This window comes from Pygocentrus nattereri, chromosome 11, assembly GCF_015220715.1.
Source record: "Pygocentrus nattereri isolate fPygNat1 chromosome 11, fPygNat1.pri, whole genome shotgun sequence".
In the NCBI taxonomy this organism is placed as follows: domain Eukaryota; kingdom Metazoa; phylum Chordata; class Actinopteri; order Characiformes; family Serrasalmidae; genus Pygocentrus; species Pygocentrus nattereri.
Window position 1 is genome coordinate 38,916,983 of NC_051221.1, and position 144,179 is coordinate 39,061,161.

The window sequence follows — 144,179 nt, forward strand, 5'->3', positions numbered from 1 at the left end:
CCAGCTCAGCACATGATGGATATTGAGACAGGCGTGGTGTTATCACATTGAAATTTTCCTGTTGTAAGTGTTTACAGTAAGCAGCCAGATTCCACGCCACTATTCCCAGAAATGAAAGCGCATTCCAGCCATTAGTCCAGAGCTTGTGATGTTTGGAAATTAGACAACAGTGCATTGCCCTGGTTTTCTACGCTCAGCGAACCTTGTGAGTCTCCTTGCAGATGCCCTGACCATGGCAACTAAGGACGTCTGGGATGTTGATTAAGCTGTGATGATTTTAATATTTTCGGTGTTTAAACTTGTCGAGGGTCATTTCATCACCACTGCATTGTGACACTACAATTAGTATTAGGGGTGTAATTATTTCAACACGTATCAAAGCGTCAGATATGAAACAGTACACAGGTCACTGCTGAAGCTCTCTTATGCATCACCTTTTGTGGAAATAAATGCACGCACCCATGGCTAAAAAAACTGAGCTTTTTAGAAATCATCAATTCAAAGTGTCGTGATTTTTGGGGTTTACATTGTTAATGTGTAATACAGTGGTTTTATTGGAAGAACCTGAATTATTATATATCTGAACCAAACGTGTGGTACATTTTTAGAGCAAAGGAACTGAATTTGGGCCTCAGAAATAAAATAAATAATAAAATAAAATAAAATAACAACTGAAAATGTGTACAAGAGCTAACATACATAGCACAGATTCAGGCTTGGGATGCTAATGATTGTGCGAATAACTTAACAGACAGAAGAAAACGTCTGACCAATGCTTTTGGTTAAAAAGTTTATTTAATTTCTGATAAAATAACTCCTGTTTGAATTGGTGGTATAGCCTTAAGGTAAGTGATACTTTTTTAATCCCACAAATGGGGAAATTCCACCTCTGCATTTAACCCATCCATGAAGTGAAACACCACACACACACACTAGGGGGCAGTGAGCACACTTGCCCGGAGCGGTGGGCAGCCCTATCCACGGTGCCCGGGGAGCAGTTGGGGGTTAGGTGTCTTGCTCAAGGACACCTCAGTCATGGACTGTCGGCACTGGGGATCGAACCGGCGACCTTCCGGTCACAGGGCCGGCTCCCTAACCTCCAGCCCACGACTGCCCCAAGCTATAAGCTATCAACTTTATGTTGACTTTTGTTTAAACTATGCATATGGACCAAGTCAGCGAATATATCGCTGCTGTAGGAAACATCATATCTCTATTTTTGTAAGTTTTCAGTACAGTGATCCCTCGTTTTCCGCGGGGGATGCGTTCCAAGACCACCCGCGAAAAACGAATTTCCGCAAAGTAGAGGAAAGATATTTTTTAATGTATTTAACAAGTATTTGGACTTTTAAAACCCTCCCTGTACTGTTAACAACCCACCCTTTGCATTAAACAGTCATTCTATAATGTTTTTCAGCTGGAACTTCATGTGATATCCTACCAGTTTCTTTAATAGAGTAATTCCTAATCTTCTCAGCAATCGTCATCATTTTTCGTTTGTGTTTAGCTTCAGTACCAGCGTTGGATGAAGAAGCACGCTTGGAAGCCATTGCAGAGGGTCAAAATCGCAAAGAAACGCAAAAAACACTCAAAAAAGTAAAGATCAACTGAATACGACCGCGCTGTAAGCAATCTCCTGATGAAGTGGTCGCGAGAGACTCGGAGAGAGAGACGACAAGGAGTCACTGGGTATGTGAGCATCTTTCAAAATACCAATCACAGTCAGTGGTTCCACTGACTTACATTAAAAGTAGTTTTTTCCTTCTCCTCTAAACTTTTCATTTTGGAGATAGAAGGTTTTCTTCCGACAGCAGGGACACGTTCATTAACTTGGGCTAATAATATGTGGTGAACGTTAGTAAGTAGGATAAACCGCGTTACTGTTATAGCTGCTACACTAGGCTGCAGTTTTTTTTCGATCAATGAAGCCTAAAGCCTCGTTTACACAAAACGCAGCGTGACGTTTTAACAGGCCACGTCCTTAATTTTAGGTGTTGTTGTTAAACGACTCATCACTGACTAACAGTCTGGTACATTTACGGCATTTGGCTGACGCTCTTATCCAGAGCGACTTACAATTTGATCATTGTTACACAGGCAGGCCAAGGTGGTGTTAGGAGTCTTGCCCAAGGACTCTTATTGGTATAGTGTAGGGTGTTTACCCAGGTGGGGGATTGAACCCCAGTCTACAGTGTAGAAGGCAGAGGTGTTACCCACTACACTATCCCAACAGTCAAAATAACTTTTTCAAAAATGTGCATCTCTAAATCAGCTTCTTAATGTGCTGTACTGAAAAAGGCGTGGCACCGAGACGCCGCCGTATCATTTAAAATCTAATTTTTTAATTCGGTGTCGCTACAGCCCTGCTTAGACACTAGTGTTGAATTCCACCGTCGTGACTCCTGACAGTCCTACATGTGTTACAGCCACAAAAAAAGCAGAAATACAGAGTTTCTCTAACAAACCACCAGGCTTCAGCCTCCATCAGAGCCATTTAAAGGCTTGGTCACTGTGAAAGCAAGTATGGTAGCGGGGGAAATCTAATTTCTTGCACTGAACACACCAGATGCAGGCACGACTCCACTCCACCCCTCCCCCATCACATCTCCCTCAGCAGGCGCAAGTGTGTGTGTGTGTGTGTGTGTGTGTGTGTGTGTGAACTCTGGCCTCTGGCTCTGTGTCTTACACACAATGCCCGCACAAAACCAACATCCACACATTGGAAGGGAAAAAAAAACAAGAAGAAATACGTATGAATCTCTAAAACATTACATACAATGCAATATTGCAGTTCCAGGAGGAGGGTTTTACTCTGACCTCTGCTCTCAAGATCTAATGTCACCACTTCAAAGCCAAGGGCCATTCACACCCTGCGGCTGAATCAATGTTCTAACAAACCGGAGATGACAACATGACAAAGCCAGGCGGTTGTCACACCCCAGCACTGCCATTGTCCAACTGCCTGTTCATCAAAGCTGTCTCACCCCTGAAGTATTCAGGAGAACTGGGAAAAGTGCTAAACGCATAAAGAGGGTGACACTACTCTGTAAGCCAGAGGCAGTCTATAAGATCACTCCGTACAGAGACGGACACCTTTTACACTCACGTAGTGCAACACCAGCACTGTAGGGCTCTCACCATCACAGCCATCGTGAGCATGGCTGGAGGACCCGGGGAGGAACTGCTGCAGAAGGAGCGAGAATGCTCAGACACAATCGACCGAGTAAGCTGAATCAGTTCCTTCCTGCAGACCAACAGCGTGTCCTCCTAGGAGCAGCGGCGGACGATGTGACGATACTTATCGCTATGGTGATCAGGTATGCTTTGCTGGGTTTATCACAGATGCCGTCAGTTCACAAAGAACACATTCTGCATTAAACAGGGAACATAAACCCGCTCAATCGGATTTAGTGAAACGATAAATAAAAAAAACGAATGTGTTTTTTTTCTACATGTGCCACTACTTTGGCCATATCGTCCATCTCCCGCTTAACAGTACATGCCATTCAAACTACCGTAAGCAAGCACCACCGCGATCAAATGATGCTCCCGTCACGCAACGTTGCCATGACCACCCGCACTCCAAAGCACTGCAGAGCGCTGTCCAATTCCAAAGCAGCTGTATTGTCTATTTCTGGAAAACTGTGGAAATTAACTTATTTGGGGAAGTCTTATAGAGACAGGAAGGCAACAAACCATATTTACATTTAAGAGCGACTTACGGTTTGGTCATTTTACACAGGTAGGCGAAGGTGGTGTTGGGAGTCTTGCCCAAGGACTCTTATTGGTGTAGTGTAGGGTGTTTGCCCAGGTGGGGATTGAACCCCATTCTACAGCACAGAAGGCAGAGGTGTTACCCACTACACTAACCAACCACTATGTGCAACAGCAGCCTACAGGAAGTCACAGCAAATCCAGGTTTCGCCCACAGCGCAGCTGGGGTCAGGTTCATCATTGGCCTTCTTTCCCCTCACGCCGACTTCTCACTGAGGAAAAAGCAGGCCTAACATACCACCATTAACATCCAGACGCAGCAACACAAGCATCCTTATCACATCAGACCACACAGCGAGTAAATACACGCATGCAAAACTCAAACGATGTCAGTGCTGGATCCCTGACCCTGCTTGCTCCATCAGGAGGTCTCTAGGTCTTGGGGCAGCCTCAATGTGTCTTCACATAAATATGCATTGCTAAAGGGCGTGTTATAGTTCATGTTTTACCAAAACAGTGGTATATCACAAGTACATTCAGGTACGCCTTTGTTGTGAGCCTCTCATTTATTTGCTCCTAATCTTTTGACCAAACTCGAGAGGGTCGTGGACCACAGTCTGCTGTGGTCACACTGCGGATCCCAGGAGGCGTTTAAGAAATCAACACCACTGCTTCTCTAGCTCCGACTTGCCCAGGCGTCAAACCATGGCTTTCTGGTTTAGGTTAACCCCGTTTTTGACACCGTTTTCGTGCCCGAGAGCCCAGAAGAGCTGCACTTCGGTTTATTCGAGCTTTTCTGAGTGCTCTCGGTGGGCTGAGGGTGAAGCCCTCCTCTTCCCCGCTCTCTCTGTGCTGAAAGGGCCCTGCTCCTTGCGCAATATCCGCGGAGCTCCCTCCCACCACCACCACCACGCCGGACTCACAGAAAGCACCCCTTTAACCCGTTAACGTGGACCCGAGCTCGAAAGTCCAACAGCCGGTTTCTTTTTCCGAGCTTTAAAGCTGGAGGCGAAACCAAAACAAACCGCACGCCGCCGCTTTAACGTCGCTGGGTGGACAAAAGACGTTAGTTAGCTGCAGCGGGCTAACGCTCACCTAGCTCTGTCCAAACGTTACTCCGACACGGAGACGTTCTTATTTTTTGGCGTGGTTAAACTCGACAGCGCGTCTCATACGAAAGGAAATCTAACAGTTCAGACCTGTGTAACTTCACGTAGGAACAATGTTGACAATATTTGCCCAGCTGACCCGCCCTGAACGCCCAGAAAGTGGCAGAACGCATCGCTTAGCGTCAGCTAACCGAACCCAGCTCGGTTCTGTCTGGCTACACTTCTCATAAACATGCCGGGGGGTGGTCGTGGGCTCGTTTAAACATCGTCGTTGGTGTCTTCGCGATACTAAGAAGGGGGGGATGTGACCCAACGGCACACTCATGTAGCAACCGGGCTCTCGGACCACATTGAGTTGCGGCGGCTAACCGTGGGGACAGGAAAGAAAAGACAACGTCGAGGTTTCCACACCTCCCAGCCCGTAAACCGCCAAGAGCGGTACCGTTACAGAGGAGTAAAAACGCGAGACTGAAGCCGCCGTCTGATTCGAATTTCCCCGTTCCACCTTAAATGGTGCGGCTGTGACATTGTGACGCCTGAGGCGTTCCAACAGTAACCGCGGCGCCATTTAAGGTGGAACGGGGAAATGCGAACAAGAAGCTGGTTTGAGCTTCGTCATAAAAATGAGCTTCAGCTTTTGTGGAAGCGGGATTAGGCCGCGGCCACGGCCGAAGCCCAAGCCCAAGCCCGCCGGAGTCCAGTCGGCACAGGGAGCTGCGGGACTGCGCTTTATCTATATCGCTAGGGAGTAGAGGGGGGGTCTGAAAGAAAACGGGGAGCACCACCGCAAGCAGACTCAACCCGGAGGAATGTTACTGGACAGGGAGAGCAGGAGGTATGTGTGTGCGGGTGCATGTGTTTGTCTCTGCTCCTCTCCTGCTGCTCCTCCTCACCATGAAGTCGCTGCCGAAGTTGTCCTCTCCTCTCTGGTCCCCTGCTCGCATGGCGTGAACCCCCTGAATGAACTTCCTCAGGATACTCGCCTGGTCCATCCTCACAGCCAGTCCCTGAATAACGCTGCTCCCCACGGCTAGTTAATTAATCCGAATACAAAAGGATATACAAAAATAAATTAAATAAATATCTTTTAAAGAAAGAAATCCCCTCTGTCAATTATTCCAACATCTTTTATCGCTCCATGCTCCTCTTTGCTCTCCGATGAAGGAAGAAAAAAAAAAAACAGGTAATCCAGTCTAGAGATATAAAATTATCTCCTCTTTTAACGCACAGGCAGTTAATATTATTACTTGTTTTTATTCTTCTTTTATTAATAATAATGGTAATAAAAACAAACACCGGTTCGCCCCTCCCTGTCTCCACACTGCCACATTAACAACTAAACTCTGAAACAAAACTGGCTGGACCGCCCCAAAGCCGCTAGGACACGTTACCACCCCCAGTGGGATCGGCGCGCTCTGATTGGACACTGGCAGACGGTAGCGCACGTCGGATTGGACAGACTGAGTGTCAATCAAATACACGCTAACGCTTCTAGTCACTAGCGTAAAAGAGCAGGCTGCCAATCACGTGGTCAGCTCGGTAAGTTTCTCATTGGTTGAAGCCCGTAAGCCCCTCCCATGTAGAGTCCACCCTTGTTTAGCTCGGGTCTGCCTGCCGTTAGGGTGACGTGTGGATGATCGAGAAACAGAAATGTATGTCTATTTAACGTCTCCCGGCTCCCAAACATGTATGTTGCACAGAAATGGGTCACGTTTGCAGTAATTACACGACATTTCTGTCATATATCGGGCTTATATCTCGTCATTGTAAAAGAAGAGTACAAAGGGCAGTTCAGATTACAGAATGGCGCTGTCCTCAGGCTAATTCTGACAGAGATGTGTTTGTAAGTAAATACACCAGAGCTGGGTAGGAACGCGCTAAATTTGCCAGGTTACACATTCACACAAATTTGATAAATGTTTCCCACTTAGCCTAAGTTCTATGGCCCACATCCTTGGCTTGGTTCTGGCCCAGTAAATGGCTGGGTCCTCAGCCCAGGTCTGACCCGCACAATGTTAAGGGAGCAGAACTAATGGAAGTGGCCCAACTTTGGCCCAACTACATTGATGGGACACAACATTCAGCCCAAAAATCTTCCCACAAATATCGACACGAGGCGAAACCCTATTGAGCTGTCCAGCATCTGGCCCGCATCACCAACATCTGCCTGGTAGTCAGCCATCACTCACACTGCAAAAAATCAGCCCAGAACTGTCAGAGAACATTCTCGACGCTTGCCTTCAACGCGCCTTGAAGGATGGCGGGTCAAGCCGAGCTGTGCTCGAAGCTCGAAGGGCTCGTACAGTTCAAGATTTCACCATTGCCATCAAGTACTTCATACAGTAGGTACATCTACCTTGCAGCTACGCTGTCCAATTTACATTTTATCTGCTTCGCTTACCAGTTCTGCAATTACAGATTGTAGTCAATCTGTTTCTCTACATAATTTATCTTTCTTTCTCATTCATCAATGGCCAGGACCCCCACTGAGCAGGTCTTGGGTGATGGACCATGCAGTGAGTCTGGCATGGTAGTAACATCCACAGTTTGGATCAGACACAGCAGTGTTACTGGAGTTTCTGCGCGACTCAGTGCCACTGCTGGCCTGAGAATAGACCACCAATAAAAAATATCCAGCCGACAGTGTCCTGTGGTCAGAAACTGACCACTGATAAAGAACTGGTAAAAGGACTAAAACAAACTGTGCAGCAACAGATGAGCTATCATCTCTGACTGTACTTCTGTACATGGTAAACCAACAAGGTAGTAGTGTTTAAAAAAGTGAACATTAAACGAACACAGTGTTTAAAAATGGAACTGCAGCCCAAAAATCCCTCGTCAGTGGTAGAAAGGGGGATAACGAATTATGCTGAGTATAAATGGACTATAGTTTGTAATCATAGAACAACAAAGTGAACCTGTAAGGTAAGGCTGACGAGATGGACAATGAGTGTAGATGAAACCTATTAGTGTCCAGTAAGAAAATGTGTCAGCTGCTTTCTACTTAGTTGATTTACTTCTGTTCTGTCGTATCACTTTCAAGATTTATCATCTTATGTTAAACTGAAAGGATCCCAAACAGAGGAGAATATCACCTAATTAACTTCAGTTCCAGTGCTGATAGAAGCTGGATGTACTGATTTCCAATGCAGTTGTAGAAACTCAGTAATGAAAGTGTGTATATATATATATATATATATATATATATATATATATATATATATATATATATGTGTGTGTGTGTGTGTGTCTGAATTTCTAAATGGTCACTAAACTGCTCCTCAAAGAGATGGACTACTTTCAGCTCTATAGGCTCACTCAAACTGCTCCAACCCTGAGGGTAAACTAAATAAATGATGACATATATAAAGGTAGAACACAAACTACTGCTGCCAGGACTGCATTATAGTGACCCGTTTCATGTCCCATATTTTAAATCAAATTAATTTCAGGGATTAAATCTATAATATGTGCCTATATGATGTTTGATGCACTAGGATAACCTGTCTGTGTATAATCTCATCCAGAGGCAGGATCAGATCTCATCATGATCCTGTTCTTAATATCGAGTATTTTTTGCTTGTGTGTAGGTGGTGTTTTTATTTTTCCTATAAAACTTTATTTTAGTAAATTTATTGCTTGATTAAGTATTGAGTTTTTAACCATATATGTTTAGAAGTCTATTGTCTGTAAGCGTTGCTTAATCCTCTCAGTTTGTTTTTTAATATTCTTATAATGATAACATCACCTTTGCTTTTCATCCTTGCTAATCATTTGGGGCCTAATGACACCAACTGACATGGTTTTGAAAGTGGAATATTTTTGCCATTCTTCTTCTACCCAGGTCCTCACCATACGGGTTCTTCAGTGTTTATTATTTTACACGCGTTTTCAGTGGGAGTGCACTCTCTGATTTACACAGTCATGCTGTTTTAACATGAGCAGAATGTGGCGTGGTGTTGTCATGTTGGAATAAGCATGGGCGTCCCTGAAAAAGACGGCGTCTAAAAGGCAGCATATGCTGCTCCAAAATGTGTTCAGTGTGAATAGTGCTTTCCCAGATGAGCAGATTACCCACTAATACCCGTCTACCATTTGCAGACCTTGGCTTTGAACAATCTGGATGGCTTTGGTCTGGAGAACTCAAGGTCCATTATTGCATTAACAATCTGACTGACACGTCAGACCACAAAGCAAGTCTCCTCCGTGCATCTGCCTTTTCAGATGGACTCCAGTCCAGAGAAGTCGGCATCATTTCTGGACATATAGTACAGTCATAACTTGTGTTTGTGGTTGCAGTGATGGATGCTGTTTATTGTCAGGGCTCATGTTTCCCGGAGCTCATGTGATGATATCCATCACACAATCACAGCAGTTTTTAACGGCCTTTACACACAGATATTACTCTAGTGAATCCTTTTATGTTATTATGCATTGTAGAGGGTGAAATACCAAAACTCCTTGCAATAACTGGCTGAGGAATGAGGATATTTCACTGATACATTCTTGGCAAAATGGTGAGCCTCAAACCATCCTTGCTTCTAAAGAACTAGGCATTTCCTGAGCGCTCCTTTTACATCCAAGTGTGATTACATCACCTGTTTCAGATGTTTTTTGAACATTTCACAGTCTATTTACTTTTAAACTGCCACTGCTGCAAATATCAATTTCAGAATGAGCATTTACTTAAAAAAATACGTTGATGAGGTGAAACATTACATTTCTTTTCTTTTACTGTTTTTGCTCAAGTAAATTTATAAATCACTGCTTTCTGTTTTACCTACTGTCCCAACATTTTTAATTTGGGTTTGTATATCAATTTATACAGTGCTATTATTTTACACTCTAGCTCATCTTTTATGTTCATTTGAAGTAAAACTAAGTATGATCAGGCCTACAAAGAAAGCTCTTCTAACCCCTGTTGCCATATGTAGCTATATATACCGGCCTATCTAGTGACCATACATAGAACCATCCTTTGTTTTTCTCTCATTCTATTGAAAGAATTGCACAGAAAGCTTTCCAAAGAAAATATTAACTCAAAAAGAGTCTCTGGCTTGGTTTTACAAGACACGCAGTGGATTCAAACCTCTGAACTGAATCATCACCACACAAAAGCTAAATGGAACCTTATTCATCAGTAATTCCCCTCGGCCGCCTCCGATGGCCAAGATCCCCTTAAACAGATCTGTGCCTAAAACAGACTCAATAAGGAACCAGTAACAGGGCTCCTGGTTCCCCAGGCTCTGTCAATGACAACAAAACGCCCCATTCAGGCTGGTTTGTGAGGGCCATGCTGGACCCAAGCTGTCAGAGAGCCAGCTACCCCTCCACAGTGTCAGGCAAAAGGGCTAGGCCCTCACAGTACCAAAAGAGTGGAGATTAGAATTCAGGCAGTGGGCGAGGATCACCTCAAACCCAAGACTGCACTTCTCCTTCACGCCTGTCTTTCCTTTTCTGCTCCAACTAATCTGTCTACACCACGTCTAGATCAACAGCAGTGGGAAGGTATACAGTTGTATCCAAAAGTGTGGTCAGTTTTCATATTTTGCTCATTTTCTATGTGAAAATAGGTTTGCTAAAGAGAACATAGCTCAAACTGAATTGAACATATCAGGGAAGAAATACAACAAAGTGTGGCGTGTGCAAAAGTTATAGCACATTTTATATTTTATGTTTAATTTTCCACTCAATAGAAATAAATAGAAATCATGCGCTGCAATTTTCACAAACATTTCATATGTAATTGCTCTCTGTACAGGATGTATATTATTATAACTTATTTTCACTTAGAAAATCAACAAAACATGTAATTTAACCAGGGGTGTTCAAACTTTTGCATATGATGTTAATACCACACTATTGCAGTTCACTGAGACTGAGGGTTGTAGAAACAAGCAGATATTTAATTGTTTTAACACTGAGATCATAAAGCCTGACCCACTGTCCAGCTAGTCAACAGTGGATTTACGTTTAGATAAGTTTTCATATTAAATTTACTTGTAAAATATTAAACGTATACAAAAAATGACAGGCAAAGTTATTCTAATAAAAGTAAAAGTGTCAGAAATCAGTTAGATATGAAATATAAAACCTTGCTCACAGGGCTCAAGTGCCGTAACAGGATGACTGATAGAGGGAGAAATCTGCTCATTGACTAAATAAGCACTTCTAACAGCTTTCACTTCACTTATTTGGCACAAAGTGCCATCGGACGTCATCGCGCTGGCCTGCAGAAACTTCACTGGGCTTTCAGATCTACTGTACAGGCTACTAACCTGCAGGCTGCGAACAGCACTGAGATGTAGCTGACACAATATGCTTGAACCTTATGAAGCGAGGGTGCATATTCTCTCTCTCTCTCTCTCTCTCTCTCTCTCTTTCTCTCTCCCCCTCTCTCTCTCTCACTCTCTCTCTCTCTTACTTTCTCTCTCTCTCTCTCTCTCTCTCTCTATCTCTCTCTCTCTCTCTCTCCGTCTCTATCTCTCTCTCTCACTCCCCCCCTCTCTCTCTCTCTCTCTCTCTATCTCTCTCTCTCTCTCTCTCCGTCTCTCTCTCTCTCTCTCTCTCTCCCCCTCTCTCTCTCTCTCTCTCTCTCTCTCTCACTCCCCCTCTCTCTCTCTCTCTCTCTTTCTCTCTTACTTTCTCTTTCTCTCTCTCACTCTCTCTCTCTTTCTCTCTCTCACTCTCTCTCTCTCTTACTTTCTCTTTCTCTCTCTTTCTCTCTATCTCTTTCTCTCTCTCTCTCTCTCTCTCTCTCACTCTCTCTCTCTCTTACTTTCTCTTTCTCTCTCTCTTTCTCTCTCTCTCTTCCTCTCTCCCTCTCTCTCTCTCTCTCTCTCTCTCTCTCTCTTTCTGTGTGTGTGTGTGTGTGTTTTTGCTCCTGCTGCTTTCACAGTTCAACAGAAACAGGTCAAGCAGTAAGAGCTACAGTCTAAAACACACAAGTCTCAATCCCCCCTCACACACACATCACACACACATCACACAAACAGCCAGCGCAGGGCCGAGTCAACCTCCTTCTGATTTACGCTTGCGTTTGGAAGGCTTTGAGATAATGGAAGGAGGCTGACGTGTTTGGACACTTCTGAAATGCCTGGATTTCACCAACTTACGAATTCTGCTCTGCTCACAAACACTCGCTTACAGACAGGTGCCAGAAGGCATCCAGCATGTTCTACTGTTCTTAACAGTGCTCAGAAAAGGATTAATCTGCTTGTGCAGTGTAGCTCAGTCTTTCTTCAAATATGGTCTTCATCTCTAACTGCACTAAAGCCGGACCTGAATGAGACTGTAAGATTAGTCTGCTTTGTTTCTTTGGCACCATTGAGTTCTCACACTCTGACCAAGGAAAAGCACAGAGAACACTGACTCTTTGGAGCGATACCACTTTTGGTTTCCTGAAGAACTTTTCATGAATGGTTCTTTAAAGACCCACGTCACATAAATACTGAAATTGAAGAGTTTGATAAAGTATGTTAACATTTACGGTGGCGCGGTGGCGTGGTGGGGTTCGATTCCCCAGCCGGGTGACCGGGGTCCTCTCTGTGTGGAGTTTGCATGTTCTCCCCGTGTCTGCGTGGGCTTCCTCCGGGTGCTCCGGTTTCCTCCCACAGTCCAAAGACATGCAGTCAGGCTGATTGGACATGCTAAATTGCCCCTGGGTGTGAGTGTGTGAGTGACTGTCTGTGTCTGTCTGTCTGCCCTGCGATGGACTGGCGACCTGTCCAGGGTGTATCCTGCCTTCTGCCCGATGACCGCTGGGATAGGCTCCAGCAACCACCTGGACTGTTTTGAATAAGGCACAGTGCAGGAATCCAATCAGCACAGAGCTCATTTACATATCTCAGTCTTAAAGGCACAGTAACAAAAACAGCCTATTTAATTATAAGGGACGGAAAATGCTCATGTAAAAAAAAAAAAAGGTATGCCAATTTTTCCTATAGAAACCCAAACAAACATTACAAGCAGAACAAAGAAAAGGAAAATGTAGAATATGGGCCACTTCTGTAAAATGAGATGTGCTGTGACAGTGGGGAGTGATAAGGTGGATGCATGTGCTGAGAAAAGCCAGATTTATTCAGGGCAAATCCAGGGTCAGGGTCAAAACAGTCCAAGTTCAGGGAGCCAACACGGATATAAGGAGGGACAGACATAATGAGAAAAAGAAACACAGGATAAACAAACTACAGATGCCAGTAGAGAAACCAAACAAAACAATACAAACAAAAAACCAAACATTCAACACCTACGACCAATAACCAACGGCAAACAAGAACAGCAACAACAACAAAGACCAGCCAAAACAAGGGGCAAACACAGGGCTTAAGTAGCTCAAGGGATACAAGGGATCACAAAACACAGGTGGATAACAGGTGAAACAAATCAGGGGTGGAGTCAGAAAACAAGGGGGTCGGGCAGGGAAGAACTCAAAACAAAGAAAACACACTGGCTAGACCAACACAGAAAGCACACGGAAGAGTGGGAGGAGCCCATCGTGACACGTGCGAGTTTGAAGAACCTTTTTAAAGTTTAAAGAAGTGAATAAAGATCTCAGAGTTTTCATAACACTGAAGCAACACACAGTGAAATGATTCATAGTTAACCACAACTCTGAAAAAAGAGGAATAATGTTCAATTACGGTTTCTATAGCAGTTCTCTTCTAATCTGGCCTAACTTGTCATCCAGAGGAGATGGCACAAAGTAACACAGGGTAAAATGTAACGTGTATGAGTGACACTTTTTAATCCCACAAACGGGGAAATTTCACCTCCACAATTAACCCATAGACCACGCACACACACTAGGGGGCAGTGAGCACACTTGCCCAGAGCGGTGGGCAGCACTATCCACAGCACCCGGGGAGCAATTGGGGGTTAGGTGCCTTGCTCAAGGACACCTCACTTATGGACCGTCAGCCAAAGGGATCGACCTTCTGGTCACAGGGCCAGTTCCCTAACCTCCAGCCCACATTAGTTAAACAGGAGACCTTCAGTCATAGCAGTGGTGAATTTTGACAGCGATCAGTCTGATATTTCATGAGATTCACTGGATTGTTTGGACTTTGTAGCATAATAGTAAATGTTTTCATCTTACGTGTTTTTGAGTCACGGAATCCACACCTGTATTATTTTAATCATCAATGGGTGACTGTAACAGTATCGTTTAGAAGAATATGAACAACTCACAGTGGGAGATCACCAGGATAAAGATCACCAGGATAAAGTGCAGCCTCCACATAGCAGGGTTAGTAGGAGAGAGGTCCATATTCAAATATATCACTTCAAAACTGGCCTTTATTATATATACAGAAACTGTGTAAACAAAAAAGATTTCAATTTCATCAGGTTAATATTTGCTGTTCTCCTTTGTAGTCAGAAATACATGTATCACATTCATCACAGCCTCTTTTCATATTTATTTTAATCACATTTTTTATGTATTTAGGTTGGGAAGCTTGTCTGGTTCAAGCAACATAAAATTGTATTAAATTACTAATGCAAAAAAGAATCTAGCATCAACTGATCAGACTTTCATAGACGGTTACTATCCAACCCCTATGGAGCTGGTACCACTTCACAATAAGAGTGCCCTCATAAAATGTTTATGAATGGTCTAAAATTGGTTTATAAATGGTTATTCATTAGATTGCCATCTTAAAAATCACAAATAAGCAGTTGCACCACATAAATAAAAAGTGCAACAGCGACCTGTTGCCATAGTGAGCCCACATTCGTCTATACTCTAAAAGCTGAGGCCTAGCTGAGGTTCATCTTCTCCTTCTGTCAGCATTAAACGTGTCAGCTTCATCACATATTCGTATTTCTCAGATAGCAACACCTCACTGGTGCCCTTTTTATTCATGTGCTATAACTGCTTAAAAATAACTTATATAACCACTTATGAACTGATTTTAAACCATGCATACCCTTTGTAAAGGCGGTTTTATGGTAAAGTGGTATCAGAAATTTTGCTCAAACACTTTTAAAGTTCTTAAAGGGAAATTCAGCTTATATTTAAACATTTCTGTACAATCAAATTTACATTGAGATGTACACAAAGCCATTCAGAGTGCTTTGACATGAAATGTTCTGTACTAAATAAACTTATTCAGGCAGTGGTGGTGATAGGAACCAGATGTCAATATGCTGCCCATATATCTGAGACATTGTTTTACTGTAGCTTAGAGAGGGTTTCGGCCTAAAATGTGTTTCTAAAAAAAAGAACCTTTTTTTCAATTTCCTACTAATTTACCATCATTAACATCACTTATAAAAACTCAGAAGACATGTGTAGGTTCACTGGTGGTTTTGGATAGCAAATGAAAATGATGTATTTGTGTTGTTGACATTGCGGCCCCATTAAAGTCCGTAAGTTTCTTTAAAATGAAGCATTTCACACCAAACCCCTCTGAATGGCTTTGAAATTTGATGACTTTTCAAATGTGAGGTGAACGAGGCTTATAGTAATGTTATCTGTGCACTGTGTGTGCTGTCAACAGATCGCTGCACCGCAGTGATGTGGGGTAGGCCAGCCTGTGGCCCATTTAGCTGGGTGAGTAACAGTGCTCCACCCATCATCTTACCCAAGCAAACACACACAGGCCCAACCCTGAGAGAGAGAGAGAGAGAGAGAGAGAGAGAGACTTAGTACTGTGTAAAGCTTCTTACTCATTGTGGTGGTTATAAGGAAGAGTATGTCAAATACTTCACATTTTAATCATAATGCAATAATACATACAAACAATAATCCTCTTGTCTGGGAAGCAAATCACCCCCGTTTTCGACCACTGTGCTGCTTTCTGGTGCGTATGAGTTAATTGTACAAAAAAATCTAATTATTTTAATCAAATACAATCTTTGATCATTAAGATACAGCACTAATACAGGGGGCTCAACTCTTGAGTAACATCCCTGCCCATCAGGGGTACCTAAAACCTTTCAAATGGGGTGCCTACATAATAAATCATTTTCCTTATTTAAAGTGATATATAAAGTGATACATATCTTTTCTTTGTGGATAACAAAATCTGTCCATTATTTCTGCATTAATAACATTTTATATCAATACAACATAGAAGCTATTCATTTAGGCTGCCCTTGCCAGTTATACATAGTCTAATAATTAGAAATCTAGGCAGGGGCTCCCGGTTGGCACAACCGTCTAAGCGTTGGTCATCAGGAGATCGTGAGTTTGATCTCTGGTGATGCTATAGCCGTCCGTAGCCGGGAGTCCAAGAGAGCACAACTGGCCTCGCTCTTTCTGGGTGGGTAGGATGGCCCCCTTCTCCCCCCATCAGGAGGGGGAGGCCTAAGTAGCGGGTGGAGTTGGAAACGACTAAATTGGGGAGAAAATTGTGTAAAAAAAAAAAAAAAAAAAGGCAATCTAGCCAGATAGCACTGTACAAGATAACCAACATGACATGCATGTATTCAACTGCAAGAAGAAATTAGTCAGCGTGATAAATGATTACAGCTGACTAAATATTGATAGCGGATGCATTTTACTATTTCATAACCTACTTCATAACGTGGGGGACCCAGTGCACATTAACTCATCTGTTTACTTAGCCCATAACAGCAAGATACACTAATTATGACATGCCACATTTAATGGTGGCAGCATCATAAAGCATAACTGATGCTTTATTAATGACGGCTGATTGATGATGGTTGACAGTCCCACTTTCCATGCTTCATTCCAGGATGGCATTGACCGCCCCGACCACCCCTCAGCTGCATGTCTGCTGCCCATTGAAACTACACTACACAGGTTCTTGAGATTCTTAAATATATGAACCACACATGATCAACATTGCCTACTTTTCTTCCGTGCTGTGACATATTTTTGAGAGGTGTGTGTTTTTGAGTGGTGGATATCAGGGAGCCTCGTAAAACAGTCAAACGTTAAGAGACATTTTACAAGAAACGGCTCTACTTCTGAGGAAAGGTTTTCTGGTGGAGACGGGAGGAAAGCAGCTATAGCTAAAGCTTAGAGCAGAGCAAAGTCGGCGTTTTCGTTTATATTTTTAACCTAACTTTATCACACACTGAGTCATACTGGACATAAATGCTGTGGCTGCCAAGGTGGTCTGATTTTTGTTGAAAGGACAAAAAGGCTCTTCTTAACATTTGGGTTGTGATTCCTGATCTAACCTGGCTTTAATGCACAGCGTGCTGGTCGGATTTCTTGCTCATCCAGGAGTGTTTTTATTACGTGCACCTCACACAGTGTCCGGGCGCTGCACTTCCACACTTCCAGGTTTCCCCTTTTGTGTTCCCTCAACATTACAGTATAAATTAAATATTTAGAAAATCGATTTTTCTGATTTCTCTGAATCGTTCACGTCCGCATCTAAGAACGGAATTTTTCCCGCACCCCTATTGGCTTAATATGTTTTTCCCTGCTTGCTGGTGCATGGTGATGTAATCAAAGCTCACAAGACATTTTAGAGGCCAGCAAAAGCCACTAAAAGACAATTCAATCAAAGCTTATGAGAAAACCAGAATTTTGGATTTTAAATGATATTTGCAGAATCATGCTTGACCCCTTAAAATCTCAGGCTTATTATTCAGTAACTACAGGGGCTACAGGGACAATGCAAAATGGTCTATTCTTAGGCTACAGAAGCGTGTTAAAAAACTTTGGGCCTGATGGCGGGTCCACGGCTTTTAAGCGGTTAATAAAAAACAGAAACATGAACCAAAAACGCTAAAACAGTCCATTTTGATTTCTGATTGACTTTAACATCACACGTGTTTATGTAACCTAAAATCAGCATCAGCCGGAAATCATAGCACACTTTCCTTGTATCATTTTCACTCGATGGTAGGTTGGGGTGGCAGGTGGAGGTGAAACATGATATTATTGATTGATATTATTTTTCCTTGCCTGCTGCTGTAAGTTGAAATTTCAGAGACCTACAAATGTGATTACATATTTTTTTAATGATGTGATGTGATGAATAGTGCTTAATGTCACCAGAGACATGAAATAACAAAACTGATTTCAGGTTGACTTTATAAAAACAAACAGTTCTTTTTTTCCTTTCTTATATGAAGAGATAACGTTGCTTTCCTCTCTGTTCTTCAGAAATGATCACTGGCGAATGGTGTAAAAGAAGGTAAATGTTTCTTATGGCAGCAGCGATAGGCTTTTGTACCTGTGCATTTGTGTGTTGCTGTTAAGGGGAATTCCGTACATTTTTCAACATTTTTCAAGATGTGAACAAAGTGATTGAGAGTCAGAGTCAGATTCAGAGTGGTTTTGTCTGAAATGCTTCTTTCTAGAGAAACTTACAGAGTCAGAATCGAGAGGAACCAAAAGGCTGAAGAGTTTAACACCTCTAGAAGCTCCCAAACAGAAAGATATTGATCTAAATGGTTATGATCTTCCCTCCTCATGCCAGAGACATCATTTTATGATGGACTTGAGATGAAATTGTGGCCGAAAATGTCATTTTAAAATACTTTCAGTGGTGAAGGGGTACATGCAGGGCGTTCTAAGAAACTGATAGACTACTATCTGACCTACTATCTGACCTACTATCTGACCTACTATCTCATCAACATTACACATAAAACACATGTAGGTTCACTGCTGGTTTGAGACACTAAACAAAGTGTTTATTTGTGTATTGTGGACATCACGACCCCTGGCTCCCATCACCACCATTGTATATAAGAAAAGTAAGTTTCTCTACAATTAACTATTTCATATCAAACCACTCCGAATGGCCCTGTTTACATCTCGATCGATTTTTTATAAAAATCACTGGAGTCCTCTTTAGCCTTCATCTGGCTGTGATTTGGAGTGTGCAGTGTGGCATGGTGTGTGTAACCATGTAGAGCAGTGTGTGGTGTATGGGTGGGTCCTCACTGACTGAAGGAATGCTCTGTAAGAGGAACACAGGAGCAAGCAGCTGAGCGAAGGAATGCACTGCAACAAGCCCCGACAAAGCCTGCACACACATGCGCACACACACACACACACACACACACACACGCACACACAGACACACACACACACACACCAAGGTTACGCAACTTAATGGACTAGATCCACATGCATACACACATTCTCTCTCTGTCCACCTCAAGCTCAAGAGTTTGCTTAAGCAGAGCAGGTACAAACCTGCAGTCTGAATTCATCTCCCTCTCTCGCTCTCTCTCTCTCTCTCTCTCTCTCTCTCTCTCTCTCTCGTTAAACACATGCAGTCATCGCTGCAGTGAAATGCTAAGCGTGGGACGGCCTATGTTAAAATAACTGCCCTCCAGCTACACAATGCGATACACAGGAATGTCTCGACATGTGGCAGCTGAAAGAGCAAACTGATCTCAGGGCATTTCAAGGCTTCAGATGTGCTTTTCTTTTTCTCACATAAACCGACCTCGACATAAGCCTCATATCGTTTTTCACCGTTCTTACGCATAATGATTTACCGTGCCCACAGTGGCACAATGGAAGTTGTAGAGGAAAGTTCATTTTTCTATCAGGGTGCAGTTCTTTATCAAATTACACTCTGCTGAGCTCTACACACAGGCTAGTGTTGGGGGACATAGCCACTGTACTAATGCCATACTACTACTAGTGTCAGGCTACAAGTGGGATTTTTCATCAGTTTTGATATATAACAAAACGCTGTGAGACCATATGAGATGTCCAGCAACTGCCTGAAGAGCCGAAGAACTGCAAGAATGTCTGCTGTTTCTGTTCTAGCAAGACGTGTAGGAAAGGGCTCATATCCTGGAAAATGTTTTGTCTCACTTTATTCATATAAGAGAGCTTGGGGTAGAATGTGAAAAGGTACCTTTAGTTCCCAAGTCCATACAGTTAGCACATGGAAACTAGTCACCAGTAATGGCCTGGTGATGTTGGTGATGGTGATGTCACTAAAACCAGTGTATTTAAACAGCAGTTTAGCCCCGCCACCTCACACTGGCATTCTGAGAAATGTTTCAGCCTGGACTGAGTTTAGAAAGAACCACAGTACAGGACAGCCAATCACAACAGAGCAGAGTGCATTTGCATATGACTGTTTAGGCCCTCCTGGTCAAATGACATTTTGACATTTTGTTGATTGACACATCATGTACAGGGAACATTTGATTAGTTTAATACATTAAACATAATATAGTTATGTCACATGTTATATTTATGTCTTTTGTTATATCGTTAATAATATTTTATTTTAAGAAAATACTAAACAAACAGAAAGTGTGCATTACAGTGTGTAGAAATGCCATATTAAAGTTCTCTGTGGAGGATGTGTTCACTTATTCTAAAATCAGCAAAACATGTCATTTGACTTGGGGTTCTCAAACTTTTACATAAACTATTAAAGGCGCACTTAAAGGCACAGTAACAAAAACCAACTGTGTAATTTTAGGGATAAAGAGAGGTTAGAAAATAGCCACCTAAACATTATTTTCATTGTTTTTTGATACATAAAACTACACAGAAATAAAAAAGTGGACCTCCCAAAGGAGAAACATAAAATCCAAGAAGAGTGAAGGATATGGGCCCTATTTACCTCAATGTGGTATTTTGCTGGGTGCTTCCAATTGGCTTAAAAGCGCACAAAATACACGAATACTAAATGAATAATATGTTTCCTTTCTGGAAACCTGTTTTAATCTTTGGTTTACTTTGGAGCAACTTTAAGAGAAGCAGAAAAGTACCAGTCCAGTCAAAACAAACTATGTCAGGTTAACAAGACTCCAATAAGTCAGGATCATTAACTTTATTAAGGCAAACTTCATCTGATGCTGTGATATTTTGGAAAATGTGATTACCAATACCGCTCAGCAGTAGGAAGTCATGTCATTGTTTGTAATCACAGGAGGCCTTAGTGTTTCCATGTGGTGTCGTAGTATGCGCTACAGGCTGTAAATCAGGCCTTGGGCTATAATGAGGTGGGCAGTGCGGCAGCATGCTGTGCGTAACCCGCTCCTCAGCCGACTCCAAGCTGCCTGGCTCCAGCCAGCCACTGTCCCCTACATACCAAATGATATGTCTCTCTCTCTCTCTCTCTCTCTCTCTCTCTCTCGCCTTCCAGAATTACCACATGCACCCAAGTTGAGCTTCCCAACCCGTTCCCCTCTGAGCCACACCAGAGTGGCCTGTCAGATTTAGCCGTCACAGTAATTACATCCCAGTAAGCGAGTGAGTGAGTGTATCTGAGTGTGTGTTTTGTTCCATGTCACGCGTTCCTCCAAGGCCACAAGGATGTGTCCCACACCAAGCCGAACCACGTAGGTAATTACGAACAGTACGAAGAAAAAAACACAGGCGGACTCTGAGGAAAACTGGCTAAAACAGGACAGGCCAGTCATCAGACAGGATGAGAGAGAGAGAGAGTGAGCGGAAGCAGAAACAAAAGGCAATTGTTAGTAGTAGTGTCATTTTGTCCTTTTGCATGAAGCATCTATTATCAGTCCAACATGACTGAGGCAAACAAGCTCAGTAGCTTCATTATTACTTCTCTGTGAGTGTAATAATGGACTTGTTAACATGGTGTAATGACCTTATAAACTATGGCCTGACCAATTCCTACCCATCAGTGCCTGTGGGTGTGCTCCATCTGGCCAGATGCTGTTTACCTGTCCGTCTGCTCTAATTGTTCTCATTATCTAAAGTTGAGGACAAAGGAACAGCTTTCTATTTTATGGGTCAGCTGGCAGGCTGTGAGCCATGATAATAAACCCAGGTGTCATTGAGACAGCAGCCTGCTGACAGACCGGCCACAGGAGGTGGGGTTTTATTAGAGGATGCATGAAGCTGATGGACACTCGAGAGCAGCAAGCCCACCGTCACGTGCTTTTGGTGGATAAGACGGCACTGAGATGGCTTAATACAACTAATTTACACATGCAGCACAATAAAGTTCTCGTTTACACAGCCTTAGAGCACAACCACTCCTGCTCTGTTGTGGTCAGAGCAGGGAAAGGTTGCAGTGTTGTATAATGGCGCCATCTTGTGTATACAGATGGACACCGCTCCACACCCAAACTGAGAAAAGAGATTTATGCCTAAAACCCTGGATCCTGAACCCAACTGATGAAGTTAAAGGGGCATTCATGCCAAGAGTTAGTATTAAGTGTTATGTGCAAGGTCATGTAGTCTTCTGTAGCACTGCATTGTATCCCTCAGCCTCAACAGTTTGACAGAATTCATGATTGTGTATCAACTCAGTGAATTCATATAGCTGCGCTCTCTCACTGCAATACCCAGCATGCATTATGTGAACACATCATACGGCAATGCCTGCAGCACTCAATAAACCTAGACTGCCTAGTCACTGATCTAGAGGCTAATAAATACATCCGCAATGCTGCCTAGAACCAGTGATATGGCAGTAAATAATAGTAAAAAAAAACATTTTCCTTTCTTTCAAATGAATAATTCGGTTTGAAAACTAGAAAAAATCTAATATATACATAAAATACTGTGGCGTTGGCACAGAAGAGGACATTGCGTAAACAGTAAAATGCTGTTCAGTAAACAGGTACTTCAACAGCAAATCTTTACAAACACTATTTATGTCTCCAAACACAGGGAAGGGGTAAGGCAGCAGGAGACAGCATAGAAAGAGTGTAGATACTTCTAACCACTGGCTACCCTACAAAGCCCACCCCCCACAGACACAATTACTCTAATAAGGGCACCTACTCACTACAAACAACAGATGAACAACAACGCTGCATCACCTCCCGAGAGCCGCTTTGCATGGCCACACTCCCTAAGCTCCTCACCGCAGCCTGTGGTGGGCGACACAAAAGATCTTCAAGATACGTAATCGGAAGGGAATTTTTCTAATTTTATACCTTGGAGCTCTGGCTTTAGAGATAACTGTGACGTGGTTGTAAAAGGCTGAATGTTATTACCACAGATGTAGCGATGGTTAACTTTTTCATTTTGTGCGGAGTGTCTCTTTAACTTGCATGAGGTTTGAGGATCTTTAGTCTGCAGCAGTGGTGGACAGTAACTAAGTAAATGTAATTCATTGCTGTTCTTAAGTCGTTTTTTTCGTGTATCTGTACTTAAGTATTTACATTTTGGGTGACTTTCACTCCACTACATTTCAGAGTCTAATATCCGACTATTTCCTCCACTACATTATTAAAATCTGTCGTTCCTTTTGGTTTCTGTGTGTATAAAAACGTAACATGTCAAAACAAAAGAAGCGCAAAGCCAGAGCACCAATCAGGGCCCAGCGGTCACTTTGTTCTGAGCTGGTTTTGACCTGTTGGTCATACCGACCCAGTGCAGCACGCGGTTCAACGTCAGCGCAGCAGCGTAAAACTTTGGGAGCACATCCGTCACCTAAATGATGAACTAACCTAACTTTGTGTAAATAGACCACAATATAGAAATATGTCCACATATGCAGTCGAGACTGACGCGTTTCTTTTTTTCTGAATTCAACACTTTCATTTTATAGTAAATTAGTTTGGGCTGGGGGGCGGCACAGTGGTGTGGTGGGTAGCGCTGTGGCCTCACAGCAAGGAGGGCCTGGGTTCGATTCCCCGGCCGGGTGACCTGGGTCCTCCCTGTGCCTGCGTGGGTTTCCTCCAGGTTCTCCGGTTTCCTCCCACAGTCCAAAGACACACAGTCAGGCCAATTGGACATGCTAAATTACCCCTGGGTGTGAGTGTGTGAGTGACTGTCTGTGTCTGTCTGTCTGCCCTGCGATGGACTGGCGACCTGTCCAGGGTGTATCCTGCCTTCCGCCCAAAGACTGCTGGGATAGGCTCCAGCATCCCCCCGCGACCCTGACGGAGAAGCGGCTTAGAAAATGGATGGATGAATGGATAGTTTGGGCTGGTTTATGTTTATGAACAGAGGCCTACAGATCAACACAGTAAAGGGGCTCATCTGTGATCCTGAGTTTAAAGCCAGTTTTTATTCAACTTGTAACTAATTTACAAAGTAATCTTAAACTGAAACTTTGCTTGTGTGTAAAAAGTGATTTCAGAGCCACTCGGTTCTCCCTGATGGAAACTGTTTACCTTCAGTGTTTTGTGCTTCTGATCATTTTAATAGACGTCAGCGTCACTAATTAATGACGTTCTATTAAAAGACTGGTTTACCAAGAGAGATGCTGGAGGACTTTCACCTGAAATGAGTTCATGAAGCCAGTCTGGTTATAAAAATGATAACAGGACATCAGAGCCAGAATTACTCTTTTAGTACTTTTACTTTATACTTAAGTACATTTGAAGGGAAATACTTTAGTACTTTTACTCAAGTAAGGTCTAGAGTAAGGACTTCTACTTTTACTGGAGTGATATTTTACCTTGGGTGTCTCTACTTTAACTCAAGGACATGATTTGTGTACTTCGTCCACCTCTGGTCTGCAGAGCAAAACTCCTAAAGGTCTTAACGGTTCGCAGTGGTGAGAAGAGAGCCCTGAAATGTGGAAAATCTGAGCAGTGCTGAACGCTTCGTGTATCCGAGTTTCACTTCCACAGCCTGCCGCCCTGATTTGTCTGAATCAGGTGACACAGGCGGCGAAGGCGGTGAGAATTCCAAGACGGTAAACTGACAGCACACTCAGCCAATCAGCGCCGGCGCTGGTCCAGCGGGGCTGGGCTTGGGGCGGGGCCTGGTCGCGCTCGGTTCCGTGATGCTGTTGTTTTGTAGGACTTCTCAGTTTTCCGTACAAGTGACTGAGGCAAGTTGGCACATGTGCGCCAGCCGGACGGCTCTAAAGGTGAGAGCGTGAATAATGAGCGCAGCGGACGGTTCGGGGGGCGTCTGAAACAAGCACGTTAACGCTGTTTCCCATGTGGTGGAGCTGAGCGCTGACGCACCTTGTGCCCGCTGAGGTGTGAAGGTGAGGTGGTTTCCTCAGTCCAGCCGAGGCTGCGTCACTCCGCCCTGTCCGTGAGGAGAGCAGAGCCGCACTCATGCTCAAACTAACCCAGACCTTCGACGTTCAGACAGACATTATTTCGAGCATTATAGCTAAAGAAGAGACTGTTAGAAGAAGTAAAGGTAAGTACATTTTACCACTAGTTTCTAACGACACCCCAGACCCCTGACCGAAGAGCGCTGAGGTGGGCTTTCACCTTCTGGCATTGTGCTCACAGATGTTCAGGCAGACTAAAGAAAAGTGCTGTTAATTCACTTTGACTCAAGTAGAAGTAAAAGTAGCTAATAAAATGCAGTTTTAGTAGCAGTAAAATAGGAAAACTGGCCTATTAGATTACAGAGTTTCTACACTCTTAAAAAGATGGTCCTTCAAGGGTTCTTTAGTAAAAGAAATGTATAGTATTAAGATTAAATGACCCTTATTAGCCCCACAACGGGCAAATTTCACCTCCGCATTCAACCCGTCCGTGAAGTGAAACACCACATACACACTAGTGAATACACACACACTAGGGGGCAGTGAGCACACTTGCCCGGAGCGGTGGGCAGCCCTATCCACAGCGCCCGGGGAGCAGTTTGGGGTTAGGTGTCTTGCTCAAGTTATGTGCTGTCGGCTCTGGGGATCGAACCGGCGACCTTCCGGTCACGAGGCTGGATCCCTAACCTCCAGCCCACGACTGCCCAGTAAATAGTAAAGCTGGAAATGGTTCCATATAGCACCAAAAAGGGTTCTTCTATTATTGCAAGCTTGATATTACAACAACAGCAGAACCCTTTTTGCTGGTACATCGAACCATTTTAAAAAAGGTTCTGTACAGAGCCATATTCAGCATATCTTCCATCTTTCCGAAGAACCACAAAACTCTTTAAGCATGCAAATGATTCTTTGAGTGTTCACGGTTCTGTATAGAACCACCGTCTTTACAACGAACCACTGAAGAAGCATCTTTTTAAGAGTGTAGACCTGCAATATGAGAACTTCTCAGTACATCCAGCAGTCAGTATAGGAAATGAATTTTGTCGGGTGCTTTTTTCCTCTTTTTGGATCATTTAGTGAAATAAAGTGCTAAAGTCAAAAGGTGAAAGGTTTCAGCAACAGCGAAACACTCCAGGTGTTCATCCAACGGAAGTGAACGAGATCAAACAGGAAAAAAAGGAATTCAATCTGAAGTGCTGAAACAGAATCGAGTAAAAAGGAGGTTCCTGTCCTCACAAATAAGCTTGAGCGTGTCGTCCTGTATTAAAAATTGTTTTATTTTTCTGCATTTTTGGAGTATTCTAGCCGTCCTTTACATGGCGTGAAAATTGCGTGATGAATGGACCAATAGAAGTGCTCCAAAATCTCTTTATTTAACTTACTTTAATTGCTAAAATACATTTGGCCTTTTCTTGTAAAGTTACTATTTTAGAGGTGCTTGTATTTGTGGACAGGAATGATGTGTAATATATTATTAAAAAGACTAATAAATGCAATTACCTGTCAGTTCCTATTCAGCTCCAGTAACAGCCCACAAAGTGTGGGGTCATATGAAGGTTTGTCTGCACTCATATAGTCTGTTCTCTCCTATGAAGACTGTGCAGGTGTTGCTGACACTCGCATCCTCAACGTTGAGAAGGATGGAGGCATCGTGTATTCTTGGAGAGTAAGTTATTGCAAGGAATTGCTTTATTTTGACAGGTCAAGCATGAAGTTCCATACATACCAGTGCAGTGAGCTTAGGCAGACATAAAAGGCTAAACCTGTGTCTTATTCCAGCTTGTCACACCAGTTTCCACATTTCAAACCCTAATCTTGAACTAAAGCATAACAGGTAGATTTAGGCTTAATTTGGTCTGGGAAACAGGCATAAATGTACCAAGTATTAAAGCATTGTGTCTATTAAAGCATTTCTGTTAACGGCTCTAAAGATTTTCTAATATCTTCGGACAGGGTGCCTCAGGGACCACCAGGGTGGGGAAATATGACCCTCATACGAAACAGAATAAGGTACGTTTGACTGTGGCATTATTTCAGTGGGCACACACAGAGACTCTGAACACAGGTCTGCCACACTTTCTCAAACTAGACTGTGCGTATTGCATTTTTAATCATAGTTAATGACAGTGACTAAATCAAGGTAATGATAATAAACTGCACAATGAAAATGTTTCTTAAAAATAGCTGGAATATAAAGGATGCCCATACAGTGTTTCTTAGTGTTATTTTGCAAACCACTCACCCCTCTTAACATCTCTCCTCGCAGCTACTTTACACTTTTGACAAGCAGGTGTCTATCAGCAGCTGCTCCCTGAACAAAGAAGAAACTCTGCTGGGTAAGATCTCCCTTTCAGACATGTAAATGGTCTGTTTATGCTAAGAAACGTAGTGTCTAATTGCCTGCTGTGTTGAAATGCATTATAAATTATTGTGCCAAATTCAAAGACTGCCCTTAATTTATTTAATTTCCAACTAAGATCGCTGTTAAGAATAAGTTTACTTTCAGGAGGTATTACTGAAGAGATTAGATGTAACATAATTGAGCAGGAGTTTCCACTGAAGTTTAAAAAGTGATTAAAACATATAGAGGATAGGGGACTCCTAACAACTGTGCATGACCTGGTAGACCACCAAAACCTTTACTATCAGATAAATAAAATTTAAAGCTTTTATCTGTGAGGGAGAGGAGAAACTCACACTCTTTCTTCAGATCTGAATGTCACGATTGGCCCCTCCCAGTCTCCTCATGTGCTTTCAGTCCTGCCCATGTGCTTCTTTGTTTTGGTTTTCAGTCCTGCCCCCTTGTTTCGTGACACCACCCCTGATTGTCTCCACCTGTTTTCCGCCTGTCCCTCGTTATCCTTGTTTTGTGTTTAAGCCCTGTGTTTGCCCCTTGTGTTTGGTCGGTCGTTGTTTGCTGGATCTTTTGTTTGTTTGATGTTCGACTTTCTAGTCTTTGATTGTATCCTGTGTTCTGTTCGTCATGTCTGTCCCGCGATCTTTCCGTGTTGGCTGTATGAACGTGGACTGTTACAACTACGACCCTGGATTTGCCCGAAATAAAACTCGCTTATGCATATGCGTCCAACTCATCGCTCCACGTTACACTCAAAAAAATCACAAGTGTTTATATCCATTCTATCCATTCTGCTCCTGTGAGAAGAACAACCCAACACTATGAGTCTGAAAGGATGTGTGGCTGTCAAGAAGCCCTTACTGAGAAAAGGAAATAGACAAAAAAAGAAGGAAATTTGTTAGTCTCCCAAAAACAATAGAACCTGTAATAAAGGCAAAGAGGTGGACCCAATAAGTACAGAGTTAACTGATATTATATTTAGTCATTGAGGCTTCTGTGTAGTTTTCTGTGGAATATATGATCTACATTTGTCCTGGCATTGAAAAATGGATAACTCGAATCCAGTCTTGACTGGACACTGAGTAAATGAATGGCTGTCTCTGACTTTACCACAGTATTATATGTGTGCTACAGTGTTGGTTTCACAGTGTAATCTATAGAAGTTTGATCTATACAAAAGCTCTGAACCAGACACTTTCATGAGCTTGTGAAAGTTAGCTATTTGGCTTGCATGCAAGTTATGTAACTGTATAACTGTATGTAACTCCTATATTGAAGTGCTGTAATTAGGTGTATTACAGGCTATCTGTATCTATTTCAGCGGTCAGTCTGACTCAGTCCACGCAGGGAAGAGAAGAATCCTATAAACCAGGTACTTTAACCCCAACCACCTTGCACGATGGCAACAATCCACACATGAGCAGACACACTCAGACTCTAGCTTTTCCTCCACAAACCTCTCACATGTTACAGCTAATGATTAAGCCTGTCATGTACTTATTGTTACGTACGCTTGAGTGTTTAACAGTTAAACTACATTTAGGAGGTGAAAATGTAAGGAATTGACATTTCAGCCAGCGCTGCATTACTAATTTGCTGTATGCTATAGCACGATGCATTGTTGTTTTTAAAAAGTTTTCCAATTTTTACCTGAAACATTAAATAACATTGAGATGTTGGTTTGAAAACCTGTATCTGATTTGCAAATATACTACATCATGTTAAGCATCAGTTTTGTTTGTTATTACAGCTAACAGGTTATGATAAGAAATGTATGTGAATGAGCAGATTATAGACTTTTAAACCTATGGTTTATGTTTAGTACATTTAACTTTTAAACACTGATAACTCTCTTTTTCACTCTCTTTCTCTTAGCTTCAAAATGCCTGACTCTCCTCATAGAAATACACCCAATTAACAACACTAAAGTCCTAAAAGCTGTGGACTGCAGGGTCAAAGTTCAGGTAGTCAGCAAAGATTTTAATGACAAACATCGTAATGAACGTTCAATAATACATTTGATCAAATCGAATCGTACCTGATGGTTTTATAATGCAGTTTTATAACACAGAGAGAAAGACTCCACATGTGGCTGTTAGTGTTTACTGTTTATATAAAGATTTCAAATACTAATGAAATTGTATGTATTACAATGTTACTCCAGTTTAATAAGGAGATAATGTTAGAGATGTTCACGTATCTTTCTCTATAGTTTCTCTATCCTGACTTTTTACGGAACACTGCTCTCGAGAGCCATTTGTTGCTGGCGGCAGAGGACGGCTGTGAGTGTTAAAGTGGCTTCATAATACATCCCTATGTGCTTCAGCTTGTCCCCAGTAGGGGTGTATTTGGCAAGCAGTGATTGTGGTTTCTTACCCTGGACTGTAATATATTATGCCCAGTATAGCTGCAGGATTTAAACCATTGTTCCTCAACATGTAGTGATTCTCATTCTTTATTTGTCCAGATGTGGATCAGTACCACATACCACTGGTGAAGCAAGAAGGCTACAGAGTTGTGAGTCTTTACAATGCATGCAGATTGCTGTTCATGTGTGCTTCAATGTAAACATCAAATAATGTACTAAAGCATTTCAGTAGGCACCTTAATTAACACGAATGTGGCACTTGACAAAAATATATGAAAATATTTAAAGCCACAAAATCTCAAGATCTGTGTATTAATGCGTCTGTACTGGCTTCTGTTTCTCACAGTGCCTTAGTTTGATGGTTTCTTTAGATGTAAGCCTATCTGCACGAGCACAGGGGTGTCAAAGTGGGTTCCTTCCAGGCCACAGGTCTGCAGAATTTAGCGTACTGCCTTATTAAGCACTTCTTATTCAACAAGGTAGTTAGTAACAGCTTTGTTCAATTCAGTTAGAAGGAAGAAAACGGTAACCTCTACAGAGCTGTAGCCCGGAGGGAACCCAGTTTAACACAGCTACACCAGCATAAGGATACATTTTCCAGCCAAGCACTTTGTGTAAGTCTCGTATAAGAGTGTCTGCCACATGTTGAAATATAAATGTACTAAAAGTATGATATCTGTATTATATATATGAACAAATGTACTACCTACTGATCTGCTTAGAAGTTTTCAAAAGCTGACAAAAGCTTGTTGAGAGAGGTATTGTTTTTCACAGTGTAATGAGTATGGGGCAGCTGACAGTGTTTCTCATTGCTGGTGTGTCAGGTCATGCAGAATTCAGAGCGTCTGGTGAGAGACAGGGTCGCAGAGGAGTTCTGCTGGGCTCAGTGGGATTCAGGACCCCAAAGACTGTTCTACCTCACCTGTCGGGTTAGGACCACCCTTCTCTTCTTTCAGCCATAGTTTCAGTTGCTTTTAGGGAATTCAATAGCTCTTCATTTTGAAACACGTTATTTTGGCCATTGTAGAACCTTTTTCTAAAATGTTATTTATGTGATGTACTTTATTGATCCTACAAGAAAAATCTTGTCATTTTGCTGCCTAACTGTACCCAGCTTGGGAGCAGCAAAGCATCAGCAGTAAAAAAGTGCCATTTGGGGCAGTGGCTGGGTATAGTCAAGTATATCCAATCAGTGGCAACCAGCCACCCCATATGGTTAAAGAACCTTATACAACAGTTTCTCCAGCACATAGAATGCCAGCTGCAAATGTAACTGTGGTTATGTGAGTAAAGAATGACCACCAGGGGCAGTACTTGCTGAGTGGACATTTCCCTGCGTTTGCAACTTCATACGCAGCCCGTGGCAGGGGACAGGATAGCCGAAGTTAGGTAACGCTGCAACGCTGATGTTATAGAATTGAGAAAAAGTGCAGGCCATAGACCTTGTGGCTGCTGTACACATGTCAATGATAGAAACCCCTTTCAGGGCAGCCCAGGACAGGCAAACTCCACAGATGGAGTGGCCAGTAGCAGGTGCAGGCAATGGCTATTTGGCAGTTGCGTAAGCCAGCTCACTGCTAGTTTAGCTTCCGAAAAGTATAAAACAACCAGTCTGTAGCAGAGACCTAGCACTTCAGCTTTCTGACAGGAAATAAGAGCTGTCTTCTGAGGTCTCACTAGTCAATGTATGGCACCAGGCTGATGGGCTGGTTAATGAAACTCAGGACTGTAAAATTTCAGCAGCTTGGAAAGAAGGACCTTCCATACAGGGATATTCCACGGAAAGTCCCGATATAAGAGCAGAAGCTCAGGAAACCACAGGTTTCTTGGCCACAAGAATTCAATATTGTTTTCTCTGCTCTCTTTCTTAGAGAACTAGAACGAAAGACTGGGAAAATTCATAAAGCGGTTCCTTTGGCCAGTTGTAGGTCAGGGCTTCCTGTTCTAATAGACTGTCTTGACCCACAGCTGATTGTGCTTGTCTTAATTTGAGCAATATCATACTTATCAGGAACTCAGGGTGTGCCCATGACCATAGATCCTGTGCCAGGCTCAACAGTGGCTAAGATCTGGTGCCACCATTATGTTTCACACAGTGGATAAAAGCTTGATTGTCTGAATGAACAAGTGTATATCTGCCCTGGAGGTTTGATAGAAAACAGGTGAGTTTTACTACTTGCAGCTTGAGGACGTTGACGTTTTCCCAGCTAGTGTTCACTGATGACCCTGAGTCCACCTCTGCTGCCATATTGGACCGCAGTGGATCCTTTGGTAGATCTATTGACACTACCTCTTTGTGTAAGCTACTGAACCATTGTTGTCCCAGACATAAGGAACCATAGGAAATGCCATAACCTGAGAGCTGTCAGACAGAGTGTCCAACTGGATAGGTATCAGCCACATCTGGAATTGTCTCATATAGAGCTATCTCATAGAGCTGCCTCATATATGCTCAGTGCGACGACCTGTGCTGCAGCTGTGAAGAATCCATGAAGCTGCAGCAGTGTTAACTACTGCTCTCTTCTTCTTAGCCTCAGGTGTTTAATGAGTAGCAGAATCGAGGTCAGTCCATGGGCAGTGAGGCCACCATTGTTTGGGAGTTCAGCACTATAAACCGTGTTGCCAGTGAAGGAGGCAATTTGCATTTTTCCAAATTCACAGGCAGGCCCAGTGCTTGGTTCAGCAGCCTCTTAGTATCTGAGCACTTTTTCTTTGAAGAGGGCACACACCAGCCAGTCATCAAAGTGTGGAAGGATTTTTAGCCCTAGCTCTATGAGGGGTGTCTGTTTTCACTTTGAAAATGTTCTTGGAGTTAACAACAGTCTAAAAGGCAGACATTTAAACTAGATCTTAAACAAGGAAAATGCGTGTTTCTCCATTCTGCTTTGTGAACAGTGTGAAAGGGTAAAACCTTTAGAAACATATTCAACCACCAGAGGTCCAGAGTTGGCTGAAAGCCTCCTTCTTTCTTTGAAACAATGAATTAAATCAAGTAAAAGCTCTCTGGCCAGTAGGGAACTGACTTCCTGGTAGAACATCAGATCAATGAGTACTTTCGCGGAGCTAGTTCAATTCTGCTGTGAGTTTGCGTCCTCAGTGGAACAAGAGAAGCTGAGGAGGGTCAGAGAAGCTGGGTTAGTGCAGCTGTGGGGGTCAATCACATGAAGACCTTCCTGATTTTTGGGGCCCATGGTGATCTTCAGTGCATTTTGAATCAGGGCTGCAGTTACTGTTGACATGGCAAGCACAAAATATGTCTCAGAACAGCAAAAAAGCCTGGGCCACCATCCACAAACTAAGTGGAGATAAGATCACACCACCAACCATACAGCACATCACACCGAACCAGGTAGGGAGCCAACTGGTAGCCAAGGGGAAATGAATAAGCAGGCGCAGGACACCATCGCTTTACAATCATCCCAGGAAACCAACAGAACATGTCTATACTAGCCAAGCCTTTCACTATGGAAGTTTGAAGCAGGACTTGGCACCATAAAGCTGGACAAAGCAGCGGGTCCTTCCGACATAATGACTGAGATGATAAGTCACCTAGGCCCAATCGCCAAACTATGGCTTTTGAATACGTTTAACTTGTGCCGTCAGACTCAGTATATTCCAGCTCACTGGAGGAAAGCTATCACCATCGCCCTGCTAAAACCAGAGAAAGACCCCAACCTCCCACAAAGCTACTGGCCCATCTCCTTACCATGCATCACCTACAAGCTGTTCGAGAGACGTCTATCTTCACAGATAGATGCCCAGCTAATCGATGGCCAGGCTGGCTTTAGACCTGGAAAGTCATGCACAGGACAATTGCTGAACTTAACCCAGTACATTGAAGACGAATATCAAAAGAAGATGATAACCGCCTTCGCTTTTGTCGCCTTGACAGCAGCCTGAAGGATGCAGCAGGTTCATCCATGTGGCTGACCTAGCCCTGGCAACACAGCAGCATGGCTTCCCAGAAACTCAGTCTACCCTGGAAAAAGGCCTCTCAGATATGTCAACATGCTATCTACAAAACTCAAATCTTGGGAAGACCCAAATCAGCAGCTTCCACCTCAAAAACAGGGAAGCAAAGCAGGAGCTTAACATAACCTGGGACGGCACGAGGTTAGAAAATAACCAGTATCCAGTATACCTGGGAGTAACCTTAGACTGTACCCTGAGCTATAGAGGACACATTAGAAAGACAGGAACCTAGGTCTCCACCAGAAACAACCTGCTACGGCAATTAACAAGCTCTAAGTGGGGGATCCGCCCAAGGCACACGGCAAACAACAGCATTAGCCCTGTGTTTCTTTGCCGCTGAGTACGTCTGTCCAGTATGGAGCAGATCCTGCCACGCATACAGAATCGACCCTATCTTCAGTGAGACCTGCAAGTTACTGGCTGGGTGCCTTAAAACAAGTCCAATACCCTGTCTCTATGCTCTCTCAGGCATCACTCCCCTTTACATCTAGAGAGCAGTTACCACCCAAGCTGAGCGGACAAAGCAATGCACACTGTGTTGCCCATAAACGACATAGATCAGGATCAGTTTTTTGGACACCACAGACAGACTGGAGTCCAGCCCAGCCAACGCCAGGGCCAGTGAATGGCTCAAACATTGGAACGGCCTAGGCAGTCGGACAGCCCAATGGATGGACAGAGGGATCACCCCAAATGAACGCCTCGCCTCCGGCCGTGACCAACCCTGGACTGTCTGGAAAGCTCTGAACTGCCTGCGAGTCAGTGAGGGACGCTGCATGGCATCCCCTGAAGAAATGGAACATAATAACATCTGACTCATGTGGTGAACTCCAAACCATGGAACACCTCATGAGATGCCATTTTGCACCACAATGCACCGCAGAAGACCTGGCCAGACCAAATGCAGCCGCGCTTGCTTGTTAATTACTAGAAGGACAAGATATAGATGATGGCTGGACACGGGAAAGCAACAACCTATAGAGGACAAAAGATTGTCAAAGTTATGACACTATGAGTAGGTGTCGCCCAGCTGCACGGGTGGCGAGACGAGAGACGGGGAAGCTTGCAGTGAGTCATGGAATGATATAGCCTCAGTGACATCACGTGTAGGGGTCACATGGTGACTCATCTGGTGTACATCCCCATGCTGGTGTACACAGTCTGAAGGGAAAAATCCACTTAGTACGCACCACCCATGGCGATCAGGAAATACGAAACATAACCGTGTAACCATGTAAACGTTCAAATGGTTCACTGAATTGTCATGGTTCTATATATGTAAACGTTTCCATTACTAAATAAGCAGGGAAGAGCCCCTTTTCTTATGAATGTATGCCGTTTTGCTATAAAGGGATAGTTAATGGAGGCGGAGGTCAAAAACTTTCTTTCTCGTATGAAGGTTCTGCCCTAGACTGCATGGTTTAACATCTATGTTGACCCCACTTCAATTCATCTCTTTACAGTTACAGTTACTACATAACTTGCATATTCGATTCACAGTAGCTGGGGAATAATAGTAGTCGTTATTTCTCGATAACATTTCTAAATGTCTGCTTTTATGACATGTCATGACTGTCCACTCTTCTTTCTTCTTTTAGAAGAAACATACACTGAAGTGTGTGCAGTTTTTCCCTGATCGCAACTTTGAGACCTTGGTAAACATTTTTGCCGTCAACTAATCTCTAATGTTTCGTTATGTTTAATGACATTTAAAAATGCAGTCTGTTGCCTTTATGTCTGACAGTTTGAGCTGCCTCTGGAGCTGCCCAGTAATCCTTTCACCTCTGTGAGGTAACAGATTATTCAGTTTTATTCTTGGGGTTAAATATGTACACATATTTTCACACAAAAAAAAAAAAACGTGAAAAGAGGGATCTTACTGTGTATCTTTAATGTTGGTTTGGACAGGTTTGTTAACTTTGGACATGATCACTACCAAGAGCAGCCAAATGAGGAACTGAAGCTAGTGGTGTTTACAGACAGAACAGGTGAGCAATGTGATGAAATGCTGTTCATTTTGAGGCATTTGGTTTCTGGAAGGTTATGTAATGCTTTACTAAGTCAGTGTTTATTGCTGTTTTATGTTCTTTGCTCACTTGACTCGGGACAGAGAGTAAGTCGTCAACACTCATCTTGTCGATTAAAGTCCACATAGTGCATGTGAATGAACACTTCATTGGATATTTGAAATCTGATAAGAGTTTGGGGAAACTAGCTTAATGAATCAGGGAATATTATAAATCATGCATGGCAGTTCCTCCAAATTGATGAAAATTGATTTTCTTTTTTGCTTGGAAATAGAAGTTATTTTTTCTTGATTGTCTTTTTACTCAAGGAAGCTAAATAAAGTCCGGTAAGCCTTTAAAAAATATTCCATCAATGAAATCATGCAAAACAACAATGTTGTATATCATGCAGGCTTAATTGCTGTTAAGCCATAGCTGTGGAATACAACTACAATGATTGTCTGACTCTTTTATAAATGTTTGTGCATTTGTTTCTGAATTATAAGTATACTCTGTAATGCCCTTCTGAAATTATTAAGACAACATTGTCACCTTTGCTGTATACTTGAACTGGATTGGCCTTCTCCAAAAAGGTTTTTTACAAAGTGATGAAGGACATACTCCTACACTCTCATAAAAAAGTGCTAAACTGTAACTGTGACCCTCAAGGTCTACGTCGTTGGTACCTTTAGTTATAGAACATAATTGTGCCATACGTCATTACAGTTATGTATTCGTAGTTGCATTGGCTTCATAGACCCTGTCTAAAATAAAGAGCTTGTCTTTTATTTTTTATGTTAAAAAAGTAAAGATAAGAAAGCATAAAGATTCCCCTGAGAAAGTGAATATAGTGGACCTCTAAAATTCATTCAAGGTACATAGCTGGACTTTAAGGACCATGTTATACCTTTGAGTGTGTATATATATATATATATATATATATATATATTATTTGTAACTTGAGGGTCAAAAACGTATCTGTTCAGTACTCTTTTTTTTGACCGTGTGAGAATATCCAGAAATCATTCAATATTCTGTACTTGTTCATCTTTACTTTATCTTTAATCCTGCCTTGATTACAAAGCAAAAATATCCAGTTTAATTTGACGTTCAAGCCTTATTAAAAAAAAAAAAACATTCTTGATATAACGCTTTATTTGTCTTCACAGGGACCATGTGTGTATGCTACAGTCATCCTCTGTATAGACATAAAGATAGCACATACACCATTGCATTTGTGCACAAAGGTACAGTAAAATGCTACACTGTCTTTAAATCAACTCAGTTGCGGAGATTTATTAATACGTCTTTTTACTCTGCTGTTTAGGCTTTAGTAAGACGTACACTGTGGCTCTCGAGCAAACTGCCATATCAGCCAGCACAGCAAACCTCCGGCCACTCTTCATCCACTTGGGTAAGTGCAGCATCAGCACTGGATGCTTATTATGATGTACTGTTACACTGCTTGAGCTTCCCTGAACTTTGTAGTCACATCTGATTTAGTAGTGCATATTATATTTAAACCTTTAAGTGTGGGCCCGCACTTCAGCTCCGTGCCGTCTTAACTGGCTTATACAATTGTAGTTACTCAGTAGTAGATCTTAACAGTAACTGAATTATAAGCAGAGTTCAGGTGGCTGAAATATTCCTACATTTTTATATACTGATAAACATTGCTGGAATAAGCTCCTTTGAATGAACTCCTTTGAATTAACATATCATCTCTGACAGGTTATTACATAGTGGTGTATCTTGCTGGCCACTTCCTCCATCTGATCAACTGCAGGCAGCAGGACCTGCTCTGCCACAGTCTGTTTCTGTCAGGTGAGAAAAAAAATAAGCTTCTCAGATTACTGCTGATTTACAGGTTATACTGTGGGAAATGGGAAAATGATTGGCTAACCATGACTGCAGTGTATCTACATTCGATTTCCATTCTGTGTGGCCAGTCAAAATAGTCACGAAAGTGTAAAAAATGGAATAGTAAATCAAGATTTTCATAAGCATATCGGCTTCTCTCGTATGTTATATACCATACATTCTCATATCGTGGGCTGGAGGTTAGGGCACTGGTCCTGTAACCAGAAGGTCGCCGGTTCAATCCCCAGTGCCGACAGTCCGTGACTGAGGTGTCCTTGAGCAAGACACCTAACCCCCAACTGCTCCCCGGGCCGTGAATAGGGATGCCTACCGCTCTGGGCAAGTGTGCTCACTGCCCCCTAGTGTGTGTGTATGCACTAGTGTGTATGTGGTGTTTCCCTTCACGGATGGGTTAAATGCGGAGGTGGAATTTCCCCGTTTGTGCGATTAAAAAAGTTAAGCAGACTCTTAACTTAAGAACCATGAGATGCTTGAACTCCATGAGAGGGCACTGTAGCATGTTAAGTTTTGGCACACTTGAAAGGACTACTGCAGACCTCTAATAGAGAAAGGTGATATCACATTTTCCATCTTTTCGATCAGATGGCAAGCAATTCCAAGGCTGCTATCATGATAAAAAGTGTCCATGTGCATGCTTAAAGGGTAATTCCTTTAGATTTCTGCAGTGAAAGCTAGTAAAATGTGGACATTTCAAATTACATTTGAAAGCCTTTGGAATAGTATTAAATAAATTGCCACATGAACTGTTTATATCTGTTTAGGGAAATGATTTCACATCATAAAGCACTCACTTTATCTCCTGAGGCTGTCTGTGCCTGTATGTTTGAGAACGAAAGTGAGAATGCAAAAGAAAACATACTTCCTATCCAACATGCTTATTTGCTACTATAATTTTCTATAAAATTCACCATCAGTTTAAAGGACAATTCCACAAATTTCTGATGCTCAAAAAGAAACGTCAGGATCTGAAGTATTATTTCGGTATCTACTCACCTCTACCATCTAAAGGCTACAGCATACTGGATGGAAAACATCATGCACAGCTGTAGCACATCGGAAGCACTGCAGAAAACCAGTGATAATCGTCAAGCTCGTTTAACTTCTGCTTATATAGATTTAATGGAATCCAACTTTTCAACACCGTTTACATGTTTGGCAGCAGTTAACCTGCACTTCAGATACTCTTGAGTCAACTGTATTTTAATAATGCCTTAAAATGTTGAATATCAGATCTGACTGAAATGTCCATCCATATTTGACCAGTCTGCGCTTTTTTCTCACATTTTTTTCTATTTGTTAATGTTTGACAAAGGGTGTTTTTTTTTCTTCCTGCAAAACACAATTGAACCCTTGAACCCTTACCAATAAGTTTTCAAGTTTATGTCACGATTGGCCCCTCCCTGTCCTGTCCATGTGCGTTTGTTTTGGTATCACTAGTCCTGCCCCTTGTTTCGTGACTCCGCCCCTGATTGTTTTCACCTGTCCCTCGTTTTCCCTTTGTTACTTAAGCCCTGTGTTTGCACTTTGTCTTTGCTGGTCTTTGTCCTTGCCCTGTTTGAGTGTATCGGTCTTTGTTTGATGTGTTGGTCTTTGTTAGAACTCTTTGGTTGTTTGTGTTGCTCGTCATGTCTGTACCCCGTTCTGTACGTATTGGCTCTTTGACCCTGGACCGTTATGACCCTGATTCTGGATTTGCCCTCAATAAAAGTCGCTTACCTCTGCACATGCGTCCGCTACCTCGCTCCATGTTACAGATTAAATCACAATAAAGTATGTCCTTTTCTACTTCTACAAACAAAAATATGCACCTTCCACTGAATTCTTGGTTCAGTGCGGTGTGAGCGAGAGTACATGCTGTGAGGTTGAGTATTTGTTTTTGAGTGTGTGCACATGTTATAACATCCCCAGCACGGTGCCTTTTGTCTTGCAGGCACTGATGCCTGTGTGGATGCTTTGGGGGCCGACAGCGTCGTAGTGAACGTGCCCAGCCGCAGGCTGCTGGACATACAGAACGGCAGAATATACACCACTGACCTCAGCCACGACTTTCTGCTGCAGCTCCTAAGTTCCAGCAGGCCTGAAGCGCAGCGTCTGGCCGCGCTGCACTGCATGCTGGTCCACCTGGGACCCGACCAGGACCTAGAACAGAAGGTACGGTGCGGCTGTTTGGGGAGAGATGGAGTTCGAGAGAGAAGTAAAAGCTTAAGGGAATAAAAGCTGCTGTTTGTGAATTCTGTATGAAGGGTTGGAGTGAGCCACTGTGTTTTCTTGTGTGGAATGCACAGCTCCACAAGTGGGAGCTTTGTTTAAGACAAACTTAATTCCAGGTATTAAGGAATGGCTGGCAGATGTGCTTATGCGTGATGGGAAAGTGAGGGAAAGAGAATGTGATGAGCTTTCTGACTCGCACTGTGCTCTCTGTGCAGATCATCAACTGGATCAGCGAGAATGTGATGAGCTTCAATGCTTTTGATCAAATTCAGGAATTTATTCTGGGTGAGTAAGAGCTGGGGCAGTGAGGGAGCATGTGTGGGGTTTATGTGGTTCTATGCAAAGGCTTGGCCATCCCTGGTAAATGACATGCTTTTTTAATTTTCTAAGTGATATTATAAACATGTAAAACATAAAATGAGGCCTATGTAAAGGTTATGGCTCGTTTAAAAAAAACATTTTTTAATGAATATTGTTAAACAAAAATGTGAGGAAAAATGCCATATGTAGGTTTATTATCTGTACAGAACGTGTTAACTTACTTTCCTTGAGAAAATCAACAAAGCATGGAATTTGTCAAGGGGGCTTTAAACTTTATCACTGTGTGTACTAAAGCAGTGTATGAATACGAGGGCTGTCATGGTTACTTAATAAATCTCAAATACGCTGTTGAAAAAAAAACAGAACAAAATTTATTTTGTCAATTATTTGACAAGTTGGGAATCTGTGTGATGGCTAATGTTCACTAGTTCATCTTTTTGGTTTTTTAAGCCTTGTTAACCTTTTCCAATAAAGTATTTTTGAATACTAATGCATTGTTTGCTGTTGTTCAGTCCAGTCACTTTTTATAGTTTCGTCTAATGTGAAAACTGACAAAATAATCCATTCATTCCTCTGTTACTAATGTAATCTATAGACATAGCAGTAAATGATATACACTAAACAGCTGTCTTTCATTTCAGCTTCTCTGTACAGAATCTGCTATCAGCAGTCTCTCAGTCTGGATAAAGTAATGCCGTACTCCTCTGTGTTTGAGAAGAAGGTAATTAACTTAGGATTTTCAGAGGAGAATGTTAATGTATTATGCCACCTGTATATACACTGCAGAGAAAATAAATACCATTGGCCATCAGACAGTTTACACTGCAGTGGGATGTTTGGTCTGATCAGGAGTGATGCGCTTGTATACAGCTTTTTGATCAGATGTACAGTTTTTTTGTACAATCATCGTTAAATGACAATGGCAATGGTTTTCCCCATAGGAATAATTAGGGGCAACGGTTAGGGCATCCAATTTATATCACAATGGTACGAGTTCAGTAGCAACACCCTATTAACCATATGTGATTCCACCTGGCAACAACCTAGCAACCACTTGGAGTATCATAGCAACAACCTAGAAACCCCAAAGCAACCGATTAGAACACTATAGCAACCACTTAGCAACTGCCCAGCAACACCCTAGCAACCACTAGAAATGTAGTTCTCTAGTTTATTGGTACTGTCCAGTTTTTGGTCATCATTGTAGAAATTATGAGCAAACTTAAAATTGCATTTTAAAACATATCACTGTGCATAATCAGCAGAAACCACAGTGAATAACACTCATTGATGGTGTGTTTTTAACATAAAATTAAAAGTACTTTTTTAAATATTTGTTTAATATTCGTGAGAAAAGCAGCTTCAATAGTAATGTGTAACTGATGATTGATTCTTGATCTTTTAAACGAACAATACTGCGCTCACTATAAAAAGCAGAACAGAGCAGGAGATGATCTCAGTTGGTTTTGAGGTTTGAACCAGTGGGAAATGTTGCTTTTGTTTAACTAAACTAAAGTTTTGCTTTGCATCACTTCATTTATAGTGTTTATTGAGTTGAACTGCTATTTAACACGTGAATTCGCACAACTAATTATTCACAATGTAAAGAAATTGGCGTAAAAATACAGTAAATTCCCAACTAGTGAGTTTCATTACTTTACAGTTATGTAAATTACAAGAGACATTACAGCTTATTTACATGTGAATGGCAGGATACAACCACATCGCAGCAATCTTTTGGTCTAGATGACTGTGAAGTAATGAAACTCTGTAGTTGTTTTTTTTACATTGGGAATAATCAGTTCAACTGGTTTTATTTAACCTCAATAAACACTATAAATGAAGTGGTGCAAAGCAAAACTTTAGTTTAGATAAACAAAAGAAACCTTTCCCACTGGTTCAAACCTCAAAAACAACTGAGATCATCTCCTGCTCTGTTCTGCTTTTTATAGTGAGTGCAGTATACATCGCTATCGTTAGTGTAAAAGATCAAGAATCAATCTTCATCAGCTGCACATTACTGTTGAGGCTGCATTTCTCATGAATATGTTCTTATCAGAACAACAGCAACAACTGTCAAAATTACTTTTCTGATACAAAAATCAAAAAGGTGTTTTGGAAGTAGAAGAGATTTTTTAGAGCTTGAAAAGAGAGGAGAACTGAAAGTAGGTTGCCTGAATGACTTCTAAATAACAATCAGCAATTCAGCATTCTGTGGTGTTAAATCAGTCCTTAGCTGGGATAGTGAGCACATGTTGAGTAGAGGTTTAGATCAGAATATGTGTGGATCTCTTTAATTGTATAGCTGACACAAAAACTGACCACTACACTTTCTAAAATGACCTATTTTGGTGTTCCAGGAGCTTCCAGTCGCCCTCACTGCTATCCCAGGTGTAAAGTGCACCCCTGAGCTGCTGGCACAGCCAGTAATCAAAGGAAAGGTAGTTCGCTTTACTGTGTTTCAAAAGGCTGGTGGATGTGTAGGGGACAGAGGGCTTAAGAGGTCTAATAAGAAGCACATAGACATTAAATATTCTTGCAGCACAAATCAGTGAGAGATTTCACATTAATACTTCACTTACATCTGATCAGAGCATGTTAAACAGTATTATGTTGTGTTGAAATATTAAAGTGCAGTACCCAGAGAGAATACTAGATGGCAGTAGAGAGCCAAAACAATGATGCTATAGGGGAATTCATGACTAATGAACTAAAGGTGCTACAAAAGGAAGAAAATATAACACAAAGGGTAAGAAAACCTAAGAATTAGAGACTTTTCAAGGCTGTCATTTGCAAATAGTCACCCCATTGTCAGTGTCATTGATTGGCTCAGTTGAAATCAGCAGCAAATAGACTGCCAACACCCATGTCTAGCACTTTCACACTGTTGTTTTCGTATTGTGTGTAAAAGGGCAGGAGTCTGCAGGGCTACTGGGAGGAGTTGCAGTGGATTATAGAGAGGATGAAGTATTTTGAGGCTGTTCCCAACCCTCGATACCGAACCACCCAGATCAAGAGTGACTGGACCAAGCTGCAGGCTGCCCTGGTGAGGGGAAAACACACAAAGCATGTGACTATGATCTGATTCAGTCTATTATGTCACTTTAATTTTATCCACTGCACAAACAATTGACCGTCAACTTATCGGCAGAGCTGATTTGGCCAAGGCTAAGGTTGTATTCTCAGTGGGTTTTTTATTGTTATTGTTATTTATATGTTTGATTATTTTTCACAAAGCTGTAGATGTTTTTGTGAACCGATGTAGCCGATGGGTCTGGATGCTAAAGGGCAAAGTGGAAAGAACATGAGAAAAACTGTTGTGCATCAAAATTTTAGAGGGTGGAATGCAAACTATACACTATGTAGTGTTTGGCTTACAGTACAGCATATGGCACAGGCCTGACTGAAAAAGAACGCATGTGAGGTGTTTTTATGGCAGTCACTTCTGCCTAAAAAGCAGAATAAAATTGCTTTTCATTCCACCCGTGCTGTGACTGTCACAATTGGCCCCTGCCAGTCCTGTCCATGTGTTCCTTGTTTTGGTTTTGTAGTCCAGCCCCCTTGTTTTGTGACTCCACCCCTGATTGTTTCCACTTGTGTCTTGTGTTCTCTTGTGTCTTGTGTTCTCTTGTTGGCTCTTGTGTTGTATTTAAGCCCTGTGTTTGCCCTTTGTCTTGGCTGATCTTTTTTTTTTGGTCTGAACTGTATGAATTGTTGAATGTTTGACCCTGAACCGTTGCGACTATGACCCTGGATGCGTCTGCTTCCTTGCTCCCCACCGTTACAGAGACTCTGTTTGTCATAGGGCCTGCAGTGTTCAATTCACAAAAATTAATACATTGTGAAAAAATATTGCACATATTAGAAGGAAAACAACACATTTGTGTTGATAATTTCCATAATTAACCTTTTCTCTAGTAGAATTATCATGTCTGTTCATCATACCTTTTAAATCTACGTTAAATGGTTCACTGCTAATTAATTGCAAATATTTAAGAAGAAATAGAGAAATAATGCTTTGTGTGTGATGGTTCAGGTATGTCATGTTCTAAAACCCTATGTTGAGTTTAAGTATTTATTTAAAAACTAAGACTGTCCAGACTCCTACTGGTCATGTCACCTCTGACTTGAGCCCCTAGTTAGAGGGGTTAGATTTTAAAATGAGTAGTAAGAGCAACATTGTCATGTAGATGATTCATTAATCACTGTGTTTTGTGGATATTATTATAATATTATTGTTAACAATTCTTTGTTTGTCTCACAAAATGCTAAAAAATACTTCTTAACAAGATCCCCTTTTTAAATTTTTCACTGGGGCCAGAAATATCATAAAGGAGGAGGAGACAGGTCACTTGTTGGAAAATGAATGGTAAAACTAAAGCATAATGCTTGGTGTCTGCTTCATGTGGAAGGTCCTGCCCTTTAATAAAGTGAGCCAATCAGCTTGCTTGTAGAGCTGCTCCTTGTTGTAGAGATGCACTGTGCATGCACAGTAGCAAGAATCAGCTGAAAAACAGTTTTTGTGCATTTTTTCCCAAACAGTACAAAGTATTTATGCTGATTTTACCTTTGACTTGAAATCTGTTTTGTTTATGAGATGTTAATGTGAATTTTAGTTTGGGGTTTATTGGTCTCTCCCATTCAAAGAGAAGAGATGGTCTTGCATGACTGGGAATAACTGTGCACTGCCAAGCCTTGAATGGACAGACCTTATATATACTGTAAGGACTTTGTTGTGGATTTGCCAGATTTTAAGGACAGTCCTTCTACATGGAAACGCGTATCTTAGACTAAAGTAATTATTTTGGTTGAAACTCACAGTAACAAACTAATAAGTCGTGTCTTTACTGCATGTGATTTCCAGATTTTAAAAAACATTTCACATTAAATTTGAAATGAGGTGAATAGGTAACTAAAGACTTTCCCCTAAATTCATTTGTTTAATGAAACATCGTTGTGTCGTTGCAGAACTCGGAGAAAAAGAAATCCTTTAACCACCTTCGATACCTTGAGGAGAACACCAAAAAGTAGGTGGAGAGCAGCATGTGGAGAATGCAGTGTGTGTGTGTGTGTGTGTGTGTGTGTGTGTGTGTGTGTGTGTGTGTGTGTGTGTGTGTGTGTGTGAAAGGGAAACCATGCCTCACGAAAGTGAATGTTCACAACAGAGATTATCATGTTGCCACGCAACTGACTTCCAGAACCCTAAACTAAGAGGAAACATTTCACTTTGTAAATGCGCAACAAGTCGTTAATATTCATTATAATGACATTCATCCTCTCCTCATCTACAAAGGAGTAACAGCAGCATTCCTTCTCTGTTCTGTAATCTCTCATTTTCTCCAGGTGGATTTAGATTTTAAAACACATAGTATGTTTTGAAATAGATGTTTGAAATAGAAAGCTAGAGCTCGGGTTCCTAAAAGTGCTCTTGTTTGCTTGTTTTGTGTTTCACAGAGTTTTGTCGATGGTAGACACATGGCGTTTGGGTAAGTAAAACATTTCCTGTAACATTTGTAGTAGCAATGGCATTTTCCCCCCCCCCTTAATTACAGCAAATGTTCTTTGTTTTGCCTTGACTAGAGTTTCAGGGTCACATATTCTGTTTCCCAGGATAGTGCTTTTCATGTTCCCTGAGTAATTAATCAAGGAAGCAATGAAGAGGGTAAAAAAGCGGAAAAAGGCACTCAGAGAGTGCAGCAGGGTTACATAACAGCAAGAACTTTCCCAATAACCTCTCCTCATTCTTTCCATGTAATCACTGCCTTTTACCTCATGATCTCCTCCATGGCACATAGCTGAGCATTCCTAGATATTCTAGAAATAAACACATACCTAAATGTATACGCATAACAAAAAAAAACAGCTGTGTAGGGAGACTGCCATTGACGTCTGGCTCTTTGTGTTTCTGCAGATAAGAGAGTGGTGCCTCTGTTCCAGGAGGAAGACCAACAACAGAGGTTGCTGGTGGGCCTGGTGAGTCACAGCTTATTCTGCTACATCTGCCACAAAACCTTCCACTACTGACCTTCAGTTCCCACTCTTATCTACACCTGATCCAGCTAATCAGTGTCAAAACTGTGATATGATGGTTGTTAGTTCAGGATCAGTATCACTTTTTTGGCCAAGTACAAATGCATGAAGATACATGAAGAATTTGTCTTGCTGGAATCGGTGCATGTATAGACAATATAAACATGTAAACACTAAACAGTAAACATATAATATAAAGAAGTAAAAAGACACTTACGGGTGGTGTCACAACTATTATGTACAGAATGTAAACTAAATATGTGGGATATACAAAATATAGATGCAAATGAATATGACAGTAAACAGGTGCGAGTGTGCAAAATATATATGGTATTGTGCAATAGTTTTAGACGCCGGAGAAAGTTAGATTTAAAAAATCAGTTTTAATAAAATAAGTATTGATTTTGTGTATGTCAAGGTATTTGATTAACCCTTTCCAAACATCTCCACATACTAGCCCATACTATTAACCCCTTAAAATCTCAGGCTTACTGAATACTAAGGTTTACTAAATTATTCAGTAACTACAGGGACTTCAGTACAAACTTAGGTTATAGAAGTGTGTAATGAAACTTTATAAGGGAGTTTATTAAGGGGTTTATTGCAGTTATCATCCAGTACTGGACTATTAAGTTAAATCAGGAGTGCTGCTGATGGAATTCAACAAATTCAGTATCAAGAAGAAATTTAGTTAGACACTCCTGCATCCATCTAGTGGGTAACACGTTCACTGGTCTTCACACTGGGGTTCAATCCCTGGTCTGGGCAAACACCCTACACCAGGGTTTCTCAGCCTGTGGGCCACAGACCACCAGTGGGCTGTGAAGCACCCTCTAATGGTCTGTGGGCCTGTGCTCTGTTGGCAGCAGTAGTCTGTAGTGGGCTGGTAACGTAACTGTAAGTCATAAAAACAAAAATGGAAAAAAGATTAATGTAACAATTAAAAATGGATAAAAAATTTAAAATGTAATTATAACCAACAAAATTATTAATGAGGAGGTACAAATGAAAACATTGCAGTTTTTGTTTGTGGGCTAATTAAATGTTATCAGTTTAAGACAACGCAGCTGTAGGTGCGCAATGCAGAGAGCTAGCCAGGAATGGAGAGGTGTTTCAGGGTACTTTGACACCTGAACCAAAGACTTTTTTCTTTAGTTCACTCCGTTTTGACGTGTGAACACTGCACTCTTATTCAAGTCTACAGTAAACAGCTGAACCAGTCCAGCTAAAACCGCATGTCTCAGTCTACTTCCATGCAAACCCTGCTTAGGTTCACAGCTGCTGGAAACACATTTTAGGATGAAATTCATCAATAGAGCTGGCGTTCCTCCTCTTCTAGCAGCATGTCGGTGCTGTACTGTAGCATAATCTCTCATTTGCTCACATCTTTCTGACGAGCCATGAAGTAATAGATTCATGTCTGATTTTGGGTTATGGATAGTGGAGCATATTTTTGGCCCATTATCAGTGACCTGGGTGGATAAACTCATACTGATAAACCAAAGACAAAGAAACATATATATATATATATATATATATATATATATATATATATACGTCAGATTCATGAAATGCGTACGTCAGATTCATGAAATGTTCTGGCCTGAGCAGATGCAGCACCAGCCTAGACAGTTATCAAAGAGGTCAGGATGGACTTACTGATGGTGGATGATATTGCCTGTGGGATCTTGAATATCCCCAGCTTTCAAAGGAAGAACTTTGTTGATTTCTTCCCCCAGCAGGACAGTGCCAACAATCTCAGTCTCGACTGTTTCAACAAGTGAGCCTTTTAGAACAACATTTTGGGTGTTCAGATCCAGGTTATTGTGACTGCAGGAGGAGTGCAAGTGGTGTAGTCCCAATCGAGTAGCTTGACAGATGGATTTTCTGATGTTTGTTGGTGTACACGGAGAAGAGCACACATCCCTGACATGCACTAGAGCTGCAGGTGGGGGTATTCAGTGGCAGACACACTTTTGAGCTCGAGCTGAATGAGTTTCTTGTCTAGCAGTTCTGGAATGATAATTCTAAAGATCTAAAGTTTGTAGACAAGATCATAAGTTGTTCCCAAGGTGTCAAGATGCTCATCATTTTCAGACCCATTTTTGCTTTGTTGTTTACTGACCAGTTGGCTCTGTAGGCAAATTGCAAGGAGTGATGTTAGTTGTGGCTTGGAGCTTGGCAGGAAGGTGGATCTACAAGAAGTTAATAGTCAGTTCTGTTATCAGGATTCAGGATTTCAATGCTAGTGCCCTTGCAGTGAAAAACATTTTTTGTAAAAATCATTTAAGCATGGTATAGCATTGTTTGATGCCCTGTACTTACAACGAAGGGGTCACTAAAACGTAAGTAAAGCACAGTCTGATTTTTAATGAAAAAGGTTGTACAGAAAAATAGAAAACAGAATAACTGATGATCCAAAAAAAGGGTGGAATGGTTATGGTTATATGGTTTTTCATTGGAGGGGCTCATTTATTGCAATACCAACTCAGTGGTGTGTAATTTATCTCAGTGTGCTCATGACAATAAAATGACAACAATAGCAATAAAGGACAACTTCATAGTTATGCAGTTACTGACTATAGCCCAATTTTGCTAAGGGCAATTTTTCAGGCATTGTCACATGCTGAGAAGCAGTCCTACCAATATAAACACTTAGCTGGCTTAAAAAAAGCACCTAGTTCACTAAAAGTGAGAAGTGGACAATCAACACTGGGGATTTCAAGATGGTTGGGAGCTCAGATACTTTGGCGCATTATGAAGTGCAAAATACAACAACGGAGACCCCGGACTGCTGAGCAACTGTTGTACATCAAGCAAGAATGGGAAAGAATTCCACCTACAAAGCTTCAACAATCAGTGTCCTCAGTTCCCAAACGCTTATTGAGTGTTGTTAAAAGGAAAGGTGATGTAACACAGTGGTAAACACGCCCCTGTCCCAACTTCTTTGGAACATGTTGCAGGCATCAAATTCAAAATGAGTGAATATTTGCAAAAAACAATAAAGTTTATCCATTTGAACATTAAATATCTCGTTTTACGCAACGTCCCAACTTCATTGGAATTGGGGTTGTACTTCCAATATCTGCATTTGCAGAGATAGTGTGACCACAATGAAAGAATACTTCATTAATTACTGCTATGAAACAAAACACCGGAGAGTTGGATAGACAGGAAAAGTGGAAACAGGAAAGTGGTGGAGATTGAGATTTTTTAATTTGACGCCCCTGGTGTAGTGGGTGGCTGATAAAGTGCAATTCTTTCACTTGTCATGAACAATACTTTGCGAGTTGTATATCTTTTATCTCCATGTTGCAGCTATGAATATACAGACATTTGGAAGTCCGGTTATACCATTAGTCATTTGACCGTTTATTAACAAGGTAGTGATTGTCCTTTCTTTGGGTCAGATGGTGGACAAGCTCCGGGAGCATTTGAACAGACACCTGCCACGGCTGGGGAAGAAGAAGATTGACATGCTGGTGCTGAATTATGTCGCCAAGCTGGTGAGTGTTTTCCTTCCTCTGTTGCCCCTGTTTTCCCTTACAGTCCTGTTAAAACTTTGTCTTTTCCGAAATTCTGTAAAGCTGCTTTGTGACAACATCCATTGTAAAATGCGCTATACAAATAAATTTGATTTGATTTGATTTATCATTCAACCAATGGCCTCTTCTAGTTTTATGTCATCAGTTCACAGCTACCTTACGAAACACTGAAAACCGTAACTGACAGTGGCTGAATATGCTGAAATGCCAGCTTCCTGCTCCTCCCTGTTTGAGTTCATAGATAGCGTACATCAGGGAAGCATATTAATAGACATCCATCATTTCCTGCTTCATATGCGACAGTCACTGACACTTTTCCGGCTAACACCCGAGAGGTCCGCACTGCAGCGTGAAGAGTGAAGAGGATGTACGTTTGCTGGGGACAATTCCTGTTTTTGCGGAGCAGACAGAACATGCGGATATGAGTTCTTCGTGGTCCATGCGTACGTGGCTGCATGCGTATTTTATTGGGACACACCAAAACTGAATTTGCTGAATTTGTGTAAGGTTTATGGACCTCAGTGAAAACAGGAAATGAATGTGAATCATTTTATCCCTCTTAGGTGTTCACCATGTGAGATGTTCAATAACGTCCTTTGAAGGACAGAACAGCCAGGATTTCTGCTCTGTTTGTTCTCTAGTATAATGTGTAAGATAATGTAAAATTAGGAATGTATATGCACTAGGAGGAAGATGTTTTAATGTCTCATACTAAAACATCTCACATGTGTAACCCTGTAGAAATGAAAAGTATCACAATAATAACAGTTTACTTCTCTTATGTAGGAAAAAAGCAGAAAACATATTTTATTATTTAATATTTAAGAGTGTACCTTTTATTTATTTTTTTTTTTTTTAGATTTTTTAACGCCAGCTGCAGTGATATTTTTTCACACCTCCAAAGTTCAGTCTTAAAAGTTGGTTGCATTTTCTGTTTCTCACAATCCAAGTAATCCAAACATATTCAGTGATGTTGAGGACTCTGGGGTGGACAGTCCATTGTTCAGCAGCTTTATTGTTTGATTTGCAGATTTTCTTCACTTTTGTCTGTTTTCTTTTTGTCAGTAAGAGCTTCTTGACAACTACACATCCTTTCAGACTTATGGTATTGGGTTGTCTTTCTCACAGTGGGAGGATGGACAGAAACTCCTGTGGATTTTTTTCAGATCTGAAGCAGCAGTGGAGCTTGATTTTCTCAGTACAGTGTAAAAGTTGCTTAGTTCCGTTTGCACCACTCGCAAGCACCTGAACTTACTCTTCCCTTGATGTTTAACTGTAAAAATCACCTGGTGGCACTGTGATGGAAAGAGTTGTAGCTACCACGGGACCTGAGTAGAAAACAAATTCTACATTGTTAACTGAGAAACTATAAATGAGAGGTCGGATAACTTTTGTCTAAACTAGAAGTTTGTGTTGGGTGAACTGTAATGTCTTTTCTCAAGTTGAGGTAACTCCTCTAAATGGTCAGGACACACCACCAGGCACAAAGTGCAGCACTCCTGATTTAACTTAATAAAGTCCAGTACTGGATGATAACTACAATAGACCCCTTGAATGGCCAGGGTCCGCCAGCAGGCCCAAAGTTTTATCACACACTTCTATAACCTAAGAATAGATCAGCCAGTTTGCACTGAAGTCCCTGTAGTTACTGAATAATTTAGTAAGCCTTAGTATTCAATAAGCCTGAGATTTTAAGAGATTAACTTAGGAAGAGCAGTGTAAACAGTTACCTTATAATTTTAAGTTGAGATGACTCTTTTTTACACTATACTGTTCATCTGATGGTGACAGTTTTCAGACAGTGGTCTACCATGTCCTGCTAGGGGTCCCATTTTCTCCAGTTTTTTTCACGTATTTCTGTTTCTTATGTTCCCCTTCCTTATGCAAGTGGATTATCTATTTCTATGACCAATGCACAACACTGTAATGTGAGTCAAGATTCACTGGACGTTTCCCTGATGGTATCTGTGCTTTGTGTACAGCTGGAGCTGGTCAGACACATGCTGGAGTCTGTGTGGTTGAAGCTGAAGTTGGGCCCCACTGTGCTCTGCCTGTGAGTGTTGTCCTCGTGTGAAAGTGCTAATGCACGAATGCTTAAATTGATTCCAGTTGTGGTGCATGAACTGTCACCTTTGTGTTGCATGTGCTCTAGTAAACAGCAGGGCAGCTCGGAGGACTGGGCGATGTTTCATGTGATGTGTCGGATTCTGGAAGCCACTGAAGGACTCTGTCTGCCGCTCCCTCCAGGTGAGAGGAGGTCCAGCCTAATCCCCTCTAGATCTTTCTCTGTTTACTTATCAACAGCTCTACAATCTCTGCTGTTTGTAGGAATTGTAGGAAATGTTTTAAATGACTGCAAATTGTTTAAGATTTTTTTGTGAATTTCTCATGTGAATCCTGTGTGTTATCTGTCTGTCTGTCTGTCTGAAGGAAGATTATTTTATCTACTTTGGTTTTACTGAATGACTTCTTATCATTTGGACGCTTGCAGGTTATTCTACACTTCTGACTGTGCTGGGTGTGCGCTGTCTACCTCGCCACACATTCCTGCAGTATGTGGATCATGGCTTTCTAAAACTCACTGAGCCCTTCGTCTCACGCCTTATGACAGGTATTCCCATACTACTCTATAAAAAACAAAACAAAAAGGTGTTTAAATTTAAAATAGTAAGTAACTGGGCTGCCATACAATGTTGAGCTCATACAGCTTCGGATACTAAGTCAGGGGTATTTAATTAAAATTCAGTAAAGTCCAGTTAAAGAAAATTTCCTCAAGGTCAAAAGTCGAGAATATCATAATGTCTAACTTGCATTATGATTTAGTGCCATATACTGTTTACTGAAGTAGCTTAGTAGTTATATCAACATCTTACACAGTCAGCAACAGAATGTCAAATCAAATAAAGTACAATTCAGTGATATTTCAACTATATTTATTGTCAGTCTTCTCTTTTTAGAGCACACTGTGTGAAATAACTTCCCTCTGACTCACTTTCTTCTCCGACTGCTTGGCTCTCGCCTCGTCCCTCCCCTGTGTGTGTGTGTCACTCATTCAACTCACAGTGCTTATAGGAATGCACAGATCTAATTGGCTGAGTAGTGTCACGTGTGATATTTACAACACATGCGATTGGTCTGAGTTTCCTGGGCCTCTAAAGCAAAGCTATTGCCAATTGAAATAATAAAACCCTGTCTAAATTCTTTAATTCTCCATAATTTATAGGTTATAGGTCCAGGTCAGTCTGGACTTGGACCGCCTATAAGTGACCTCTGTACTAAGTGAACAGAGTGCAACACTTATTGTTAGAGATTCAGTGAACTAATACTGTGGTTGGTTAGTGTAGTGGTTAATACCTCTGCCTTCTACACTGTAGACTGGGGTTCAATCCCCAACTGGGCAAACACCCGACACTACACCAATAAGAGTCCTTGGGCAAGACTCCTAACACCACCTTGGCCTGCCTATGTAAAATGATCCAATTGTAAGTCCCTCTGGATAAGAGCGCCAGCCAAATGCCATAAATGTAAATGCAGTCAAGCCCAGTTTCAGTTTCGAGAACGTAAATGAACTTTCTTGTGCCTTGTCCTGGTCTCAACATCATTTGTCTTGGGGTAAACTGGACATATTGAGTGCAGTGCTTCCAATTGAGTCAATTAACCTTTAAATACAGCAAAAATAGAGTCCTGTCTCTACAGGTTTAAATACAATCTGTTTGCTGCCAGTCGAGGATCTCATTCTTTTCCATGATGGCTTAACTGGGTATTGTTTGTTAGTTAATGTTCATTGGTTCCAAAAGTCATCTGTCAAAAAATGAATATGTTTTAGAGAAAAGAGACTGAAAATAACTTTAATCACCATTTGCCTCCAAAGGTTAAGTTGGAATAAAGCCCTATTTGAGCTGGATTCGTTTTATCAGAGGAAGTAATTTGTGTGAGACTTGTACAGAATAAAGTGTCTGGGTAATTTAGGAAAATTACCCAGACACTTTATTCTGTACAAGTCAGATCTCACACAAATTACTTCCTCTGATAAAACGAATCCAGCTCAAATAGGGCTTTAAAATTAAACGTTTAACATCAGCATCGTGCAAGAGGTTATGTACTTCAAGTTAAAGCAACAAATCTCTTTTACAGTGTACATATGCAAAGAGAGATGTGTCAAATAAAACAATGTATAAAAATATAGAAAAATCTTTCTTAGATCCCTTGAACATCTTTATTAATCAAAACACTCCGCTGCACGGTGCAGTTTGCAATATCAGTGTCACAGTGTGGCAGTAATATTGTGAGGTAATAATTTAATGTGCAGCTCTCGTCTGAAGAGTAGCTTATTTGCTTTTCCAGTGAAGGCAATGACTCAGTGGAGCTCAAAAGCTTTTATGTCACATACAATAGCTGATACTCATGACTAAACCCACCTCATTTAAGGAGTTAAAAATATTCTCTCACTCTGACACTTTAAAGCTTTCTGAACTGTCAGTGTAACTTTAATGGAATACTCAAACACCGAGTCACAGGCAGAGGTGAATAATCGGTTGTAAACAGTAAGAGCTATGGCTCTTAAAAAATGAACTCTCACTTTTCAGCAGGGTTTATTTTAGTGCCAAGGCACATATTTCATCCTCCTCTGTACAATTTCTGGCACAGAGACAAAACCAGCAGCCTATGAAGAAAAACGCTGTAGAATTAGGTGTTGGATTCTAATTAATTCTGACAGAAGATTGTTAAACTAAGAACGAGGTTCTATTAGAACGTACATGCGAAACCACAGTTGGCGGGGTGGTTATTACTACCTCGGTGTGGTGCAGTGGCGGAGGAGCAAGTTCTGTAAGGTGTCTGAATATTATTACTGATGTCAAACAGAAATGTCTGTGCTTTGTATGCGTTTTGTTCTCACTCATTCTCCCTTAACTCTTGTTAACAGATCTAGATAACAGTGATGGCAATGAAGAACTGAAGTTCAGTGTCCTGAAGAGACTTCCTGAGGTAACGTCTGTGCTCGTATCTGACAGCTCCGCTCAAATCAGCGTCTTAATGAATACAGGCCGATTAGAGGAACTCTCATAGCTGTCTTCACTGTTTTTGCAGATGTCAGTTATTTTCATTATGAGTGGGAAATGGGATGTGAGTGTGTGCTAGTGAGCTAAGGCCTTTTTTTCCTGTTTCTAATGCAGCCAAAGGACATACAACAGAGAAATCGCAATTCCCCCACACAGATCAGCCCTGCTGCTTTGTCTGAATACTCTGGAAAGCCGTTCTATTTTAAGTTTGCTTTAGAAATGAGAAATGCCGTCAACGTGCCAGATTTAATAACCACAGTTGTGTAAGTTGTTAGTTTTAGCCAAAGAACAATTCTGAAACAGATCACTTAGTTTGGCCAGCGTCTTAATGTTTGTTTATAACAAAGTGAATTAGCCTGTTTCCATGAGGTCATTTGAACTAACTCAATTTTAAATTTGGTGACTAAAGGTCTGATGGACTGATCACATATGTATGATTTCGGTTTTAGTGTATGGAACAGAGGGTGTGTCAGCTATGGGATCATCCTATCAGCTCAGCCTGCATCTCCAGAGAGTATGTGAGAACTCGGCTAGAGAAATACACCAAGACCAGGGTGAGTCTAGAGGTTCCATCACTAAGAAAACCCGCTTAGTCCCAAACCGATTGCAGCCAACTAAACAGTCTACATAGGGATGATTACAGTATCATATTGAAACTAAAAAAAGGTCCAAAAGAAAGTGACAGTCAGTAAATCTGGAAAACAATCAGATTGCTAGATGGGTGAATGGGAACATATTAGTGTTGTGCACTATGCTGTGACAACCTGGACAGAGTATCTTAAACTAATGACATTATTCCACTGCATATTAAAGCAGCACACTTACACCAGAAAGTGAATGAAATGAAGTGAAATAGGCTTTGTTATTGTTATTGCCACTCAAACCTTGATTATTACACTCTGATTATATACAAACAAAGCAAGGGAATGCAGATGCTTCCAGACAGGTGTACTGCATGATAAAATTAACTGCATAACATGCTCCCATGTTCTGGGGCATGTATACAAATGCTGACCATCACAGTCATACTCATCAAACCATTCAGGGACCCCCTCATGCCCTGTAGGTGGGAGCATTGTCATCCTGGCAGAAAGCATCCCCATCAAGATAGAAATGGATCAACATAAAAAAAGGTGAACAGTCTGAATGACCACTGATTTGCAGTGACTCCACCTTCTAAGAGGACAATTGGACCCAATCCATGCCAGTAAAGTGAGAGTTCCTTGATCATTTAAAAGACAAATGCACATGTGGGAGTTCAGTGGTGTGAAAACTGCCTACAGAGATGTGAAAGAACATGATATGGTCAGATGAATCATCCTTCCCTATATTCTTCACGAGTGGGTGAGAACATGGGCGATATACAAGAGAACAGTCAAGGCCTGAATGCTTGACCCCTACAGTGAGGGGGGGCAGTTCTCTAGTAAAGTTCCAGAAACAGTAAAATCTACACCAAGGCACATTCTGGTGGCTTGTGTTGGCCCAACCTTCACGTTGGTTTTTCCTTTGTCATCTTGTCATTTTATGTAGTACTATATCATTTTCATCTCTAGCAGTGTTACTAGTTCCCTGCAATATTTGTGTCCTCCACAAATTCAAATTTCAAAATCTGATGTGCTTTGCAGGGCTCAGTGCAGTTGGACAGGGATAAGACATGCTTCCGGCCTGAGTTCCTGCCATTAACCTACCTCGCCAGCATGCTCTCCGACATGGAAATGCAAGGTATTTACTGTAAGAGATGCATCTGTGATGAAGAGCAGACTCACCAGCTTGGATATACTGACTTTCTGTATGCGTGTTTTCATTGTATTGCAGCTGCAAACCCCTTTGAAGAACAGGAGAATGTGGATGCCAGGTTTGTGGAAGAAACTGCACTGAAGCAGACTATGATCAAGCTGGGTTTGGAGCACAAGTAACAACAATGCAAACAGGAGGGAAAAGAATGTATGAGGTGGCTACACAAAAATCCCAAAACGTATCTGAAACGGAGACTCGGCGGATATATGACAGGCCGATAATAAATCCCATGTTGAGCAACAGAGACTCAGAGACTGTGTCACATTAAAAACAATGACTAATATCCTGCTGTGTCAATCACAGATGCTCCAGCAGGCTGCCAGTCTCTTCTGTAATGTCCAACTCATTTTACTGGAAGCGCCAGATGCTTCACCTGGCACCCAAATGTAAACACACACAAACGCCTGCTAGTTTTGATTGGGAAATGCGGGGAAAAATCTACATTACAGCTTCTCCACCATCTTTAACACAGTTAACTTTTACATAACTGATTTTCAAAAGGGATTTTCTATACGATGTCAGTGTTTACATAACTGTTAATGACAAAAACTAAAAATATGTGAGCTTGGTTTCTGTCTGTTGTCAATGAGTCCTCTCTCTTTATTGCCCATTTCCTGTAATAGAAGAGGATTACTATACAATGCCATGCCACTGTTTACACTGCTACTTAATTATTGACTAAGCTGAATGAGGGATTGTTGTAACCCATGACTGTGCCCTGTGCTCTGTGCTCAGTGCCCAGTCCCCCACCCAGCTCTTCTCCCAGTCTTTCATTCAATAGGATTTCCTGTATTCCACCCACTGTCCATCTACTGCTAGAGGCATAATGAAGGGTTTGGTTACTAAACCAGCAAGTGGAAACAGGTGGGCTGTCTGAAGCTTCTGCTGTGTCTGAGTCACTATAAGAGTGTTTGATGGTATATATGTAAACCAGAACAGAAGAAAAGTATTTTTCTATAGTAGCTGTCACATCTGTTGCAGTAATAAGGCAAATCCTAACCAATTCAGACACAGATCAGAACGTTCAGTAAGCTTTTGATTAATTACTCTGTAGTGACTGTAAGCTTGGCTCTGGAGAACACGCAGTATGACTCGAACCCTTCCAGGCCTCCAGCCCTGGCAGGTTTGCAGCATATCTCTGAATTCCCCGCACAAACACTCAAGTTACAGTTAAGGCACAACCAAAACCAGCCTCAGCCAGAAAGCATGAGCTCTCAAATGAAAAACATATGAAATAGTTGTTTATTCCTCTCAGCCAATAAAAACCGTTCTGAGGAAAAATGACAGTTCACTAATGAAAGGGGAAGACATCTTTACTTTTTTCTTTTTTTTACTGTTTCATGTTACGAGGATGTGCTGTGGATATTAGTCCTCTAGATCTCTATAGGTTTGGGCTGAGGCTTGCGGATGTGGCGCATGTTGGTCCCGGGCTCGCTGGGTTTGAAGGGAGCCAGCGCGCCGTATGGCTTGGGTAAAGGTAGGGGGTCTTCACCTGGGATATAAGCATTGGGGCGGGTCTCTGCTGTGGTGTACACTCCATTTGGAAGCAGATTTCTTTCTTCCTCCTCAGCAATCTAAAATGAAATGGGAAACGTACTAGACGTCATCAGCACTCTCAACTCTCACTCTTTGTAAATTATACAATTTTTGAGATCCTTGAGATCCTACGGTCCTTGCTTATCCTGCCAAAATGTCTTAGCACTGTAAAGTAATGGCAAGTGGGCACTAAGGTCTGCTCAGAGAACCAACAGGCATGCATGATAGCAGAGACCAGTGGTTCCCAAACTAGTCCTCAGGGGCCCCCAGACAATCCATGCTCTTGCTCAATCCCTGTGTTGGAAGTTGGGTTTAAGATAACGTGGACCATCTGGGGGTCCTTGTGGACTGATTTGAGAACCACTGTTACAGACAAAGGGTGTTTACATACATTGCACCTTGACTTCTTTTGAAATTTGAGTTTTTATGCTATTTATGAATATTTGAGTATATTTTACAACATTCAGCTTCATGTTCACCAATGTGTCTTACTTTTCATGAAGAGCCGATTATCTCAACAATATGTTTTCTTTTGCAAACTATTGTTAAAAGTACATATTTAAAATCTGTTTGCCAAAATGTGGGTTAAATGAAAAGTTTGAGAACTGACATTACAACAAAAAAGTAAAATGTGGCCTACAGCATTATTTGCAAGATTGCAAATATTATGTGATACTGTTCAAATCTTGTTAGTGTTTAATTTGTAGATTAGTAAAAACTGACATAGAAAACGGCTATTAGAACGAACGTTTTAAAAAGCTAGATGTCCTGTGTATTCAGAATGTGTACTAGATATAGTGTCTGTGTATGTATGAGGATGGTGAGGCTGACCCGGGCTTTCTCCTCTGCATCTGCTTGGTGGCGGTGCTGTTCTCTGAGGCAGCGCTGCCACTCCTGCTCTATGCTGTCTGACGGTGGCAGACCCTGCTCCAACCTCCTCTGGCACGAGTCCAGCTGCAGCTCCCTCTCACGAAGCTCCTGCTGGAGGCACAGCGCCTGAGCCTGCCGCATGGCTAACTCTGACACCACAGCCATCAGCTTCTTAGTGTAGTCCTTAATGCGGCTCTGAAATTCATTCACCTGAGGAGACACGTGCAGCACAGCTCACTGCAGAAAAGACAATACAGACACTACAGTAGCTAGGTAATTAATTTACTCTGTAGTGGCATCTCTCTCTTTCTCTCCCTCAACTCCACATGGGGTGAGATGTGTGATGATTATGACATGCCATTTACACAATGCTAATTGGTGGGGTACCTGTTAGCTATATTAGCCCTGTAGCTCCAGTGCAGTGGAGGAGTTTCTGTGTTCTACACTATTTTCTTAAGCATATTATCAGTACATAAAGGAAACTTGAGGCTGCATTAGGCTTTAAATGCACGGTTTTATTTATATATATATATATATATATATATATATATATATATATATATATATATATATATATATATATATATATATATACACACACATACATACACACACACACTCTAAGTCAACTTGGCTCAACACATCCTTTCAATCATACACTATACAGTACAGACCAAAAGTTTGGACACACCTTCTCATTCAAAGAGTTTTCTTTATTTTCATGACTATGAATATTGTAGATTCACACTGAAGGCATCAAAACTATGAATTAACACATGTGGAATTATATACTTGACAAAAAAGTGTGAAACAACTGAAAGTATGTCTTATCTTCTAGGTTCTTCAAAGTAGCCACCTTTTGCTTTGATTACTGCTTCGCACACTCTTGGCATTCTCTTGATGAGCTTCAAGAGGTAGTCACCTGAAATGGTTTTCACTTCACAGGTGTGCCCTGTCAGGTTTAATAAGTGGGATTTCTTGCCTTATAAATGAGGTTGGGACCATCAGTTGTGTTGTGCAGAAGTCAGGTGGATACACAGCTGATAGTCCTACTGAATAGACTGTTAGAATTTGTATTATGGCAAGAAAAAAGCAGCTAAGTAAAGAAAAACGAGTGGCCATCATTACTTTAAGAAATGAAGGTCAGTCAGTCCGAAAAATTGAGAAAACTTTGAAAGTATCCCCAAGTGCAGTCGCAAAAACCATCAAGCGCTACAAAGAAACTGGCTCACATGAGGACCGCCCCAGGAAAGGAAGACCAAGAGTCACCTCTGCTGCGGAGGATAAGTTCATCCGAGTCACCAGCCTCAGAAATCGCAGGTTAACAGCAGCTCAGATTAGAGACCAGGTCAAAGCCACACAGAGTTCTAGCAGCAGACACATCTCTAGAACAACTGTTAAGAGGAGACTGCATGCATCAGGCCTTCATGGTTAAATAGCAGCTAGGAAACCACTGCTAAGGACAGGCAACAAGCAGAAGAGACTTGTTTGGGCTAAAGAACACATGGAATGGACATTAGACCAGTGGAAATCTGTGCTTTGGTCTGATGAGTCCAAATTTGAGATCTTTGGTTCAAACCACCGTGTCTTTGTGCGACGCAGAAAAGGTGAACAGATGGACTCTACATGCCTGGTTCCCACTGTGAAGCATGGAGGAGGAGGTGTGATGGTGTGGGGGTGCTTTGCTGGTGACACTGTTGTGGATTTATTTAAAATTGAAGGCATACTGAACCAGCATGGCTACCACAGCATCTTGCAGCGGAATGCTATTCCATCCGGTTGGCGTTTAGTTGGACCATCATTTATTTTTCAACAGGACAATGACCCCAAACACACCTCCTGGCTGTGTAAGGGCTATTTGACCAAGAAGGAGAGTGATGGGGTGCTGCGCCAGATGACCTGGCCTCCACAGTCACCGGACCTGAACCCAATCGAGATGGTTTGGGGTGAGCTGGACCGCAGAGTGAAGGCAAAAGAGCCAACAAGTGCTAAGCATCTCTGGGAACTCCTTCAAGACTGTTGGAACACCATTTCAGGTGAGTACCGCTTGAAGCTCATCAAAAGAATGCCAAGAGTGTGCGAAGCAGTAATCAAAGCAAAAGGTGGCTACTTTGAAGAACCTAGAAGATAAGACATACTTTCAGTTGTTTCACACTTTTTTGTTAAGTATATAATTCCACGTGTTAATTCATAGTTTTGATGCCTTCAGTGTGAATCTACAATATTCATAGTCATGAAAATAAAGAAAACTCTTTGAATGAGAAGGTGTGTCCAAACTTTTGGTCTGTACTGCATGTCCAAAAGTTTGCAGACACCTGCTCATTTAATAGTAGGGGTGTGACGAGATCTCGTGAGATGTATCTCAGTGATATTTCTCGTCGCGTTAAAAATCTGTCTCACGGGATTTGTGATCCAGCAAGCAGCCAGAATGACGTCGGAAAATACAGGTATTACTATTGAAGATGCCCCCGCCACTTTCAAATCGTTTGTTTGGCAGCATTTTGGGTACCCGGCGGAAATGATAAATGGCAAGAGAGTGACTGATAAGACACGGACCGTATGTATGAAAACAATTGTATTGACATTGTATGAAAACAATGCCATACACGTCATTTTACTTTTCTTAAAATCTCGTCTCGTTCTCGTGAACCCAATATCGTCTCGTCTCGTGAGCTGAGTGTATCGTCACATGCCTATTTAATAGTATTTTATAGTATTTTCCCCCTTTCCTGCAGTAACATCCTCTTCTGAGAAGAGATGCTGAAACATTGCTGTGAGGATTTTAGCATTCAGCCACAAGGGCATTAGACAGGTCAGGTACTGATGTTAGATGGTTAGTTCTGGATTTCAATTGCTGCTCCGACTCTTCCCAGAGGTACTAGACGGAGCTCCACCTCTCCAAAGAACACAGTTACAGTGCTTGACGTTGTCAGTGGGCATAGTGATCTTAAGTTCATGTGCAGGTGCTCCACAGCGCATCGTTCTATTGCCATTGCTGTTCTGTGGGGATCGTGATTAAACAATTCTATCATAAAAAGCTTAAAGTACATAAATTCATTGACTAAAATGGTACTTTTGGATATTTAGTGTACTTTTAATACAACACTCAGTGCTTAGAGATAATGTGACATTCTGCTGAAGGGATAGTGAGGGAATGAGAGCAGCATGTGTGTCTGTGATATGCTTTGTTAATGTTAGGTTCAGTGGGAGATCAGTCTACAAACATCTAGCACAGATAGTAGGGTTGCCGACATCCTTTCCCAAAAGATAGATTGCTGTGAAGATTCTGAGTGTCAGTGTGAGCCTTTGTGTGTCTCTGCTTACCCTCTTGGCCAGTTTTAGTGTGTCCTCTTTACCATTCTCTGCCTTGGCACGGATGTTTTGGGACAATCGTGTCACCTGTTCATAAACTAGCTCTTTTTCCAACAGCTGAGCCTCTCTCTCTGCTAGACGCTCTTCCAGCTACACACAATGAAAAGCACAATGAAATGGCTATGCAAATTCCATCGTAGTACAACAGTGAAGTTTAACTGCATCCTACCTGTTCTATCTTCTTGATGAGTTCTACAGGAGACGGGTCTTCACCACTCAGCTTACGTGATCGCTTCTCTGTAGCTTGGTCCTCGAGACTCTTCTCCAGAAACAACAGGCGGTCCTTACACTCGGACAGCTGTCACAAACACACACCATGAACTCTAATCAGACATGAAAACTCATGAGCAGTGAAAAAAGTGGCAAGTTTAGAAACTAATCCACGGTGAAACTCATCCTAGGAGGACATTTCTGAGACAAAAATACAGAAGAAAATGCTGAGGAATTTTTAAGTTCACTGAGTTCAACAATTATGCAAAAAAAAAAAAAAAGTTGGGATGCTGTGCAAAATGTAAATAAAAACAAAATGCAACAATGTGCAAATCATTTAAACCCTATATTTCATTGAAAATTGTACAAAGACATCATATCAAATGTTGAAACTGAAAAATTTGATTGTTTTGTGAAAAATATTTACCCATTTTGAATCTGATGCCAACAGCATTCCAAAATTTGGGACAGGGGCGACAATAGGCTGCCAAAATTGTGTAATGCTTTAAAAAAAAAGGAAAAAAAAAAAGAAATACTTGGTGGTTTATTGGCAACAGGTCAGTAACATCACTGGGTATAAAAAAAAACACCAGAGAGAGGTACATCATATCATTAAAAGATTCAGAGAATCTGGAGAAATCTCTGTATGCAAGGGACAAGGCCAAAAAACAGTATTTGCTGGCCGTGATCTTTTGGCCCTCAGATGGCACTGCATTATAAACAGACATGATTCTGTAGTGGAAGTAACTGTATGGATCCGCATTTTAATTTCTTTTTGGAAATCATGGACACTGTGTCCTCTAGGCCATCAGTGCACACTTCAAAAGCCAGTATTCATGATGGTTTAGGGGGGCATTAGTGACATGCACATCTGTGAAGGCTCCATTAATGCTGAATGATATACATGTTTTGGCCACATATGCTGCCATCCAGACTTCTTTTTCAGGGAAGGCCTTGGTTATTTCAGCAAGACGATGTTAAACCACATTCTGCATGCATCACAACAGCATGGCTCCATGGTAAAAAACCTTTGTGCTAAACTGGCCTTCTTGCAGTCCAGACCTGTCACCACTGATAACATTTGGTGCATTATGAAATGAAAAATACAACAAAGGAGACCCCAAACTGTTGAGCAGCTGAAATCCTACATCAAACAAGAATGGGAAACATTTCACTTTCAGAAGAGCAGCTGGTCAGTTCCCAAACACAGAGTGTTGTTAAAAGAAGAGGTGATGAAGCACAATAGTAAACAGGCCCCCGTCCCAACTTTTTGTAATGTGTTGCTGGCATCAAATTCAAAATGGGTGTATAATTTTCAAAATAACAATACAATTTCAGTTTCAATATATGTGGTATTTGTACTATTTTCAATAACATATAGGGTTTAAATGAATTGCATATCATTGCGTTTTGTTTTTATCTACATTTCGCACAATGTCCCAACTTTTTAGGAAATGGAGCTGTTTACTGTTTGAGGTGTTTTGACTTGTTGAAAATCTGTTGTGCACCAGACCAAAAGGTCAATATATGTATGAAATTTCAAATATGCATAAATATTTTTCCACACCTCCAAAGTTCAGTCTTCGAAGTTGGTTGCATTTTTTTGCTTCTCACCATCCAACTAATTCAAACACAGCAAGCAAGAGCGGAGTTTGACTGATGAAAGCGTCGAGCCCTGTTTGTCTGACGGGGACAGTTTTAGTGACCTACCAAATCTTGAACACATTTGCAGCGAAGATTTTTAATTAAAGTCTGACTCTAGGAATCCTGCTGTAGAAGAAGACACCCTTGAGATAGTTGGCTCCTCTCTGAATGAGCAGTGATACTGATTTATAGCTGATCAAAGCTGTGTCACTTAACGAGATACAGACGCATGCCCATACACTGCTGCTCCATCTACATCACAATACAGAAAACATCAGACACCAACAAGTATGTGTTTGTCACAGAGGGATTTTGCATCTTGCAGACACCAACGCTGGAAACATTTTTCTGGGAAAAATAACACATTTATGCATAAATTAAGTATCCTGAGACAGATTTCCCTCATGCACCTCTTACATGAAACACAAAGAGCAATGGCAGTGAGTGAGCTGGACTCGAAGCTGTTTTTAAAAGGAATGCTGGCACTATCCAGCTCTTACAGAGAGATGTTCAGAAAACATTACAGCCTTTTTAAATGGAAAGTTCTCTAACATCTCTATATGGCAGAGAAATATGATCTCTGCTGTAATGATTCCAATGGGAAAAAACATGAACATACCCTGCAGCTCCAACTATGTCACAACACAGAAAACATACGGCGCCAACAAGTGTGTGTGTGGGAGATATTTTGCATCCTTTTGTCTGGCATCACTGCAGTCAAAGGCACAAACAAATCTGCACCAATCTTGCAAGGAAGAGTTGTGTTTTACACTAAAGGCCCTATACAGAAGACTCTGAAGCTACTACAAAAACGGCTTACTGCTGCGTTCCAGCTCAAAAGGGCGTGACGAGAAAAACACTGAGAACTGGCTCGCTCATGCAACTCTGACCTCACGATAACATTGAGAACATTCAACAAACAATTCAGAAAAGAATTAGAGCAGAAAACTCTCAGCAATAAGTGATACAGGTCTACTAAACCTCCCAAACTAAACTCCCAAATGGACCTGAAGTCAGAAAATTCTAGCAAAAAGAGCTTTGTGTGTCAGGTGGGGTGTTTTTTTAAATGTGTGCTGGGCAGTCAGAAATTCTACAGCATCTTCAGGAAGTAGTGACTGTCTGCGGTCTGTGAATCAAGGCAGACTGGAGATCTCCCTAATGTCTCTCACACCTTCATTAAAACAGGAATACATGTGGAAGTCTTCAGTGAGCCGATGCCCTGAAAGACATCTACACCATAAATAAACCTCAGGGTGCAAATGTCAGTAACAGGGAAGGATCGTTTCACTCTCAATGGATGGAAAATGTAGAATTAAATTCTGGACATCTGTCCTACCGGAACCTTTAGCAGTCACTCTAAAAGACTCGATAGTTTCCATCCAAAAGTCAGTGCAGGCTATGGAAATGGAAATTTTAGGAATGTCAACAAAACTTGTTTGTTGATACCTGAAAAGTTGAAGAAAAAAAAAAAACTTTTCTCTGGGGAAAATAACACATTTACACACAAAGTTAGTGTTCATGAGACAGATTTCCCTCATGTGCGAAGCACAAACACAAGCAGCATGGCAGTGAGGTAGAGCTGGACTGAACAACAGAGTTCTCAAAGGAATGCTGGCACTTTTCAGCTCTTACAGAAAGAGATGTTCAGAAAATGCTACAGCCTTTCTAAACAATAGGTGCTCTATCAGCTCTATATGGCAGAGAATTTTGATTTCTTGTGTAATGATTCCAACGAGAAAAAATACTAGAACTAAAAACATAAAATAAAGTTCCTAATGAGTAGGTTATGGAGAAGTCAGGGAAACCAACATTGCAACATAAAGGTGAATTAAAGGTGGAAACATCTCAAACAACTTTTTTTACAAACCAAAACGTGTGTACTTTTTTTAAATTAAAGCAACTGCTTGTTATGTACAAAACGGGTGTATAAGCCTGAACGTGCAGTTTCTAGGTGACAAGTATGTAAAAACATACAACGCCAATTCCAATGAAGTTGGGACGTTGTGTAAAACATAAATAAAAACAGAATACGATGATTTGCAAATCCTTTTCAACAAACATTCAATTGAATGCACTACAACGACAAGATATTTAATGTTCAAATGGATCAATTTTATTGCTTTTTGCAAATATTCACTCATTTTGAATTTGATGCCTGCAACACGTTCCAAAGAAGTTGGGACAGGGGCGTGTTTACCACTGTGTTACATCACCTTTCCTTTTAACACTCAATAAGCGTTTGGAAACTGAGGACACTGATTGTTGAAGCTTTGTAGGTGGAATTCTTTCCCATTTTTGCTTGATGTACAACTTCAGTTGCTCAACAGTCCGGGGTCTCCGTTGTCGTATTTTGCGCCGCACATTTTCAATGGGAGACGGTTTGGACTGCAGGCAGGCCAGTCTGGTACCCGCACTCTTTTACTACGAAGCCACGCTGTTGTAACACGTGCAGAATGTGGCTTGGCATCGTCTTGCTGAAATAAGCAGGACGTCCCTGAAAAAGACGCTGCTTGGATGGCAGCAGATGTTGCTCCAAAACCTGTATGTACCTTTCAGCATTAATGGTGCCTTCACAGATGTGCCAGTTACCCATGCCATGGGCACTAACAGCCCCCCACACCATCAGAGATGCTGGCTTTTGAACTTTGCGCTGAAAACAATCCGGACAGTCCTTTTCCTCTTTGGCACGGAGGACACGACGTCCATGAATTCCAAAAACAGTGTGAAATGTGGACGCGTCAGACCACAGGACACTTTTCCACTTTGCGTCAGTCCATCTCAGATGAGCTCGGCCCAGAGAAGCCGGCGGCGTTTCTGGGTGGTGTTGATATTTGGCTTTTGTTTTGCATGGCAGAGTTTTAACTTGCACTTGTAGATGGAGCGACGAACTGTGTTCACTGACAGTGGTTTTCTGAAGTGTTCCTGAGCCCATGTGGGAATATCCATTACAGAATGATGTCGGTTTTTAATGCAGTTCCTCCTGAGGGATCGAAGGTCACGGGCATTCAATGTTGGTTTTCTGCCTTGCCGCTTACTTGCAGAGATTTCTCCAGATTCTCTGAATCTTTTGATGATATTATGGACTGTAGATGATGAAATCCCTAAATTCCTTGCAGTTGCACGTTGAGAAACGTTGGTCTTAAACTGTTGGACTATTTGCTCACGCAGTTGTTCACAAAGTGGTGAACCTCGCCCCGTCCTTGCTTGTGAACGACTGAGCCTTTCAGGGATGCTCCCTTTATACCCAATCATGGCACTCACCTGTTTCAAATTAACCTGTTCACCTGTGGAATGTTCCAAACAGGTGTTTTTTTCAAATACAAAATGAGTGAATATTTGCAAAAAACAATAAAGTTTATCCGTTTGAACATTAAATATCTTGTCTTTGTAGTGTATTCAACTGAATACAGGTTGAAAAGGATTTGCTAATCATCGTATTCTGTTTTTATTTATGTTTTACACAACATCCCAACTTCATTGGAATTGGGGTTGTAAAATGTGTTTCTCTGCCTTCTACGACACATGCATTTGAAAGAGGACTGTACAAAACAGGATGATCATGCAGAAAATATGTGGAGACATTAAAAGTAATGATGGCTGTTTTTCCATCAAAGTTTATCTACATTTACATTTACAGCGTTTAGCAGACGCTCTTATCCAGAGTGACTTACAAGAAGTGCTTTGTCTATCTAGAGAAAGTATCTTTGCTAGTTACCAGTAGGTTAAAGAGAAAGCCAGTCCTGAGCTCAGATACTGCTAGAAACAAAAGTCCCTGTAGATGCTCAGAGAAAAAGGAGCAAAGTTGAACACAGAACTCTGTGCCGTACAATACAGTAAACTACAATACACATCCGTCCATCCATCCATTTTCTAAGCCGCTTCTCCGTCAGGGTCGCGAGGGGGTGCTGGAGCCTATCCCAGCAGTCTTCGGGCAGAAGGCAGGATACACCCTGGACAGGTCGCCAGTCCATCGCAGAGCAGACAGACACAGACAGTCACTCACACCCAGGGGCAACTTAGCATGTCCAATTGGCCTGACTGCATGTCTTTTGACTGTGGGAGGAAACCGGAGAACCCGGAGGAAACCCACACAGACACGGGGAGAACATGCAAACTCCACACAGAGAGGAGCCTGATCACCTGGCCGGGGAATCGAACCCAGGTCCCCCTTGCTGTGAGGCGACAGCGCTACCCACCACGCCACCGTGCCGCCCACACTACAATACACAGTGCAATGCAATAAAATATATAAGCGCAGCACGATATATTGCAATATCTTTCCTGTAAATCAGGTGTACATTTGCAGCAACGTCCCCAAAGGACATTACAAATTTAATATAACAGCCAGCACACTTCTGGAAAGATTTTGGAGTGTGTTTCCAGAAATTTGTGCCCATTCTGTCAAAAGACTATTTGTGACATCAGTCACTGATGTTGGTTGAGACGGCCTGGCTCACAATCAGCATTTCAATTTATCTCAAAGGTCTTCAGTGGAGTTGAGGTCATGGCTCTGTGCAGGCCACTGGAGTTCCTCCACACTAAAACCATCAAACCATGGCTGTATGAAGCTTGCTTTGTGCACAGGGGCCCAGTCATGCTGGAATAGGAAAGGGTCTTCCCCAAACTTGCTGCCACAAGGTTGGAAGCATGGAACTGTCTGAAATGTCTTTGTATCCTATAGCAAAAAAAAAACCCAGACCATTATCCCTCCTCTGCCAAACTTTACTGTTAGCACTTTACATAGGTAGCTTTCTCCTGGCATCCACAAATCCCAGATTCCCCCAAACATCTGACTGCCAGACTGTGAAGTGTGATTCGTCACTGCAGAGAACATGTTGAAACTGTTTCAGTCCAGTGGTGGTGTGTTCGCACTACACCAGTCAACACTTGGGATTGTACGTAATAATTTTAAGCTTATGTAAAGCTGCTTGACCATGTCATGAAGCTCCTGATGCACAGTTCTTGTATTGATGTTGCTTTTAAAGTCAGTTTGGAACTCTTTAGTGATGACGGGTGATTTTTACACAATATGTGCTTGTGCACTCATCAGCTCCGCTCTCTGAGTTTGCATGTATACCGCTTCATGGCTGAGCTGTTGTTGCTCTTAGAAACTTACACTTTACAACACAAGCACTTACAGCTGAACAGGGAAGATCTAGCAGGGAAAAAAAGTATCTTGTGGCAAAGGAGGCATCTTATGACAGTATGACAAGCTCTTCAGTATGATTCATTCTACTGACAGTCTTTATCTTTGGAGATTGCATGTCTTCATGCTTATGCTTATACCCCTGTACGCTAATATGGGTGAAACACATGAACATAGTAATCAGAAGAGAGTCCACATACTTTGACCATGTAGCATAGATCTGGCTCCGTGTGCATTGCAAAGCCATTATAAATCCATTTGGTTTGCAGCATGTCACTGCGAACAGTAAAAGCATTACCAGGGCGTTGGACTTTTTTCCTAATGCCATCAGCACTCAGCTTAGAGTAAGCAGTAACTTTATCGTGTCATTTAAGTGTTTTGTTTTAGACAGTTTCATACAGGAGATGTTGATGTTAAGCAAGCCTGATGTTTAAACACGGCACAGTATAAAACTAGGAGGGCAGTTCATTTATTACACTTTTCACTCTGTGCATTCTTTCTGCAGCAGTTTGACTATAAATGGTAAGCCTGCTTTAAAATATAGAGACGTAAGCCACCTACAGCAGGAATCAAATGTTTGTAATATTTTCATACAATACATTTGCTCTGGCCTTTATATTTACATTATTTTACATTCTTCACATTATTTGCATTATAGACACTGATAAGAAGATGAATGTTTATGTGAGTGAAAGGCCGAATTGCAGCTCTTCCAGCACAGCATAGGTGTGCATGCCAGCGTACACTGAAAGATAAGTCAAAATAGCAAAACTATGAAGTGTCTTGTCTTTGGTAGTATAGAATGTGTTATTTTCACTCAGAAAATCAAGGAAACATATGTTTAAAAGACAAAAAACAGTACCTGTATCTGCAGTAAGGTGCTCTCCTCCTCCAGAGCTCTTTTGCAGGGCACCTGTTTCTTGCACACATCAATTTGCCTCGTCTCCTCAGTAATGAGCATCCTGAGGGAGCGGATCTCCTCCTCCAGCGCCTGGATCTCCAGAGTTCCTTCACGGATCAAGCTCTCCTGCACGTTCACCTTCTCATAGAAGATGCACATCTCCTCCTCTCTCTCCAATAGCTGTACACCCCTGTCAGACACACAAAATGGACAAAAATGTCAAAAAAACCCACTCCCAAAATATATCAGGATCACTTGTAGTAAATTAGCCAAGAGATGTTTGGTGCTTTTAGCAATTCTTCAGCGACGGGAGTTAAAAGGCTAAAGTACCTAGTAAAAAGAAGCCCCCAACCCCACCGTGCAAAATGGTATGCCTAAATCATCAAACACTTGCCTCACACCACATCAAGTTGCCAATGTCGAATAAACTTGCTTATGTGGCTCTGTATTAGGGACGGGCAACACCATTGCCAATGAAAACCAATGATAAAAACTGGACATTAAACTTATATTTGAAAGCCGTTGTATTAGTATTCAGTAAACTGTCTCTTCAGGGATAGAACTCTAAATGATCTACCATTATAAAACATTCACTGCATCTCATGCAGCTATCTGTGCCAGTCTGGACAGGGAGGAGACAAGCACGGATAGATTGCAGAGGCTTTATTAAAAGAGGCAAATCGAATAGAGCAGTCAAAAACAGCCCAGAGCCGTAACGTTAAACCAATAAACCAAATGCATAACATACCAGAGAGGTAAGACAGTCCATGGTCGAAGCACAGCAGATCAATAAAGGAGGCAAGGCAAAAATACACGGAAAAAACAAGAACAGCGAAAGGGAACACTTTGTAATGAAGGGGATGAACCATAAACAATACTCAGCAAGGAAACAATGGAGGCTATATATATAGAACTATATATATTGAAGAACATAGGTGTAGGTAATCTAAAACTGACTGAAATCTAGTGAGTGTCATGTGATCGGTGATGCTAGAGTCCGGGGCATTGTGGGAATTGGAGTTCATAGGTAGGAGTTCACCGTCAGTGACAGGTGTAGGGAGGACGGGGGCGCCAGAAACGGCAGGCGTGGCAGGGTGAAAGAAAACATAGTTCCTATATTATTATTTGCTTAGATAATTTTAAAACCTTTTTCACCATCAGTTTAATATATATATATATATATATATATATATATATATATATATTCAGTTTACTGCCTAAAGAAAACACATAGCATCAATACTGTCATGTGAGGGTCAATTCTCAAAAAGCAAGGTCCAACTCGGAAGCAACAATATCTGCCGATTCCTGTTCTTTAAAACATACTATTGTCTATTATAAAGGACAAAGATTCATATGAAATTCAGGAAGTTTTACCTATACAAAGTTGATCAAGTCCATTTTATAAATAATAGCATGCCACACAGTATCAGGCACCACATAAGCAAGTCTGGTTTATCCATTAGGCAAGTGTTTGATGAATTCAGCATGCCGTTTATGATAATTGCTAGGGTAATTGCTAGCCAATTTTATACACCAAAGAGAGGAAATCGTGTTTTTTACATTTAGACATATGGAATTCTCTTATATAGAATAGGTGAATGTAGTGTTAGAAGTATTGTTCAAAAACCCTTACTGGCATAATGTGATGTGCTTGCTTGGGCAAGAAATTGAAACCCAGGGTGCTGGTTGGCACAGTGATACGCCTTGATTGTTCACTGAATTATCGCTTTGAAGGTGAATATCTGTTGGTTATCTATAGACTCACCTTTCATTTCGACTCTTGACAGACGCCTCATGGCTCTTGCGCATGTGCAGCAGCTCTTGCTCCTGGCTGTTGATCATGTGGGTGAGCTTGCTGATGTTCAGTCTTTGCTCTTCTCTCTTGCTCCTCATCTCCTGGAGCACCCAGACCATCTTGGAGATGTCGTTCTTGAGGCCATCCCTGATGGCGTGGCTGTGGACGTGTTTCAGACGAGACTTCTGCAGCAGCCTATAAAGATTGTGTTACAGCTTTTAATTAGCACCATTTCCAACTGCCCTTTGATCTGGTTTAGCAGACACCTTTTCAACTAAAAACCAGACTAAACATAAAACTACAAAGGATGCAAACTGTATTTGAATGCGTGACCCCAATATGATCTTCAAACTACTGCCATAGAGGGCTGCCATATGACAATATTTATCATTACTGTTATAAACAATATGCTTTTCTGAGTCTAGTGTGGATACGGTCAGTACCATTTGCATGGTTAACTCAAAATACAGCATAATTAGTCTTGTTTGATTAGATTTAGTGCAGTGCAGAATATAAAAGTTGAATAAAAATGATTGTACCCCAGTTTTTAGATGCACCAGTCCTTGTGAATTGTCTGTTTCATAACATTGTGATATGTACCTCTTTGATATATTTTTTCCATATTGCCCACCCCTACATCGATACATTTTCTGTCTGACCCTGTTTACATAAGTCTAGAAAGAAACGAAATGAATGAGGGCGAGAGAGCACCTGTCTTTATACATTGCATTGGTGCGCAGAATCTCAATCTCATTCTCCAGGATTTTGAACGTCTCCATCATCTCAGCCGTTTGCTTGCTGGCAAACTGGATCAGGTGCACGCACTTGTTCCGCTCACTCTTAATGACGTCGTACAGCTTACCGAACACACTCAGTCTGGGCACATCAAACAAACACGAACCGGTCATCTGTCAGAATAATTAAAAGCAGTCTACACATGTAATTATTAACAATGGCTGCATATTTTAGGATGAATAAAAAAACATGCCCTACAACAGCACTGAGGATGAAGTAAAAAATAGGCCTACTCTATGATGTTCTTTTTCAGCCTTTTCTTTTGGCATGCATAACAAATGTCATCCATTAATAGTCTTCGCCACTTCATTTGCCTTTTCACTTTCTTCTTTTGGCAGTTCCTTGAGAGCAGTTACCTCAACTGAGTCTCCTGGTGCTGTTTCTTGTGTTCCTGAATCTGCAGCTGTTTGCCCCGGATGTCCTGTTTGATACGGTTGCATCTCATCTGCAAAGAGCCCGGTCTCAGTTAGGACATCAGCTAATGTGGTATTCACACTGATGAGAAGTTCCAGAAAGACAAGAATGTAGTAACATATGCTTAGGTGGTGTCTTAGAAATGTGTACGACATCTCCACATTAACGACATACAGACAGATGGATATGGTCATTGTGGTCAATAATCATTTCTGCTTATTTGAAGGTCCCTCAGTTAAACTTTGCATTTCTGTTCTTCAATTACATTAATATTGCTGCCTCATATCTTCAAAATGGCAACTTTACAGGAGAATCAAAAAACCTACTTTACTTTTACTGTAAGTCAGTGGAACCAGACTTTTTTCCAAGTAGTTTTGGGCCGTTTCTTTTGGTCCATTCATCAGGAAATTTACACACAATGTAAAGAGCAACAAGCCTTTTCAAATGATGTCAAAAACTGAAAAATGACAAAATGAAGACACAAGGTTTTCTGCTGACAGCAGTGATATGTTGGTGGAAATGATCACAGCTACAGAAGCAAACAGTTCATCTCTGTAAGAGAGGAAGCAAATCAACATTTACAAGTGTTTCTATGGTGTTTAAGTGTGCTATTTATTATTGTGGAGGTTGTAGATCATTTTTATTAGCATCAAGTAAGTTTCAGTCGTGCTGTACATTTTATTTTGGCATGCCCATCTTTGTAGTGAGATGCTCACCCCTCCCCTTTCGCCCCACATTGCTCACTAGCAGCTCAACACAGAGTCACAACATTTCACACACATACAGCCAACAGGGCCCCAGACAATCTGGTAAGAGATGTAAGAGAATGTAAAAACATTGTAAACCTGTAAAAAGAGGCTATTGGAGCTTGCTGACAGTTTTGCATAATTAGCAAGTATAAGTGTTCATATCACTGCCGTTGTAACAAAACCTACGTTTTGTCGTTTTTTCAGTTTTTGGCAAATGCCTGTTGCCCTTTACATTGTGTGTAAATTTCATGATGAACAGAACCAAAGAAATGGCTCAGAATGACTTGGAAAAAAAGTTCCATTGACTTACATTTGAAATAAAGTATGTTTTTCCCTTCTAATGTAAAGTTACCATTTTGGAGATACGAGGTTTTGTTCCGACAGCAGTGATATGCAGAGGTTATAGTAAAACACTCTACCTGAGCTTTGAGCAACTCTCGGCTCTTCTGATTTCTCTCGTCTGCTTTAATGAGGGTGAGGGTGGTGAGGTGGTGTAACTCTTCTCGACGGCGAATGGACTCCCTTATTAGAGCTTGTTTCTGCTCTACACACTGCTCCACCGCCTGAACCTCATCATTCATGACTGATTGCTGTTCTCATACACAGACACACACAAACAACTAAACACTTATAAAATATATCTTTTTATCTGCTTAAACGGCCTATATGTTTCTGTGAACCAAATGTATACCTCATGAGCTAGGGTCAGTTTCAACTTGTCCACTTCACTTTGCAGATCCTTAATTTTCTGTTGCAAGTCATCATTCTTAGGCATTATATCCCTCTGGAAAAAAAAAGCATTTTGGTATGATCATATATTTAGAAACAAACTGCAGTACAAATTGAACGTAATCACGTTTTACACTATTGAAATTCTAATACATAAGTAGACACAATTTCACAAATATGTAATAACTGTATTAGGTTGTAGTGGTGTAGGTGTCATTTATTTAGATCTCATAAATACTAAAATGTTAAGTTTGGAAAATAAATCCAAATAAACATATATATTTACGGTATTTGGCTGACGCTCTTATCCAGAGCGACTTACAATTGGATCATTTTACACAAGTAGGCCAAGGCGGTGTTAGGAGTCTTGCCCAAGGACTCCTATTGGTATAGTGTAGGGTGTTTGCCCAGGTGGGGATTGAACCCCAGTCTACAGTGTAGAAGGCAGAGGTGTTAACCACTACACTATACCACTATACCAATATATATATATATAAGAGTAAAAGAACATCTACATTGCAAAACAAAACTTCATTTTATCTATATAGGAATCGAATTGGTTATTTTCAGTGTTCCTGGACATTTAGTTGTACAAGCTACAAGCTTTTTGTCCTCATTAAACAGAAAACAGATGAACACATCTGCTCAGAGGTGAATCTCATGCATTGGCTGTGTTGGTACGTGTCACAAGCATCACTAAAGCTTCTCTCTACAATCTCATCAGGATAGTGATATTTACATGACCCACTTCACACTATGTGTTAAAGGTTATAAAATATGCAACTGTGTTAAGTACTTTAATTTATGAATAAAGTTGTGAAGTAACTAAAGTTTAGGAGGTCAATTATACCTGACGCTCCTACTGCCACCATCTAACTTCATATGAAGTTTCATTTCTACCTTCCGTTTCCTATGACAAAGTTTTCAAACACCTCTGCATCTCATCCGTTCTCTCGGTTCTACCTCTAGTTTTACAGCATAAAGCAGAAGCTGCCCAGAACTCCAGCCCAAGTTCCTTCCAAGTCAATTAATTTGACCTTTTAAGGCCTTGATGTGCACTACAGTCAAGCACAATGAACATATCAAACAAATTGCATGCAGAAGAATGCTGAACAGTGGAATATGATTGCGTAGTTTTCAGGCACCAGGAATCAAGATCAATGAAAAACAAGTAACTAGAAACACAAAATTAAACTTCCTGTTTTGTAACTAAAGGCGTGTGTTTGTCACGAACATCACTCTCACTTCCCTTTAATTTCTTTCAAACTTTTGCAGTTGCTGAAAACCCTATAGATGATTAAGATATTTGAGCTGCTGAGTTGGCCTTAATTCTGTAAGCACTGTCATTTGACACAATATTAGTGATTTGATACTGAAACCCTGAATATGGGCAGATACCAATACTGAAATCTTGCGTGTCTGCCTATATTGATATATAAACCTTTAGTATCAGCCTATACTGTTATTGATATTGAGTGTCGGCCTGTACCGACATCAATTTTGAAAGTCTGGGCCTCATTCACCAATATCTTCCTAAGTTTCTTCTTAATTTGTTCTTGAGAAAGGAGCTAAGAAAATGTCTGTTGATGTTCTTAAACTGCAAAATCGTTCGCACCTTTATGATCTTGAGTGTGTGGAGATTCTTCTTACCTAAGAACAAATCCTAATTAAGAAAACATTGGTGAATGTCAGAATCTTCAAAAAATACAGCATAAGTCAGTTTTTTTTTTTTTTTCAAAAACTTTTTATTAGGAGAAAGTGAAAGTAAGCCCAATACAACATCACGTTTATATGCAGAATACCTTCACAACTTTCCCCATTTTTCCACCACACATCGACCAGGTTTTATAATAGAACACACACAAAAACAAAAATGTACCCCCCCCCCAAATGTCCCATCCCAGCTCACCACACCCAACACGCACAATGCGAATAGCAATAGCTACAGAAAGGCCATGACACTTGTATGGAAGCACACATTTAACCAGGTAATACTTTTAGGTTGGAAAAATACGATATAAAGGGCTGCCATTTCTGGAAAAGTTTATCTGTACACCCTCTTTGTGTGTACCTTATTTTCTCTAATTTTAAAAAAGCATGACATCCCTCAGCCAGCAAGAAATAGAAGGGGACAAAGAAAAAACATGTGGCTAAGGTCACAGGGGGAACCATAGCATTTATCACACACATCTTTCACTTCTGGATACAATTTAGAAAGCCTAGATTTAGAGAAGTGTGCCCTGTATAAAACCTTAAACTGAATGAATCCAAGTCATGCACAAGAGGTAGTAGAGCATATACCATCCACGGCCTGTTCCCAAATGCCTTCTTCCATTTGAATTCCTAGTTCCTCCTCCCATTTACCCTTCAATTTTAGATCAGAGTGATCACTAATAGACATAATGAGATTATGCAATTTCGAGATAACTCCTCTATGATGAGGAACCATTGAAAGCATGGTTTCCCAACACTGTACTAGAGGTAATGAAGGAAAACTAGGAAGACATTTAGCCACAAAATTGCGAACTTGAAAATAGCGGAATAGGTGAGTGCCAGGAAGGCCATGTCGGGAGGACAAATTAGCAAAACTGTCAATTTGACAGTTGATTATTATGTAAAGGACTCAGAGAGGAAGCCGAATTAAATTTAAAATGTTGCCTGAATTGAAATTTTTAGTGTATTAAGAACCACCTGATTATCTGTGTACAGAGAAGGCTTTGTGGGCAAAGAGGAATAAAGTAGAGCAGATAGAGAAGAACCTTTACACGATGAACTTTCTATTTTACACCAAGAGGATCCAGGAGACACTAGCCAGTAACAAACCTTATGAATATGAACAGACCAATAATAAACTTGAAAATTAGGTAATGCAAGTCCTCCGCTAAGTCTACTTCTCTGCAGCATAATTTAACGGAGCCTAGGTGGTTTCCCTCCCCAAGTAAAGGAACAAATAATCTGATCTAATGAATCAAAGAAATGTTTTGGTAAAAAGAGAGGAATTGACTGGAATAAAAACAGAAATTTTGGCAAAATGTTAATTTTAATAACATTAATCCTACCAATTAATGACAGGGGAAGGTTACCCCATCTTTGAATATCAGACGTAACCCTCAAAATAAGAGGAGTAAAATTAGCAGCTGCAAGACCCGATAATGAACGAGTCACATTGATACCTAGATATTTAAACCCAGAATGACTTAATTTAAAAGGCAAATCCAATTGTTGAAGATGACAGGCTGCAACATTAATAGGAAAACACTCACTTTTCGCCAAATTTAATTTATAACCTGAGAAAGTGCCAAAATTCTCCAGAATACTTAAAACAGGAGGGACAGAAGATGTAGGATTAGTTAGATACAGTAACAAGTCAGCATAAGTCAGTTTAAACAATAAAATGAATCTTAAGAACAGTTGGTGAACAAGGCCCACCGAGTACTGGCCTACTCCGATGCCGATTTCAAAACCTTCGGTATAATCTTATGACAATACCGATACTTAAACCTTCAGTGTAGACCTACACAGATACCTTAACAAACCTTAAGTATCAGTCAACACCAATTATAATAACAAAATCTCTGACATTCTCTAATATATGCTGATATTGATGTGTTTAAAAAAAAGGAAAAAAACTATGCTGGACTAAGACTTAGACTTAGATAGACATTCTCACTCAAATTTACACCGTGACAAAAAAAGACAAAAAAAGTAATGTAATGCAAAGTGTAGTGCATACGTAAACATATGTATATCAACAGATAAATACATTTTAAATGTATATATACAAGAGAGTGTATTGCACCCAGGAATTGGAGCAGCATTTTAATTAGTGTTCAGCAGTCTTATGGCATGTGGAAAAACGCTGTTTTTTAACCTGGCTGTTCTGCTTCAAAGACTTCGGAACCTCCTTCCAGAGGCCAGCAGCGAGAACAGTCCATGGTAGGGGTGGAAGGGGTCTCTGTTTATGTTCTGAGCTCTGGTCAGACAGCGACTTGTCGCAGTGCCCTGTATAGAAAGAAGTGAAGTCCCAATAATTCTCTCTGCTGTCCGTACCACCCTCTACAGGGACTTCCAGTCAGAGGCACAGCAGGCTCCTGCCCAGACAGAGATGCAACTGGTCAGTATGCTCTCCACAGTGCCTCTGTAGAGGTGGTGAGAATCAGGGGTGGGGGTGGTATGCTCTTTTCATCTGTCCCTGGAAGTGCATGCGCTGCAAAACTCATTAGACCAGAGCTTCAGTGTGAGTAGGCCAGGTCGAAGTGTCTGTTATCTGTACCCCCAAGAACTTGGTTTTGCTGACTATCTCCACCGCTGTGTCCTTGATGAAGAGTGGTGTGTGGTTGGGTTGGCTCCTCCTGAAGTCGACGATGATCTCTTTGGTTTTCTCGACATTCAGGACCAGGTTGTTGGTTTCGCACCAGTCAACCACATGGTTCACCTCCTCTCTGTAGTCCAGGTCATTTTCATCCTGGATTAGGCCCACTACTGTTGTGTCGTCTGCAAGGTTCACAATGTGGTTGGTAGTGGACCTGGCGCAGCAGTCGTGGGTCATCAGGGTGAACAGCAGCGGGCTCAGGACGCAGCCCTGAGGGGTGCTTAGAGAGATGACACTGGAGACGTTGTTACCCATCCGCACAGATTGAGGTGTATTTGTTAGAAAGTCCAGCAGCCAGTTAGACAGGTGGGTGCTGAAGCCAAGGGCTGCCAGTTTGCTTATCAGGTGTTGTGGGATGATTGTGTTAAACGCTGAGCTGAAGTCCAGAAACAGCATGCGCACATGTGTATTCTTTCCTTCCAGGTGTTCTAAGCTCAGGTGAACTGCAGAGGAGATGGCATCCTCTGTGAAGCGATTTGGTCGAGTCAAATGTGGAAGGGAGTTTGGAGGTAATGTGGTCTTTTACCAGCCTCTCAAAACACTTCAACATGATGAGGGTGAGTGCTACAGGGCGATAATCATTGAGGGAGGAGATTGTGGGATTTTTGAGCACCGTCATGATTGTGGCAGTCTTTAGGCATGATGGTATGGTAGTCTGTTTCAGCGAGCCATGAGAACCCCAGCCAGCTGATCGGCACATTCCTTAAGCACCTGTCCTGGTACGTTGTCGGGTCCCGCCGTTTTCAGAGTATTCACTCTCCCCAGGGTTCTTCGGACATCTGCTGTATCCAGACAGATTATCTGCTCATCAGGACGAGGAGTAGATTTCACTGATTTCATATTTATTTATTTCATTAAGAAAGTTAATGTTATTCTCACAGGGGGGAGGAGTAGCTTTATAGTCTGTGATTGTCTGAATGCCTTGCCACATTCAAGGGATCCTGGAAGAAATCCTACACTTTTTGACCATGAGCAAGCTTTGTGACTCTTATGGCATGGTTCAGGTTTGCTCTAGCTGTTCTGAGTGCCACTACATCGCCCGATTTGAAAGCGGTGTTTCGTGCTTTCAGCCTCGCACGTACCTTGCTGGTCATCCAAGGTTTCTTGTTGGCCCATGTGAAGATGTTTTTAATCACACTCACATCCTCCATGCACTTTTGGATGTAGGCAGACACCGACTCAGTATACTCATCCACTCGCGTCTGGTGATTTTCGGTGGCTGCTGCCTTTAACGTGTCCCAGTCCGTGCACTCGAAGCAGTCTTGTAGTGTTTCCATAGCTCCTGCAGGCCAGACCCTGACCTGCCTCATGGTGACCTTTTTCCAGATCAGCAGGGGCTTGTATGCGGGAATTAGCATCACAGAGAGATGGTCCAAGGAGCCATGGTGGGGACGGGGTGCTGCCCTGAATGCCTTTTTGATGTTGATGTAAGCCAGATCTAGTGTGTTCTTATCTCTCGTTGCAAAATTCACATACTGATGGAAGTGAGGAAGCTCAGTTTTCATATTGGCCTGATTGGCCTGACTGGGTCCAGCGCACAGCCCAGGACAGAACCAGCCTTCCTGATAAGCTTGTCCAGTTTCTTCCTGTCTGCTGCTGTAATGCCACCTCCACAGCAGACAATGCCAGAGAAGATGGCTGATGCCACCACAGAGTCATAAAAAGAGTGCAGAAGTCCACCCTGTATTCCAAAGGACCGGAGCCTCCTCAGCAGGTGGAGTCTGCTCTGGCCTTTCTTATACAGGGTGGGTGTATTGTCAGAACAGTCCATTTTGTTGTTTAGATGAACACCCAGGTACTTGTAGGTCTTGACAATCTCAATGTCCCTTCCCTGGATGTTCACTGGAGTGGGTGAGGAGAACTTAGTTCTGCAGAAATCCACCACCAGCTCTTTGCTTTTAGCCGTGTTGAGCTGGAGGCAGTTCTGCTGACACCAGTCCACAAAATTCCCTGTAACTTCTCTGTATTCCCTTTCATCGTCCTCTGAGATGTAGCCAACAATGGCAGAGTCATCAGAGAATTTCTGGAGGTGACAGGTTGAGGTGTTGTGGGTGAAGTCCGCAGCGTAGAGGGTGAAGAGGAATGGGGCCAGGACTGTTCCCTGTGGGGCCCCTGTGCTGCAGAGTAGTTTTTCTGATACACAAGTCCTTCAGTCGCACATACTGCGGTCTGTTTGTGAGGCAGTCCATAGTCCATGTGATGAGATGGTGAACCACCCCTGCTCTCTCCATTTTGCTCCCTAGTAGAGTGGGCTTGACGGTGTTGAAAGCACTTGATAGATCAAAGAACATGATTCTAACAGTGCTTCCCGCCTTTTCAAGATGAGCGAGGGATCTGTGGAGTAGGTAAGTTATTGCATCCTCCACTCCAATGCCTGGCTGGTAGGCAAATTGCAGAGGATCCATAGAAGAGCAGTGACTCGGGACTTTCACTGCTTTATTACACCAGTTGTTATTGGTGAATATGCAAACACTGCCACCCCAGATTTTACCAGTAAGAGCGCTGCTCCTGTCCGACCAGATTGTTAGCCCCTCCATGCTAACGGTCTCATCCGAAATGGATGGATTAAGCCATGATAAAGCTAGCTTTAAAATTAGCTAATTTTAAATAAATCACTTAAGATGAGCATTTAAAAGTAGACCATCATGCTCAAACTACCAAATCACTCTACAGCCCTACAAGATGAAATACACATCTATTATCATCACATCACACAGTGTCACTGAGTACAATTTCAAGACAGATTTGTTACAAAATTGGATCCAATTCATGCTTCCATTCCTTATTAAACAGAAAATAAAAGCATACATTTGCTGAGGGCTGAATGCCTAAATCGGCACGATGTAGGGACATTCAGTAAACAGTGATACTATGGAAATAACATCTATTTTTACATTCTGGCATTGTAATATTAATACAAAAACTAATGAGTAGCAGTGAGTATATAATACTTCTCGACAGATCTGTAACAAGACTGGATGTCACGCACCCCTCAGGCTCTGACGCTCACTTGGACTCCATTCCACAGACTAACCTGGGAAATCACATGTCTCCTGCCACCTCTGACCTCCCTTCACACTCCAATCACTGGTCTCACTCTCCCGAATACTGATTTGGTTCACCTGTGTTGTATGTCATGACTAATTAGTTTTAGTTTATAAGCCCGGGCTTAGGCTTAGAGAAAATGTTCTCAATATGTGTTGTTTCCCCTTATGTTATTTTCTTAAGGTCTAAACCATGTTCACTGTAGAGTTTAAGCAAAAGGCAGAAAGGTGAAACTGGTCGCACTCTCACCTTGCCTGATCACTTTTGTTTGTAGAAGAAGAAGAAGAAGAAGAAGTTTTATTGCCATTGTCAATGAACAGGATTCACAGACTAGGAATTTGCTTCGGCATGAAGGTGCAACATAAAAACAAGTAGTACTAGGCATGCAAAATTAAGTCCACATAAATAAATACTCTATGCAAATATATAGATAGAATGAATAAAAATAGAAATACAAAAGGCATGTACAACAGTACTATATACAACAGTGCAGGTGGAGTAGTGCAATTCAAGTAAAGTGACCAAGGCAGGGTTATAAAGAGGTAAGTGACGTGATTATATATTGTTCTTGAGTCCAATGGCAGAGGGGAAGAAACTGTTCCTGTGGCGGGAGGTTCTGGTCCGAATGGACCGAAGCCTCCTGCCCGAGGGGAGTGGATCAAATAGTCCGTGTGCGGGGTGAGAAGGGTCTGCTATAATACGATCCGCTCTCCCCACAGTCCTGGAGATGTACAGGTCTTGGAGAGATGGGAGGCTGCAGCCTATCACCTTCTCAGCGGAGTGCACAATGCGCTGCAGCCTTTGTCTGTCCCTGGCAGTGGCCCCAGTATACCACACTGTGATGGAGAAGCTGAGGATGGACTCGATGATGGCCGTGTAGAACTGTACCATCAGCTGGGCCGGCAGTTTGGCTTTCCTCAGCTGCCGCAGAAAGTACATCCTCTGCTGAGCCTTCTTGATGACGGAGCTGATGTTCAGCTCCCACTTGAGGTCCTGGGTGATGGTGGTGCCAAGGAACCGGTAACGGTCCACAGTGGTGATGGGGGTGTCGGTAAGGATAAGGGGGGGCAGGGGGCTTGTGGCTTTCCTGAAGTCCACAGTCATCTCCACTGTCTTCTGGGCATTGAGCACCAAGTTGCTGTTGCTGCACCAGGTCACCAGCCGGTCCACCTCCTTCCTGTAGGCAGATTATCACCGTCTGAGATGAGTCCAATGAGGGTGGTGTCGTCTGCAAACTTAATCAGTTTGACAGAGTCATGGATGGAGGTGCAGCAGTTGGTGTACAGGGAGAAGAGCAGGGGGGAAAGTACACAGCCCTGAGGAGATCCTGTGCTTAAAGTCCGCATGTCCGAGACAATCTTCCCCAGCCGTACTCGCTGACTGCGGTCCGTGAGGAAGTCTGTGATCCACCTGCAGGTGGAGTCGGGCACATGGAGCAGAGAGAGCTTGTCCTGGAGCAGAGTGGGAAGGATAGTATTGAATGCAGAGCTGAAGTCCACAAACAGGATCCTATCGTAGGTTCTTGGGGAGTCCAGATGCTGCAGGATGAAGTGGAGGGGCAGGTTTATGGCATCATCTACAGACCTGTTGGCTCTGTAGGCAAACTGCAGGGGGTCCAGAAGGGGGTTGGTGATGGACTTGAGGTGGGATAAAACCAGACGTTCAAAGGTCTTCATGACTACGGACGTCAGGGCCACAGGCCTGTAGTCATTAAGTCCTGTGGCGCGTGGTTTCTTGGGGACAGGGACGATGATGGAGGACTTGAAACAGGCTGGGACATGGCATGAAGAGTTGAAGATTCCCGTGAAGACTGGGGCCAGCTCATCAGCACAGTGTCTCAAGGTGGCAGAGGACACGGAGTCAGGGCCCGAAGCCTTGTGTGGATTTAGCCTCTTAAACAGCCTGTTCACATCCTCCTCCTGGACTGAGAGGGCAGAGGGGGCAGATGGGCAATCCAAAGTGGTTGAGTGTATTGTGGTGTGGGGGGTGGAGTATGGGGGGTGTGAGTCCATGACTTCAAAACGTGAATAGAAGTCGTTAAGGTCGTTAGCCAGTTTGAAATCTTCTGAACAATGAGGTGCTCTGGGCCTATAGTTGGTGATCTCTTTCAGCCCCCTCCATACAGTGGCAGAGTCATTAGCATAGAACCGCTGCTTCAGACGAGCATTGTACTTGGATTTAGCCTTTAATACCTCCCTGCTAAATTCATACTTTGCACCTCTGTAGCTGACTCTGCCTCCCTCTCTGAAAGCAAACTCTTTCTGCTGGCGAAGCTGTCTGAGTTTTGGTGTGAACCAGGGTTTATCATTATTAAAAGTGATTCTGGAGCGTGATGGGATGATGCTGTCTTCACAGAAATGTATATATGACGTCACGGTATCTGTGTATTCATCTAAACTGTCTGTAGAAGCCTTGAACATGTCCCAGTCTGTGGTGTCCAAACACGTGCGTAGCTCCTCCACAGCTTCACTGGTCCACTTTTCATATGTCCTCACGACAGGTTTAGAGAGCTTTAGTCTCTGTCTGTACGCAGGGATCAGGTGAACCATGACATGATCTGAGAGTCCTAAAGCCACACGGGGCACAGCACGGTAAGCACCACTCACTGTAGTGTAACAGTGATCCAACGTGTTCCCCTCTCTGGTCGGGCATGTGACAAACTGTTTGTATTTCGGTAGTTCATGATTAAGTTTCGCTTTGTTAAAATCTCCGAGGATTATAACAAGGGAGTCTGGTAAAGACCGCTCCACGTCCATAATCTGGTCCGCCAGAGCACGCTCAGCTTCGTGCACATCGGCGCTCGGTGGAATGTAAATAGCAGCCAGAATAAATTAAGAAAACTCACGTGGGGCGTAGAATGGCTTACAGTTAATGAAAATGTATTCCAGAGAAGGAGTGCAGTGTTGGGAAATCACTGTCACATCGGAGCACCAGGCATTGTTGATGTAGAAACAGACTCCTCCACCTTTCGTTTTACCTCCGGCAAGTTCCCGTTGTATTGAGGGGAGGGGGGAGGATTGGGGGGGTTAAGGGCCTGAAGAAGGCGCCTTGCTCGGCATCCCAGTCCAGGTATCTCAGTTCGCAGGGTGGTATGGAGATAACACAGCAAAATTGCCATGGAGACAACCTTGATTGGGCCCAGGCAGCGTCAACAATCAGTGAATCCAGGGAAGTGGAGGAGGATAAAGAGAGCGTCTCGCAGCAGTGTTCCTCTGGGGGAGATGTGATGTACCAGCCAATCCAAGGCCCGTGCTGATACGGGGAGCCGAAAGCAGATAAGAAGATGTTGCAGGCTTCGAACGAGTAGCTGTAGTGTTTACGGTAGCTCACCAAGTCTATTATGGTCACTCCAACGATCCATTTTCCTTTGAAAAGCCGCCAACTTCTCCACGATGTTATCCAAGGTACGACTTCGACAGTCAAAGTCTGAGTGTTGACAGCTCTGCCCACCACGTCAATCATGTCGGGCAGCTTCAAGGGGCTGTGGACAGCTGCCCCCATTCTGCGAATTTTTCGATACACCAGGGCAATGCCTAATCCAATCAGCAAAACACCTGTGATCATGGTTCCGAATAGGTAGACGTTCTCAATATCCTCCACGGAGAGAGCCGCCAGGCACACGACACGCCACCTGTCCCATGCGTCCATCGTGTAGCCAGCTACAAACGTTCCGGCAGGACAGGCTTGTTCCCCCGAACCAGAACTTCTCGTTGAGAAGATGGTGTCAATTGCATTGAGAGACCATTTGATCAAATCCATTTTTTAGGTTTGAAGAACAGCGCGGAGAGAGACTCTCAATAAAGAGCTCAGACAGTAGACTAGACACAGAAGCAAAGCAGGAGAGATAAGGGAGAGGAGAGGGAGAAAGTGCGACCACGGTATCTGTGTATTCATCTAAACTGTCTATAGAAGCCTTGAACATGTCCCAGTCTGTGGTGTCCAAACACGTGCGTAGCTCCTCCACAGCTTCACTGGTCCACTTTTTATATGTCCTCACGACAGGTTTAGAGAGCTTTAGTCTCTGTCTGTACACAGGGATCAGGTGAACCATGACATGATCTGAGAGTCCTAAAGCCACACGGGGCACAGCACGGTAAGCACCACTCACTGTAGTGTAACAGTGATCCAACGTGTTCCCCTCTCTGGTCGGGCATGTGACAAACTGTTTGTATTTCGGTAGTTCATGATTAAGTTTCGCTTTGTTAAAATCTCCGAGGATTATAACAAGGGAGTCTGGTAAAGACCGCTCCACGTCCATAATCTGGTCCGCCAGAGCACGCTCAGCTTCGTGCACATCGGCGCTCGGTGGAATGTAAATAGCAGCCAGAATAAATTAAGAAAACTCACGTGGGGCGTAGAATGGCTTACAGTTAATGAAAATGTATTCCAGAGAAGGAGTGCAGTGTTGGGAAATCACTGTCACATCGGAGCACCAGGCATTGTTGATGTAGAAACAGACTCCTCCACCTTTCGTTTTACCTCCGGCAAGTTCCCGTTGTATTGAGGGGAGGGGGGAGGATTGGGGGGGTTAAGGGCCTGAAGAAGGCGCCTTGCTCGGCATCCCAGTCCAGGTATCTCAGTTCGCAGGGTGGTATGGAGATAACACAGCAAAATTGCCATGGAGACAACCTTGATTGGGCCCAGGCAGCGTCAACAATCAGTGAATCCAGGGAAGTGGAGGAGGATAAAGAGAGCGTCTCGCAGCAGTGTTCCTCTGGGGGAGATGTGATGTACCAGCCAATCCAAGGCCCGTGCTGATACGGGGAGCCGAAAGCAGATAAGAAGATGTTGCAGGCTTCGAACGAGTAGCTGTAGTGTTTACGGTAGCTCACCAAGTCTATTATGGTCACTCCAACGATCCATTTTCCTTTGAAAAGCCGCCAACTTCTCCACGATGTTATCCAAGGTACGACTTCGACAGTCAAAGTCTGAGTGTTGACAGCTCTGCCCACCACGTCAATCATGTCGGGCAGCTTCAAGGGGCTGTGGACAGCTGCCCCCATTCTGCGAATTTTTCGATACACCAGGGCAATGCCTAATCCAATCAGCAAAACACCTGTGATCATGGTTCCGAATAGGTAGACGTTCTCAATATCCTCCACGGAGAGAGCCGCCAGGCACACGACACGCCACCTGTCCCATGCGTCCATCGTGTAGCCAGCTACAAACGTTCCGGCAGGACAGGCTTGTTCCCCCGAACCAGAACTTCTCGTTGAGAAGATGGTGTCAATTGCATTGAGAGACCATTTGATCAAATCCATTTTTTAGGTTTGAAGAACAGCGCGGAGAGAGACTCTCAATAAAGAGCTCAGACAGTAGACTAGACACAGAAGCAAAGCAGGAGAGATAAGGGAGAGGAGAGGGAGAAAGTGCGACCACGGTATCTGTGTATTCATCTAAACTGTCTATAGAAGCCTTGAACATGTCCCAGTCTGTGGTGTCCAAACACGTGCGTAGCTCCTCCACAGCTTCACTGGTCCACTTTTCATATGTCCTCACGACAGGTTTAGAGAGCTTTAGTCTCTGTCTGTACGCAGGGATCAGGTGAACCATGACATGATCTGAGAGTCCTAAAGCCACACGGGGCACAGCACGGTAAGCACCACTCACTGTAGTGTAACAGTGATCCAACGTGTTCCCCTCTCTGGTCGGGCATGTGACAAACTGTTTGTATTTCGGTAGTTCATGATTAAGTTTCGCTTTGTTAAAATCTCCGAGGATTATAACAAGGGAGTCTGGTAAAGACCGCTCCACGTCCATAATCTGGTCCGCCAGAGCACGCTCAGCTTCGTGCACATCGGCGCTCGGTGGAATGTAAATAGCAGCCAGAATAAATTAAGAAAACTCACGTGGGGCGTAGAACGGCTTACAGTTAATGAAAATGTATTCCAGAGAAGGAGTGCAGTGTTGGGAAATCACTGTCACATCGGAGCACCAGGCATTGTTGATGTAGAAACAGACTCCTCCACCTTTCGTTTTACCTCCGGCAAGTTCCCGTTGTATTGAGGGGAGGGGGGAGGATTGGGGGGGTTAAGGGCCTGAAGAAGGCGCCTTGCTCGGCATCCCAGTCCAGGTATCTCAGTTCGCAGGGTGGTATGGCGATAACACAGCAAAATTGCCATGGAGACAACCTTGATTGGGCCCAGGCAGCGTCAACAATCAGTGAATCCAGGGAAGTGGAGGAGGATAAAGAGAGCGTCTCGCAGCAGTGTTCCTCTGGGGGAGATGTGATGTACCAGCCAATCCAAGGCCCGTGCTGATACGGGGAGCCGAAAGCAGATAAGAAGATGTTGCAGGCTTCGAACGAGTAGCTGTAGTGTTTACGGTAGCTCACCAAGTCTATTATGGTCACTCCAACGATCCATTTTCCTTTGAAAAGCCGCCAACTTCTCCACGATGTTATCCAAGGTACGACTTCGACAGTCAAAGTCTGAGTGTTGACAGCTCTGCCCACCACGTCAATCATGTCGGGCAGCTTCAAGGGGCTGTGGACAGCTGCCCCCATTCTGCGAATTTTTCGATACACCAGGGCAATGCCTAATCCAATCAGCAAAACACCTGTGATCATGGTTCCGAATAGGTAGACGTTCTCAATATCCTCCACGGAGAGAGCCGCCAGGCACACGACACGCCACCTGTCCCATGCGTCCATCGTGTAGCCAGCTACAAACGTTCCGGCAGGACAGGCTTGTTCCCCCGAACCAGAACTTCTCGTTGAGAAGATGGTGTCAATTGCATTGAGAGACCATTTGATCAAATCCATTTTTTAGGTTTGAAGAACAGCGTGGAGAGAGACTCTCAATAAAGAGCTCAGACAGTAGACTAGACACAGAAGCAAAGCAGGAGAGATAAGGGAGAGGAGAGGGAGAAAGTGCGACCACGGTATCTGTGTATTCATCTAAACTGTCTATAGAAGCCTTGAACATGTCCCAGTCTGTGGTGTCCAAACACGTGCGTAGCTCCTCCACAGCTTCACTGGTCCACTTTTTATATGTCCTCACGACAGGTTTAGAGAGCTTTAGTCTCTGTCTGTACGCAGGGATCAGGTGAACCATGACATGATCTGAGAGTCCTAAAGCCACACGGGGCACAGCACGGTAAGCACCACTCACTGTAGTGTAACAGTGATCCAACGTGTTCCCCTCTCTGGTCGGGCATGTGACAAACTGTTTGTATTTCGGTAGTTCATGATTAAGTTTCGCTTTGTTAAAATCTCCGAGGATTATAACAAGGGAGTCTGGTAAAGACCGCTCCACGTCCATAATCTGGTCCGCCAGAGCACGCTCAGCTTCGTGCACATCGGCGCTCGGTGGAATGTAAATAGCAGCCAGAATAAATTAAGAAAACTCACGTGGGGCGTAGAACGGCTTACAGTTAATGAAAATGTATTCCAGAGAAGGAGTGCAGTGTTGGGAAATCACTGTCACATCTGAGCACCAGGCATTGTTGATGTAGAAACAGACTCCTCCACCTTTCGTTTTACCTCCGGCAAGTTCCCGTTGTATTGAGGGGAGGGGGGAGGATTGGGGGGGTTAAGGGCCTGAAGAAGGCGCCTTGCTCGGCATCCCAGTCCAGGTATCTCAGTTCGCAGGGTGGTATGGCGATAACACAGCAAAATTGCCATGGAGACAACCTTGATTGGGCCCAGGCAGCGTCAACAATCAGTGAATCCAGGGAAGTGGAGGAGGATAAAGAGAGCGTCTCGCAGCAGTGTTCCTCTGGGGGAGATGTGATGTACCAGCCAATCCAAGGCCCGTGCTGATACGGGGAGCCGAAAGCAGATAAGAAGATGTTGCAGGCTTCGAACGAGTAGCTGTAGTGTTTACGGTAGCTCACCAAGTCTATTATGGTCACTCCAACGATCCATTTTCCTTTGAAAAGCCGCCAACTTCTCCACGATGTTATCCAAGGTACGACTTCGACAGTCAAAGTCTGAGTGTTGACAGCTCTGCCCACCACGTCAATCATGTCGGGCAGCTTCAAGGGGCTGTGGACAGCTGCCCCCATTCTGCGAATTTTTCGATACACCAGGGCAATGCCTAATCCAATCAGCAAAACACCTGTGATCATGGTTCCGAATAGGTAGACGTTCTCAATATCCTCCACGGAGAGAGCCGCCAGGCACACGACACGCCACCTGTCCCATGCGTCCATCGTGTAGCCAGCTACAAACGTTCCGGCAGGACAGGCTTGTTCCCCCGAACCAGAACTTCTCGTTGAGAAGATGGTGTCAATTGCATTGAGAGACCATTTGATCAAATCCATTTTTTAGGTTTGAAGAACAGCGTGGAGAGAGACTCTCAATAAAGAGCTCAGACAGTAGACTAGACACAGAAGCAAAGCAGGAGAGATAAGGGAGAGGAGAGGGAGAAAGTGCGACCACGGTATCTGTGTATTCATCTAAACTGTCTATAGAAGCCTTGAACATGTCCCAGTCTGTGGTGTCCAAACACGTGCGTAGCTCCTCCACAGCTTCACTGGTCCACTTTTTATATGTCCTCACGACAGGTTTAGAGAGCTTTAGTCTCTGTCTGTACGCAGGGATCAGGTGAACCATGACATGATCTGAGAGTCCTAAAGCCACACGGGGCACAGCACGGTAAGCACCACTCACTGTAGTGTAACAGTGATCCAACGTGTTCCCCTCTCTGGTCGGGCATGTGACAAACTGTTTGTATTTCGGTAGTTCATGATTAAGTTTCGCTTTGTTAAAATCTCCGAGGATTATAACAAGGGAGTCTGGTAAAGACCGCTCCACGTCCATAATCTGGTCCGCCAGAGCACGCTCAGCTTCGTGCACATCGGCGCTCGGTGGAATGTAAATAGCAGCCAGAATAAATTAAGAAAACTCACGTGGGGCGTAGAACGGCTTACAGTTAATGAAAATGTATTCCAGAGAAGGAGTGCAGTGTTGGGAAATCACTGTCACATCTGAGCACCAGGCATTGTTGATGTAGAAACAGACTCCTCCACCTTTCGTTTTACCTCCGGCAAGTTCCCGTTGTATTGAGGGGAGGGGGGAGGATTGGGGGGGTTAAGGGCCTGAAGAAGGCGCCTTGCTCGGCATCCCAGTCCAGGTATCTCAGTTCGCAGGGTGGTATGGCGATAACACAGCAAAATTGCCATGGAGACAACCTTGATTGGGCCCAGGCAGCGTCAACAATCAGTGAATCCAGGGAAGTGGAGGAGGATAAAGAGAGCGTCTCGCAGCAGTGTTCCTCTGGGGGAGATGTGATGTACCAGCCAATCCAAGGCCCGTGCTGATACGGGGAGCCGAAAGCAGATAAGAAGATGTTGCAGGCTTCGAACGAGTAGCTGTAGTGTTTACGGTAGCTCACCAAGTCTATTATGGTCACTCCAACGATCCATTTTCCTTTGAAAAGCCGCCAACTTCTCCACGATGTTATCCAAGGTACGACTTCGACAGTCAAAGTCTGAGTGTTGACAGCTCTGCCCACCACGTCAATCATGTCGGGCAGCTTCAAGGGGCTGTGGACAGCTGCCCCCATTCTGCGAATTTTTCGATACACCAGGGCAATGCCTAATCCAATCAGCAAAACACCTGTGATCATGGTTCCGAATAGGTAGACGTTCTCAATATCCTCCACGGAGAGAGCCGCCAGGCACACGACACGCCACCTGTCCCATGCGTCCATCGTGTAGCCAGCTACAAACGTTCCGGCAGGACAGGCTTGTTCCCCCGAACCAGAACTTCTCGTTGAGAAGATGGTGTCAATTGCATTGAGAGACCATTTGATCAAATCCATTTTTTAGGTTTGAAGAACAGCGCGGAGAGAGACTCTCAATAAAGAGCTCAGACAGTAGACTAGACACAGAAGCAAAGCAGGAGAGATAAGGGAGAGGAGAGGGAGAAAGTGCGACCACGGTATCTGTGTATTCATCTAAACTGTCTATAGAAGCCTTGAACATGTCCCAGTCTGTGGTGTCCAAACACGTGCGTAGCTCCTCCACAGCTTCACTGGTCCACTTTTTATATGTCCTCACGACAGGTTTAGAGAGCTTTAGTCTCTGTCTGTACGCAGGGATCAGGTGAACCATGACATGATCTGAGAGTCCTAAAGCCACACGGGGCACAGCACGGTAAGCACCACTCACTGTAGTGTAACAGTGATCCAACGTGTTCCCCTCTCTGGTCGGGCATGTGACAAACTGTTTGTATTTCGGTAGTTCATGATTAAGTTTCGCTTTGTTAAAATCTCCGAGGATTATAACAAGGGAGTCTGGTAAAGACCGCTCCACGTCCATAATCTGGTCCGCCAGAGCACGCTCAGCTTCGTGCACATCGGCGCTCGGTGGAATGTAAATAGCAGCCAGAATAAATTAAGAAAGCTCACGTGGGGCGTAGAACGGCTTACAGTTAATGAAAATGTATTCCAGAGAAGGAGTGCAGTGTTGGGAAATCACTGTCACATCGGAGCACCAGGCGTTGTTGATGTAGAAACAGACTCCTCCACCTTTCGTTTTACCTCCGGCAAGTTCCCGTTGTATTGAGGGGAGGGGGGAGGATTGGGGGGGTTAAGGGCCTGAAGAAGGCGCCTTGCTCGGCATCCCAGTCCAGGTATCTCAGTTCGCAGGGTGGTATGGCGATAACACAGCAAAATTGCCATGGAGACAACCTTGATTGGGCCCAGGCAGTGTCAACAATCAGTGAATCCAGGGAAGTGGAGGAGGATAAAGAGAGCGTCTCGCAGCAGTGTTCCTCTGGGGGAGATGTGATGTACCAGCCAATCCAAGGCCCGTGCTGATACGGGGAGCCGAAAGCAGATAAGAAGATGTTGCAGGCTTCGAACGAGTAGCTGTAGTGTTTACGGTAGCTCACCAAGTCTATTATGATCACTCCAACGATCCATTTTCCTTTGAAAAGCCGCCAACTTCTCCACGATGTTATCCAAGGTACGACTTCGACAGTCAAAGTCTGAGTGTTGACAGCTCTGCCCACCACGTCAATCATGTCGGGCAGCTTCAAGGGGCTGTGGACAGCTGCCCCCATTCTGCGAATTTTTCGATACACCAGGGCAATGCCTAATCCAATCAGCAAAACACCTGTGATCATGGTTCCGAATAGGTAGACGTTCTCAATATCCTCCACGGAGAGAGCCGCCAGGCACACGACACGCCACCTGTCCCATGCGTCCATCGTGTAGCCAGCTACAAACGTTCCGGCAGGACAGGCTTGTTCCCCCGAACCAGAACTTCTCGTTGAGAAGATGGTGTCAATTGCATTGAGAGACCATTTGATCAAATCCATTTTTTAGGTTTGAAGAACAGCGCGGAGAGAGACTCTCAATAAAGAGCTCAGACAGTAGACTAGACACAGAAGCAAAGCAGGAGAGATAAGGGAGAGGAGAGGGAGAAAGTGCGACCACCTTCGTTGAGAGCCAAAGAGGAATATATATCTGCCTGATTGTTTATGACCCTTTTGCCTGTTTTCTGATTACTTCTTTTGCCGTTCCCTTTGGATTATCTGGCTGTGGTTATATCTCCATGTTCTGACCTTTTGGACTGTTCTCTGGACTTTGATCTTTTGCCTCACCCTTTGGATTGTTTGGTTTTGATCCACGCCCTTTTTGTGACTATGAGCTCGGATTACGTCTTCATTCATTAAGTCTTCCTTGTTCATTTTTACCGCAAGCATCTGATTTCATCTGTGCCGTTACACTGGATTGTATTTGATCCAGCATTTTCTGCTGATATTGCTGCAATATGGTGCCATCTGTATCACGTGTAAGGCAGGTGGCGTAGATACTCTTTATGGCCATCAGGTCATGCGATACCACAGAAAAATTCCCAGAGCAATATAAATTCTTTTTAATTGGTCAACTTAACTTGCTATGGTACAGTGACTTGTGTCTGTTCAACTATGACTAATTCTGCACTCCTGACTAACCTGGGACTTGGTTTTGTTGTAGAGCTCCTGCGTATGGGTTACGGAATCTTTGGCCACTTTCAGCTGCAGCTGCACCTTCTTTAGGGCACGCAGCAGCCTGTCCTTCTCTCTGACCTTCCGAGCAAGGTTCTCATGAAGAGACATCCTCTCCACCACGGTGTGGTTCATATTGATGTCCAGCACGCCTCTGTGGAGTAGCATAACAGAAAACAGGTTTCTCTCAGCACATATGAGTATTTAATATAGCAAACAATGGTATTTATTCAACCAGCAACCAGCAAGTATGCTGTTAGGGCTCATATCATGGAAACACAATTTTTAAAAATAATTTGATGTATATAAGCACTGTTATAGTTTCAAACCGTATTATTCACTAACCTGCCCATACAGTTCAGCAAAAACATGCCTGTGTTAAATTTGGCAATGTGTGACATTTGTCATGTAGGCCTACAGCCTACAGCCCTGCCCATTCTACAGAAGGTATATGGAGTGTTTCATCCTAGACAGATTTCTTTAATAAGAGACAGTACAAACCAGGCAATCAGAAGAGATGGTTTACATACATCAGTCTTAAAGACAACCTGTTCAATTACAGGGGATTACAGAGGTTGGAAAATGGTCATGTAAAACTAAAACACATCTGTACAGAGAACCGCAAAAAAATCATGAACGGACCCCAGAGTATAAATAAAATACAAGAAAAATGTAGGGTCAGTGACTACGATATTTTGTGTATATATTCAACTCTGATCATATGAGTGCATTAATGTAAACAAGATGGGTTCAATAAACAATGAACACGTATTCAGTGTGTAATTCTCACCTCTGTCCCAGGAGGATGGTCTCTTTCTCCTTTGTCATCTCCACTTCTTTAAGCAGCAGGCTGCTCTCTCTCTGAGCCGCCTCCAGGTGAGCCCTGTGGCCCTCCAGCTCCCTAACCACTGCCCTGCGCTCTTCCTCCAGCTGCCTGCACCGTGCCTGTGTCTTCTTCTTCAGCTCTGCCAGCTCCTGCAGCTGCTCCTCTAGCACAGCCTTACGTTTCTCCACATCTCTTTTTCACACACATACACACCTGTTACAGTGCACCAAAGTACAGTAGCGCATAAACTAAGCTTTTCAGCCTTTGAAGGCACTGCTGTTATCAGACCTGGATATTGTCACTATGTTTTTGCAGGTAAACAGTTTTAAACAGTTAAACAGCTAAATAGTGTATTTGATGAGTTTTTAAGAAACAATTAGTCACTTATTACACGGTAAGCTAAAACAGGTTCATAGCATTTACATCTTCTTGCGGTTGATTCTCTCAATCTCCTTCCCCAGCTGACCAGGCATGGAGAGCAGCTGGGCAAGTTCAGCCTGCAGACCCAAAGACAACACAGACATCAAAAGTCTCGCTGAAGAAACGGAGGACGGCAGCTTCCTGACTGACAGATATAGCTCACCTCTTTGCTCTCTATTGTCTCCTTCTTCTCTTCAAGCTCCCGCTGTTCTTTCTGCATCTGTTTGTGGCGAGCCTCCATGTCCTCGGTTAAACTTCTGATCTCCTGTCGTCGTTGGGCGATCTCCTTCCTCATCTCATCACAGCTCTCCTTCAGAGTCAGGTAGCGCTTCTCCTGCTCCTATAAGCATATAAACACAAACACACACATACACAAACACTGAATATTTAGAAACTCGAAGTTTAGAAAATTGCATTACAAATTGCATTAATGATGTTTTACTATACTGAAATTCCACGACCCTGAGGGAGAAGCAGCTTAGAAAATGTGTGTGTGTGTGTGTGTGTGTGTGTGTGTGCGTATACTGAAATTTTTATATTACAAGCATAATTACACACAATTACACCAATGTATTTAGAGTTTTTTTAGAAACACTATTAAGCATCAGAAGCACTAGATTTCTTACAAGAATACATTGTCAAACAGAGCACAGACACCAAAGAAAAACTCCTAACTGTCAGCATTAAGGTAGATCTACTATATATATACTACTATCCGTCCATCCATCCATACATCCATCCATCCATCCATCATCTTCCGCTTCTCCGGGGTTCGGGTCGCGGGGGCAGCATCCTAAGCAAGGTGCTCCCAGGCCAGCTGGGCAATTTAGTCACGCCAGCGTGTCCTGGGTCTTCCCCAGGGTCTCCTCCCGGGTGGACTTGCCTGTGACACCTCCCAAGGGAGGCGTCCAGGAGGCATCCTAACAAGATGCCTGAACCACCTCAACTGGCTCCTCTCGATGTGGAGAAGCAGCGGCTCTACTCCGAGTCCCTCCCGGATGACCGAGTCCAGACACCCTGCGGAGGAAACTCATTTTGGCTGCTTGTATTCGCGATCTCGTTCTTTCGGTCATTACCCAAAGCTCATGACCATAGGTGAGGGTGGGAACGTAGATCGTCCAGTAAATCGAGAGCCTTGCCTTATGGCTCAGCTCTTAATTTACCACAACAGACCGGTAAAGAGCCCGCATCACTGCTGACCCAGCACCAATCCGCCTGTCAATCTCCCGCTCCCTTGTACCATCACTCGTGAACAAGACCCCGAGATACCTAAACTCCTCCACTTGAGGCAAGAGCTCATCCCCGACCCAGAGAGGGCTCTCCACCCTTTACCGCCTGAGAACCACTACTACCGTACTATAATTAGTTTATTATTCTTAGGTTGATCACGTAAACAACAATGAAAAAAAAGTCACAGACACATTAAATGCTTTGCCTTGCATCATTTGCCCACATGATCTCATGCATCTCATCAGAGCTAACGTCCTCTTTTGCTTATACACTGTGCCAGGCCAAAAATGAGCCATCCATCGTGAACAAAACTACTCTAGAAGTGACCACTTTTTATAGAGGGTCAACACTGGTGGAGGACAACTCAGACAGGAACCAGCTGTGATTGGTCTTTACATTAAGTAATTTTTTTTTTCAATCCCGCAAACGGGGAAATTCCACCTCCGCATTTAACCCATCCGTGAAGTGAAACACCACATACACACTAGGGGACAGTGAGCACACTTGCCCGGAGTGGTGGGCAGCCCTATGCACGGCACCCGGGGAGCACTTGGGGGTTAGGAGTCTTGCTCAAGGACTGGGGATTGAACCGGCAACCTTCTGGTCACAGGGCCAGCTCCCTAACCTCCAGCCCACGACTGCCCCATTCCATACAGTCAATCAGAAATTAGTCTCTATAACCATTATATTTATTTGGTCGTTGATTGTTGTCCGATATAGTATGATATTTTGGAGTTTTGTAATAGTGTAGGCAAGCATTTGCAAATTTCCATCTAGAAATACACAGTTTTGCTAAAAGCTGAGGCTGAGTGAGCAGTCAATTAAAAAAAAAAACAACTGTGAATTTTGTTCATTAAATGTATTCATTATTCAAGTGTGGACAAAGCTGTTCATGGCTGGTCCATATGCAGTGTTGTTGTGCTCACTGTTTGAAGGGTTTTGAAAAAGAGAACTCAGCACTAAAAATTCTTGTTAATAGAAGTAATAACTATTGGACTGCAAGGATGTAGGTGACATGACTTTTCTTAAAGTGTCCAGATAAACGAATGCATTGTTTGAGATTGCAGAAGAACATCTACATTGAAAGCCATTAATATTTTATTTTACCAGTGACTGAATTGGTCATTTAAAGTAGTATTGGTGCATATTACTTTATACGTGCATGCATTTGCTTAGAGCTGAGTGCCTGCACTGGCGTAATATAAAAACATTCAGTAAACAATAAAGCGCTGCAGAAATACACAGCTACAAGTACATTCTAGCAAAAACATTGCAAAAGAATTAATAATCTTGTGCTTCCTATAACAAGCTTCCTACATAAATCCACAATTAAATAAGATTGTTTTCATATGTGCTGCTTATTACTACTTAAACATTAATTAAACACTACTGAGTAATTATCTGACCGTACGAATTTCATCATGTTTATAATGCATGTCACCAATATCATAAACCATCATTCATCATCATTAAGGATCAGCAGTTAATGTGTGCCACTCAAGGGATATAATGTGTTTTGATATGAGGTTTCCGATTATTGCTGTACTCCTCTTACTCCAGTATTCATCAACTGCCAAAACAGTGTCTTTTCTTCTCTTTGCTTATTTATTAATTGAAGTCGGCATACTTACAACAGGCTTTGGTTGGCTCTCATATTCTTTCTCAAGACAAATCTTGTCCTCCCAGAGACTGAAAATAGGAATAAACACAAACTCATCAAACATGAGTCATCATTTTCGTAGAAAGCAAATGTCAAACTCACTTACAAGAAAGAGGAACACTGGCATTTGCAAGGGATTACAGTTTTCCCCTTTACATCTTGGTAAATTGTAGTATTTACTTACTTATTTAGTGGTTGTTAAGGACAACATCGCATTTCTGCAGTTTAAGACATGTTCAAATCATTTTGGGTGCTTTGGGGTATTTTGTAAGTGTGAGAGGATTTTGAGAGTTTGAGTCAGATGTTTTTAGGAATTATGTATAAGCCATTGAGAAATACCTCAAAAACAAATGTCAGCTATGGTTTCCCAGCAGTTATGTATTGATTGTATTAATCATTTGATCTGGAAACCTGCATAAAAAACCTTTTTGTTTTCAGGGATATTTTGAGGCCAAGTGTATTGTTTTGTTTGAGGTTCTGAGTCATCTGTTTAGAAAATGTGAAATCAGAATTGGCTGCGTTTGGCCAAATGAGAAAAACGGGCATAACAACTCATTTGCAAACCCTCAGCAGTGTCACGAGTCGCTCACTCGCTGACTTGTTCACTCGGTATTTGTGTGTCGTAATTGTTTCAAGATCATATTAACATCTGCGTCCATCCACACAAACAAGGTCCACAGTACATGCAGAGTGCTACTGCTGCACTATCGGCAGGAGAAAGGATAGTGAAGCTGCATGACAGCACAGTGGGCAAGGTGAATTCCTCAATGCAAAATTGGCTGAAGATGAAGGATTCATCTTGTGGAGGTTTTTATAGGCGTCTGTTGAAAGTGCATCTGCGTGTCATGTGCCCATTCTTTTGTGGGGGGTGGGGGGGTGGGAGGTTGGGGTCCTGGCTTCCAAACAAATTGTCATAATACAGTACAGCCAAAGAATAACATGTAATTGTAATATATTAATAATATATGATGAAAAATCCGCATCATGCGTGTTGATTTTAATTACGATGAATATTTCCTTAATGATTTAACCACAAATATACATCATCACCACCACCCCAGCTTTTTCCTTCCTGGATATTTCTTAAATTTACTGCCTGCTGCTTAGCAGTACAACAGTATCTTCCTTTTGGTCAGTCGTGTTGGTTGTGGCACAGCACACAGTGTTCACTTCCATGCTGTAATTTGGAGGCGTTATTGACCTTTTGAACACAAGGATGAAGTGTTGTGCTGAGTCATGTGGAGGAAAGAAACAGGAGTGCCAGGCATCAGCAACCACAACAAAGGTATTGTTTTGAGGATTGCTTGACTTGGTCACACTGTCACTTAGAAATCATAACAGGACACACATACTCTCTACAATATGTATGTCTGTCCACCAGGCGTTGGCTATATAAGACATTGTTTTTATGATACATCACAATAAACTCTTCTGATTTTGTCTATTTTTACATATTTGTCAAGAGACAAAAGGCAAGCATTTTTAAATGATCATTCAATTCAACACCAATATCAACACTGTGAAAACAAATTTACCCACCTTGCTGCACCATCTTTAGCAGCAACTGCAGCCAAACATGTCCTATTGCTGGAAATCAATCTTCCACATTGCTGTGGAGGAATTCTGGCCCACTCTTCTTGGTAGAATTGCTTTAATTCAGCCTTTGGAAGGCTTTTGAGCACAAACTGTCTTTTTAAAGACCTGCCGCAGCATCTCAATGAGGTATGACGCTCTTATTGTGGAATGTCGTGTTAGCTTTACACCAGATGTAACAGGACCCAAACGGGCCCCTGTCCTCTTCATGAGTCCACCATCAGGAGAACACTGAACAAGAATGGTGTGCATGGCAGGGTTGCGAGATAAAAGCCGCTGCTTTCCATAAACCCTGTCTGCAGTGTCCTAAAGATTCAATGGACAAGCCAGAAGGCTATTGGAACAATGTGTTCTATGAGACCAACATAGATCTTTTTAGTTTAAATGAGAAGTGCTATTTTTGAAGAAATCATTGATGGAACAATGAACTCTGAATTAGACCAGCAAATTCTAATGGAAAATGTCAGGACATCTGTCTGTGAGCTGAAACTCAAGAGAACGTGGGTCATGCAGCAAGACCCTAAGCACACAAGTTGTTCTATCAAAGAATGGCTAAATTTAATATTTTGGAACGGCCAAGTCAAAGTCCTGACCTTAATCCTATAGAAATCTTGTGGAAGGACCTGAAGCTTCCATGGAAGAAAACCCACCAACATAACAGGCAAAATTATTTTGAATAATATACCAAACCAATGTACCGGAATAATCAACAGTTTAGTGGCAGTTGCTGCACAAGGGGGTCACACCAGATGCTGGTTCACATACCTTTGCCATGCACAGATTTGTAATGTTGGATAGTTTTCTCAATAAATAAATAACCAAGTCCAATATTTTTGTCTTTCTATTATTAGGTGTGGAAATCTGAAGAAATACAGAAAATTCTAAAGGGTTCACAAACCTTGGCACCGCTATATGTTCCTCTTAGTTAACAGTGGTTTTTAACTTTTGACTCTCACACAGATATCGTTTTTTTTCCCAGTGTCTGTCCAATGGTGGAATCATAAACACTGGCCTTATCTGACGAAATCAAGGCTAGCAGTTCCTAAAAGGCTCATCTGCGTTTTTTGTGACTTTTTTTGGGGGGGAATTCGATAGGCTGGTCACTTCTAGGAAGATTTAACACTATTCTAAATCTTCTCCAAGTGAAGATAATGGCTCTCAATGGCTCTCTTCACTGCAATCCCAGCAAAATGGCTTTGTAACCCTTTCCAGACTATCCATCCTTCCATCCATCCATGTCTCCATCCATCCATCCATCCATTTTCTAAGCTGTTTCTCCCTCAGGGTCACGGGGGGGTAGGGGGGAGGGTGCTGGAGCCTATCCCAGCGGTCATCGGGCGGAAGGCAGGATACACCCTGGACAGGTCGCCAGTCCAAGACTAATATATTTCAATTCAATTCAATACCTTTCTTTCTTATTGCTTCAAGAATTTCCTTTGATCAAAGCATAGTGGCAGCACGTTGAGACCTTTCAGTCACAGTTCACACAGCTGGAAAAAAGTTCTATTTATGGGATGTTTACATAAAACAGGACCGGCTGTAATCAAGCCTAGATGTATCTGGTTTAAGAACTGTCAACTAAATTTTGTTAACTAAATTTTTCATGTCACAGAATACTGTCAATACACTGAGAAATCGCATGTCCTGGCCATTTTAAGAGGTCCATCAGAGAGTAACTGACCATGTTTAGTTGGCTTTATCATTTAATTAGCTGTCTGTCCTTCTTGTTTTCTTCCATTTTGATAGCATTTCAGAAATGTGGCACGTTTGTTTGGCTGGTGTATTGTGTCTGTTCTAACTTATCAAACCCCAGGAAAATTATAATGGTGCATATCGTGCATCATGACAAAATGATAAATATATTTTATTTCTGTCATAATGCTTTTATTTTAACTTCCTTAATTGTACTTAAAATAGTTCAAATGCCACTCCGAAGAGGTTCGCCTACCACTCAAGCTGGTACTGCATCTGGTACTCTCTGTCCTCAGACTCGCGGAGCTTGTTGTGGAACTGAAGGAGCTGCTGCCTCATGCGGCTGACCTCTGTGTCCTGGCCCTCTGGAAACAACTCAGCTTTCTCCAGCTCCTGCTGCTGACGCTCCAGCTCTGCTCGAAAACGCTTTGCCTTCTGCAGCAGATTCAGCTCAGACTCCTGACAGCTAAAGGAGCAATGACCCTGTTACATGTCAGCTGAAGTGCGATGTGCTTGCTGAGCTGCTCCATATGGTGTTAAGTAGCCAAACAGTTGAGCTGTTGTATTATGTATTATTATAGTATTATGGCTGCACTACTGTATACTAGTTGTGCTACATACAAGCTAATATATGATTGGCTCATTGGCACATTGGCTCTTACCTTCTCAGAGTGCCATGTAGCAGATTGAAGCTGGCCTTCAGCCTGGCCACTTTAGCCCCGCTGATCTTCCCCATTGAGAAGAGCTAAAAAAAAATCAGAAACAATTTCAAGACATTACAAACATCAAAGCCTCAGATGAATAAATATATTCAGGTTCACTTGGGTTCAGTTCAGACGTGTGGAACACATCCATGTGTTTGCAGCCTCAGGGAGACCAATGCTGCGTACTTTTTAAAAACGCTCTTAAGCACAGGCGAACAGACCTGAGCTTTGAATGTGGTTTATCTGGAAGCTAAAACACAGTTTTTACCCTTAAAATCTCCATGGGTTGTTGGGATTAGCACAACGGGAGAACATCTGTGTTTGTTTCCACAGCAAAAAAACAAACAAAACAATGCAAACTCCACCTCTCAACCTGTTTCAAAGCAATGTAGCATAAGATGCTCTCCAATTTTGAAAATCTTGTGTCCGTGGTGCATGGCACTAAAAGGCTGTTGATGAAAGACAAATCAAAGACCTACAGGTCTGCTGACTGACAGGTAGAGTTTTTGCAGGCCTCACAGTGACGTCACTTAGATCCAGGATACATATGCGCCTGGCACGGACGTGAAGAACCCTACAGAATGAAAAAAAAGCCCAGCTGATGTAAGAAAGAGAAATTTGGGGGCTCAGGCTTTCCACCTATGCAACAGTCCATGACATGAATCAGTATGGTGTCATCTGACTGCAAACTCCTACTTTTTGACAACATTTCTCTCACTAAAGCACAAAAAGTGATTGGAATATCATGTTTGGTGCCAATATTACCATGAGGATAATTAGTAATACCTCTCTCAGCACCCTTTCACATAATATACTTATATTTTTCATCAATATTTGTTTAATAGGCTTTGGGAAGCAGTTGAAACAACATTTTCTTCCAAATTTTCATTTTCTTTCTACTTGGTTCTCATAACCACAGACTCTATGTAGCTATGTGCAGACAATAACCACAGAAAATAACCACATTAAAATTAAGATAAGTGCTTTCATAAAATAAATACACCAAATATACTCTAAAGCCATCACACGCGACAGATATCCGGAGGGTAGTGCTGGTCATGACAGCTTTTCTGTTATCACATTCTGTTTCTCAGTGCTGTTTTGAGGAGATTTCCTAGTAGAAGTAGAACCATGATAAGCCAGAAGTGAGAGTTTACAGCCAGCCCATGTGAGGTTTTAGAGAAAGTCATGAGGCAGCCATGTGGAATACTGGCTTTGAAGTGAGACGTAGATGCTGATGGATCAAATCATGTTTGAATCGCATGCCCCAGCAATGATATAAAATAAAGAAGGGTCTGACATGCAGTAAAAATAGGCAAGGAAAAGACCATACCTCTTGCAGACTTTCAGTATTGAAATATTGAAATGACATAAAAACCAAGATAAATGAGGGAATGAAAAAGGGAGGAATTCTAAAATACATCCTACTTGACTAAACTAACACTGCAATCTAAAGTTTCCTTCATGGTTTTATGAAGAACAGATCAACTGCCTTTACCTTGTTGTATGCTATGGAAGGTTGGAGGAATGGAACAGATGCAGTACCCAAATTTTTATAAACTAATACTAACTATATTAACTATAAACTACTAAAGGTCAGATCCAAGTACTTATGACTGACTCTATGTAGCTATGTGCAGACAATACACCCTTATAGGACTTTATTTATTTATTACACTTTTACTCAATTTTTCACCCAATTTTAGTCATGACCAATTCACACCTGCTATTTGTTTCACAAAGTTGAGATGCTTGCAACTGTTGTGGCTGAGTTTCATGTAAATGGTGTGGTTGGTTAGTGTAGTGGTTAACACCTCTGCCTTCTACACTGTAGACTGGGGTTCAATCCCCACCTGGGCAAACATCCTACACTATACCAATAAGAGTCCTTGGGCAAGACTCCTAACACTACCTTGGCCTCCCTGTGTAAAAATGATCAAATTGTAAGTCGCTCTGGATAAAAGCGTCAGCCAAATGCCGTAAATGTAAATTCCAGGATGCTTTTCATAACTTAAGGGCAACCTTAAGTGTAACTCAAGTTTCATGTAGGTTTCAAGCACCTACAGCAGTGTAAAGTGTCACTGTGTAAAGCCAGCCTAAGGTTGCTGTTTTTTGAAACCTGCATCACGTGAACAGTGCATGTGTTCCATAAGAGGCCTGGTGTTTATATCTATAACAGACTGAGAATGAATTCAGTATGTTACTGCTCTCTCAAGAATGTGTACAAATGGGAACACTGGCATTCTGCTTCGATTTCAACTCAAATACTAGAAATCGACAACATTCAAATAAAAACCCACATGGCTGGCACACTCAGGGAAAGACAATACAGTGAGACACTCTATTACTCATATAATTCCATAGAATAGGGATCAAAAAAAAGGAATTTTTGAAAGCTGTGAGTCACTCTTCCGAGGAAAAGGCTGATTGGTCCAACTAGCTGCCTTGAAGTACTTTCTAGATTGCTGTAGTGCGCACAATTACACAATAGGGATGCCCCACCCACTCTTCCCCTCTCTGCCTCTGCTCTGATATTAATGACGCTGCAAACGCAGCAAGAAACAGTCTGTCTGCTCTCCTCACTCAGCTCGCACTCTGTGGATGGTTGAGATCATGAAGCTGCTCTTAGCATTTGTGTGCGCTCTGCTTGCAGCTGCCCCGCTATGCCTGGAGGCTGCAGTCAGTGGTGCCTCTGATGTGCTGGAGAAGGTATCTGGACCTGAGAGCTGCTCCCAGGTGAAGCTGAAGCCTGCTGGACAGTGCGGAGATGAAGAAGAATGCCCCTACCAGATCACCCTGCCTCCTCTGACCATCCAGCTGCCCAAGCAGTTCCGGCTGCTGGAGAAGACCATGAAAGAGCTCCAGAGCCTGAAGGAGACTGTGAGGCAGCTGAGGAGTGCCTGCATGGAATGCAGTCAGCAAGCTGACCAGAGCTTACCGAAGCACAGCACTGTGGCTCGGTTGAAGGAGGATCAGAGCAGAGGTGACGGCGGCACGAGAGCACCCAAGAACAGCAGCACCAGTAATGATGTAATTCAGGAGATACAGACGAAGATGAACCGTATGTCCATCAGCCTGAAGAACGCACGTGGGCAGATCACCGTCCTGCAGGGACGGCTGGACCTGCTGGATGGCCTCAACCTGAAGAATGTGGAGGAAGTAGTGGACAGCAGGGTGTCCAACATCACGGGAGTGATTGACAAACTCAGTAGCTCCTGCTCAACACAGTGCGCTGCCATGGGTTCTCCACAACGTAAGAGTGCAAGTATATTATTAAGCTAATCACAGATTTGATTAATGCAATCCAGTAAATTAGATTTATAGAATTATTTTCAGGCTGTTGCCCCCCCCATTCATTTCTGTAAATCTGTCATGTTTTATCAAGGATAGTTTTAGAAATTTTACATCAAGGATCTGTCTAAAAAGTGTTAGCAGTCCTTCACTGTATATGACTGCATGATGTAGAAAGGTTCCTACAGAGCTAACACAGAGTATGCAGACAGTTTTATCAGTGAACACACTGCTGGAAGCCCTGCAGATCTATATTGAAATCTTATGTCTGTGAAATTAGCTGGGGAACGCAAACTAGTCATAACAAATTTTATCCTCGCAAAAAGAAGATGGGCTCTAGAGATGGTAACAATTTTCTAGGAATCGCCTGATCCCCTGATGAAATTTAATAAGCCCCACTGAAAAGAGCGAATGGCTTTTTCACCTAATTCTTTCCCACATGTAAAACGCAGATGTTACATTTTCTGAATTCTTTACAGCTGAAGAGCTGCAGGATTTTTCTGCAGTATCTGAGATATGTACAGGCACAGTTACACCTGCTGCAACACAAAAGCTCTGTGAAGTGAAAGTGCTCTATGAATATCAGAAATGTAAAATAAATACTGCATCAGTCCAAGATCATGGGCAAAATACGACAAAATCAGATAATCTCTCATAATTCCAACAATGATGCCAAGAAAGATCCTACTGTGTATTTTATAATGAAGTATTCCAACACAGTCTCAATATACTTACTACAATGACACTGGGTTGGCCACAGTTCAAGCCAAACCTTGAAAAAGTAGAAGATATTGAAGGAATAATGCCACACCTATAACAAAAATGCAGGTAGCAAAACGTTTCTTTGGTGTGATGTCAAGTTCTGGTTCCATAAGGAACCTTTCAGTGGATGTTATTTAAAGAATCATTAATGAGATGTGTGAGATCTGAGAACATTTCAAGTTTAAAGAACTTCCATATCATTTAAAAGTACAGATTTTTTATTTCCACACATTCAGCCCTAAAGAGAAAGCTGGTTACCTCAAAATACCTGTCTAATAGAAGGCAATGGGCCAATTCAGGTACATTCCAAAAGCAGCAGATGGTGAAAAAGGTGGAGAGGACAAAGTCTGATGTTTCCATCTTCTCTAATTTCAGACATCATTGCACCCAGAGACTGCTCAGACTACAGCATTATGAAGCACAGGAAGAATGGTGTCTACAAGGTGATCCCTGATCCCAGGAATGGCACCTTTGAGGTGTTTTGTGACATGGAGTCATACGGTGGAGGATGGACTGTCATACAGCACCGAATGAACGGCAGTGTGAACTTCAACCGCACCTGGGCTGACTACAAGAAGGGCTTTGGGAACGTAGATGGGGAGTTCTGGCTTGGCAATGACCGGATCCACCTGCTCACCAAAGCCAAAGACATGGTGCTACGCGTCGAGCTTCAGGATTTCGAGGGCGTGCGCGAATACGCAAAGTACGACCAGTTCTATGTAGCCAACGAATTCCTCAATTACCGCCTGTCTTTGAGTGGCTATTCCGGGACGGCTGGGGATGCCATGCACTTCGGCAAGCATTTCAACCATGACCAGAAGTTCTTCACCACCCGGGACAAGGACAATGACATGTACCCATCTGGAAACTGTGGCGCTTATTATGGATCAGGCTGGTGGTTTGATGCTTGCATGTCAGCCAACCTTAACGGCAAATACTACAACAAAAAGTACAAAGGGAAGAGAGACGGCATCTTCTGGAGCACATGGCACAACATGACCACCGAGTACTATCTCACCAACTACAGGCAAGCATTCAAAACGGTCACGATGATGATCAGACCAAAGAACTATGCACCCTAAACCAACAAGAGCACTGATACAGAAAGAGACAGTCTGAGAAATTGACACTGGTTTTCCAAACATTTAAGCACCTTATGTGTGGGGGTTCACCAGGACTTCAAAAAACATAACACATACAGAAACAAACTATCTTGATGTGAAGCAAATAAATGCCTTGCATATAAAGCACATCAAATATGAAATCCAGATATAATGTTAATGTCATGACTTCCTTATTCTCAGCATATCTGTCTAATACTGCCATCTAATGTTGCATCAATTCATTACAACACCAAGCCTTGAGAAGTAAGAATGGTTTAAACCCGAGGGAGAAATGTATAGTATTTATTTTTGGATGTTCAATATCTGCACATGTGTAATATAAAAAGAATACAATTCTATGTCTGAAAATGTTTTACATCTAGCAGTGTATTTCTGTATGTGTGTGTGTGTGTGTGTGCAAAATATTTTTATTTTATCAGAAATGAATGATTCCAGTATAAATACTGAAAACGTTTATACTTCCACATTAACAAGACTAACAGGAGCATTTCTTTCACATTTTGATTTCATATGTATTTTTAACCTGGTTTTATGACTATTCATAAACAATTCAAATAAAGGTTTATAAGACCTTTAATAACGCTTTTGTTCAGCTTGAGTTTTTGTACACTGCAAGTCCTGCAAGCCTCAAACTCAGAATCTGATTTAGATTAAAAGACAACAGTCTCCCCACTTTTGTGTTATTGATATTCAGAAAATGCTGTTTGTGTGCTTAATATGGAAATTAAACAAAAAGTTATCAACAAAAAAAAGACAACAGTTTGACAGCTGAAGAAAAATCTTTAGCTTTGTTTACATCTTTATTTCTTGAAAGTAGCAGAATAAGCAACACTTATTGAGCAGAAATGTTGCTAAATTCAGAAACTAAACTGAAAATGTGGATTTCTGAAACACGGGACGCAGACACTGGATAGATATATCTTTAATGTATGATTCAGAACAGCTTTCTTGATGGCTTTCTTGATCTGGTGGCCTGATGGTAGAATCTGAATCTGATGCCAAGAGATGATTACCTGGCAGAATGCATAGTGCCAACAGTAAAGTTTGGTGAAGGAGGGATAATGGTCTGGCTTTTAGAACTGTTACTGGGCCCTTTAGTTCCAGTGAAGGATAATATTAATGCTACAGCATACAAAGGCATTGAACACAATCATAGGCTTCAAACTTAGTTGTAGAGGTCTGTGCATCTCTGTAAGCTGCAAGAATTTGCGTTGGGTGTTTCACAACTCTTCAGAATGACTTCATACAATTTTATTGGTTTACCGTTTTATATATATATATATATATATATATATATATATATATATATAGTGATCTCTCAACTTTATTGAGGCTATTTTTTATTTATTTAGGCTATTTATTAGCATTTCTCTTCAAGCATGCTTTGTCCCACTCCTACATGTACACTACGCTGAAAATTAGTTCCGCGCCGCAAGATATTGTGGTGGGTCCTGTGGGAAACCCGCAGCAGCGCAGATCTCTACTTTGTAGGCCCTTTTCTGTTCCAGCATAACTGTGAAGTGAAGTCCATAATGGTGTGGTTTGATGAGTGTTGCGTGGAGGAACTCCAGCGGCATGCACCTCAACCCCACTGGGCAGCTTTGGTATGAATATGAATGATGATTGTAAGCCAAGTCCTCTTGTCTAACATCAGCGCCTGACATTATAAAATCTTGTAGAAAGCCTCCTGGAAGAGTGGAGGACGCTATCAAAAGGGAGACAATAGGTGATCAACACCATCATGATGCTCGTGTAGGTATGATGGCCAGTTGTCCACATACTTTTATATAACGTATTTTTAACATATTACTTTTTTGTATGGGGACCCATAAATGTGTGATGTACTGATAACTGTACAAACAGGCAAAACTATCATGCTTAGCTAAAAACACTAGTAGCAGTTATGCTGAAGCCTGAAATTTGCCTGTGTTAGATCCTAATGTCAGTGCATACTGATCAATGCACAATCCTGGGTTCATGATGTGACGACCTCTTTTGCGCCCTCTGCTGGCTGGGCTGAACAGTGACGGGTAAGGCCAGGGGGTGGTGTTGGAGCTATACTTGGATACACCTGTGGGCAACTGGGAGAGGAGCTATAAGAATGGCTTGAGGGTTGTATTTAGGTCCACATGTTGAGAGGACATCATGTCCTGTGGTCTCCCTCTCTTTGTGTCCCTTTCTCTCTCTCACCTTTACCTATTGTAGGATTTTGGACCTCCCTGGGAACTGAAAACGCTCGCTATGTCCGGTTTGGAGTCGCCTTTATCCTTAATTTGTTATCACTCATAATCTTTCCCCTAGACAACCTTTCTTAACATTTTTAATACTTAAAGCTTGAATAAAGATACTTATATTTTGTTATAAGTCTGTGGTCCGTCTCCTCTTTATGTTGCGGTCGTAACGATCTGGCCGTGACAATGACTACATCATGACCTGTGGGGTTCAGGCCTATGGTACGCACAAGGCCTTAGGGCTTGCGTCATACAGAGGCCTCAGCTTATGCTTGCGTGTTCATATGGTTAGTTGTAACTCATAGTGACAGCGATACCCGATCAGCAATGTTCTAAAACTATCTGTTGTTTAGGCTCCATGTTCCTGGACGTCATAAACGTCCTTGGGGGCCCTCGTCCACCTAAAGCTCTATTTCATCCAATCCTCTCTCTCTACTGTCTTAACGCATGATCACGCGATGGTCATGCCATTTGTGTGTATATAAACTCTGTGGTCATTTGAGTCCGTCGCCCCCCCCCCGCCTCAAGTGGGCTAGACTCTCAGGAGGACGGAGGACTTCTAGCTATGTTCACAGCTTTGGTATCGAGGTCCAACCCTAGAACCTAAAGCATCATCAAACGGTTCTAACAGTCTGTACTTTTTAATCTGTAGCGGAACCACATGATCAAGTCTATTTGACATCACGTGCATCTCAGAGCAGTTGGTAGTAAGTGTGCTATTGTTTATGCACTGGTTTCTAATGGTCAGTGCTCATTTTTTGGGTTCAAGCTTCCATCACTTGTTAGACTAGTCTCGTAACTCCAGGCACAATACTGCAGACTTTAGACACCAAACACATCTTGTTTGATCAACTATATTTGGAGTAAGAGGACAACTGGGTAAATCCGATTTTTTGCAGGCTTGCTTTATAAACAGAGCATGAAAATTCTAGTTACTTTAGCTAAAATACATTCCTATTTCCTACTTAAATGTTGCTCATTTGGTCTATGGTGCCACTAGGTCTCTCTCTACTTTTCTTGTGTTTAAAGTAACTCTTGAAAGGTGTTTAGCTCATACGGGAGATGTGATGGCAGAAGAGGGCTGTTACCTCCTCCAGGCACTGCAGGGCTGGATTGGCTGAGATTTGGCTTGGACACTGTTCCTCTAAATCAGCCTCTGGGGCTAAAGCACGGATGGGTACCTCCAGCTCGCCAGCGTCCTGCTCCTCATCTCCATCCGGAGAAGCGCTGGTCCCTTCTGGATCACTCATGGTCTACAAACACAAGGGGAGCAGTCATTCACCGTTGGCTAAGCCCTAAATCTTGTGCTTTTTTTTCCGGGAAGCTGTATCTAACATAAACGTTGAATTTCAGTAGGAGGCAAACAGTAATTGAGCATATAAACACAAAATACAAAGTTTAATCAGAAACATCTGCTCTTGTTTCGTATCAGTCAGTGTTGAGGAATGAAACGAACAAACTGACCTGGAACTTTAAACACTGCTTTAAATTTCAGTCAGTAACTAGGCATATAATCAGTCTTCACCACAAACCAGCAGGATGGCTCCAACTCAAAAGGCCTCCATCATAAGCCTTAACATGGTCTTTTGTTTTTGACAGTAACAAACTGAGGCACTCAGTCATGCTGGGGCAAGCCAGTCCGGCTATTCTTGCTTCAGTTTAAGAAAGGCGTTTTTCTCTAACTACAGAAAAGACCTCCAGCCCTGTGTAAAGCTACAGACCATAGTTTAGTAAACGCGAGGGTAATATAGCGTGGCAGAATAAGGCTTACAGACATCGTCCAGTTGCTGATAGGAAAAACAGAAAAAGTGGCTTCCACTCACCGTCTAGAGTCTCTACAAGACTTTTTTTTTCTCTTTGGCGTCTAAAATGTAAGTAACAAGTAAGAGAAACTGGAAAAGCGCCTGTTGGGAGACTGGCTGTAGCTGCGCTGCATAAAGCCGGACTAAATCAGCGAAAGCTTAAATCTCAGTCGCTGTGTTGTTCAGTGTCTCCAGCTGTCTCCATAGCAACCGCTCTATCCATCGCTGTCCACTAGAGGGCGGCCGATCTCCGTCCGCAGAGCCCCAGCGGAGGCCGCGCAGAGAAGGGAATCTGTTTGTCAGACGCTAGGGGGCGCTCCGTTGTAAATTCGAGATTCAAGAAGAAAGAGTTTTATTGTGATGTGCACAGCAGAGCAGGCAGCTGCACTGTACAATGAAGTTCTTACTTTGCTGTTCCTCCATTCACCAAATATAATCTAAGGGATTAAAAAAAAGAAAATATAAGAATAACACTAAAAACAGTAGTAAAAGTAAAAATGTACAGTATGTGCAAAGTTGAAATAAAATTAAAGGTACATGTGCGTATGTGCAAATATGTAGAGCAGCTGTTCATAAAGTGCATCAAGTAATAGATGTAAACAGTAAACAATATTGTTGTGTGCAGGTAACAGATGTAAACAGTAAACAATATTGTTGTGTGCAGGTAACAGATGTAAACAGTAAACAATATTGTGTGCAGTAATAGATGTAAACAGTAAACAATATTGTTGTGTGCAGGTAACAGATGTAAACAGTAAACAATATTGTTTTGTGCAGGTAACAGATGTAAACAGTAAACAATATTGTTGTGTGCTGTAATAGATGTGAACAGTAAACAATATTGTTGTGTACAGTGATAGATCTAAACAGTAAACAATGCTGTTTTGTGCAGGTAACAGATGTAAACAGTGTTGTTCTAACAGCAGCAGTACAGTGTAGGTCAGGTGCAGTAATGTTGGCGCCCTACTGCTCGGAACTCATTTGTTGTAGAAAAAAATAGAAAGTAATTTTTCCTCGTATTTTAGTTAAATACTCCCTAAATTGTAACACATAAAATTTTATGTGTTTGCTACTGAGCTTGAGCACTCGCCATCTGCTATTTTTTAGTGATATTTTTGATACAATAGGCGAAATAAGAAGTGGCCATGCTCTTCTTAATCTGTCTTTGGCCGCAGCACTGCAGCTTCTGTTTAGAATTTAAAATTGTTCTATTTAGCACAAAATTTGGTTCTTCAGTTGCTACAGGTTTCACAGTAGCAGAACCTTTTTTGGTGCTATATAGAATAATTTTCAAGTTTCTTCATAGAACCATATTCAACATATCCAAGACAGAGAATTGTCTATGGACCAAAGCTAATTTTCTGGCATTTTTACCTTTCATGCATTCCAAAAAGAAGAGATTAATAGCAAAACCAACAGTAGACTACAATAGTAAAACATCACATGCTTCAGAGACTATAACATTAAATAATTAACCATGGCATTAACTACTGTCAAGACATAGAACTAGACCAAGATTCAGTAAATTTTGAACTGAGCTTGTAGTGAGCTCAAAGGGTTCCCCAGGGGTCAGCACTAGGCCATTTATTCTCTTAACACCTCAGCCTAGTTAGGCACTATAATCTTCAACAACGTCCATCTCTATAGTCTACAAAGCGCCCGATGAAAGTGTCCTGACCCTACCTACACTTCTACTCCCCTTCTCTGTGAGTGTCTCCACAATCTTGATCATGATCAGTTATATCTCTGGCACACGTTTGCACTCACATAAAACACTTTTTATTTGACAAAACTGAAGACAAACATTTCACACGTTTCCCAGAGGAGACCAGTTTTGTTGAAGGATATCTTCAGAGATAACATGAACAAGATATCATATCCATCTTCCATATTGTAATGCATTTCGGTTTATGTAATTATGTAATTAGGTTTATCTAATTAAAAAGATCGTATTCTTTTTTAAACATAAAGAAAAGATGACAAAACTGTCATTATATCGTTGGTTTGGTGCGACAGCCTTAAGGAGAAGACATCTGTGGCTTTATGAATCAGCGCATGCTGTGAAAAGTGGAAGTGTGTGCTTCACAGAGACAGAGTTTTATGAGCATGTGGGAAACTCTCTGAAGACTGATAATAACAGCCCCCAGCAGTGACATGCCAGCTGAGAAATACAGCACCGGACGCTGACTGAGAGGGAGAGAGAGAGAGAGAGAGAGAGAGAGAGAGAGAGAGAGAGAGAGAGAGAGAGAAGGAGAGAGAGAGAGACAGTGAGAGAGAAAGAAAGGGAGAGAGAGAGAGACAGTGAGAGAGAAAGAAAGGGAGAGAGAGAGGGAGAGAGGGAGAGAGAGAGAGAGAGAGAGAGATAAAGAGAGAGAGAGACAGTGAGAGAAAAAGAAAGGGAGAGAGAAAGAGAGAGGGAGAGAGGGAGAGAGAGAGAGAGACAGTGAGAGAGAAAGAAAGGGAGAGAGAAAGAGAGAGGGAGAAAGAGAGAAGAAGAGAGGGAGAGAGATAAAGAGAGAGAGACAGTGAGAGAGAAAGAAAGGGAGAGAGAGAGAGAGAAAGAGAGAGGGCGAGGGAGAGGGAGAGAGAGAGACAGTGAGAGAGAAAGAAAGGGAGAGAGAAAGAGAGAGAGAGAGAGGGAGAGAGGGAGAGAGAGAGACAGTGAGAGAGAAAGAAAGGGAGAGAGAAAGAGAGAGGGAGAGAGGGAGAGAGAGAGAGAGAGAGAGACAGTGAGAGAGAAAGAAAGGGAGAGAGAAAGAGAGAGGGAGAGAGAAAGAGAGAGGAAGAGAGGGAGAGAGATAAAGAGAGAGAGACAGTGAGAGAGAAAGAAAGGGAGAGAGAGAGAGAGAAAGAGAGAGAGAGAGAGCTGCATGAAAAGTTGGATGCACTGACGTTTCATTGCAGTTCTAGAAGTTACTTGGAATTAAGTCGACGGTTGACCTCCCACTCTTGTTCTACCACTCAAACTACTTGTACTTGTGTTTGGGCTTAGGCTCTTCTATCCACTTCTCCCAACAAATTTTGTCTCATGTACTGGATACACAAATGACTGTCTGGGTGATACATCAGACTGGTTTCCACTCCAGACTTCAGAGAACAGAATGTATCCCCAACATTCAGGGATAGACAGTATATTAAAAGTGTGTATTAAAAAATGAGTCAGTGTGTGAGAAACGTCTAGAACATGGAGAAAAAATATTTGTATAACCGACAAAGAGAGAGACAAAGTGGTAGAGACCCAGTCGAATGCATCAGTATGGAATAATTGCTGAGTACTGGCCACTTTGTCTGCGGGGGTAGATGGAAGAAATGACCCATGTCTGACAGTGCCAGAGGCTAAACCCTTTGGAGAGGCAGGAAAAAAATTGCATTTGAAATGTATACAGATGTACGAAACGGCCTCGAACCACAGTGCTCTTGTCCTCCAGAGCAATGCTTCTCAACCCAAGCCTTATGTTTCCTCCAAGGCGCCTGAATCTGTGGATTATGGAGTGTATTGTGGGGCCAGGCCTTGAAAAAGTCACACTTAATCTACTTGATTCAAAGGTATCCATCGTTTTCTTATGAATAAACTGTATTAGCATAGTCATGTCTTTCTGTTTATGGACATATTTGATATATTAAATGCACACAAAAAACAAAGTAATAAAATATAAGACACAGAATGTGCCAAAACTTTTGCACAGGCCAACTTAATGTTTCATTTGTGTTAAATTCAGCAATTCTGCAGTGGCTGTATTAACTTATTTTCACATAGAAAATCAACAAAACATGTAATTTGACATGTGGCGCAAGCGGTAAAATGAAAGAAGCCAGAGAGAAAAAAGATATTTAATAAAAGAGAAATGAACTATAAATAAATGATAAAAAAGATTCTATGTGCTATGCAGTGATTCCGTTTAAATGCTGTATTTAAAAGGTGGGGAAGAGGACAACTGGAGGAACAGGATCTTGGACGGAGCATGATTGTGGATGCTCTGGTGGTCCCAGAGGACTGTTGGGGGAAACACTGCTCCAGAGGTTCTGTTCTCTCTCTTTGGTCTCCTCCTAGCTACAGCTATCCCAATCAGCCACTTCCTGCCAGAGTTCCTCTGTGGGGGAGTTAAGCTCAGGACAGAGACCCCGCTCTTATCTGCACAATCTATACAGCAGACACACACACACACACACACACACACACACACACACACACACACACACACACACACACACACACACACACACACGCACACAGCCAAACTGCATGAGAGTCTTGTCTCTGATGTTATCTGTCATGTTCATTTGTGAGGAGCAAGCAATGGAGCCTGTGAAGTCTGGTTAAGATGTTGTAATAGAAACAGGCAACAGAGCAGGTACCTGTTCGGACTATTAGCCTGCTGTTCACCAAAAAAGACTTTATTGGAGAGACAAAAGAGACTTTATTGGAATGTAGTTTTCTTTTGTGAAACACAATGTGTGAAGATGGAACAGTAAGTGAAAAACATATAAAAAGTCAATTTTTCTAAGCCGCTTCACCATCAGGGTCGCGGGGGGGGGAAGGGGGGTGCTGGAGCCTATCTCAGCAGGAAGGCAGGATACACCCTGGACAGGTTGCCAGTCCATCGCAGGGCAGACAGACACACACAACCACTCAGACACTCACACCTAGGGGCAATGCAGCATGTCCAATCGGCCTGACTGCATGTCTTTGGACTGTGGGAGGAAACCCACGCAGACACGGGGAGAACATGCAAACTCCACACAGGGAGGACCCGGTCACGCGGCTGGGGAATCGAACCCAGGCCCTCCTTGTTGTGAGGCGACAGCGCTACCCACCATGCCACCGTGCCGCCCCTATAAAAAGTCATAAAGTGATTTTTTTATCCACCTTGACCTGCATTCTGAAATGAATCCTTGCAGCACTTTCTGAAAAAGCTGACACAGGGGCTCAAACTTTTGTCAAAAAATGCAGCAGTGAATAAGAACAACTGTTGGACTAACAGTCTCTTCTTAAGAAATTCACTAATGGTTTCCCATTCGGGATTTGTTCTTAGCAAAGAACAGAATCTATGCACACTCAAGAGAACAAGGACGTGGACGATTCTGCGGTTTAAGAACATATCACGAATCCGACATAGACTTTTTCTTAGGACACTTATCCAGAACACATTTAAGAAAAAAAGATATTAATAAATGAGGCCCAATGTTTCTCATGAACAGCTGAACGAATTTTAGTTTCACTCAGTACATAAAATCAAAAGAACTATTGAAATCTCTGTGCGTAAAGGGCAAGGCCGAAAAACTAAACTGAACGTATGTGACCTTCACTCAGACGGCTCTGCATTAAAGACCAGCAAGTTCCTGTGTGGGATATCACCACCTGCTCTTGGGTAAACTTTGATGAATACTTCGTCAATAAACATCATATGTTGCTCCATCAAGAGTCCTACTGGTGACATCCGGTATAAATGAAAATAATGCCTGGCCGCTGTATTAATGTGTGGGAATGAGATCCTAATCCATGGCCATGGCTTAGTAAGGCATGGGGACGAAATAATCAAGTTGTGGCCATGACTTAGTAAGGCATAGGAACAAGATCATGCCTTATTAAGCTTCAGCCAAGGCTTTATATCTCTTTCCCATGGCTTACTAAGTTGTGGCCATGACTTAATTATCTCGTTCCCTTGCCTTACTACAGCCATGGCCACACCTCATTCTTATTTCTAGGGGATGCCACCAGCAGGGCTCTGTTCAAACGTGTGTTAAGACTGCTATGAAAAGTGGAAGCCGTTCAGAAACACAGCTGATTTCTCTGGTATTGAAATGATCTGAAACTGACATTTTAGATTATTAATGGAAATAATGTACAGGTCTTCCAGTCCAAAGAAGAACAGAACCATTGCACAACCTGCACAAAGAACACATTGTTACCAGCCAGGAACGTAGCCAGAACTTTCACAGCGGGTGGCCAGGTTAGACCCAATGAATTTACTGTGGCAGCGTTTAATAATGTTCTTTTTGTAAATTGAAATGCATTGAATTTACAACATTTTCCTCAAATAAATCAAATGCACCCCTTTTTAGAGTGCATTAACGTTACTGTTTTAGGTCATAGAAGGTAAGCTGCCCTTGCTATGGGTCACTCATGAGTCTACTGATAAAGTAGCCAGAGGGCAAAGAGTAAGAAACTGTTGTGAGCAAATTGTCTTTGGCTGTTTAACACATTCAGCATGATCATACTGCACTCAGATTCACCTCTGATGAATCTTTTAACTGCTGCACAGCACTGTATTGGTTAAAATCTTCCTGTGATCCACACAAAGCATGATGACAAAATAAAAGTCCTGTACCATATCGTTGTGGATGCTACCGTACTTTGCTAATATATTAAACCAATGTTTTCTGCTTTATTACTTTATTAAGCAAACTGAACAAAACTGTTGTTAATATCTCATATATATATATATATCGCTGTTGTCGGAAGAAAACCTTGTATCTCCAAACTGGTAACTTTACAGGAGAAGGAAAAAACCTGCTTCACTTTTAATGGAAGTCAATGGAACCAGACGCCTTTCCAAGCAATTTTAGTTCATTTCTTTTGGTCCATTCATCATGAAGCTTACTAACAATGTAAAGACCTACAGGCATTTTCAATTTATATTAAAAACTGAAAAACATCAAAAATGGAGATACAAGGTTTTCTTCCGACAGCAGCGATATATATATATATATATATATATATATATATATATATATATATATATATATATGCTTTTAATGTAAGTCAGTGGAACCAGACTTCTTCCATTACTCTCCTTCCATCCAATCATCATGACATTTACACGTAATGTAAAGGCCAACAAAAATTCTGAAATTATGTCAAAAACTGAAAAATGGCAAAAATGAAGGTACAAGGTTTCGTTCTGACAGCAGTGATATGATGCCTTTTAGGCACCTTTTTCAGCGGCGTCAATGATTATTTCATCAATGCTGAGAAACATTTTGCACGTCGAGGAGTGCGGGAGCTAGACTGCCTTCAATCCAGAACTGTGTCCCTGAAAAACATGTGCAAAATATGACAGGAGGCCCAGTGGAGAATATGTTGGAACATGTTGCCAGCATCTAATTTCAAATGGGAAATTATGTCCAAAAAAAAAACCATACAACACATCATTATGGATCATCAATATTGGGTTTTTTCTGCTGTGTCCCAACTTTTTTGGAGCTGAGGTTGTAAATGAAGTAATGACTGACGTAGACGTTGAAGGAGACAGTAGCTCCACTACTACTTAGTAAAATAAAATGACCCCTCTAAATGGCCACAAGATGCCAGTCAGGTCCAAACTTCTATCATTTAAAGGAATAGTTTGGCAAAAAGTCTAATTTTCCACTTACCTTAAATGCAGTCAATCAGAAAAGACTGAGCTGAGCCAATGGTGCTAACAAACACTGGAAGCCAATGGTCATTTACTAACATGAAAACAGATTTAAATGAAGTGAAATATAATTCTTAGTGTTGTATTTATACCCAGTTAATATTTCAGTTCATCCATTTAGTAAACAGTTATTATTTAAGATTTAAAAGATTTTAAAATGAATTGCTAAAAAACTAACAGGAGCATGACTGGACAAGCCCTGAATGAACATGTGTAAAATGACTTACTCTTGACTGCTTTTTGTATATTAAGGAAATGCTTTTTTCATGTGTCTTATTGAAGCCTTATAGCAGATGTCTTGGGTATACCATCCTTGATTTATAGTGTCTGAGCAGTTTTCAGCATTGCAGTTTTTTTCCTGGACTTCTTTTTGGTCTGTAGTGTTTTCTGTGTTATTTTGATGGAACATATTTTAACTTAAACGAAATACAACAATTTTTCATTACATTCGGTTCTACGAAAAGATCCTGACTGGAGCTTCAATAACTTTAACTGAATCGTTTTGCAAAGCTCTCGTGAACAACGAAGACGGCAAACTATTTTGCTCTGTGTTTGGTAGAAAAGCAAAGTGGAAACATTTTGTATGAAAGTTATGCATCTTTGAGAGTGCACTCTATGATTATCTCGTAACCAAAATTACAGCTTCGGAGACGCGAGGCTTGGACTAACATGTTGTGGCCTCTCTGAAAGATGAAGCTATGAAAACATCTCAGCCTGTTGAAGATAACAGCAGCCTGGGGTGTAGCGTCAAACTTACGGGAAAAAAAGACGCAGAAACAGCCAGAGGGCAACGCTGATTCTTTCAGTCCTAAGAAAACTAAATTCCATCTTGCTACTGTGCTGAATTTATGAACTATAACCTGACACTTCCTTCTGCTGCTGAGAAGTCCAGCCATGCTTTTTCTTGAGACATTTCAGTGAGGATTGACTCAAATCCAGCTTGAAAACTGAACGCATAAAAAAGGAGCCATAGAAGATTCCTTGAAGCTCTAAAGCATCAAAGATCTCTAAAGAAGTTGAAAGAGGGACATATGAGTATGAAGAACCTTCAAAGGCTTAAACAACCAAAACATAATGTAAAGGTTCTAAGATTAAAGGGTTCTTCTCTGAAATTTGACATTATGTAAAATTACATTATATAAAACTCCAAAAAGAACCATACATTGAAAAGTTCTTTAGGGGACCAAAGGTGGTTCTTCTAGAGTATAGGCTGATTATACTATTCTATAATATACTATACTACTATTGTCTTCAATGCAACTACTTTATCAGTATCATATGCAAAAGTTATGTCACATTTTATATTTTGTTTTTTTTTTCAGTATTTTAACATCAGCAAATATGAAAAAACTGTGGACTAAAACTAAAGAAAAATGTCATATTTAAATGTTATGTGCGGGAGCGATGATGAGACGGACGCATATGCAGAGGTAAGCGAAATTTATTGGGGGCAAATCCAAAATCAGGGTCAAGACGGTCCAGGGTCAAAGAGCCAACACGGAGAGATTGGGGTACAGACATGACAACAAAGGAACACAGGATAAACACAACAGAAGCCAGAAGAAACAAACAATTTAAACACTTCGAACAATACAAAGACCAGCAAATAACTAGGGAAAAACAAAGGGCTTAAATACAGAGACAACGAGGGTTAATAGGACACAGGTGATACAATTAAGGGCAGAATTTAGAAACAAGGGGGCAGGACCGGGAAGGAAGCAAAACAAAAGCACATGGACCAGTAAACAAAAGCACATGGAAGACTGAAAGGGGCCAATCGTGACAAATGTGTTCTCTGTTAATTTATTTTCACTTTGAAAATCAAGAAAATATGTACTTTCACCAAAGATGGTCAAACTTTTACATGAAACTGTATATTATTTTTATATTTGTATGTATATATTATTTGTAAGAGTATTTGTAAAACGCTTGGCTGTAGTAGGAGGGAGGATGTGGAGGCAGGAGTAACAAAAGCAGAGTTTTGTCTCTAGTGGAGGAACTTAGAGTCTCTTAGTTCAGCTCTTCAGCTGCCACAAAGACAAAACAAAAACCCTTTCAGGCTTAGACTTTTCAGTCTTTCTTGTGTGTGAGCTCTGCACCCTGGAAGCTCTCAGCCACACTTAAGAAAGCTGCAAACATCACACAGGTGAAAACCATAGCCAAACTATCAGCTGGTTCAACGTGACTGGCTCTCTATCCCAACAGTGACGGCAAACCACACCCCCACTGCTTCAGCATTCACAATACCAGTTGTTCATTTTTACCAACTTTCTTTTTCAGCAGTAGTAGGGAAATCATGTTATTGACACACGTATGATAAATATATTTGCATAACAATCACCCATCCCATTATTATTTCAACTCTTTTCAAATGATGCACTATGTAATTTCTTTTTGTTTGAACTGACAGAAGTAGCTCACTGATCAAGCTGATTCAGAATAAAGAAACATGCTAAAATATGGTGTGTATGTGCAGCTGCGAGTCACCCTGTAAAGCCTGAAATAACATCAGAGATATCAAAGATTTTCAGACTGTTATACTTTTTTACATCTTACCATCTGTAACGGGGAGCGAGGAGGCGGACGTATATGCGGAGATAAGCGAGATTTATTATGGGCAAATCCAGGGTCATAGTCGAAACAGTCCAGGGTCAACCTCAATAAAAGTCGCTTACCTCCGCATATGCGTCAGCTACCTCGCTCCCCAGTACAATTCAACACAGCAGATAACAATTCAGACAAAGACCAGCCAACACAAGGGGCAAACACAGGGCTTAAATACAACAGGGCTGGCGAGGGACAGGCGGGAAACAGGTGGAGACAATCAGGGGCGGAGTCATGAAACGAGGGCGCTGGACCAAAACAAACACACATGGAAGATCAAAACAAAAAGCACATGGAGTTGGAGGAGCCACAACATTATACTCATGAATATATGATAGATAACTGACTCAGATCCAGTGATGAAGACACATCCTTCACAAAGTTTTGAGTAAGTTTTCTATGAACATTCTTTCAATGCGATCACAATCATCAGATTCATCCAAATCCCCAAAACTTACAAAAAAGACTCAGAAATAAAGGTACGAAATCATCACTGATGCAGTTCCCCTCTTGTCACTGGGCTGGGACCCTCAAGGGTACATCTCAGTACCTTTAGTCAGGGAACATAATTGCACCATAATCCATCCATTAAATCCATTAAAATAATATTTTCTAAGTTGTGCTGACTCCACACACCCCGCCTTGTCTCCTGGCTTTTTATTTTATTGTTCTAAATTGAAACAAGATATGAATATTTACTTTTCACCCAGAAAAAACTTATTTAAGGCACACAACTGGACCTTAAAACCACTGTTGTACATTTAAGGGAACATTTACATTGTTTGTACCTTAATAAACAAAAAAATGTACCTGCACAGAACCTTTATTTCTAAAAGTGTACTTCCTAACCTGGTAGCATCATCTGGAATATAGCTAGCAGGAGGGATTTGGCCACGAGTAAATTTTGGGGAAAAAAACAAAAACCAGAATACAGAGATAACTTTTCTTTTTTTGGACTGTTGAAGATTGTTGTAGTACCTTTAAGACCACTTATACGAATTTAGTTTTTATTTCAGGATATACATCTGTGAGCAAAGGTCCCAGTCAATTCCATGTTTGGTTTATTTCTAAGTGAAAAAAAGTTTACACATCCTCTACAGAGAACACAGCTCTGCACATTTTAATGCTCTATTACTGCTCATTTCCTGAATTGAACATGTTGGAAAAATATAAAACATAACATTTTGGCCTGCAAAAGTAATGCCATATTTTACATTATTGCTTTTTTAATAGTAATAATGTAGTAATAATGTGTTTTCCATTATACACCTACTGTTATTCTGTTCAAAAGCTTCTTATATTCATATTTGTTACTGATGGATATACAGCATTTTAGACAGAAATCCCTCATGTGTACCTTAAAATTCTTGTTTCTGTTCTGTTTTTTGGTTTTATACATGTTGACAGTTTCTTTAAGGATCTGTTCAGGGAGAGGAAGATATTCGAATGCTTAGATGGTTGTAATCATTCCAAAGACAATATTTTCAAAATAATCTGGCACATTTTATCCTAAGTGATGTGCTCAGCCTCAGTCCCAGGCCATCCATTACCACAACTGTAAGGACTGACCAGTTGTGCCACGGGACTGTGTTCACTTTCCTTACCAGTTTGGTCACACTGCTTAATAACAGGCCTGTGTTTTACCCCAAATATGGCCAAAACCTCAAGATGCTGTTTTTAAAAGCTTAATTTAGCAAGGTCATGAAAGCCTTTCCCAGTAAAAATATTAATGTATTAATGTCACTGAGCCTCAGCGTTAACATGAAAAGGCAGGTCCTGGGGCTGTGCTGGATGGATCTGTGATTGCATTTCCAGGCAGGTCAGCCGGTGACTTGGAGAAGTCTGTGTCACTGGTGGTGAAATTGGCAGTGCGGGGGCGTCAGTGCTCCCTAGCAAGGTCAAAGTAATTGTCCAGATGCTGAGCAAAAACTCTCAGTGCACCCTTCCAGGCTTACTTTAACCCAGAGGTCAAACATCTGTCAGAATGTAACTATGGGAAATGGCTCTGAAGCAGACTAATCTCCTTACCTCCTTATGTTCCAGGAACATGGATATCAACAGAGAAGAAATGTAGTTTCAAGCAGGCTGGTTCTACCATCTAATCTAATTTGCATGCATCAGGCCTGTACTCCAGTCCTGAGAACAGCAAAGTCGAATGGTTTGTATAAGTAGCAGAGCTGGACGAAGTACACAAATCATGTCCTTGAGTTAAAGTAGAGCCACCCAAGGTAAAATGTTACTCCAGTAAAAGTAGAAGTCCTTACTCTAGACCTCAACTTGAGTAAAAGTACAAAACTATTTGCTTTTAAATGTACATAAGTATCAAAAGTAAAAGTACTAAAAGAGTAATTCTGGCTCTGATGTCCTGTTATCATTTTTATAACCAGACTGGCTTCATGAACTCATTTCAGGTGAAAGTCCTCCAGCGTCTCTCTTGGTAAACCAGTCTTTTAATAGAACGTCATTAATTAGTGACGCTGACGTCTATTAAAATGATCATAAGCACAAAACACTGAAGGTAAACAGTTTCCATCAGGGAGAACCGAGTGGCTCTGAAATCACTTTTTACACACAAGCAAAGTTTCAGTTTAAGATTACTTTGTAAATTAGTTACAAGTTTAATAAAAACTGGCTTTAAACTCAGGATCACAGATGAGCTCCTTTACTGTGTTGATCTGTAGGCGTCTGTTCATAAACATAAACCAGCCCAAACTCATTTACTATAAAATGAAAGTGTTTGTATGAATTCAGAAAAAAATTAACGCGTCAGTCACGACTGCATATGTGGACATATTTCTATATTGAGCTCTATTTACACAAAGTTAGGTTAGTTCATCATTTAGGTGACGGATGTGCTCCCAAAGTTTTACGCTGCTGCGCTGACGTTGAACCGCGTGCTGCACTGGGTCGGTATGACCATCAGGTCAAAACCAGCTCAGAACAAAGTGACCGCTGGGCCCTGATTGGTGCTCTGGCTTTGCGTTATTTTGTTTTGACATGTTACGTTTTTAAACACAGAGAAACCAAAAGGAACGACAGATTTCTCAAAATGTAGGAGGAAAAAGTCGGATATTAGACTCTGAAATGTAGTGGAGTGAAAGTAAAAAGTCGCCCAATAATGGAAAAACTTAAGTACAGATACACGAAAAAACTAATTACATAAGTACAGAAACTAATTATATTTACTCAGTTACTGTCCACCACTGATTTAAGGCTGTTTACAATCAAAGGGCAGCTGAAACAGCTTAATTAGGAAAGAAGAAGGAGGCAAGACTCAAGTCTTTATGTTTCTGACTGATGAGCCATATGTTAGACGAGCTCTTTAGTGCAGGAAAATGAGGCCAGGCTTTTGGAATAGATACCCATAAAAGAGTGGGGGGGAGAGAGAGAGAGAGAGAGAGAGAGAGAGAGAGAGAGAGGGAGGGATCATGTGAAACAGTACAGTGTACAGTAGATGTTAACCTCCTCCACACTGGTTCTACTCCTTGTGCATCTGCAGCTGATCTTATGGGTTCGGCTGAGGGGAGACGAGAGGAAGTGGCCACAGGCCAAGAGGCAAAACAGGGTGAAGGCAGCCAGCAGTAGTGTGAAACTGGGGGAACAGCTGAAGAGAGGGAGGCGGAGGAGTGTCAGGGAGAGCAGACACATGATTTTATACGGTGCCAGAACATGGGGATCATACATACAGCACTGAGCAAAGGCACTCGAGTGCTTTATTTAAAGCCATTCATCTTGGCTTTAAGCATATTTTGCTGGTAATGTCTATCATTAGAATAAATCTGAATAACCATAAACACAGTAAATAGTAACAGGTGTTCTTTGTTTTCATGAAAATAGTTGATATGCTCCACTCCAGTCACCACATGGATATATTAAAGTCCCTGAGCAGCACACCTGATTAAACATAATGAAGAATTTATTAAACCAAACCAAACCAAGTGCCAAACCTATATATAGCTGCAATGAGCAGAGGTATGGAAAAGGGTTAAATGAACACAATGACATACACATGATCACTACTTACAGTCTTATAATATTATTGTATTTAAAACATTGCAATATCAATGTTTGATTGAGCAAATAAACACTTACTGTCCAATTTAATAGCTTTTAAAATCTATTTTTCTATTGTCTCTGGTGTTTAAAACCTTTGCATAACACTGTATGTCTACAAGTAAGTATCTTTAAGTAATTATAGTTGTGTATTATGCCTATCATTGCTGTCAAAGTAAAAGAAAAATCCTCAAAATGGAAAAAAAAGAAAAAGTTAATGTAAAGAGATTTTGAATCATTTCTATTGGTCAAATCGTCATGAATTGTTCACACAGCGTAGAAAAATAGACAAAAAGTGAACTTTGTTTTTGGATAGTATAACGGGGAGCGAGGAGGCGGACGCATGGGATGAGATGAGCAAGATTTATTAAGGGTAAATCCAAAATCAGGGTCGAGACAGTCCAGGGTCATAGAGCCAACACGGATGGATCGAGGGGCAGACAGGACGTAAACCAGAATACAACAGAACAAGCAGAACAGAACAAACACCACAGCAGATAACACCAACATACATCAAACAAAGACCAGCCAAGACAAGGGGCAAACACAGGGCTTAAATACATAGGGAAAACGAGGGACAGGTGGAAAACAGGTGGAGACAATCAGGGGCGGAGTCATGAAACGAGGGGGCTAAACCAAACAAACGCACATGGAGTGGGAGGAGCCAATCGTGACAGATAGCACCTATATGTCAGTACCCCAACCCCCAACACAAACAATTTTTTTAATCGCTTATCCTTCTGGGTTTGATTGGGGGGGGGGGGGGGGCTGTCCTGGAACCAATCCCAGCGTTCTTTGGGCAGAAGGCAGAATACACCCTGGTCATCACACGTCCATGTATGTACCTATATGTAATAATATATCCCATATATGTCATATATAGTATCCATTATTCTTGGTAAGTTTGGTAAGTTTGCTTCAGCAGGTACAATCACCATATGCTATTAGAATAAATACAAACAACCATAATAAATGCAGCCAACCATACCGCAAAAAGTTACGAGTTCCTTGTTTTCGTAAAGGGATTTGATGTCTTCTGAGCTTGTCTGAGGAGCAAAGTTCCAGATCCTTACATTTGCACACTGAGCAGTGAATGTGTGTATATTATAATGTGTCCCTTGTGTGTATTATATGTAAATAACTATACATCATAGTAACACACACACACACACACACACACACACACACACACACACACACACACACACACACATATATATATATATATATATATATGTATATATGCGATAAGAATATATCCCATATGTTCTATATATTTGTAAGGCTCTAATTCTAGTGTGTGCCATATGTGATATAGTGTGGAAAAGTTTTGGACCAGCTGACCAGCTATTAAAACAAATACAAATAAACAGGTAAACAATGCAATGTGTTTTCACGTTAGTCAGAGTGTTAGATGAACCTTTTTCATATCTCAGGAACTCCAATATTTACAGTTACCTTCCAGTACCTGCTTCAGCTAATCAACCCTTCATTAAATGAAATCAGATGCTGAGGGAACTTAACAACTGCATACAGTGGCTGGAGAGCAGGTAGAATTCATGGACAGTTGAGAAACCGGAGTCCTTCTAACTGTTTTCTTATAACCAACATATTCATACATATTCATGTTTTAAAAGCATAAATTAATTGAATAATCTTTTAATACATTGAAAAATCAAATTTTTTTATGTTACTTTTTAAATAAGTAAGAAAAATACCTGTGTTTGTTAACTTGTACTTATTTCTTTAAATAACACATTGTTATACTGTGATAAACCTGGTTAGTCATTCATATGGCAAATTATTGCTGAACATTAAATCCTCCTGGTTTGTATTTATTTCTTGTAATGATTTTGAAATGTTAGGCGTCCTCAAGCTTTTGACGGGCAGGCTGTCTGGATTTCACCACTGCTTTCAGGATTATTCTTTCTCAGGTTCACTTACAGGCAAGTCTCTACAAGCAATGACTTGATTTATAATGCACTCAATGAACTGAGCCAGCAGACCATAATCAGGCTCTTACGTCAAATGGTGAAGTGAGTGTAATATTTGGAGCAGTGGTTCCATCCCATTCCAAAGAAATCCAAAAGCACGCACTCGGAGATTATGCTTTAACCGTTAGAACACAATGCTTGTGGTTTAAAAGTGTTTACACTCAGCAATCTGTTTACTAGTGTCTCACACTCGAGTCCAGTGCTTTTGGTATCCTTGAAATATTGTGAACCAATGAAACGATGTGCAGAACAGAGAGCACAGCATTTCCTGAATGTTCTGAAATTACCTTCAGTTATGACAATAGTAAATCTGCACCAGACTTTTGCAATTATTCTTCTCGAGAGACCATGGAACATTATTCTGCTCCTTTTTTAACCCCTTCAGTCCCAGGTTTATTACGCTCTAAGGCTTATTATTCAGTGACTACATGGAAAAATGCAAACCGCCTGTTACTCTTAAAAGGCCCATATATTCACTTAAAAAAGATGGTTCTTCAAGAGTTTTTTAGTAAAGACAGTAGTTCTGTGTAATAATAATAATAATAATAAATGACATTTATATAGCGCCTTTCACAAACCCAAAGTCACTTCACATAGCATGGGGAGGAAACTAAACAAAAAAAAAAAACTATGCAGAGGAGGAGGAAGAAAAATGTGTATAGAAATGTGTAGAAGCATGAACACTCATCCATTTGCATGCTTAGATGTTTTTTTAAATGGTGACATTGTTCTTCAGATTGATGGAGAATGCGTTGTATATGGCTCTATATAGCACTAAGAAAGGTTCTGCTATTGTTTTGATGTCAATCTTGCAACAGTAGAAGAACTTTTTTTTGGTGCTATAGGACCACATACAGCACACATTCTCCTTTCTCCTTCAATCTGCAGAACCAGTTCACCATGCAAAGAACCACTTAAGCATGCAAATCTGATATACCGACCGGGTGACCAGGGTCCTCTCTGTGTGGAGTTTGCATGTTCTCCCCGTGTCTGCGTCGGTTTCCTCCGGGTTCTCCGGTTTCCTCCCACAGTCCAAAGACATGCAGTCAGGCCAATTGGACGTGCTAAATTGCCCCTGGGTGTGAGTGTCTGTCTGTGTCTGTCTGTCTGCCCTGCGATGGACTGGTGACCTGTCCAGGGTATATCCTGCCTTTTGCCCGAAGACTGCTGGGATAGGCTCCAGCACCCCCCCCGCGACCCTGATGGAGAAGCGGCTTAGAAAATGGATGGATATATATATATATATATATATATATATATATATATATATATATATATCTGTTGCGATTGGCTGGCCTGTATTATGCTTCATTCAAAAAGCATTCTGGGCTGAAACACTCCTTATAGCTTTAATGCCAGTGGGCGGGGCTAGACGGAGGTAGGCTGAACAGGTGGATACATGCAAAAGCATTTGTTTTCATGACGTCGCAAACTATGAAATTAAAACAGACTGTTTTTCAGATTAGTTTCCATGAATGGACTGTTTGGACAGTTTGGGCTGAACGGTATGTGTTGACATCAAAAAAGTGAGGAAAATGAAATTTTCCATGACACAGAATGGAAGCTTGCACCTGCAGGTGGCCTCATATTCTGAAGGATTAATGCACTCTAATGCTGTAACGCTCAGGCTTCACGACGACTAAATTCGATTACGATTGTTTAGGAAACAAGTCAGCACATCGTGAAATCTCATGATCTCATGAATTTTCACCATGACTCGGTTTGATTTGATTGTGTTTTAGACTTAATTTAAAAAAAACAAAACAAAAACATACACATGTGACCGGAGGAGCTATACAGTAGCAGAGTTACTTTTTACTTTAAAGAGTTCATTTTTTAGCCAAAGTAAATTTCTATTGAATATAACATTGTGACATTATTATATATTTCAAAATGTATGCAGCTGAATCTGTACCTTCTACTATCCACTTAAACATTCCTCAGTATTATCCATGCATAAGATTTACTCACAGTCCTTTTAAGTCTCTACCATGCATGCCACAGGGCCCTACCAGCCCCTCGCTCATTATCTTCTGCAGAACTGCTGCAGTGATCAAAGCTGTTCCCATATGAGGCTGCCTTAGCGCTGTCTACACTGTTACAACACTCATTAGTCTATCAGATGGCTTAGAGTATGAGCTTGGCTGTCTGCCCTTCACTCCACCAGCTGCAAATTCATTTGATCATTTGAGAGACGTTGTAAATTGTGCACACAGGCACAAATCCAACATTAATCCCCTGCACTTTTCAAAACCTGCTTTTTCTAAGATGGACAATACGTATGTAATTTTCCTCAATCCTTAATGCTTTTCTGCAGAACTTGAATTATTTTGTAAGATGTAAACTTTACTTACATCTTACTGAAAGTGATTATGTTTCCAGTAGAAAACATTTTCTTCAAAGTACCTCCAAACCATCATAAGTTCCAAAGACCTTTTTTTCCTCTGGGCATTCAGTTGAGTTCCACACTTCTTTGTACACCCAATTAAATGCATATCAGTATAACATATAACATGAATTCCTCACTCAGTGGGCCGCACTGCTGAAGAAGATAAGAATAAGATAAGAGCGCAGTGTGGTGGTGCAGGACTGAAGCACAGTGAGACATTATGCTGTGCAAAACTCTGGTTATGACCATATTACGCTTCGTATGCAGTGATTTTTACCAACATTGAAAAGTTTGTTGAAAAGCTCTAAGAAAAAAGCCGAGTCACTGGATGAAGTATGAACAGCTTGTGCCAATCAAACTACTTTAATGTTGAAAAAAAAAGGCCTGATTGTTATTGTGTCTGTTAAACCATTTACATTTTACTTTTATATAACTGAATATGCTTATGTGTAAAGTAAATATGTAAAGTAAATATGTAAAATGTGTAAAAATGTGTGGTTTGAGTTTCCCTGAGGTATATTTTTGGCTCCATATTTAATTTTTTTTTTTTCAAACAATTTCTCTTTGTACTTTTCTTACACTTTTTTTTCAAATCCACTTTTCCCCCCACACTTTTTAAATCTAATTTTTGTTCACTTTTAAAGGAATATTTGAGTAGTTTTAGTCTTGCTGTCTAGCTTTTAATACAAAGTTCCTCTCACTTCTGATAATAAAACTACGCCATTAGAGTTAAAAGCAAACGTCTCTCTTTCTCTCTCCAACATCATCCCTAATGTACTCACTCACATGCGTTCTCACTCATTTAATCACTCTCTCTCTTTATGCAGGCTGGACAAACTCCCACAGTGTAATTACAGGACACCTAAAGACTGACATGTACAGCAAACAGTAATGATTCTGACTAGTGCTGTTCATTCCCAGAAATCCTGGCTGCTTCATCTTTAGAATTATGGTTTTAAGAAAGATGGCATGTGATTAAGTGTGAAGGCCTACTTCACATAATGGGATATTACTCCCAACAGGCGGAGAGCTATAAGCAAACAAAACATAATTATCCCTGCACACTGACCCTTACTGTCCGTTTCTAGACCGAAACATGGGTACTGTGTGAAAACTTTGGGGCTGTGTGTTTAGTTGAGGGCGGTTAGTGTTGTCGTATGTCGTGGGTGAGAACAGCATTTTTAAAAATCAGGCAACAGGAAATGATTCCACTGGTGACACATCAGGGATTTAACGTACTAATCAAATCAAATCAAATCAAATTTATTTGTATAGCGCTTTTTACAACATCAAAGCAAAGCAGCTTTACAGAATTTCAGAAAAGACAAAGTTTTAACAGGACTGTAAGAATGTACAACCCCCCCACCCCCCCGGTGGGCAAGCCAGGGGCAACAGTGGTAAGGAAAAACTCCCTCAGAACTGAGGAAGAAACATTGGGAGGAACCAGGCTGCCCGGGACCCGTCCTCCTCTGGTCAAACTACCTACAAGTGATTATACTACTAATATTAACAGCAGTAATATTGGTATTAGGAATAGCTGGGAGTCTATGAGAACATCAGTGTAGGGTGGGCAGCTCGTCCAAGGCAGGTGGTGGCAGCTGGGGCATGGGCAGCTGGTCTGAAGTGGGTAGCAGGAGGGCTCGGCAGTCGGTCGTCCTTCAGTGTCCAGCTAGACATGTGGGTGATTGTATACTCGGAAAGAAAGCAGGGAGATGGTATTAGTTTTATTCTATCCGTTTGTTCATAAACAGGGAATGTAAACATTACAGAGTGTGGCTAACGACTCCGGCAGATCTGACTATGACAGCTTAACTAAAAAGAGAGAACCAGAAGGACACACAGACATGGCAGCACTCTGAAACAGTCTGGCATCCCTCCGCTCCACCGTCCACAAACTTGAGTGACCGCGTGCGAGCGGCGGGACGACAGCACCAGCGTCTCAGTTTACTATAATTCCCCGTGTCCATGGACCCCTGGATCTGCTGCCTTTATCTAAGGGGGAACATTAACTACCAAAAGCTAAACTGAACAAGTGAGTTTTCAGCCTAGTCTTAAAGATTGAGACTGAGTCTGAGTCCCGAACAGTTTCTGGAAGATCATTCCAGAGTTTGGGGGCTTTATAAGAAAAAGCTCTTCCCCCAGCTGAAACCTTCTGAATTCTGGGGACTATTAATAAGCCAGCACTCTGGGATCTGAGTGGTCGTGATGGCAGGCTAAAACACATGTGCTATACAAAAGACTTAAAAAGTGCTTTTATTCTGTGCTGAACTTGTGAGTCTGTGTGAAGACCAAACAGAAATCATTGTACCAGGTTTTCCAAAACAACTCAGCTTTAACTTGAAAAAGATGTCCAGCTTTAATGAGAGCCACTTTAATGGTGACCCCCTTCTGATTTGGCTGGGAGGAGTCATTACATGGTGCTACAGTGAGTTAAACTTTTTCTGAAAGGTGCGGTTGCTCTTGTGTACGTCCGCACAAGAAGTGTGGGGAAAAGATGAAGCTGATTTTTAGTGGTGTATCAATGATGTCATTCAAATTTACCTGGATTTTTGTCACTCAGTCGATGTTATACTTCTCTTTCAATCATCTGGGTCATGACAGCTGGCCAGTAAGAGTAGACCTACCCTGTTTGGTCACCCACATCACAGCAAAAATCAATGTAAGTAAATAAATATTTACTTCATAACTTTGCTCTAAATGAGGAAAAAAAACTCTTTTTTTTGTCCCAAAATCAGTGGAAATGAAAGTTGACTATATTTAAGAACTTCTAATATGGTCTAATATGCTAATAATAAGACTAGAACGGTCAGAATTAGAATATTAATAATAACTGAAAATTAGCATACTATTTTTTTTCATAGGGCTTTCATTTTGAACCTGAAATGGACAATTCAACAGAATTTGTTCAAACTGCAGCCCCACAGAAACTCACTATTTATAGGCTATTTTCTGTTGGGTTTTAATTTTATGTAATTCTTAATTTAATTTTTAAATAAAAACTTTATTCAAAATATGCTGTACCACATTTTCAAGTCACTACCGAAACACAGTTTTAGTCCAGAGGCGGAGCCTTATTTTAGCCACACCCCTGCATTTTAGAGCAGGAAAAGTGACTGCATCCCTGTCCCTCATGTCCACATGGTAAACAGTTAGATCTCATTGTTTTGAAGAAAATGTGTCCCAAAGTCTAAAAACAGGGTGTGACTTTAAGAATTGTCATTAGCAAAACACATATTTTATGCAGTTGCATAAACTTTAGTATGTTTTAATGAAAAACTTTATGATTTTATGTATGTACCACTGTTCAAAGATGTCTAGCTAGCTACTCGTGTACTGGCATTTTTGAGCTCTGCCCAAAATCAGCTAAAATTATCTCTACTAAAACAGTCACTACTGAAACATCTGGTAATGTTATAAATGTTTTGGTAGTGATAAAATCACATGTAAATTATTCAAATCAGACATGTCAGTGTCTTAGAAAACAAATCTATGTTGTCTTGCCTTCTTAAAATAAGAAAATATTTAAATATCAGATCTTAAACCTTTGCTTATTTACCTAAAAAATAGAATTAGCTGTAAAATACATCATTGGAGACAGTTTATTAAAACTAGCTGAATGATATCAAATACCAAGCTTGTCTCAACAGATGTGGAATAAGATCTTTGCTCCTTTTAAAGATTTTAAAGATCCCCTACAGAGAACTCACTGATATATAGTATGTCTACAATCTTTCATTTACAATCATTTTTTGTATGCTGAATTAATCATATTGAAGTAGAAGAAAACAAAATGTGGTGTGTACACAAGCTTGGACACTCCTTCAGTCAATCCTTGGAAAAAATATTTTTGGCTGAAATCACAGGCTCCATATGTTTCTTATAAAGTCTTACAATCTGGGTTTAGGAACCCCCCCCCTCATATTTGCAGATTGTTCAGAAATATTTATAGGTTGTCTTGCACACACAGTATTTTAATATCTAGACACAGACTTTTAATAAAATTCGAATCTGGAAACAAAGAAGGCCATTTGTTCTCTCTATCCAGGCATTTCCTGTGCCTCTGGCTGACAAAGCAGAATACATTCACACTCACGCTTGACAAGTTGCCAAGGTGTTATTTTTTTTTTAAATGCTTCTCCTTTAGTATGTTGATTTCAAAATGACTTATCTAAATGTTGCTTCATATACATGTGGACCGATGTGGTCACAGTCAAGTTTACCTTTTGATGACACATAGATGTAGATGATGTCCAGCAACACTGCACAGTGTAGCAGTACATCACTATTGACATAGGAGCCAAATCTTTCTGTAGGTCCTTGGCAGTGATGTGGGGGTTTTGCTTTGCATACCTGCAGCACTTCAATCAGAGAATTCCTTGGGTCTTACAAATCTTGTCTTGGCTTCAACAGTTCTCCTGAACTTGCCTTTTCTAAGTAACACTTCAGATACTCAAAACTGTAAGTGAGAAGCATTTAGGTACCTTTTATAGCCTCCTCCTGCTTGGTTAATGTCAATTATCTTAATTAAGTTTAAGACTTAATTTAAGTTCCTTAGCTGCTTAAAGGAGCGCTTGGTTGTTCGAAGTACTGATGTGGATCCTAATGAGTCAAATTAGTTCTGAGAACTTACAAAAACTCTACTGGAGCAACTGAAAGGGTGTCCCAATGTGAGCCTACTCACTTTTAGTAGGATGAGCCAGAGATAGCTCACAGTACTGTCAGGCTTACTGACTCAGGTTGAGTAACATGAAATAACACCTAAAGATTACAGGCTTCATACTAGCTTGTGATTTTGGCACATAAAACTTGTTGACAGAGACTGATATTGCCTCTTATAGAGGACTTAAAATGCACAGATCTCAGTGGATTTCAGGACAGCAACTGATTCACAGAGGGGCTTATTTACTGTATGTTAAAAGAACTACAGACATGTTGCAGTTTAACTGAAAGAGTAAGTACTAATCAGAGTCCATTACGTTATGAATGGGCTTTCAAGGCGTGGGAAGATAATTATAGTTACACCATGATGTGTTGGCTTTTAGGCTGAAGATTGGAAAGGAGAAGTAATTTGCCATTCATCTTGAGTCATCCACATTTTGTGGGCAGTGCCCGCTGTGGCAATTAATCATCTTTGAAAAATAGGGATCAGAGAGGTCAGATGCGGCCGTTTGATTAATAACATGCAAACTGCCATATAAATCCCACGGTTCAAATTGCAGACAGTTTTATGGATTGCTGGAGTGTTTATTTTCATGATGGATGTTTTTCACACATGAGAGAATAACTAAAGTATTCCACCTTAGGCAGGGTCGAGTTGGGGGGATGTCATTTGGGAGGAGAATCACATTTCGTAAATCTACAGAGACATTTACAGTCATAATTACAATGTGTTGCTTGAGATCATTCAACCTTAGCCTTATTTTCTAGGTGACTATATCATGTGGGCGGGTAGGAACGCTGCAAAGGAATTTTGGTATAGAGGAGCTTGTACTAAACCCAAGACAGTCATTTCTTCTAGGGTGTCATATAAAGGCAGAGACATGACACGGCAGGATTTATGGCTTTATGTCTTGGCAAGCCAGAGCGCTGTGCGGAGTGAAATAGAATCCAGACGCCGTTGTGAAACTCCTGATGGCTGATATGTGGAGGCTAGATGAATCCCAACTTTGACTTGCCCTGAAGAAAAGGATGTGATCACCTTTGCAAGCGTCTTAGTAGCACAGTGCAAAGATTACAATAGAGGCTGACTGAATACTATTCAGTGAGTGTGGGAGAAGCTGCCCATCTGTTATCACTCACTCACTGTTGTATACATTCACATGCCTTGTTTATCCTCTTTGTGGGCCCCTCACCTCATGACCAGTCTAATATCTGCAGTGGCAGCACATGAGAAGTAGGCAATTTGGAGTATGTTAGGCCTTCAAAGACTTTCTTTTGCCAGGCCAGATTAAGCAGACCATCCAAAAGTAGTTACAGTGCAACGTTTATTAAGCAAAGACATTAAAATGACAAAATAAAAGTTCCTGAGATATTACTATTGGCCTAAATATCACGCTCTTTGAAAAACATCTAGTTTCACACATAACTATTGGCAGGATTTGGAGGAAAGATGTTTGAATGGGTGTAGCTTGCATCGTTTGAAGGGGAAGGTACAATTCACTTTAAAACATACTGGAACATGGAAACAGAAGTTTCTTGCTAGAGATAGCTTGCTTGCTATGCTTGAGCTATGCTTGAGATTGAGCAAGCTAACTTACTGGCTCAAGTGGAAGACTGATGCACTTTCAGAAAATTATGAAAACATGAAAAACATACAGTTGTATGCAAAAGTTTGAACATCCCTGGTGTTGCTGCTGCAGAGTATTAACTACGGCATTGTTCTGCAAATTTTTGTGCATAAGTTCTATTCATTTTCTGTGTTTAACATGTTGGAAAAAATGACACATAAAATGTGTGACAACTTTCACACAGGCCACATTTTTCCCACAATAAGTAAAATCATCATTTTTCTGATAGAAGCAACAAAGAAACCCACCAGCTGTGATTCAGTGCTGTAGAATGCAGTAAAAAAAAGAATGATTAGCAGATACTGATGCTTTAGTAATAATAACAATCAATTGTAATGTATAATATAATATAATATAATATAATATAATATAATATTGAAAAAAGCAGTTATTGTGTTTTATCATATGCAGTGGTAAAGATACATATTGCATAAAAGGACATAAATAAAAGAAACAGACAATAACAGAAAAATTAAAAGAGAAATTAAAAAACAAAATGTAAATCAAGTAGTTCTCCTGCTCTGGATGTACTTGTTTTCAGTGTTTATGGGCCCTGCTCAGGGTTTAGGGCCTACAGAATTGAAGGGAGTTGCCTGCTTTCTGCTGTAAACTGTGGCTGACATTAATGAGCCACCAGTACACTGTGGCACTCTGCTATAGCACTGACACTCACTACTTAGCAGCACTGTAGTTACACTAAAAGCACCACAAAAGCTCTAAAAAAAGAACATCCCCATAGAAACAACACATTCTAGGCTGGTAACAGGGGTCAGAACAAAAAGCTAAAAGAGTGAGATCAGGCTCTGCTGAGAAATGAAGCCCAGAATATCTTGACCCAGCAGGCCAGAAATACACATTACATCACCGTTTAACCAGAGGTGGGCAGGTCCGGTCCAGAAAGTTAAAATCATCCCCAAGCTTCTATTCTAACTGCCTGGTTTCTCCAATTAGCAACAGCAGCAGAGGTGTCCAGGTAGTAAGAACAAAATCCTGGTGAGAACTATGCATTTAACCCTGTCTAACAGAGCTGTAGCCAGAACCAGAAGTAAGTCTGCGTGAAGATCAAGAGCTGAACAAACTGAATGCAAGTCAAGTTGAAGACTTTGTAGATCAGAGTATAAAAGTAAAAAGAAGAAAGGAGAAAGTAATTGACATTAGCTTGTAGTTCACTGTGCATTCATATTACATTATATTATATTATATGTCTGTCTGTCTGTCTGTTGTGTGATGGACTGGCGCCCAGTGACCACTGGGATAGGCTCCAGCACCCCAACGTGGCCCTGAATGATAAGCGGTTTAGATAATGTGTATGTGTGTGTGTGTGTGTGTGTGTGTATATTATACTATAAAATAGTAAAATAGCAATTAATACATTGCCTGAACATAATTAATTGTTATTATATAGAATAATGATATATATTATAGTATATAATAACATTGACTTGGCTTGAGAACAATTTTTAAGTCCACCTTCCACCAAGAACAGAAAAGACATGGTGAAAATGATATTGAGACTGAGACTTATTTATGGTCTTGAGACCAGGCATGATAGTGGGACTGAACTCGAGTACTACCATACTACTATCCAACCTACCATCTCGTTGGCAAAATATTGCCCCCAGAGTAGCTGAGACTGTAGGAAATTGTAGCATCTACAATTTTTTTGTGTAGCTATAACGATAATGTCCACTACAATTTCGTTACAGGCTTCAGTCAATCCAAACAAAACCTGATCCGCAGAACGCGGTCGGTAACCGGACTGGTGGCGACTGTGCAATCCTGGCTGAGCCGTGGACAGCTCCAACAAACCATGCGCTGATCACCCCTAACTAGTAGGCCTAGCTCAGGGGTTGAATCCGAAATGTTAAGAACAGCCGTTTGGTCCTTTCAGCAAAAATGAAGCCAATTTGGGAGCCACAACATTTTCTGTCCATTTTACCCTCTTGGCTGTAAGTTTATCTCAGTATGAGCTGATGTTGTAGTAAAAGGCTAAAAATATAATATAAACAAAAACACAGACGTACTTTGCTCCGCTTTTCTCGCATCTCGGGAAACGTCTCCATGAGTTCCTTGTAAAATGTCATCCACCAGCTTCTCATTCAAATTGTCCTCTTCCACATTAACTACCGCATGAGGTGCCAAATAGTACTGCTGGGCCATTTAAGGTGGAATGGGAGAATTCAAACGAGAAGTAGGAGAAAGAGAAGTCACTTCAGCTTTGCGAATTGCTGCAGATTGAACGTATCAGCAAACCAGAGTCCATTAATAAGTCCATTCATCCCCAAGTGATCGATGTTCGTCTCAAATCTCTCTCTTTGCTGTTTCGTTATCTGCGTTGCTGTGTGACCAGCAGTCTGCATGTCAGTCTTCAGCTTTAAAGGTTGGCGAATTATCAGTTTTGCATTAACTCCAGCATTTAAGACCATTTATTGTGCAAACTGTGTTAGAACTGTGTGTTATAATGATTTTACAGCAAAGGAGGATTATTATTTTACCTAGAAATCTAGTTCTGCTGTGGAGCTGCAGCAGCAGTGGAGAGATTATTCAGGCCTGGATTTTGAAGTGTTGCCGAAATTTAATAAAGATTCTGAATGTGAATGTCTGCATAAACACCAGTCAGGCATAACATCATGACCACCTCCTTGTTTCTATGCTCCTTGTCCTTTTATCAGCTCCACTTACTGTATAGCTGCACTTTGTAGTTCTACAGTTTCAGACTGTAGTCCATCTGTTTCTCTGATACTTTGTCAGCCCCCTTTTACCCTGTTCTTCAGTGGTCAGGGCCCAATGGACCCTCACAGAGCAGGTACTATTTGGGTGGTGTCTCATTCTCTGCACTGCAGTGTTGTGCTGGTATGAGTGGATTAGACACAGCAGTGCTGCTGCAGTTTTTAAACACTGTGTCCACTCACTGTCCACTCTATTAGACACACCTGCGGTGTTGGTTCACCCTGTAGATGTAAAGTCAGAGATAGTAGCTCATCTTTTGCTGTACAGTATGAGCTAATCATCCTCTAGTCCTTCATCAGTAGTCACCGGATGCTGCTGGCTGGATATTTTTGGTTGATGGACTATTGTTAGTCCAGCAGTGATGCTGTAGTGTTTAAAAACTCCAGCAGCACTGCTGTGTCTGATCCACTTGTACCAGCACAACACATCACCACCACGTCAGTGTTACTGCAGTGCTGAGACTGATCCACCACCCAAATAGTACTTGCTCTCCATGGGGGTCCTGACCAGGGTAAAAGGGGACTAACAAAGTATCAGAGAAACCGATGGACTACAGTCTGTAACTGTAGAACTACAAAGTGCAGCTATACAGTAAGTAGCTGATAAAATGGACAAGGAGTGTCAAAACAAGGAGGTTCTCATAATGTTATGCCTGATCCGTGTATCTTGCTGAAATGTTTAAATTGGAGAAGGCTTATTTCAGTAGTAGACAACAATCAGGCTGTCATATGGTGAAGTTTGCGGACGACACAGCAGTGGTTGGATGCATCACAAACAGAGATGAGTCCAACTACAGGCAGGAGGTGGAACACCTGGAGGGTTGGTGCAGAGAAAACAACCTCTGCATCAACGTAAAGAAGACGAAGGAGATGATTGTGGACTTCAGAAGGGGCCATCATGACCACCTCCCTCTGCACATTGGAGGTTCTGAGGTGGAAGTGGTCGACAGCTACAGGTACTTGGGTGTGCACCTGAGCAGCAACCTCACCTGGAGCAACAACACTTCCACTCTGGTCAGGAAGGCACATCAGCGGCTCTACTTCCTCAGGAGGCTGAGACGAGCTGGACTCGGGAGGGCAGTCCTCACCTCCTTCTACAGATGTGTGGTGGAGAGCGTCGTGTGCTCCAGCATCAACGTGTGGCATGGAAGCTGCTCTGCTGCAGATAGGAAAGCACTGCAGAGGGTGGTGAAGGCTGCACAGAGGATTGCTGGAGTCAGCCTCCCCAGCACCACAGACATTTACACCTCCAGATGCAGGAAAAGGGCTACCTGCATCAGGAAGGATCCCACCCACCCAGCACATGCACTTTTTGTCCCGCTCCCCTCAGGCAGGAGGCTGCGGAGCATCAAGTGCAAAACAACCAGACTCAGAAACAGCTTCATACCAGAAGCTGTAAGGCTCCTAAATTCCAACTGACACTTACAAGAACAAGTACTGTTACAGGCACTGTCACTTTAAACCGCACTGAGACACTTTATCTAGACACTTTATCCACTGCTCTAAGTCAATATCATGCTGCTATAGCAAACTTGCACTCTGGACTTCATATTGCTGCTAACTTCCTACTCTCCCTCTCTTGTGTACTTCTATTTATTTATCTATTTTAATAACAGCTCTTGGGTGTAAACTGGACCATGAGATCTTAATTTCGTTCCACCTCATGTACAATGTGATGCGAATGACAATAAAATCTCCTTGAATCCTTGAATCCTTGAATCCTTGAATTATCTGGTTTGTATTTAGTTATTTTTCTTAGTAAAAACTTGGAATGATTGACTGTACCTTTAGTCTTAATTTTTGTTGGATATCATGCCTTTGGTTGTGTAAGCTTGATTGTTGGTTATACTTAAACTCACTTTTTGGTGATCTTTTTATATATTTGTAGCTTTTCAAATGTATGTTTCTTTCTGGCACATAATTAAATTTAGTGTCTTGTTCACACTGTCAGCTGGGCTTGTTTGGTGTGTTGGATGGAGATTGACAAACTGCTGCTTTGAAAGTAGCCACTGCTTTTTAAAAAGTAGCTAAAATGTACTGTGCTACTTTTCAAAAAGTAGCTCAAAAGTAGCCACTATTTTTCAAAAAGTAGCTCAAAAGTAGCCACTATTTTTCAAAAAGTAGCTCCAAAGTAGCGTGCTATTTTTCAAAAAGTAGCTAAAAAGTAGCCACTACTTTTCAAAAATAGCTCAAAAGTAGCCACTACTATTGAAAAAGTAGCTAAAAAGTAGCCACTACTTTTCAAAAAGTAGCTAAAATGTACTGCGCTACTTTTCAAAAAGTAGCTCAAAAAAGCCACTATTTTTCAAAAAGTAGCTCAAAAGTAGCCACTATTTTTCAAAAAGTAGCTCAAAAGTAGCCACTATTTTTCAAAAAGTAGCTCAAAAGTAGCCACTATTTTTCAAAAAGTAGCTCCAAAGTAGCGTGCTATTTTTCAAAAAGTAGCTAAAAAGTAGCCACTACTTTTCAAAAATAGCTCAAAAGTAGCCACTACTATTGAAAAAGTAGCTAAAAAGTAGCCACTACTTTTCAAAAAGTAGCTAAAATGTACTGCGCTACTTTTCAAAAAGTAGCTCAAAAAAGCCACTATTTTTCAAAAAGTAGCTAAAAAGTAGCCACTCATTTTCAAACAGTAGCTAAAAAGTAGCCACTACTTTTCAAAAAGTAGCTAAAAAGTCGCCACTAGTTTTTTCTGGAAAAGTAGCTAAATTGTAGCTGCTACAACCTTTGGGAAAATAGCTATCCCAAGCTTTGACGTGTGTGTGTGCCAATGTAAAATGAAAAAAATGTAACAGTATGTGGAACAGGAGCTTTCTGGGTGCTACTTTATCTACGCTGTATGAATGAGCACCAAACTGCCTTTAGTGTTATACATACTGAGATAGTTATAACCTTTTCAACTCCTTGAGACCAAAACACAAAGTACACTTAGTACAATATTCTTCAGAACTTTCATATTTCATAAGCTACATTCGAAAAATGGGTGTCCTATGAGAGCTGTAAGTGTCTTCTCTCCATTCAGATACATGGGTAATGTAGTTTTAAACCCTTATGACTAAAAGAAGCTGAACTAACACTTTCTTTTTCTCTACTGAAAGTCGACCCATTTTTACACAAATCTGGGCTATAAACTATAAACAGATGGCGTCTCTTCAGTGATGAACATTGTAAAAATTACTTCTATAAAATAACACAAAGAGCATCTAAGATTTTTGGCTTTCAGCAGTAAATTGTACGCATATATCAATATGTGTATGATCATAAAACACATTTTCTGTTCATTTTTGGGGAACGTTTACAAAAAAAAATAAAATAAACAATAACAATTTACATTTATTTCATGCAGTAACTAAATAATTGGCCTTATGATTTGGTCATGTGAATTCAGATGGACAAGCCAACATATACCCCGGTCAATTTAAGAGGGCATGTACACAGGAACAGAAATCAGATCTTTAAAGGCTTATTGCTGAGCTATTTTAATAAACAATGAGTGAAGTGTGAGTACATTCCTGTTCAGGTGTGTTGCGAATGCTACCTTACAAAATATAAATGCAACAAAAGCGTTGGGAAATCATATTAGTAAAGAAAAAGGTAAAGGGAAAACACTTTGGTCACACAGGGGTCTTTGCACCGTCATTTCGCCAACCAGTCACTACAGGCAACTCCATTACTGCTTTTAACCATAACGTGGTCCTGTAAGCCAAGTGAAGCTGTAGCTGCTGTGTTCTCCTGGTTTAAAGTCTATGTCTTTGTTTTTTATTTAATCGCAACTTCTAAACCCATCAGCTTCCTTCTCTGAGCAAAACGTCCAATTACATGTAACACAGTGGAAATAACAGGTTAGGGTTTGGCTGCCCTGGGCAGTGTAAAAGGCAGGATTGAAGAGGAACTCAGTCAGTGGATCCTTTGACTGCATCAACACATGAAGCTTTCCTGCTGGGTGTTATAACAGCCTGTCTTCCGGACATGCTGCCTTGTTCTGAAGCACTGTAACAAGGAACAGATTTGTTCTACAATTGTCACATTACAGTGAGCCCCATTAGCCAGAACCGCTCCCATTAGTTGTCTGTGGATATGGTAGCACACTAGTACTAGAAAGTGAGGCTGTCAGCAGAGAGATTCATGAGTATATCACAATATTTTCTGATTATCTATTTAAAGAAATACTCCAGTATTTTTCAACACAGACTCTACCCACCCCATCTTTAGCATACAGTCCATGGCTGTGGACAATAATATTGACGTGTATCTATGGAAGGCCTTTACTGTTACCAGCTAGAGGAGAAAAATTGCTGATCATTTTTTTCCACCCTGATTCTGGCAGCAGTATGTCAATATATTGACTTAATAATGGAATAATGACTTACTCTGCCAAAACATTGGGTTATTGTCATGAAATTAATGATTATTTTCTCAAAATAAATACTTATTTTTACAAAATATTGACTCAGTATCTCAAAATAATGGCTTTCGCTCTCAAATTGTTGACTTAGTATCTCTTAATTATGATTTATATTCTTGGTATTTTAAATATGTTGAAAAAAATGTTACTAAATTTCAAGAAAGTAATATTTCAGCATAATAAGTCATTGTCATGAGATAGTAAGTCAGTATTTTGAAAACAAAAACAATTATTTTGAGACCCTTAGCCAATATTTTGAGAAAATAATACATCAATGGTTTGTGAAACCTATTTAACATTCATTTTACATTTATGGCATTTGGTTGACACTCTTATCCAAAGCAACAATTTGATTATTTAACATAGGTAGGCGAAGGTGGTGTTAGGAGTCTTGCCCAAGGACTCTTATTGGTATAGTGTAGGGTATTTGTCCAGGCAGGGGTTGAACCCCTGTCTACAGCGTAGAAGGCAGAGGTGTTAACCACTACACTAACCAACCACAGCATTTAAAGAAAAACATTTCAGATACCAAAATGTTGACATATTGCAGTCAGAATCCAAGAAGGAGAAAATTGCCCATTTTTAAATTTTATTATTTGATGCTAAGGTGGGAATGGTTTTCCATTTGACTCAAAGTTGACTCAAAGCATGTTTATGATAGGTGCTGCTGACCAAGTGCTTCAGCTTCTGCCTCAGCATCTGCCTATTGGATTAGGCTATGTTTTGGGTCAACAATTTTTCTGTTCTTTTCTAAATACAGGAAAATTATTGTGGTAACTGACCATAAGCTGTCGGACAATGATTACGCTGAAAAGTGCTGGGGTTTTCCTTTAAAGATGAACTGCTGACATAGGCTCTGAAACCTGAGCCTGAAGTCTAAAGAGTCTTTGCTAATGGTGTATTCATTCCATGTCCCCTGTGGTCCTTTCCACACTACCTTTGGCAATCCTTTCCAATTATGCCACAAACCTTGGTAAGGATTGTGAAATTGCAAACTGTTGGTTTTAAACAGGATCTCTTTACTGACTGCAGGTTTCAGGCACAGAGCTGAAGTTCTATTCTGGGAGGAAAAATATACAAACACCAACCACTACTATTCCAGCCAGCTAAGGCTATAAAACTCAACGTCTACAACTTGTGGACCATGGAGACAAGTGTACGTACACAGCCGTGCTGAGAGCCACTCCTATAACAAGCTCTAAACACTATAGCTCACTGTAAAA

At 41.7% G+C, this 144,179-nt stretch overlaps 4 protein-coding genes and 1 long non-coding RNA gene across 7 annotated transcripts in view; 3 read left to right on the forward strand and 2 right to left on the reverse strand.

The window, feature by feature from the left end:
* The window catches only part of ptpn12 (protein tyrosine phosphatase non-receptor type 12), a 70,663-nt gene extending 64,517 nt beyond the window's left edge, over nt 1-6,146 (reverse strand). For both annotated transcript variants that reach the window (XM_017706423.2, XM_017706422.2), the window contains exon 1: nt 5,717-6,146. In XM_017706423.2, the coding sequence (XP_017561912.1) occupies nt 5,717-5,815 (99 nt within the window). In that variant the 5' untranslated portion in view covers nt 5,816-6,146. The remainder of the gene's footprint in view (nt 1-5,716) is intronic.
* An 18,297-nt stretch (nt 6,147-24,443) lies between these two features.
* LOC108432537 (gamma-secretase activating protein) lies at nt 24,444-56,796 on the forward strand. 2 transcript variants are annotated; one of them, XM_017706425.2, is made up of 32 exons: nt 24,444-24,822; nt 26,272-26,342; nt 26,630-26,686; nt 26,943-27,012; nt 28,354-28,404; nt 28,908-28,996; nt 29,245-29,314; nt 29,500-29,549; nt 30,225-30,329; nt 34,971-35,027; nt 35,117-35,163; nt 35,281-35,360; nt 35,483-35,485; nt 36,548-36,625; nt 36,706-36,792; nt 37,110-37,202; nt 39,190-39,410; nt 39,686-39,755; nt 40,433-40,512; nt 42,152-42,232; nt 42,703-42,837; nt 44,760-44,818; nt 45,246-45,277; nt 45,703-45,764; nt 49,232-49,327; nt 51,349-51,419; nt 51,519-51,613; nt 51,858-51,977; nt 54,291-54,352; nt 54,876-54,980; nt 56,052-56,148; nt 56,242-56,796. In XM_017706425.2, exons 1-32 carry the CDS (start codon nt 24,735-24,737, stop codon nt 56,340-56,342), a joined length of 2,583 nt encoding a protein of 860 aa, XP_017561914.1. In that variant the 5' UTR covers nt 24,444-24,734; the 3' UTR covers nt 56,343-56,796. The 2 variants fall into 2 exon arrangements, with proteins under 2 accessions (XP_017561914.1, XP_017561916.1); XM_017706427.2 differs by lacking the exon at nt 35,483-35,485.
* Nucleotides 56,797-57,518: 722 nt separating this feature from the next.
* On the reverse strand, nt 57,519-111,236 carry ccdc146 (coiled-coil domain containing 146). The gene is made up of 19 exons (XM_017706424.2): nt 111,102-111,236; nt 110,367-110,531; nt 101,829-101,911; nt 101,423-101,632; nt 97,853-97,910; nt 95,155-95,331; nt 94,995-95,068; nt 94,536-94,763; nt 93,713-93,899; nt 74,350-74,442; nt 74,078-74,248; nt 72,852-72,940; nt 72,412-72,576; nt 71,671-71,895; nt 69,864-70,092; nt 62,171-62,299; nt 61,954-62,091; nt 58,591-58,839; nt 57,519-57,797 (listed from the first exon to the last, which is right to left on the reverse strand). The coding sequence occupies exons 2-19, from the start codon at nt 110,526-110,528 to the stop codon at nt 57,597-57,599; spliced, it is 2,868 nt and encodes a 955-aa protein (XP_017561913.1). The 5' UTR covers nt 110,529-110,531; nt 111,102-111,236; the 3' UTR covers nt 57,519-57,596.
* LOC119264255 lies at nt 60,299-101,570 on the forward strand. Its single transcript, XR_005130912.1, has 3 exons — nt 60,299-60,665; nt 95,191-95,313; nt 101,463-101,570. It is a non-coding gene; the product is annotated as an uncharacterized LOC119264255 (long non-coding RNA).
* Nucleotides 104,411-107,627, forward strand: fgl2a (fibrinogen-like 2a). Its single transcript, XM_017706428.2, has 2 exons — nt 104,411-105,123; nt 106,299-107,627. Exons 1-2 carry the CDS (start codon nt 104,472-104,474, stop codon nt 107,003-107,005), a joined length of 1,359 nt encoding a protein of 452 aa, XP_017561917.1. The 5' UTR covers nt 104,411-104,471; the 3' UTR covers nt 107,006-107,627.
* Nucleotides 111,237-144,179: the final 32,943 nt, after the last annotated feature.

What these genes read in the sequence shown, in the direction of transcription:
- ccdc146 (XM_017706424.2), bottom strand. Translation starts at nt 110,528, where the DNA reads ATGAGTGATCCAGAAGGGACCAGCGCTTCTCCGGATGGAGATGAGGAG. An exon ending in AGAGCCAACCAAAGCCTGTT is followed by an intron (nt 95,332 to 97,852) that starts GTAAGTATGCCG and finishes ATATGCTTATAG; the next exon opens with GAGCAGGAGAAGCGCTACCT. An exon ending in CACCAGGAGACTCAGTTGAG is followed by an intron (nt 72,577 to 72,851) that starts GTAACTGCTCTC and finishes TGATGTGCCCAG; the next exon opens with ACTGAGTGTGTTCGGTAAGC.
- LOC108432537 (XM_017706425.2), top strand. Translation starts at nt 24,735, where the DNA reads ATGCTCAAACTAACCCAGACCTTCGACGTTCAGACAGACATTATTTCG. An exon ending in CAAAGAAGAAACTCTGCTGG is followed by an intron (nt 27,013 to 28,353) that starts GTAAGATCTCCC and finishes TATCTATTTCAG; the next exon opens with CGGTCAGTCTGACTCAGTCC. An exon ending in AGAAGAATCCTATAAACCAG is followed by an intron (nt 28,405 to 28,907) that starts GTACTTTAACCC and finishes TCTTTCTCTTAG; the next exon opens with CTTCAAAATGCCTGACTCTC.
- fgl2a (XM_017706428.2), top strand. Translation starts at nt 104,472, where the DNA reads ATGGTTGAGATCATGAAGCTGCTCTTAGCATTTGTGTGCGCTCTGCTT. An exon ending in TGCCATGGGTTCTCCACAAC is followed by an intron (nt 105,124 to 106,298) that starts GTAAGAGTGCAA and finishes CTCTAATTTCAG; the next exon opens with ACATCATTGCACCCAGAGAC.